This window comes from Mytilus californianus, unplaced genomic scaffold (assembly GCF_021869535.1).
Source record: "Mytilus californianus isolate M0D057914Y unplaced genomic scaffold, xbMytCali1.0.p SCAF_10, whole genome shotgun sequence".
Taxonomy (NCBI): domain Eukaryota; kingdom Metazoa; phylum Mollusca; class Bivalvia; order Mytilida; family Mytilidae; genus Mytilus; species Mytilus californianus.
Window position 1 is genome coordinate 5,916,062 of NW_026262582.1, and position 144,179 is coordinate 6,060,240.

Below are 144,179 nucleotides of genomic sequence, written 5' to 3' on the forward strand. Positions count from 1 at the left end.
TAAGGGTGTGTATGTATGTGTGTAATTATGTGTGTAAATATATGTATATAGATATATTTGATACTGATGAGGGTTGTATATGATGCTACTTCAGTTAAGTATTTTCGTTGAAAAAATGATGCATGTATGACAAGTTGTGTGATTGCTTATTTAGTTATCAAATATTACTGGTACTAGTATTCACTGTATTGGTACTGCATATATCATGTGTATCATAGCACAGAACGACCATGGCAAGGATTGAGTACTCAAAGTCAATTATTTCAGGCTACCTATTCATTTTTTATGATACTGTTTCAGACTATGACTAATATTATTGCTATTTAGCATAAGTAAATAAGTCTTTATTGTCATATAAGTATAGTACACTGAAAATCGACCATATATTTGTGACGAATACAACAGGCTTTTGTATGCTTGTATTTTGTTCTAATATATATATATAGTAGCAAAAGTCCATTACTAGTCTAGTAATGGACTTCTGATAGTAGTAATATTGTTCATCAATACTGGAAAGTAATTATGATTTGCGAAAAAGGCAGTTTCGTTATGTTGGAACAATCATAAAAGTGTTGTTTTTCTAAATTCTATATATTAACGTGGACATCGATTCGTAGAGAAACTCGGATTGAAAAAATTTCAATATTGTGTATCCAATTGAAACTTGAACGCGGACCTCAATGAGAACACCTGGATTGAAAGTTTTCAAACGTTTCGACCAATGAAATATATTTGATTATGTACCCACGCGGACTTCAAAGAGAGCACCTAGATGAAATATTTTATTTAAATCAAGTTGTTTAAAACAGCCAATCAATTTTTTTTCAGTTATTACAGCTAAAATATAGTTAATGAAATAAGATTACAGCAGCAATGCGGAAATGATTAATTTCTATTCTTGTTTTATAATGTTTATGCTAACTTTTGGTCTGTATAATCAGAGACATATATACACAGAGATTGTGTATATTTGTCTCTGGTATAATTGTATTAAATTCCACAAACTTGATTATTTAAAAGCCCCCATTGGGTGTAAGCAAGATATTGTATATTTAAATATACAATTTCTTGGTGTAAGCCAGGGCCGACCGTGCGAGGTCTTTATAGCCAGTCAAGGTCATTTAACCAAGCCATCATTATTGCAGACTGAAATTTATCATATATATTCACAGAATATGCCAAAAACTCTATTACGTGCAGGCAGCAATCACTTAACACATCGTAACCACGCTTCAATTTTTTTCGTTTGACATTTGCTTCTTTTCGACAACGAACGCACGTTTTGTACCAGTGACCAGTATTATAATTTTTCACAGTTTGAATAGTTCAATGAGCTGTTAATCTATAATTTACAATGTTTAGCAAGACTAAAATGTTTACCCAATGAATTCAACTAGTGACAACATTATCTATATCAATTTTATTATTTAAAACAAAATTGTTTTATATACAAACTAAAATTTACCGAAAATGTAAGATGCATCGATTTTTTCTATGTAAACAAAAAATAATTACTGTTCCTTAGACACATGTGTCTCTTTTTAAATAACGAGTACAAAAAAGGAAAACAGAAAAAGAGAAAAGGTAAATATACAGGAATACAGCAATTCGATGCATATAATAATGACAAATTTAAACAGAAATTTAAGTGATAATTTTTCATCACAAATTTGTTTAAATCTATTTATGTTCTATTGAATTGTTTTTAAAACATCTTTCACTTCTGGGCTCGCGCCTGTGAGTGCAATGAGGACCTTCTCATTCGCATTCTCTTTCCATTTAAAAAAAAAATCCCCAAGTATTTGTAAGAGACCAAACTTTACTTACACGTTAATTGTGAATATTTGTTGGAGGTATTTTCTAACTAAAATCGATAACGTTTGTAACGGATTAACGAAAGATAACGGGGATGCTGTTCTGCTTGAGTGATTTACCTTACAAAAAGGCGGTCACTTTAAAGATTAAAAGGATTTAACATCAATTTGATTTCGTTTAACGGGGGCGTGGCTAATTAGTTTGACACAGCTTAACCACATCTGAAACTAACTTGAATGACCGCAAGGGAATCTATTTGACTGGTATTAAAATAATTTGATATGGATTGAAATGCATTAAAAACAATTTTTAATTTTTGTCAATCGTTATCTAATGATAATCATACTTTTTTAAATGTCGTTAATAACTTTTTGGCCGTTCAAGCCAAATTCGGGTTACTAGTGAGGGTAACATGAACAGACAGACATACAGGGATTTGTTGCTTGAACACATTGTAGTCCCTTATTTTGACAATCACCCACTTGTGTCAAGACCTTTGTACATGGACGACAACGCCAGACCACACAGGGCAAGGATTGTAACCGAGTCCAAAGACCAAGAAGCCATTGGCACAATTTTTGTGGCCTCCCATGTCTCCAGACATGGACCCTATCGAACAATTCTGGGATGCCATGGGCAGAAATCTCAATCGCAGAGATCCACCACAGCAAAATCTTGGCAATTTAAGTGTGGTAATTGTTTATTAACGGAATAGATTTCCTCAACTAAAGTTTTGAAGGTTTGTACAGAGTATGAGACGCCGTTTTATGGAACTGTAACGGAAGAGAGGTGAACAAACATCATATTGAATCAAATATTGACATTAAATTTGCCGAAATATCAAAGGTTATTCGAAGAGAATTTTTGTAATTTGCACTATTTCTATAAACGAAAAATTTAAATGCATAGAACTTGCATAAGTGACCAAACTTAATTTTATGTTTTGGTTATGGTATGTGTTTGCAATATTGTTACATAAATGTTTTCTCTTTATCGAGGAATAACTGATTTTTTTTTTCAATAAAAAAAGTCGATGCAATAAAAATAGGTGGTGCTTAACTTTTGGCGGACTGTATATATTAACGTCGTGTTATATGTTTTTAATTCATATTCAGTTATATATAATCACACACTTACCTTGGTCTGTTTATTGACATGAGAAGAATGGTCAATAAGTAATCGGACAGAATGAATGTTACCATTCAATGCGGCTTCGTGTAGTGCGGTCGAACCATCCTTGATAAAATAAACCATAAAAACGGTATTATTTGAAGTAGTCGTGTTGAATAAATACAAAACAAGAAGTGTTGCCCACCCGCACTTTCATTTTCTATGTTCAGTTACCGTAAAAATTGGGAGTAAAAAAAAATTAGACATTGAAATGAGAAAGATTATATAATAGGGAACATATGTACTAAGTTTCAAGTTGATTAGACTTCAACTTCGTCAAAATTACATTGACTAAAAACTTTAACAAACATCTTAAACCTGAAATTCGCACTATCACTTTCTATATTTAGTGGACCGTAAAAGTGGGGTCAAAAATCTAATTTCAAATTGGCATTTATATTAGAAAGATTATATCATAGGTAACATGTGTATCAAGTTTCAAGTTGATTAGACTTCAACTTTATCATAAGCTTCCTAGACCAAAAAACTTTAATCAAGTTGAGTTATTCTAACAACGAAAATCAGCATGATTTTACAGGTGAATGTAAGTTACGGAGAAGGAAACCATTGTTAATATCTTATTAATGTTTAGAAAAAAATCCGTCGTCGGAAATAGACACGGTTACTTTTCCGGAAGAGGGAAGCGGAATATTTAAACAAAATTTTTCCATTTAAAAAGACATATGTGTGGGAGGGTCCATCGCACAAGGAATTACATTGGTGTGGCCTACGTGTTCGTTTTTTTTTAGTCGAAAATAAATCTGGAATCAGGCATATAACACTATTTGTAGAATTTTTAATTCTAGATTTCAGAAACATTTGATAAGTGTGTTATTTATTTCTCTATATGCAGTATCAGGCTATATCTTTGTAAGTGTGTGCACATTATATAAATGTAGCTGGCTATCAAGGCAAGTATTTATTGTTTAAGGAAAACGGATTTGTTTCTCCTCCACCATAAAGCAGGAATAAGAAAATATATATAACAAAGGTTTATACTATAGAAAGTAAAGATAGCATTGTAATTAAACATGTATAGATCTTAAATGTGCTTGTTCAAGATTGTTTGAATAAATTATCCCACTTAATTTTGGCATAAAAAATCTTTCAATTTTTTATGTGTTACTGTTCTCTGTTTTCTTATAGGATGTGACCAAACTATAATATGATATTAATTTGCCATCAATTGGATTGACAAGATGGTTTTATAAATTTGATCAATAGTTTAGCCTAAACTCATTTTTTTGTCATTTCAAACTAAATTTGAAATCTATAATTTCATTAAAGAAACTATTTGCATTATTGATTATAATTTAAATTTGAATTTATGGACATTAAAATTAAACAAAATGCATCTCTTTAATCGTGTGTCTTTCTATGTTGTGATGTTGCACTATTGTTTCAGATAAGGGTTAAGGTTTGGTACTCTTAAAACGTTTAAATCCACTGTAATTGTTTACACCTGTCCTACGTCAGGAATCTGATGTTCAGTACTTGTCGTTTGTTGATGTGGTTCATTAGTGTTTCTCGTTTCTCGTTTTTTTTATATAGATCAGACAGTTGGTTTTCCCGTTTGCATGGTTTTACACAAGTTTTTTTTTTTCTTTATAGCTTGCTGGTTTTTTTTTAGCCAAGGCTCCGTGTTAAGACCATACCTTGACCAATAATGGTTTACTTTTATAAATTGTGACTTGGATGGAGAGTTGTCTCATTGGCACTCATACCACATCTTCCGATATATATATAACTTTACGCTCATACTCATGGCTGTCATTATTATTAGAATATAATCAGTTAATTTTTGTAAAAACGTCAAAACATTCAAGATTTTGTATTATTTAAGCTGCACATCAATGAAGTTTACAATCAGTTTCATTATATATGAATGTATTTCATCCATCCACATGTATGTCATATGTGTAACGTCTTTTGTTAAATTATGGTTGATGTTTACAGTTACAAGCAAGAGGACCAACAAGCTGTTAGTTTTCATTACTAGTATTATCATATTTCAGATCAAATTAAAATATCCAAACTATGAGAAAGGGATCTTTATATTTACACTAAAGAGGGGAACACATCAACTATAAGAGGAAAACAACAAAACATCAGAAACACTGAAGTGAACAAAAACAAACGATATAGCAACACACACAGAAACGAACTATAAGATAACAACTGCCATTTTCCTGACTTTTAAGAAAAGAAAATGGTTGGTTGAACCTGGTTTTGTGGCTAGCCAAACCTCGCACTTTTATGGCAATGTTAAATTTAACACTAAAATGACACCATTCCATGACAAGAAATGAGGAATACATTATTCCTTCTTGTATATTACACTATGTTTTAGTAGGAATGTTTATCAACAATTAGACAGGTGACATTCTGTTTCTATGATATTATTAAAACTACAAATGTATTTCATTCAAAACTTGAATGCAATTGTTCTTTATTTTTAGCTCTGTACTTATACATCCCGTCATTGTGTTATTGTTCTATGGCAAATTTGTGTGTTTTGGTCTTTAATGTTTGCTTATATGCTTGGTCTATATGCCAATTTGCACTTCTTAGTTACATATTGTTTGTGTTTTTAGTTATTAAGATCATAACACAATGTTGACTACTGTATCCCTATTTTTTGACAGTTTTACCTATTATGTCTGTCTGTTTTGTTCATCCATCGTTGTTAATTCAATGGAATTTGATGCGACTGTCATACAAGTGAAATGTTTAGCTAGCTATAAAACCAGATTCAATCTACCATTGTCTAGATAAGAAAATGCCTGTACCAAGTCAGGAATCTGATAGTTGTTATCTATTCGTTTGGTGTGTTTGAGCTTTTGATTTGGCCATTTGATTAGGGACTTTTGAATTTTCCTTGGAGTTCAGTATTTTTTTGACTTTTCTTTTTATACCTATATATCAAAATGGTCCTCATTTCAGCATGGTATACAATTACAGATATAGCTATGCAAAAAACTTTCCAACTAAATATTATAACAGGGGTATAAAGCAGAGGGAAAGACTAACATTATCAATATACGGACAACTTGTGAAAATATGGAAGATTAGCATAAGCATTATGGATATTTGCAATTAATAATATCAAGGGGCCAAGTCAAAAACTATACAAGCCTTGGTTACTGGTCCCCTGTTTGTTAATCTTTTTCCCAATTAGGTCATGAAAATCAAGTCAAATCGTCTGACCTTGTATTCTTTTGAGTGATAAATTGACCAATTGGACAGTTTTTTAAACATTAAAATATGTATTTGCTCATGATAGTGTAACCATAGATGTATTATACATCCATGATGTAATTAAAGTACAGATCATATAGATATAGTTACTTCAAAATCAATGAGATATCTCTACGATGATCTAGAGGCATCATAAAATTATCACAATAAACTATGCAACATTTACTGAAAATTAGGCAACCTTTTATTTAGGATAAAATTACTGAATGTTTCTGAACCACAAAATCAACAATTTTCCTCTTAACTTAGTTGATTCATTAAATATGCCATCATTGATATATAGCACTAATCACTATCTTGATAGCAGCTATATAGGAACTGTGTAGGAGAACTACGCTAAGTGTGTTTCATCTTTTTTCCGATAGAATAGATACAAATAATTCCCTTTCGAACTTGAATTTTTTTACACGATTAACAAAGTTTACATTAGATTGTGATCATGCATTTTGACGTATAGCATTACTGAAGATACATCAATTTTAAAAATGCAAATAAGTGCAGTAAAGGCATAATTGGTCATTTCATATCAAATGTGATTTATAAAGACAACAGTGGTATACCGCTGTTCGAAAGTCAATAATCAATTGAGAGAAAACAAATCCGGGTTACAAACCTAAACTAAAATTTATCATTCACTTACCACATTCTGTAAATCGTTATCGATACGACCGGCGATAAGCAAACTTATGATGTTAATATGCCCTTTCGATGCAGCTTCATGTAGTGCAGTATTACCAAGCTGTATAAAGACACAAATAGCAATGTTAACATAAAATTTAATGATAAAGTACGCAACCAGCGTAGCATGTCCAACATAAAAATCAAATAACTATAATGATAAGTTAGTGCTTTTAATATATGACCTGTTATTTTATTGCGTTGGTATTTACATTGTGTCATAGATGCAATTTATTCGTTCAGTTTATGTGTTAATATGTCTTTTGATTAAATTAAACTATTTCAATTGATATTGTATAGTGTGTTTTTTTATGTTGTGATGTTACACTATTGTTTCAGATAAGATCGAAGGTTTGTACCTATTAAAACGTTTAAACCCACTGCATTTGTTTGCACCTGTCCTAAGTCAGGAATATGATGTTAAGTAGTTGTCGTTTGTTGATGTTGTTCATAAGTGTTTCTCTTTTTTATATAGATTATATCGTTGTTTGTCCCGTTTGAAGGGCTTCACACATGTCATTTTTGGGCACTTTTTAGCTTGCTGTTCGGTGTGAGCCAAGGCTCTGTGTTGAAGGCCGTACAAATTGTGAATTGGATAAAAGAGATCTCTCCGTGGCACTCAAATCACTTCTTCTAATACCTATTTTAGATTTTCAAATAACTATAATGATAAATAATTGCGTTAAGAGAAATAAAGACAACAGACAAAAACTAATAATATCAAAAACAATATGTAAATCATCAATAGAAAATAAAGATGGAAAAGTATCATCAGCACCAAATAAACAATAACAACGTATTACAATATATTGTTGTCCAGCAGTGAACTTATCATCCGTTGGAAAATGAGACCATACCACCTCCTCTGAACTTATAAATGGATAATTACAAATACAATTCGACTTGAAGGGCTACGTGTCATTTAAAAGACTTGAGGTTGAAAGATGTAGTCAGGTGAAATTAAAAAATCTGGAATTAAGAATTGATACAATAAATCAAAAGAGTGAAGTAACAATGTACGAAAACAATTTGAAAGCTGATGAAAATCCTATCCGAGACTTTCACTTTGTTACAGGCTCAATTCTGACTTATCGAATTAAACTTATCTTCGGGTTTGAGACACACATCGGCTACTGCATGAGGAACATGATATACTTACCTTTCCTCAGGTTTGTGTAATGGGATTTAGTTTGCTCAGTATTGATGTTTCAATGTGGTGTTTTGTGTTCTGTAAGGTATTTTTAGTCATGTTTCGTAAGTTGGTTTTTCAGTGTAAATTTGTTTGCACAAATCAATATATTGTCTAATAAGGATGTTCATTGAACTTGGTTTTTTTTTAGTATTTTGCTAGATATTCAGAATCCTACAGTTCTATCCATGAAGTGCAATTTAAAACCATTTCCAACTTACTCCTACTTCTCTTTTCATAATTTTATTAAATATTGTTTGAAAAGCCATATTTGAAAAATCCTATTTTTGTTTCATTTTTTATGAAAGAAAAAAGGTTGCCAATGTATAAAAAGTCTACAGAGAAATATGTCCTGCCATATTTTTCAATGGTTTATATCTCGAAAACAAACACGATTCCTTAACTTTTTTACGTTTGTTGAGTTTCCTTATCTATATTCTTTTAATTTATAACAGTCTTTAAAAAAAGATTGTTATTATAAAACAAATAAGCGAACATCTTAATTTTTTTTATAAAAAATCATAAACTATGGTATCATTGATATCTAAGACTAATCACTAACTTGCTAGTTCCTTTGAGTTCGTTCATTTTTTTGTAGTTTTATTTTTTGCTAGGAAACACGGTTTTCAAAAATACAGTTCAAATTTTTGCAGAGAAAGTTTTTAGGTCTATATTAGAACTGTGTAGTCAAACTACGTTAAGTATGTTTGATCTTCTTCTTTTCGTGACAATATTTACAATTTAAGGGGAAACCGCAATTGTTTATCTAATATCTAAATATTTTATTCATAAAAAAAAAAAAAAAAAAAAAATTCAGGCCACGCCAAATTAATACCTTGTTCGTCGGATTTCCCGCGTGCTGTGAAAAGTCGACGAATAAAGAACTTTTGTTAAACCCGGGTCTAGTACGAAACCGCGCGCGTCTGTTTCTAAATTTATATAACCAAAATGTTAATCAGTCGTGCGTTTTAAAGTAACGTCAAACATACACGGAAATTGACATCCAAAACGTTATAGATCTAACATTCACAGCATTTGTGTTTACTAATGTCAGTTACGATGGATAAATACAAAAGGATAAATTTCATTAACGTAAGACACAAGTGGAAAATGAGTAGTTACAGTGGTACGCAGGCTACTGCCTTACTATCAAACACAGCCGTTGAAAGTGATTTGGATAATTCGTTTACCGATATGTTTAAGGTTCATCATAAGAAAATGAAAATATGGCCGTGTTTACACCACAAAATATACTATGATTACAGACAAACTGATATATCTAGGAAAGTTTTAAGATATGGCAGGAACTTGATATAAATAAGTTATATGTAATCTACGTTTAAGAAAATTAAAAACTTACCTGTATTGTGATGTGCGTTTTTTTTTCCAATCTGCAGAAGATAGCAAAATAAAGAAACACACGAGTTTCATTTAATACGGTCAACTCAGTTACACAGTATAAATCATCTATTATTTGCAGATGTATATTGTCCATCTATTGTCAATTTAAATCAATACTATTCTCAACATATATTGTATGAGTGCTGATTCTCAAAAACATCTTTCCCAATTTAGTTTATTTTGCCACCTTCTGAATAAAAAAAAATTAATAGCAAAATTCATAAAAGTTTAAATTTTTCTGAAACATAAAAATGTATGTGAAGTTAGCAGCCTGTTCGTTATTCGATATTCGATATCCAACGGGCTGCTAGCAGTCGGTTTGATATTCCAAGTTAGTTAAAAATCATAAAAAAAAAGAAATACTTAACAATAATAGTATGATTTTCATAGTTGAGAGGACTAATAGATACGTAGGAAATCGTTTAATGACCCCTTCAAGCTGCTCGTTGTCTTCGAATATAAACCCTTTTGTAAGTTGCATATTTGTCTTTATGTACAATAGATTTGTATCAATAAAACGACTTCAAAGATGCAATTTTATATATGATATTTCTTCAAACAAAAAGAAAAAACAATAACTCTAGAAAAATTTAGAAATATAAATAGAATTAAAAACCAATTGTTCAGAGAACAATGGAAGGTCTTTCCACCAGTAAGGATCTATTTTGATATGAAATATTAAAATTTGGTTTTAAATGACAGTTCCAGAGTCAAATGACAGCTTATTGTACGCTGATTCCAAAAAAATATGGTTTCTATACAAAAAGATATAAATAAGGGAGATAATTTTTTACTTCCGGTTTGAAAAATGTCACTTCTGGTATTGTTTGATAGTTTAATTGACACTGGTTCCAAAAATATATGGTTCTATATACTTTTACATTAATTTAATACAAAAAATAGCTACTTCCGGTATACAAAAGATCACTTCCGGTTGGCTTTTTCAAGTTCAAATGTCTTGCAACCTAATGCAAACAGTCCCATGGCTTTATCATGAATACTTATGAGATAAAAGCAAAGGTCAAAATCTAGAACGTTAAATTTACCTATGACCTTGAGCTCAATTTCAAGGTCATAAACCAAGGACCTCAAATCAAAGACCCTAGGTCTTAATTATATATGATAAATGAGTTGTATCATCATACGTGTAATTTTAAATATGATAGGGGAGAAAACTCCGATTAAATGTCTCCGTACACTTTCAACTCAAATTTACCTGTTACGACATATCGCAACTAACAATTCTGAAAAATATTTTGTCGATATCTTATAAGATTTCCGAAAATTAGCGATAAGAAGCCAAAATCAAAATTTTGAGCCTGACCTTGACCTTTGACCTTGACCTCATTTTCATTTTTATGGACCAAGGACCTCAAATCAAAAGGCCCTAGGCCTCTATCACTTATGGTATTCCAGTTAAAAATACATTTCACTTATATTAAATACAAAAGGGGAAATAACTCTCATATGGAATCTCTATACGGCTTCGGTCAAAATAAAACAGAACATCATATGGATATAACGAGCAATTTGGAAAAATAAATTTGTCGGTTTCTTATACGGTTGCGAAGCCTTAGAAATAACAAGAAAAACAGTGATCGGGGAGATAACTCTTATATAGGAAAGTATTCGGTTAAACGGTGTCAGTTTCAAAAGCGTATAAACTGTTCGATATCATATTCCAAATATAAGCGACATCTTGCGAAACAAAAAAACAGCGAAGGAAGAAAAATAAGGCGGAAGAAAAAAAAAAAAATAATAATCAGAAGAAGAAAACCAAAAGGTCTTTCCGAGGAAAAGTGGAAAGACCTAAATATGTATGGAAAGCCCAAAAAAGAAATACGGATATCTACGGAGGGCTTAGATTGTCACTTTTCAGCTTAAAATCGTCAAAATTTCAGGACAAAGGGCACAGGTCAATGATGAGAGTCCCCTGATCTCTCAATTTATCTAATATTATGCAGACATATAGTTAATAGGTAGATACAAACGTGACTAAAAGGAATTTTGGTACAATTCCTGTCTTCTATATTTACGGAGGGTCCAAAGTGCTAGTTTGATATTCAAAATATATAGTGAAAACCTACCTGAGACCGCTTAAATGCGAGTGAGACCCCCCTCCCCCCCCCCCCCCCCCCCCCTGGTCTTTTAATGTCCATAAAGTTCTACTAAATCAAAGACTCTGTATACATGAAGGTTGTAACAGAAGCATTTTTCAGAATAATGTCATCTTTGATATCCTACGGAGGGCTAAGATTGTCACTTTTCAGCTAATAAATGTCAAAATTTCAGGCATAGCGCACAGGGCAATGGTGAGAGCCCGTTGATCTCTCTATCTATCTAATATTATGCAGACATTTATTTGATAGGTAGATACAAACGTGACTGACTTAAAGGAATTTGGGTAGACTTCCTGTCTTCCATATTTACGGAGGGCCCAAAGTGCCAGTTGGATATTCAAAATATATAGTGAAAACCTACCTGAGACCGCTTAAATGAGGGTGAGACCCCCCTGGTCTATTAATGTCTATAAAATTCTACTAAATCAAAGACTCTGTATACATGAAGGTTGTTTCAGAAGCATTTCCCAGAATAATGTCATCTTCGATATCTACGGAGGGCTAAGATTGTCACTTTTCAGCTAAAAATTGTGAAAATTTCAAAACAAAAGGGCACAGGGCAAAGGTGAGAGCCCCCTGATCTCTCAATTTATCTAATATTATGCAGACATATAGTTAATAGGTAGATACAAACGTGACTAAAAGGAATTTTGGTACAATTCCTGTCTTCTATATTTACGGAGGGTCCAAAGTGCTAGTTTGATATTCAAAATATATAGTGAAAACCTACCTGAGACCGCTTAAATGCGAGTGAGACCCCCCTCCCCCCTGGTCTTTTAATGTCCATAAAGTTCTACTAAATCAAAGACTCTGTATACATGAAGGTTGTAACTGAAGCATTTTGCAGAATAATGTCATCTTCGATATCCTACGGAGGGCTAAGATTGTCACTTTTCAGCTAATAAATGTCAAAATTTCAGGCATAGCGCACAGGGCAATGGTGAGAGCCCCTTGATCTCTCAATCTATCCAATATTATGCAAACATTTATTTGATAGGTAGATACAAACGTGACTGACTTTAAGGAATTTGGGTAGACTTCCTGTCTTCCATATTTACGGAGGGCCCAAAGTGCCAGTTGGATATTCAAAATATATAGTGAAAACCTACCTGAGACCGCTTAAATGAGGGTGAGACCCCCTGGTCTATTAATGTCTATAACATCCTACTAAAACAAAGACTCTGTATACATGAAGGTTGTTTCAGAAGCATTTTCCATAATAATGTCATCTTCGATATCTACGGAGGGCTTAGATTGTCACTTTTCAGCTAAAAATTGTAAACATTTCAAAACAAAAGGGCACAGGGCAAAGGTGAGAGCCCCCTGATCTCTCAAGCTATCTAATATTATGCAGACACTTAGATAATATGTAGACACAAATGTGACCCTCTGTAAACATAGAAGACAGGAAGTGTACCCAAATTCCTTTTAGTCACATTTGTGTCTACCTATTAACTAACTGGGTCAATATCCTTAATGTGCCTCAAAATGAGTCTCAAAAATTTTGTGTAAACAAATAATCTCTATGTAATGATATTTGACACGTTTCTATGATAAACCAGATTCTCGGGGATGATAATTTACGGAAAAAGTAATCTCACTTCGTACCCCGAAAATTTAACCACATATGTAAAAATGTCTCAGTTTCGAAACGAGCCATCATACACATGGTTAACATAAGTTAACGATATGGACTGAGCAATAGAAGAAAACGTTACCATTACCGCCTATGGAGAAACAATTGCGAAAATTGACCCAACTGTCTACTTTATATTAGGCAGATTGAGAGATCAGGGGGCTCTCACCTTTGCCCTGTGCCCTTTTGTTTTGAAATTTTGACAATTTTAAGCCGAAAAGTGACAATCTAAGCCCTCCGTAGATATCAAAGATGACATCATTCTGGGAAATCCTTTTGATACAATCGTTATATATATACATCGTCTATGAATTCGTCGAATTTTATGGACATTGAAAGAACAGGGGGACACTACGTCATTTAAGCCGTCTCGGGTAGGTTTTCGCTATATATTCTGAATATCCAACTGGCATTTTGGACCCTACGTAAACACAGAAGACAGGAAGTGTACCCAAATTTAGTCACGTTTGTGTCTACTTATTAACTAACTGTCTGCTTAATATTAGGCAGATTGAGAGATCAGAGGGCTCTTACCTTTGCCCTGTGCCCTTTTGTTTTGAAATTTTGACAATTTTAAGCCGAAAAGTGACAATCTAAGCCCTCCGTAGATATCAAAGATGACATCATTCTGGGAAATCCTTTTGATACAATTGTTATATATACATCGTCTATGAATTCGTCAAATTTTATGGACATTGAAAGAACAGGGGGTCACTACGTCATTTAAGCCGTCTCGGGCAGGTTTTCGCTATATAATTTGAATATCCAACTGGCATTTTGGGCCCTACGTAAACACAGAAGACAGGAAGTGTACCCAAATTTAGTCACGTTTGTGTCTACCTATTAACTAACTGTCTGCTTAATATTAGGCAGATTGAGAGATCTGGGGGCTCTCGCCTTTGCCCTGTGCTCTTTGTCCTGAAATGTTGACAATTTTAAGCCGAAAAGTGACAATCTAAGCCCTCCGTAGATATCGAAGATGACATTATTATGGGACATCCTTTTGATACAATCTTTATATATACATCGTCTATAAATTCCTCGAATTTTATGGACGTTAAAAGAACAGGGGGGTCTCACCATCATTTAAGCGGTCTCGGGTAGGTTTTCGCTATATGTTTCTTTTTTTGGGGGGCTTTCCATATAATTATATTTCTAATCATATTTCTAAATGGATTTAGAGTGATCGGTTTTTGTTTTTGTTGTAAGAAATATTAGATATAAAGTTACAGTTTTGATGTCGTTTTATTTATTAAAATCTATATTACATTAAGACGAATATGCAACTAACATTAGCAATGATAAGGGTTTATATTCGAGGACAACGAGAGTTTCAGACATCTTGAAGGGGTTATAAAACGATTTCCTACGTATCTTTTCACTCTATCAACTATGAAAATCATGCTTTTAATGTATTCAAATATCATATTTGTTTTATGATTTTCAACTAAATTTGAATATCGAACCGACTTCTAGCAGCCGGTTGGATATTGAATATCGAAAATCAAATAACGAACCGGCCGCTTACTTCACATCCATAACATTAAATGCATTTAAAATTTAATTATCTAGTTCCTGCCATTCCTTAAAACCTGTAGGTGCATAGGTTTGTGTGTACGCAGAGAAATCTTTATGGTGTGAAGACGGCCTTATTATTCAAAAGGTTATGACGAACCTTAAAGGGATCCGTACAAGACCACAATTCGGCACAAAGCACCAAAGCTTCCGAATTGGAAGATTTGAATTATAACCATTTAATATGCATGAAGAGAGAACTCCGAAGATGGTTGTACATGCACTAAACTGGAACCGCGATGTGACTATTATATTTTCTTGTTTGTCTTTTATAAAATAAGTTATTAAAGTTTTTTTTCCCTTGAAACTTTTATTTATATTTGCTAGTATCATTACAAAGTTATAAATCATGGAATTTGACAAGAAAATGTAATTTGTAATCATTGAATTTTAGAAACACATCATTCCAACTCAACTATTGACACAATTTTTTAAATCAAGAATTTGTATGATTGTCAATGAGGCAAACTTCCACCATGGCACCAGATCCAAATTTGTTGAAGTTTGTAACCAGTAAAGTTCACAGTACATGTTTGGCCTTCAACACATAGCAATATCATCATATACTTAAAGATCTGATCAGTTGCTATAAAACTTCTTCCCCCCTATGGTGATTGGAGAATATAATTCTGGTAACCATAGGTATTCCACCGACTGGAAGTAAAACCCTCGCTAGTGTGGGGCATTTGTATGGCTGTGCGGGATATTTAAGTGCACAGCATCTTTCAATACGAATATGGATGGACGTTAAATATGATGCTTGTTTTAGAAGAGTGTCACACTCTTTACGCATTATAAATCCTTGCTACAACTCTTTCAGTGGTTAGTAGATGGCATGTTGCAAGGCTGAATTTCTGTCCCTGTCCAATGTGCATTGTGCCCTCATTTTCCAGTTGTTGTCAAAATTTATCTGACCTTCGACCTGGACCGCCTCTGTTGCAGGACCTACTCATTCATTGTCATTGTGTTTATTGCTAAATTTTTCAATAGCCTGTAGTTCAGTAGTCATTGCTAGTTGTTTGTTCATGTCTATTAAATTTGTTCTTTGCAAAATTTTACGGACGCTATCACGAGTTGGTTGACCGTTATGGAATATCCGTTATACACATGATATCGGATATGGTCATATAAACCTAGAAAGATGTTGACTCTCATTTATGACTGATACTCAAATAACAGCTGAAACACAATGAATTTTACAATATGCCAGTGTTACAGTGCCTATAAACGGACCTGGATGAAGCATTTGCCGCTGCCTTAACCACCGCTCTACAGATTCATGACAGAACCGTTCATCCAACTCTGGCTCAACCAGCAACACACAAGTTAAAATTGGACCCACCTACTATAGCTGAAGGATGAGATCTAGATCAATGGTCAGTATTCACCACACAGTGGAAAATGTATAACACAGGAATGGCGATCAGGGACAATGTCTTGCCTACTGCCCTTTTCTACTGCTGTGACACTAATCGTCGTACAGACATTATACGTGACCTTCAATGTGAAGTCGCCAGCATGATAGAGACAGATCTTTTAAATGCTATAAAAAGGCTGGCCGTCAAAGAAGAAAGCACACTGGCCAGACCCATTAAATTGAACAGAATGACTACAATATCCTTCCCTTTTCATGAATGTGACCTACCGAATTAGACTATTTGCCGGATTTGTAATAACATGAGCAACACAACGGGTGCCACATGTGGAGCAGGATCTGCTTACCCTTCCGGAGCACCTGTGATCACCCCCAGTTTTTTGTGCTGTTCGTGTAGCTCAGTCTTTAGTTTTCAATGTTGTTTCTTGTGTACTATTATTTGTCTGTCTTTTTCATTTTTAGCCATGGAGTTGTCAGTTTATTTTCTATTTATGAGATTGACTGTTCCTCTGGTATCTTTCGTTCCTCTTTTTTCAATCAACTGGGTCAAATATCAGGACTTTTTTGTCCAGTCTCAGAGGCCAAGCATCACTCTGCCAGTATAAAATAAAGCCACTTGCAAAGAAATAGGTTGCAACCATAGAGCAGGGTAAAGTCACAGGGAGTGCAGTAGGAGATTCAGCTAGTGCCATGAGTGCTACATGTAATAATCAGAAGCTGATCGCAAGGCCACGTCTCTATACTGTGAGGCTTGGATAATCACAGGTGCTAAATGCACAGTCAAAGGTCATTACACCAAATCATGCAGCAAGTGCACAACCTTTGGAGTATAGGGCCACCGTACTGCATCTTCTAGAAACTGTGCTCAAGGTAAGGGCCACAGGAACCCGTTCAATCAAGGGAGATCAACCAAAGATACAGACCAGGAACAAGTTGGTTATATTTATGAGCAGCTGTGCACCACATCTGAACAGACATACCACGCATCACGTCTTGAACATCACATATTTGATGGACATTGGGTGGCTCGACCTTCAAAACCCCAATCAATGCTCCTGGTGAACATGACACCTCTATCCGAGGACCATGCATCGTTGGCGCATCCAATTCAAGACACCTCTAAGCTTAAGACAATCATTATGTCCATGGTGGCCGATACAGGATGCCAAAGTTCAATCATACCTTTACAATCTGCCAACACCTTTGAATAACAAAAAAAGGATCTTCTTTCAGTCAAGCCTGTAATGCGTGGACCTATAAAGGAAGACCTTTGTGTCATTGGAGCAGTCGCAGTAAGCATTACAACAAAAGACGGTACAAGCAATGCCATGTCAACACGTTTATTGTGTTATGTCTCTGATACCATGGAAAGAGCTTTCATTTGCACAGAAGCACTCATATCTTTGGGGATTATTCACACTAACTTTCCTAATGTGTCAACTGTTACATCTCCAAACATTGCTGCATCTATGGAAAACTCTGAAGAAGTAACCTGCTCTTGTCCTAGACGTCGACCTTCACTACCACCTGTTCCCAAAACTTTACCTTCATGTTAGAAGGCCTCAGAGGAACACGTGTAGTCACTAAAAGAGTAGCTTCTTGATTACTATGGTGCTACAACATTAAATGTCTGTGAACATCAACCTGTACCGCTTATGAATTGCGAGCCTCTCCAACACTATATTGATCATAATGCCACACCAGTAGCCGTCCACAAACCAGCACTTTTTCTATTAATTGGCAGTATAAAGTTTATGCTGATCTGGAAAGGGACGTTCGCATTGGTGTACTAGATCGAATAAGTTTAAACACACCTACAACTTGGTGCTCAAGGATGGTTGTAACCAGCAAGGCTGATAGCACTCCATGGCAGACAGTAGACCTACAACATGTACAACCACAAAATCGACACTCTGTTCGATAAACACATCATGTCCCAAGTCCCTTTTATCTGGCTGACCGCGTCCCTAAAGGCATGGAAAAACAGTGACAGACGCTTGGAATGGGTACCACTCAGTGCCTAATCGTTAAAAAGATCGCAATTTCACGACATTCATCACACCATGGGGGCGCTACAGGTACAAGGTTGCTCAACAGAGATTCATGGCCAGCGGTGACGCTTACAATCAACAATTTGTCGTTTTAATATCAAATTTCAACGACAAGATTAAATGCGATGATGACACATGTATGTGGGCGAACACAATTGAAGCAGCATTTTTTCAAGCATATGAATGGCTCGACCTGTATGCTCGTAGCGGTATTACATTAAATCAAAAAAAGTTCCTATTTGCTCAAGACACTGTCAATTTTGCAGGACCTACAATCACCCAAACAAACATACGACCAAGTACCAAGTCTTAGATGCAATGAGCAACTTCCCAACACTAACTGACATTACTGGTGCAAGAGCTTGGTTTGGGCTTATACACCAAGGATCATATGCATTTGCCATGGCAAGACAAATGAAACCATTTTGTGCTCCATTGAAACCACCAACAACATTCTGCTGGACAAATACATTAGATGAAGTATTTCACAAATAAGAAGAGATCATTATTCAGGAGATGAAGGAAGATGTTCGTCTTTTTTACCCTGCTCGTATGACGTGCCTAGCTACCTACTGGTCTGTTGACTGAATCGGGTTCTTCCGGATGCAGAAGTACTGTCAGTACTTAGGTAAAACCCCGACCTGCAGTTATGATGGTTGCAAATTATGTCTGGTTGTCAGCAGATTCACACATCCAACAGAAAGCAGGTATGTTCCTATTGAAGGTGAGGCATTGGCTATTGTGTATGCACTTCACCAAACACGCTACTATGTTATTGGTTGCAAAGACCTTCGTGTTGCATCTGACCAAAAAGCACTACTCCAGATTATGAAAGATCGATTTAATTACAGACATCGACAACAGATGACTACTCAACCTCAAAGAGAAAACTTTAGGGTACAGGTTCAAAATTCTCCATGTACCAGGCAAAAGGAACCTTGGACCAGATGCAGTATCAAGGTATCCTGTTTGACCACCAGATCGTCTGATATTACCTAGTGAAGCACCTGAATTTGATTCCCTCGTTAACATGACTGCTCATTATCATGATACACTCACCAGTCTATGTCTACATACAGAGGAAACTGATACAGCTAATGACACCTCCAAAGTTGTTGCTGTCACTTGTGCCTTGAATGCTGTTATCACAGTTGTTCCTTGGAGCATGGTCCATGAGGCCGCTGCATCAGACCCTTTGTTTGTAAATCTCATCCAGGCAGCTGGAGACAGGGTTCCCAGAAGACTACAAGGAGCTACCAACAGACTTGCGTCTTTACCATCGCTTTGCATCCAGTTTATGCATCATGAATGGTGTAGTTCTTATGGGCCAACGAATTGTTATACCACAAGCTCTTCGCAAACCAGTACTCAATGCTCTACACGCAGTCCACCAATGAGTCAGCACTATGCGTGCAAGGGCCATGGACTTTGTGTATTGGCCTGAGATCACAGTAGATATTGCCAGGGTGAGAGACCAATGTGTCCACTGCCATCAGATGGCCAAGTCAAACCCTATGCAGTCAACATCTGACATAACAATTCCAGATTATCCATTCCAGATGATTTGCAGTGACTACTTCGCATATAACAGTAATGACTATGTAGTTATTGTTGACAGGTATACAAACAGGCCAATGGTACACAAGTCTGAATCAGGTGCAGAGGGACTTGTCAAGAGACTTCTGGAGACGTTCGTGACATTTGGCATCCCAGAAGAGTTGATGTCCGAAGGAGGTCCTCAGTTCACATCAGGGAAGACGCAAGATTTTTTAAGCCCCGGGGGAGGGGGGGGGGGGGGGGGGTATGGGAGGGATCGTCATAGACTGTCATCAGTTGTACACCCATACACTTACTGCAGGGCTGAGATGGCGGTTAAACAGTGAAACGCATGCCGGTGGACAACATAACTGCTATTGGATCGATGGATGTTGATAAATTCCAGACAACTGTACTGATGTACAAAAATTCTATTTACAAGAGACAAAAGCATCACCAGCATTGATTCTTTTTGGACGACCCATTTGTGATGCCATTGCCATATTGATGGGTAGATATTCTCCTCACGAAACATGGACTGAGTTAATGTCTCATCAGGAGATGGCACTTGCCAAACGTCATTCGAGGGAACATTAACGGTGGAATGAACACACTCATCACCTGCCGACATTACAGGTTGGAGATCATGTGTACATACAAAACTTGGTAGGCAACCATCCCAGGAGATGGGAATAAACATGAACAGTTGTTGAAGTACGCCAGTATGTTATACGTGTAGATGGCACAGGTCGAGTTACTATCCTCAACCGCCAGCACCTTCGAAAGTTCCCTCCTTTACAAACCAACCAAAACAAGGTACTTTGATGGAACCTACTACAGTTCAACATCAGAAAGTAATCTTGAAATCTCCAACTACATCCAAGACGACACAGCCACAAGTGCTCAAGATTCCCTTGTCTTTATCACCAACAAGAATCTTAAGTCAACCAGCTGTATTGAATGAGACACCATCTACAATCCCCACTCAAAAACCGGCAACTCAGACAGTTCAACAGCCTCCACAAGTAGATTTGGACTAGTCATACCTCCACACCCCTGAACCAGATTTACCTGTTATGACTAAGATACCACGTGCTCTTTCTCGTCTTCAGCCACAAAATAAAGCTGGGAAAAAGGAACTATTGCCACCACGAAGACCGAGCCTTCGCAACACAACAGAACATTACATTGATGAATCAGGAACTGATTAATGAATTATATAAAGACATTAATAAGTGAATTTAGAGAATTTTTGTTTAAAATTGTGAAAGGACATCATGCGTTTAATTACGTTCGCGTCTAGAAGACTTAACAGAACATTCCTGAAAATTTATTTTCCTATAGACTTGACTCTATTTGTTTAAGTTTTGTTCGTATCCTAAAAAAACTTGTCCCCGGGGGAGGAGATAACTAATCATTTACTAATTTACTGTATATATATATAAATTTCAGGTATCAGTCATCCTTATAATTAAAGATATAAACCTAGGAAGATGTTGACTCTCATTTACCTATGTCGTAACTACCATCCCGTTCCCTTTTCACGAATGTGACTTACCGAATTAGATCTAGACTATTTTCAGGCTTTGTATTAACATGAGCAACACGACATGTGCCACATGTGGAGCAGGATCGGCTTACCCTCCCGGAGCACATGAAATCACACCCAGTTTTTGGTTGAGTTCGTGTTGCTGTTGTCCCCCTATATGTGACATTTTTACCTATTGTGTCTGTTTGTTTTGTTCACGCATCGTTGTCAATATAATGGAATGTGATGCGACTGTCATACAAGTGAGAGATTTAGCGCTTTAAAACCAGGTTCAATCTACCATTTTCTACATAAGAAAATGCCTGTACCAAGGCAGGAATGTGACAGTCGTCGTCATTTTGTTTGGTGTGTTTTATCTTTTGATTAGGAACTTTCCGTTTTGAATTTTCCTCGGAGTTCAGTAATTTTGTGATTTTACTTTTTACCAGTCTGGCAGGATTTAATTTAAGAAAAAAACATACCAAGGCTTATGAACAATTTCCTCAACTTAAAAATGAATAAATTTACTGAAAAGTAAATATTACAAGATCTTTTTTTATTAAACACATGCATTCAAACAATTTTCAACAAATTTATCCTATGTAATAAGTGACTTTTTGTCCAGTGACTTTTTATATTGTGACCTTTTGTTCTTTTGTCCTTTGAATTTTGTCCAGTTAATTTCTGTCCGTTTACCTAAATTAAACATTGTTACATGTGTTCAAATATTGATATTCTTTTGTATGCAGACCGAAGACTTTTATGTAATATTTAAGATCAATGTTTCGTGGTCGTATCTCTGTCAACGATGGTTTATGTCTACATGCTTTACTAGGCCATACGTTACTATTTTTTTTAGGAATATGTTAAGTGTGTACGTTTATAAACGAAATTTGGATATTTATATTTATATGAAAACTGAAGGATCTGAAATTTATATGACGTAAGTGAACAAAAATACTGAGTACGGCGCGGTTGGTATTATATTAAGTCAGCCTAAACCTATCCAAATTATTTTTCATAGCCTCCATAGACAATTTAAACCAAAATTACGCTTCTCAGATAATACAAAAAGCAGCGCTTTTGCTGAGGACTAGAGTTTAAAAATGCGTTTGCTAAAAATCGTAGCAAAACGTATATTCCAGAACATATAATCTAAAACTAATATACTGTAAGATAGTAGTCTCGGGTATAATGTACACACATAGGATATAAGTTGCTATAGTACGTAAACAAATTAATTGGGCTAATTTGATCTATGCCATTGACAATAATATTCCACATCTTTTCATTCATTATAAATTGTAAATCTTGAATATTTTGTTATCAATCTATGAAGCGTTATCGAAAGTAGATCAACCTAGATACCGATTGTTCTCTGTGTGTCTATATAACAACTGAACCGCGGAAGCAGAGACATTTAGAGCTAACCACGCTCAGTTGCAATTTCACGTGCTATTTCACTAGGTTCACATTATCAAACACTATAACTAACAATTGCGATGCCGTATTTCTTAATCTGTTCTAGATCAATCGAATTGAAATATAAATCTGTGATTAGACTTTACTTCTGTGCATAATTTCAAAAAACTAAAGCAAGTAATGGATTGAACCTAATTAAGATAATATTTGTGCTGGAGGTTTTCTTTTTCAATATACTTTACATATTTAAAGTGTGACTATCTTTAGTTCCATATCTTTCTATCTGTATCAACCAGTGATCGACATGTATGTGCATTTTTATGAAATGATAGAAATATTTATATATTTCAAAATGTCCATAATTTGACACAACGAGTACATACTTACGTTTTTCATACTTTACTTACCATTGGAAAATATCTAAATGGAGTTTTATGTCATCTAATGTGTACTTAGAATCATAAGTATCATTCATTTCACCAGAATAAGTTATTCATAAATAAGTGGCTGTAAAATTGCCTACACGTATGCATTTAGAATGTCTCTGGTATCACTGTCGGACAAACAAAATGTACACATGATATATAATGATGTACAACACCCGGAGTTCCGAATTACAGGCTGTGTAACTGATCTACACACAGTGATGCATGAACCTCATTATGTAATTCTGAAATAAGTGTGGTACAGCCCAACAGGAAATCGCCCGATTACCTGGTAATGTCACCTCACAATACCTCTGACAATATTTTTTAGCAATGCTGATGATCAAATTAAAGAAAGACCGAATTAAATAAATATATTACTTATATCGTTATGAACAAAATACGATTTTGAAAACTCTTTTTACACGGAACACCGCTTGTTTGACTATGAAATATGAGAAAGTCAATCAAAGTAATCTAAACTATAATTTTCTACTTTGATTTTATTTGTTACATAAACTTATTTAAAAAAAAAAAGCTTAAGAACGACTCACTTGCTAATTAAAAAAATTGTGTGAAAAAACCGTATGACGTTAATTATAAACCGATATGTACAAACTATGTCTGGATCTATGAGGCTGTGTATTTGTTTGTCATTATCTTGTCGGGTAAAACAACCGTACAATTAATAAGAGACTTTTACACTTAATTACTACTATATTTTCTTTGCTTGTTTGGGTTCTTTGTGGTTTATAGTTAACGCGTGGTTTTACTAACCAGAATGCCGGCAAGATGGCTACATGTAGAGATTTGATATTCTCATTTTAAAACCGATGGTGATATCCTATGTAGAAATGAGAAACTTTAATATTTTTTGCATTTTTGCTTTTTATACATAATAAACACAATACAATGTTTTCATTTTTTGTGGGGTTTCCCTTTATTTCCTTTTCGAACGTTAGCGATAATACAGGATTGTCAAAGTTTACATTAGATTGTGATAATGCATTCTGGCGTCAGCTTAACTGAGAATTCATTTATTTTCACAGTGCAATTAGATTTGAATTGGTCAAGCCATATAAAACATTGACATAGATCGATAAAATCAATGTGATTTATTACCAACTTACCGCATTCTGAAAATTAATATCAATATCACCGTCGATTAGCCTCTTTATGATTTCGGTGTGCCCTTTCAATGCAGCCTCGTGAAGTGCAGTATTACTATCCCACTATACAAATAAAACAAAACATGGCAATGTAAGCGTAACTTTTACTGATAAAATTCACTGCTGATATAATTAACCAACGTAGTGTCGCATTCAGCGGAGTACGTCTACCCGGCAGCCGATATAAGAATCAAATAACTGTATTGGAAAATAGTTGCTTACATATTTTCACTAGCTAGTCATAATAAGGGGACATTTGTTTTAAAGGTCTTCAAATATGTACATTGATTAGGAAAAATTACGGCATTAAGAAAAAAAAAACTGAGTAGATGAAACCAACAACAGAAAATAAGCAAGGGAACTATAATCACCAGTATATACCAAAAAAGACAGAATTAATAATAACATGTCACAGTACCCAAATTGCACCGGGTAACCAAATTACACCTACAGGTATACAACAAAAATAGCTGTAGAAATTTTACAAGCTTTCAATGAGACTAACCAATTTGTAATTTTATAAATTGACTTTATTATCAAATTCAAACATAGATACAGTCAAGATGTTTAAATAAACACAGAACGTTGACAATATATCTTTACAGATGGACCGTTCACTGAAAACCTTAAATCTACGAAAACGTTCACATAAAGTCATCTTTTAGAAATGGGCAAACAACTATTGTTACAAAAATCCATTTCCGAACAAATGAACGCTAATGTAAAATTGCTCTAAATATTTGCAGAAATAGAAAAAAACATATGTGTTCGATTTTCGAGGATGTGATTTTAGAATTGGTTGCAATTTGGGTACTCCTCATATCAGAATCATGGAATCGCTTGGGGGTCTGTTCCATTTCATTTTTTATGATTCAATACGGTTTCAAAACTATATGTGTGTAACTATAATGTAAATACAGTAAGGATACCTTCACAAAATAAACACAGAATTGAAACTTTTTTTTTGGATAATTAAACTGTCACAATAGGTGCAATTTAGGTACCCTCACATTACATGGAAATGGCAAAAACAATATGAATATCAAATTCAAAATACGGTGACAATTTTGTTGGGAATTTAATAGTTGCAATTTATCTAGACAAGTTAGTAATTACTAATACATGTTGCCAGTAGGACATGGATACATAATTTTAAAAATTTCAAACAAAAACAAAAGTCTTACTCCAAAAGGTAATCCATATCAAAAGTTGCTTGTAAAAAGTTTTTTTTTCATATAATGTTTTCAATTGTACATTTTTATGATCTATATTCTTAAAATGAGCCAATGAAGCCTGTTTTACTTTTGTATATTTCATTCAAAAGGTTTGAAATAATTAACAAAATATAAATACAAAAGTTTGATGTTTATCATGTTTTACTTTTCTTATAACTCACCTCGTTCTGATAGTTTATATTTGCCCCTCCTTTTAGGCACCTTTCTAATTTCTCAATGTCATTTTTCGAAGCAGCATTTAGTAGGTCCTGTATCACAGAATAAACATAATTCATTTATGTTGTATTGAGGGTAAGGATCACATAAAGGCGTAATATAATGTTTGCGTTTAACTTTGTATTTAATTTAAATAACAAACATGTGCAATATAATTATCATGGGGTGATGCTTGCGTGTGCTAACATATAATCTGTTGACATGGGGTTTTGAAAATGAAAGGTATTACTCGTCCTCAACCAATAGTTAACGTCAAACCATTTTGATTCATTACTACTTTAGCCATGTGCTGTTTTGTTTTTTCATTTTATTCTTTTTCTCAATTTTTTAGACACTCCACAGTAAAAATGCTCAGAATAGGTACACAAAGAATTTCAAATCTAGTGTCTTCACTCAAAAATTATATCTAACTGAAATATGGTTTAAACGGTTGTCGGGAAATAGTATCTGTGATATACCTCTACCCGACAAACACTCAACGATGAATCCATGTCTAAAACATTGTAAAACATAGCTTGCATGCAATTAAACATCATCACATATACTTTGGCCTCAATGTTATAGCCTCGTTTATATATATAAATGTAACATGACGCTTTGAGTACACACCCGTGGTAAAATATGAATATATATTGCCTGGGCCGTTCCGATCGTACTCCCACGTCATATGCCTTTTAATGAATGAGGTACCCGACGTCATAAAACAATGACGTGAGAATATAAGTATTTTACGGGAAAATACACATTGTGAAACCGAAAATCATCACAAGAAGAAACGTAAACAAACGATGCTAAAATGTGGTATAAGCCATTTTTTTTATATACATATAAGACATATACGTAAATAATCATTTACATTCATCCGAAACTATATATCTAAATACGTTATTGTAAATAGTTTAAGCCTGTCACTAATTCAGTTTGCTCCGTTCTTTTATGCCAATCTAATAGTGCGTTATTTTATGGGAACGGCAAATACTTGCCTCCACCTAGAGCGCTTCGATCCAAAAGAATTGCCGTATTTGTCCTATTAGAATCGAAATAATTTTTGGAGGCTTGAATATATCGTGATATTACCACGGGTTGGCTCTTTATGCCAAATATTTTACCCTGAGCGATAAATATATATATATAACCAGTCTAAAAGGGTACAACATCACCAAAAAACGACAATAAATGAACAAATGTAACTATAAATATTTTGGATAACGGATATCCTTCATCAGTATGAGCACGATGTAAAATGAATCAGATCAATATATTCTGATTATTAAACTATAGCAATCTTGATGCTGTACAATACAAAAAGTGAAACAGGTTCACCCGAACATCAAATGTAGAGACGCTAGTAAAATTTCAAAATTTCCAAAAAAAACGACTCAAAGACATGCCTAAAATAAAAATAGTAATTAGAGATATGAACTGGCACAACTCTAAAATTCCAAAAAAACGTCAGTCAAGATGTTACAACAACTGCGTTTAAATACATTCCCAATAAACAGCACTGATATAAGCTGGAAAAATATGTCAAACAGAGTCTGTGTATTTATCATCCCAAATAAATAGCAGTTTACTAATGATAGGAAAAAAATAATAGTAAATTATGACTAAGGTTAAATAATTTGACGTGGATGCGTAGTTGTACATCCCTACCAAATGAAAAGAAGCCTGGTATTTCAACTAGTAAAATTAAAAAAATCCAAAAAAATCCTTAAAACTGTATAAGTCAAGTAAGGATGCCGGAGTAACTGGAAATAAGTGTATCAGGAAAATGATTGATGGTAAGAAAAATGAGTGACTCATTCTATATTTTTTCATTTATGCCCTCTGGGGAAACTGTCCTTAGCTTTCTTATCCAAAACCCTTCCCCATCAAGTCTTTTGGCCCTTGACCAACCCTCGTTGTGGTCTATGACTGTGATTGTAAGGTTTTTGAGACGAGCTTGGTCGTGCCCAGGTGATCTCAAATGACGACTTACGGGGAGGTCGGGCTTGCAGATGTAGTCACTTCGATGACCATTCATGCGTTTGTTGAATGGCTGTTCTGTCTCGCCAACATACTGCATGCCACTTCGACACTGAAGAAGGTATACAACATTCTGTGTTTTGCAAGTTACATTACAAAATATAGTGTACACAGACGCAGTGGATTGGCAAGTAAGTGTTTAAGTATTCAGTATTTGTTGGCAAGTCAGATATCGTCTGTTACCACACGACTTGCACCATCCTGCAGTTGAACAGTTTTTATTAGAGGAGACGTCAGCTCTCACAAATAAGTCTTTCAGACTTGCTGGTCTCCGAAAAGCTAAGACAGGAGGATTGGGAAAGATGTTTGACAATTTTGGGTGCTTGGCAATAATTTGCATTTTCTAAATATGCAAGGCGATTAGGTGTCACAATATCTCAGTAGCATGAGTTCGAATCCCGGCGAGGGAAGAACAAAAAATTTGCGAAAGCAAATTTACAGATCTAACATTGTTAGGCTAATGTTAAGACGAAGTATATATACAGAATATACACAGCCTTGTATCACCATTACTGCTGGTGATCCGATGGATAAATATGTTGTAGAGTTGTCACTGGTTCAGACGTACTTATAAATATAATTATTTCTGTGACTGTATCTTGCATTAATTTGTAGGATCCGTTACAATAGATTTCTCAGCTGATTAGTAACAATTCCATCTTCATGCCTTACATATCATGTACTGTATTACGACGCTAGATTAAAACTGACGAGGAAAGGTAACACCCGGCCACCGAAAGCTTTATTATTTGTGAAGCCTAGGTGGTCGAATGATCTAGCGTGTCGGATAAATTGCAAGGCGATTTGGTGTCACGATATCTCTGTAGCATGAATTCGAATCCTGGCGAGGGAAGAACAAAAAAATTTGCGAAAGCAAATTTACAGATCTAACATTGTTGGGCTGATGTTTAGACGAAATATATATATATATATATATATATATATATCAAGTCTTAATTGAAAACAACGTTCAAACCTATGATTGCGTTGGATAAAAACCGCAATGTTTATACGTGTGCATGCAAAACAAATTTCTTGGTAGAGGGTCTAAATACAGCACAAACAACATTTTCCAAAAGACCAAATGAGTGAAAAAGTATATTTTAACAAAACGCATTTGACTAGCAGGTCGAACAACTGATGTTCTTAAAACCTGCTGACTGCCATTGGCGATTGCCAAATAAACGGATCACAAGATGTAACAAAATAGATTTTATTATTAAATTATTACCAAACAGAAAACAATAAAATTGCGGAAAAGATGGTATACCGCAAACATGAGGTGCAAAAATTTGTACACCATATCCGGATTTCGACAATTAATGTCTCTTCAGTGATGTTAGCTATATATATATATATATATATGAATCGAAACGGTATTTGGAAGGCCATATAATTTACCTCAATTTAGGATAGACTCGTGAATTTTGAAAGAGTCAAAATATGATGAACGGATCATATAAACCCGAAGGCAAATGTAATACAAGCCCAAACGAAAACATATAAACAAGTCTAAATTGAAAACAACGTTCAAACCTATGATTGCGTTGGATAAAAACCGCAATGTTTATACGTGTGCATGCAAAACAAATTTCTTGGTAGAGGGGTCTAAATACATATATATATATATACAAGTCTTAATTGAAAACAACGTTCAAACCTATGATTGCGTTGGATAAAAACCGCAATTTAAATACGTGTGCATGCAAAACAAATTTCTTGGTAGAGGGGTCTAAATACAGCACAAACAACATTTTCCAAAAGACCAAATGAGTGAAAAAGTATATTTTAACAAAACGCATTTGACTAGCAGGTCGAACAACTGATGTTCTTAAACCCTGCTGACTGCCGTTGGCGATTGCCAAATAAACGGATCACAAGATGTAACAAAACAGATCTTATTATCAAATTATTACCAAACAGAAAACAATAAACTTGCGGAAAAGATGGTATACCGCAAACATGAGGTGCAAAAATTTGTACACCATATCCGTATCTCGACAATTAATGTCTCTTCAGTGATGTTAGGAATCGAAACGGTATTTGGAAGGCCATATATATATATATATATATATATATATATATATATTTATAAAATGCAAATTATTGCCAAGCACCGAAAATTGTATATATATATATATAGAAGTCTATAAAAAGGACCGACCAGCAAATTTATTATGTACCGGATCGTCTAGAATAGACGATACTGTGCAGATAAGGAAAAAATTATATAAGTCTAGAGATTTGCACAACGATACTAATATAAGGTGGTATTATACGAAGATGTTGTTAATAAATCGTGTTGACAAATATTTCGGCTTAACAAATAGCATTCATTATGTGTCAATAATTTTAACTATACTGATTATATGTATAAAGATAGGTCAGTAATACAGGTAAGTTTTGGTCTATTGATTTAATCCAAAATCCTGAACATCATAAACTCAATACTCAAATATACGTGACTGTGTATATTTACATCCCAAAGTGAGTGAAAAAAAAAACTTAGTACTTTTTATTGATGCCGTTTGGATTATGTACATTTAGTTCCTTTATCCAACAGCTTTCCCGAACCTGTCGCTGGGCATCACTCCAGTGAATGTTCTCTTCAATCACTAGGATCTTCATGCGGTTAAAGTTTGTGACCAGACTGTCTGAAATACTGAGAAACTGGGAGAAGTGGCTTCTTAGAGATATCACTCCTATGGCCATTGAGCCGTTTGTGGAAAGGCTGCTTTGACTCAATAACATATTGGAGGCCACAAACCGAACATTCTAGAATGTAAATAACAATCATACTTTTGCAGTTAACATTGCAAAATATCCAATAGTTATTTTCGGTTGCCTTACTGTGAAAAATTGATGAGTGATGCATCTGTAGGCAGCATTTGCAGCGTTTTTCATCACACGAACGACATTCTCCAGAAGTACTTCTATTATCAGACACTTCAGCCCGCACCAGCAGGTTCCGCAGACTATTGGGTTGCCTAAAAGCTATCATGGGAGGCTCGGGAAAAATCTTGGATAGTTTGGAATTCTTTTCAAATGTTTTCCAATGTTCACGAATGACACCGAAGCTGTTTTTGAGAGATGGGTGGTAAGTAAGAACACATGGAGTCCTTTTATTTTTCTTTTTATATTTGTATTCTAACAGTTTACTCCTTGGAATAGTTTCCGCTTTTTAAAAACCTTTTTGGATAGTTCTGTGTTTGTAGCCCCTTTTCTTCAAGCGGGTTTCGCGTTGATGTAGTTGTTTTTTAGTTGTTTATGTGTTGGAACATATTCGCTTGATTCTGAGTGCCTGACTGTACGGGATGCTCTAAGTACAATGAGCAGGATGGCAACTTTTAGGGGACATATATTGGTGAGTGTCAGTAGGCTTAGAATATAGATCAGTGGATATGATGCCATCTGTGAGCGAGCTGGAGGTATCGAGGAAGGTGATTTTGGATTTAGATTTCTCATGAGTAAATTTGATACTTGGATGTATGTTGTTGGCATGAGTGATTAATGTATCTAAATCCTCGTCACTTTTATTCCATTTCATATCCACATCATCTATAAATCTAAACCAGGAAAGCGGTTTTTCGACAGAAGATTCAAGGAGTTGTTTTTCTAATTTGCCCATAAATATGTTGGCATATGATGGAGCCATTATGGTGCCCATAGCAGTTCCATTAACTTGCATATAATGATCTCCATCAAAAGTGAAGTTGTTGTTTGTTAGTACCAGCGTGAGCATTTTGACCAGGCATTCAGTAGGTGGATATTTCACTGGTCGGGAATTCCAAATTTCTTTACATGCATCAATGCCATCTGCATGTGGAATATTCGTGTAGAGGGAGGTGACGTCCATAGAGACAAGTGTCGTGTCGGAAGGGAGTGGATTTAAGGCCTGCAATTTTCTAAGATAATCGGTAGTATCTTTGATGTGAGATGGTAAGTCTTCAACATGTTGACGAAGATGGAAGTCAACGAATTCCGATATTTTTTTCTTTCTGTCGGATGACCGTTCGCTGAAACTATAGGTCTTCCTGGGTTATTGGCCTTATGAATTTTAGGTAAAAGATAAAATCTGCCCGGTTTTGGATTTTCTGGTTTCAAAACCATCGTTGAGCATTTCTACCAAACTATCAGTTATTTCTCTGCTAAAAGATGTTGTAGGATCAGAGTCTAGTTTTTGGTAGAACCTTGCATCGCCAAGTTGTCGTTCAGCCTCTTGAATATAGGCAGATTTATCCATGACAACCACTGCACTGCCTTTGTCTGCAGGTTAAATGACAATATTGTCGTTAGATCGTAAGTTTTTCAGTGCAGTTCGTTCTTCATTGGTAAGATTGTCAAAAGGTTTATTGTTATTTCTAGTACATGTATTTCTAATAATGTCCGACTTAAAATTGTCAATAAATGATTCCAAGGTGGCATTTTTGCTCAGTTTAGGGATCCAAGTACTCTTTTTTATAAATTTGTAGTTGTTCTCGTCTTCTGAAATTTCTGAGTTGCTATCCGAGCTTCTGTTGTTATTCTCCTTCGACGCGAAATATTCCTTAATGCGTAGACTTCTCGTAAAATCGTCAAGGTCTTCCGACAATTTAGTTTCATTGACAGGGGCAGGTAGAGGACAGAAATTTAACCCTCTCGAGAGAAGAGATGTTTCAGCTTCCGATAACTGGTGTTTGGAAAAATTGACCACAATGTTGGAGGGCGAATATAAAAAGAAAAATAAAAGGACTCAATGTGTTTTTACTTACCACCCATCTCTCAAAAACAGCTTCGGTGTCATTCGTGAGCATTGGAAAACAGTTGAAAAGAATTCCAAACTATCCAAGATTTTTCCCGAGCCTCCCATGATAGCTTTTGTCTGCGGAACCTGCTGGTGCGGGCTGAAGTGTCTGATAATAGAAGTACTTCTGGAGAATGTCGTTCGTGTGATGAAAAACGCTGCAAATGCTGCCTACAGATGCATTACTCATCAATTTTTCACAGTAAGGCAACCGAAAATAACTATAGGATATTTTGCAATGTTAACTGCAAAAGTATAATTGTTATTTACATTCTAGAATGTTCGGTTTGTGGCCTCCAATATGTTATTGAGTCAAAGCAGCCTTTCCACAAACGGCTCAATGGCCATAGAAGTGATATCTCTAAGAAGCAACTTCTCCCAGTTTCTCAGTATTTCAAACAGTCTGGTCACAAACTGGATGACTTTAACCGCATGAAGATCCTAGTGATTGAACAGAACATTCACTGGAGTGATGCCCAGCGACAGGTTCGGGAAAGCTTTTGAATAAAGGAACTAAATGTACATCATCCAAACGGCATCAATAAAAAATACTAAGTTTTATTTTTCACTCATTTTGGGATGTAAATATACACAGTCACGTATATTTGAGTATTGAGTTTATGATGTTCAGGATTTTGGATTAAATCAATAGACCAAAACTTACCTGTATCACTGAGCTATTTTTTTTACATATAATCAGTATTGTTAAAATTATTGACACATGGTGAAGGCTATTTGTTAAGCCGAAATATTTGTCAACACGATTTAATAACAATATCTTCGTATAATACCACCTTATATTAGTATCGTTGTGCAAATCTCTAGACTTATATATATATATTTATATATATATATAGATTGCCTAACAATGTAATTTTAACACACTAATTAGTATGTAAATATAAGAATGTTTAAACTATTTACAAAATGATGAAAATAAACGCAATATTTCGTTAGACTAACTAGCTTTATCAAGCGTGCATCTATCCAGGTGAAATCGGATGTAGATGATAAGAAACTTTTGCAGCTCAATGTATATGTTGCACTTGAATTTAGCTGCCTTGAAAATAATACATAATTTGGATGAATTTCAAGATTTTTACAAAATTGGTAGTGAAGTAAGCAACGTCCATTGGCCAATATTACAGGATAAAAAGGATGATGCTGTGTACTAAATTATTCTTTATCTTTCCGGTATCTTTTTCGTTAAGACCATCAGGTTCTAAAGTGTGGAGTTGGTGGATCCAAAAAATTTCTCTTCTCCTTCTCGCCGTGGTGTCCCACTCGGTGTTGACTTCTATGATTTGGAAAGTAACATTATCAAAAAAATGTTTCGTTGAACGAAGATGTCTTGTTAGAGGACAGTTTTTGTTGGTTTTGTACCAGAGGACAGATTTTGTTGGTTTTGTACCATGAACGATGGTTATTGAGCCGAATATTAAATTTGTCCATGGTTTCTCCCATATACTGAATGCCACAAGTGTCACATGTTAATATATAAATTGAGTTCTCCGTTTTACAGTTGGAATTTGAGTAGATGGTATAATTTTGTTTAGTAACGGAGCTGATGAAAGAACTGCTTGTATTGGCAGCTTTACAACACAAGCAGTTCCTTCGACCACATTGTTTGTAGCAACCGGGAGATGGAGTAGGCTGCTTAGCTAATACAGATGTCACTAATTTGTCACGGATATTTTTAGGTCTGGCCATGACTGGTGGTGAGGAAAATACTTTTTTAAGATTTGAATCATTTTCTATAATTTTCCAATGCTTCTGAACAATGGAAGACACATTTTTAAAATCAGGATGGTAAGTGAGTACAAGGGGTGTTCTGTTAGCTGCTTTATTCTTATCTTTGTACTCTAGGAGTTCTTGGCGACTAGTTTTGTTTGCTCTTTCGAAAGCGCTATCAATGATGTTGTTATTGTATCCTCGAACAACTAGATGTTTACGTAGTTGTCCAAGTCTAGTATTTTGCGTATTTTCAGTAGAGCATATTCTCTTGATTTGCAATGCTTGGCTGAATGGGATGCCACGGGAGCAGTGTTTAGGATGGCAAATTTTAGGAGAAAGGAATTGATGTTTGTCCGTTTGTTTGGTATGAAGGTCCGTTATAATGGTTCCGTTCTTGATGTAACTCGTAGTGTCGAGGAAGTTTATTTTCTCAATAGATGATTCATATGTAAATTTTATTGAATGGTGGAAAGAGTTAGAGTGTCCTAGAAATTCATTAAGATGTTCTTGTGAATCTGTCCATTTGAAATCAAGATCGTCAATGAATCGGAACCATGATAAGGGCTGGTATGGAGCACTAGCCAAGAGGCGTTTTTCAAGTTGGCCCATAAATATGTTGGCATATGACGGGGCCATTTTTGTGCCCATACTAGTTATCATTTTTACTCTTAGGTGGTTTCCATGAACTTTTTTTCTTAAATTTTGGGATGGGCGTGATTTCTTCATAGGTGTCAGTATCTGAATCTGTTAATCCAGCTTCTTCAAGGTTTTTCTTGCCCCTATTGTAGAAAAAATCTTTCAAGCGTAAACGTCTAGCGAATTAGTCTAAGTCCTCGTCTAGCTGAAAGTTATTTACATTTGATGGGATAGGACGTATATACAAACAAGTCTAAATTGAAAACAACGTTCAAACCTATGATTGCGTTGGATAAAAACCGCAATTGTTATACGTGTGCATGCAAAACAAATTTCTTGATGACGGCATAATAACAAACGATAAATCGTACGGGGCGATGGATCATATAATTATTATACAGTTCACTACAAAATATAATATATAACCAGTCTAAAAGGTTACACAATCACCAAAAAATAACAATGAAATGAACAAATGTTAAATATTTCGGATAACAGATATCCTTCATCAGTATAATCACGATGTAAAATGAATCATTACAATCTATTCTGATTTTAAAACTATAACAACCTTGAAATCTATACGATTAAACAGTTTTACCCGATCATCATAGAAACGCTAGTACAATTCAAAAATTACCAAACACGACGCAAAGACTGCAAAGATATGCCTGAAATAAAATAGTAATTTGCAATATGAACTGGCACAGCTCTAAAGTTCACAAGGTGACGACAATTAAGATGTTACAACAACTGCGTGGAAATACACTCCCAATAAACAGCACTGACCAATGTAATTATATATATATAAGCTAGTATAATATTTCAAATTTGACAACGGTAGAGTAATTTAAACAGAGGCTGCGTATTTAAACATCCCAAATAAAAAGCAGTTTGATAATGATTAAAAAAATTATAATCAATATTGACTTAGTTTAATTTTGTGAACGTGACTGCGTACTTGTACATCCCTGCCAAATGAATAGAACCCTGTAATTTATACTAGTATAATTAAAAACAACTCCGTCAGGAAGCTGGAGTTACTGGAAATAGGTGATGACAGAATGATGAATTTTGTATTCTTGCATTTCATATTTGTTTATATGCTTTTTCTGTATGCCTTTTTGTGTTTCATAGTTACATATGACGTGGCTCCGTACTTATACATCCCGTCATTGTGTTATTGTTCTATAATGATTTCTGTATTCTTGTCCTTCGTTTTTGCTAATGTGCTTTGTCTGTGTGCATTTTCGTGTTTCTTTCTTGTATGTGACGTGACTCTGTACTTTTACTTCCCGTCATTTTGTTTTTGTGTCATGGAAAATGATTTTTATTATAAATTATCTGTTTATAGTGATTAATATAATAACACAACGTTGACTGCTGTATCCCTATTTCTGACATTTTTTACCTATTGTGTCTGTTTGTTTTGTTAACACATCGTTGTTAATATAATGAAATTGTATACGACAGTCATACAATTGAGAGGTTTAGATAGCTATAAAATTAAGTTTAATCCAACATTTTCTACATAAGAAAATGTCTGTACCAAGTCAGGAATATGACAGTTGTTGGTAATTCGTTTGCTATTTTCGAGCTTTTAATTTTGCCATTTGATAAGGGATTTTCCGTATTGAATTTTCCGCGGAATTCATTATTTTTGTGATTTTACATTTTATATACATGAATGTAATGGTATGAATCCATAGTTGCAATGTTTTTACACCAGTTGTCATGCGCTATAATAGGTTCGCGTTTTTAACGTATAAAATGTATGCTACAATCCCGTACCCAATACTTGCTTGGTTCTTTCTATTCAGAAAAATTTCTATAATTCTAAGGAAAATTTGAAAACTATGATAATTCACTTTGCCATTATGTGATTGTTTATGTTAATTTCATTTTCAAATTGAGAATGTTGTAGGCATGAAACCCTTTTTTTTTTTTGGTTTAGGTGACGAGATTCTTTTTTTTAAGCCTTTAAGTGGATGAGAGGTACACTTGATTTTTTCCTTCTTTTTCAGGTTCCCCAAAATATAAATTCAAGATCCAACATTCATAAAACACACTCACCCTCCTCAATTTTCAGTACTTTAATTCGTTACAAGTATTATTAATTTTTATTATTATTATTATTATTATTATTATTATTGTTCTCATTATTATTAATATTATTATTATTTAATTATTATTATTATTATTATTATTATTTTTATTATTATTATTATTATTATTATTTTTATTATTATTATTATTATTATAATAATTATTATTATTATTGCACAGAATTGCTCAAATATACAAATAACATGTCAATGCACAAACCTCATTTGATGTATTATAAATAAGTTGAATACTCCCCTTTCCATTCCCAAAATTTAACAGGGCCCTTCCCCCCCCCCCCTTTACACTTCAATTACTAATAACAAGTCTCCAATAAAAAAAGCAAATAATTTACCCAGGCAGCCCCAGTTATCACTTGTAATTGTAGTAGATATATGTCAGCTCAAACTAATAGAGATTTTGCTATTGCTCGTGTATCATGTGTATGTTTCCGTTAATAAATATGTTGCACCTCTCGATTTATAATTTTAACTGTTCCTATACATATGTTTGTCTTTGTCAAAAATATTTTCGATGATTTTATTACAATTTTAAGACTGTGTCTTGCATCGTGGATCATTGTACTCATATGCTAAAAATGTCATGCAGACGGAAACAACATTCAATTCTGCATTGTATATCGGCAAGTAAATTTTTTTTTGTTAATAGAAAGCATATTGTATAGGACAGATATGCTGCCTTGCAATCGACCAACAGCACACTATAAAGATTGTATAACAAGTCAGTGTGTCATATGGCAAGGCGTAACATATCTGTGGCTGAACGTTGGCAAGCAATAGACATGTCAAATACCGGTAAGAGCACTAGGTTAATGTTAATTACACTGTCATTGTCAGAATTTTACAACGTCATGTTGACACGGGAACAGTAAATGATAGACCAAGTTTCGGAAGATCCCGTTTAACAACCCGTTGTAATGACATTATGACAGACTGCTTATACTTCGTGTTACAAAACCATTTATTCCTAACCCGCAGCTTAGACACTACTAGCCATCAGGTGGTCATGTTAGTATTCAAACATTGGACCGTCGACTTCATAAAGACAACATAAGAGCACGTCGTGTGGTCAAGAGACTTGCCCTTACAGCCAGGCACTGTATAATAAAGTTAAATGAGCTAATGACCATCGACGCTTGAACATAAGAAGCTGACAACGAATTCATTGGTCAAACGAGAGCCGGTTTCTGTTATGATCAGTAGACAGCAGTTTGGCGGGAAAATAAAGCTGCCTATGACCAAAACAATACTTGCCCAACGACTGTCTCCCGTGCTGGTGATGTTACAGTACGGAGTTGTTTATCATACCGTTATAAGCTTGGTATGCATATTCTGCAGGGTAACATCAATGGACAGACATACAGGGATTTGGTGCTTAGACACTCATTTTGACAATCCCCATCTTGCGTCAAGACCCTTTTACATGGACTACAACGCTAGACCACACATGGCACGGATTTTAACCGAGTACAAAGACCAAGAAGTCCTTGACACTATCTTTTGGCCTTCCATGTCTCCAGACATGAACCTTATCAGAAATGTTTGGCAAGACATTGGCATAAATCTCAATTGCAGAGAACCACCACTGCAAAATCTTGTCGATTTTACAGCCCGGAAAAAGAACGATTAAGGAATAAGCTTAGCAAAAGACCTATTTGCTTGTCAATTCAAAAGTCGTAACACTGTTTACACTGTTCGTGGCTTTGCAAAACACCTACCAACTGAGGTTGCCGCAAAGTATAAATGTAATTTACCAGTTATACAATACGATACTACTATTCTATAACGACTGTTGAATTTAATTACGTGCAGTTAACAGCTTTGATCATGAGCAAATGTATTGTTTTGACCTATTCTTGTTGTCATCATTACCATAAATATAAGAATAAAAGATGTAGTATGTATTAGTTTTTAACACTCTAGTACATACTGATGTGTTTTACCTTGCTAAGCTGTATTCTTTCGTACGTGTTCATTGTAGTTGTTCTGTTAATAAAGTTGATATCGTTGGTTATTAAAATTTTTCTTTCCTCCATTTCAACCATATACTAAGTAATATAAAGAAATAAATTAAATGCAGTACTGTTATGCATCAACGAGACTTGGTTTCAATTATGAAATAAGGATTTGAATCTTTATAAACTACTATGTACAATATGAAATAAAACCGATACTAATTTATAAATATCAATTACTGATGAGTACGCAACTCTGACTAGAAATGATGAAAATGGAACATTCATCCATATGTAATCATTTATTTATGAATACAATCTTCGGATTAAGCATCTATGATATACGTTTTTGCGTCTAACTAGACTTGATTTTTAGTTTTCTTTGTTGTGCCTTGTGTACTAATATTTGTCTGTTTGTATTTTTCTTTTTAAGCCATGGTTTTTTCAGTTTATATTCGATCTATGTGTTTGACTGTCCATCTGGTATTTTTCATCCCTCTCTTATATAAAGGATACAAACCATATATATACAGTATTATTACATATGTTGCAATGAATTACATTGATTTCCCAGCGAAATAAAAACCGATGATTTCACATTTGAAATAAACGTGGTTATTTTACTCCTCTGACGTCTTACAACAATAAGCGTTGCCAAGACATTGTAAAAAGCGTCGAATTGAAACAAATTGTGAATGCCTAGAAACAGATATAGTTCCTTACATGTTCTACATTATTTTCATACAAAAAGCCATTTGCCATTGAAATAAAAAAAAAAAATTTCAAAGGATTCAAATATCGACAAATATTCAACTCGTGCACCAACAAGTCTGATAATTAACCCATGCGCTACGCGCGTTTGTTAAATAAAGTATTGTTCGGTCACTTTTTAAAAATTTATCTCTGTTCGATTCCTTCGATTAGTTATTCTATAAAATATATATATGTATATAATGTGTTGACAGAATGAACAATATGTCATGTTTGCTTAATCTCTTTATAACAGATGAATATTTTAAACTGTGACAGTATATAGTTATCAAAGGTACAGGGCTAATGATATGATACGCCAAACGTACGTCTCGTCTACATAAGAATCATTAGTGACGCTCAGGTCAAAATAGCTAGAAAGCCAAAAAAGTATAAAGTTGAAGAGCAATTAGGACACAAAATTCCAAAAAGTTGTGCCAAATATGGCAAAGGTAATATATGCTGGAGTAATAGAATTCTTAAGTATTTCTAATAATTCATATTTTTGCAAACGGTTAACTTATAAAAATGACCATATAATTGATGTTGATGTCAACATAGAAGTGCTGACTCCTGGTTGGTGATACTCTCGGGGACGAAACGTCCACCATCAGTGTCATCGACATAGTGGTGTAAATAGTTATCAAAGGTTCCAGGCTTATAATTTGATACGCCTGATCCTTTCCTTTCTAAATAACTTGTTACTAATAAGGTCAACGTAGGATGCCATTTTTGAGAAAACAGATCACACTTAAGACAAAAAGAATAAATCCTTTAGTTATAATATACAATGTTATATATTAAAATCATGTGATGTTTGCAAATTGATGAGAATTATTAGCAGAAAAGGGCTTTTCTACTTGATACTTTTAAACTTAATAATGTTAGTATAAAACCCAAAACACCCATAAACAACACGAACAAGTCAACGTTATACCAAAGACTTTAAGTACACACTTTTACAATATCGGTTTACCAGACATTTAATTCAATGTAAGTTATCGATGTTCGTTTCATGACGTAGCAAGTATACTTACATATATAATAAGAAAACTATAAGACAATTTTCCATACGTTTTTGCCATACGGCCTTCTTCATTGGAAAAATGACAACATTGAAACAACAATAACATTACTTGGATCACATTACACTTACTACTATGACGTTCATTTGCCGCTTTTTTTCTCTTTTGGGATATGATTTTTTAGAACTACCATTGGTACACAGTATTGAGTCCATCAGTTTCTATTAACATTTTTCAATTTTCTGATACCCGGTTGCTTACGAAAAAGGGTAAAAATATAGATTCCACAACTGCAGCAAGTGTGTATACGATATTTGTCCACTGGAGACAGTTAAATTTTAATATTTAAAGCGCGAGGAATGCCGAGCTCTTTAAAAAATTAAAACTAAACTGTTGAGAGTGGAGAAATATCGTAATAAATGAGTTACAGTGGTGAAATCTGTTTCTCTAATGATTTATCCTTTGTTTTCAGAGATTTGAAAAAAAAGTTGTGTCATCATCAGGCTAGATTGCATTTTATCAAGACGTCACAATAGGAAAATTCAGAAGAAAACAAAAAAATTAAACGTCACAATTAAATTTTGACCAATCATTTGCCGAAAACAGATTTTTCATTAGTGAGGAGAACTATGTTTCTCACACCGATGAAAAAATGTGAAAATACCGCAAAAATAAGGGAACATTAATGTCTATGAATTTGACAGGTGTAGGTATTAACTCCTACATTTCATTGCTGTAAAAAAAATCTAGATCATAAACATATATCTTGTGTATTTCAAAGCACCATTTTTTTTATTTGGGATAGTATAATTTGGTAGCTTGAGGTTACATGGTTACTTAATCTTGTGCACTGGTTAACCAATAGGTAAACATTTGATTGATAAACTTCCAGTGATGATAGTTTTCGTATGTGCAATGAAATATTTTGTTAATTTTTTTCTATAGAGTTGGACAGGATAAATCTTCACTCATGCCCAGTTTTTCTTAATTTTAAACAACGTTACATTCTGCACAGTTTTTTGAAAAGTGCAAATTCAAAACACACTAATAGAGGAAAATCAATGGTGGTATTACACCTAATATTGAAAGCTGCACACGAACCTTTGACCTCGTGAGTACTCTGATGTTTTTAAAATTTCTTGCTATTTAAGTGAAATAATGCAATAAATGAAATGTTCCGAGTGGATTGAGTCTCAAAAAACGCATTTAATGAAATTGTTTCCTTACAATAGAACTCTTCGACGAACATTTTCGGATAGAGCAATCCATATTCAGTGTTTTGGTGAGCTTTTACTTCTTATAAAACCTCCTTGCAGACAGTAACCTTGTATATGGCTAGTTCATTCAGCTTGAATATTTCAATTACTCATTCATTAGCAAATTATATCATAAATTCATAAATGAGTGAAAATTACTCCAAGTTGTTTTGTTTATTGGCCTGAATAGTATAATTTTGAAGAATTGAGAATTAGAAATGGACCAAAATAGACCAGGATAAAACTTTACTCATACCACTTATATCTTTATTTGAAACAAAGATAACTTCTGCCTATTTTCTGTAAAGGTGCAAATTTAACAAAGACTAATAGGGGAAAATCAATGGTGGTATTTTACCTTGAATGTTCTACTAATGTTTGAAACGTTCAATACCATTCGTCCCTACAGTGTATCGCCTGTTTGTTCTACATATATAATTGTTTGTTTTTGGCATTTTGTACAGTTAGTTGCATATACTACGAGGAGTGTCAAACTCAGCTGTTTTTCTCCCTAACCCAATTGCAATCCCTTGTACTTGGATTTTGAGAATATCATCTTATAAATTACATTTTAATGTAAATCACAGTATTTGTTTTTGAGGAAAATTCAAAAAAGGAAAGTCATCTAATCCAATGGCAATTTACTAAGCGCAATCACATCAAAGGAATGGATAACAACTGTAATATTCCATACTTTTCACAGGCATTTTCTTATGTAGAAAATGGTGGCTTAAACCTGGTTGTATAGCTAGCGAAACCTCTCACTTATATGACAGTCTCGTCAAATACAATAAACTCAAAATTTTCGTTCAAAGTTTAAATAACATCAAAGTGTAGGAAAATACGTTATTAGCAAGAAAACATATCACAAATGATAAAACAATCTTAGATTTCCTTGCCATATGACACAAATACATTATAATTCATTTATTTTAACATTTTCAGTCAAAGATAGGTTTGTAATTGTTGAAAAACAAATCGTGACATCTAGTTACAAAACAAATTTTAAATGACGTTTAAAGGTATTTAATTTTAACATTATATAAACAGGTTTACTACCTGTTTAAACGATCCAGCAATTTAAAATAATGACAGACTATTAAACAAATGATAACGGATTTCATTAGAATATGTTACCTAATACATTTCTGAAAAGGTAAATTGCGGCGAACGTATGACAAGTTTGGATTCAAGGAAGAAGAAAGCCTCCATTAATAAATGCGAAATTAGGATAACATATATGGCATGAAAAAACGAAACACAGAGTTACATTTCTTTTTTATTGAAGCACATCTTATCGAAACGACGCTACCTTTTATCAAAGTACACCTACTTTTAACAATGCTAAGTTTGTATAACAAAAAAGCTACGGTAAGATACTCTGATTATCTCGGTTGTCAACACATTCAAAGGCATATATTAAATTCGCCTTTTTGTATGAGATTTCAGACAAACTCTTCACTTGAAAAAACATTTTGTTTTAATGGTGCAAGAACTAAATTTGCTGAATATAGATACTTGATATTATTAAAGAATAGATGCAGATGATCATTTCTTTCTGGCAACTTTATTTAAATATGTATCTACACATAACACATACGATGCCACTCCTTTGTAATAAAATCTATGTTTAACAAATGTTTAATGCGATAATGTAATGGTTTTTTCAATTGAGCATTACATGCAACACAGATAACTAAATAATATTGGAAAGGACAACAAAGCACATAAACCATCAATCCAAGAAAAATTTGAAAAGTAGAAAAAAAACACAACGACAAAAAAAAATAATAAAACACATGGTCGAAAGATACAACATATGATTTTTACACTACACAAATAACAAAACATCGATAATTTAATATATTCAATAGCTGACTCTGTATGCCAGTTGTCCAATTGGCGATCTGGATTGGACGTTTAAAATAATTAAAGCTTAATATTCTAGATAAAAATAAGTATAAGTCCTTTAACCAAAAACAAATTAAGACATATATTCTATTCTTTCTTGATTACAATATTAACAAATGTTGAATATTTGATGGAAACAAAATTGGCAGATATTCTACCGCGTTGACATTTCACTGCTTATGTACTTTAGATCACTTGCAAGGTTTGTTTATGTGTTACATATATGTTTTTCGTTCATTTTATGTACATAAATTAGGCCGTTAGTTTTCTCGTTTTAATTGTTTTACATTTTCATTTCGGGGCCTTTTATAGCTGACTATGCGGTATGGGCTTTGCTCATTGTCGAAGGCCGTACGGCGACCTATAGTTGTTAATATCTGTGTCATTTGGTCTCTTGTGGAGAGTTCTCTCATTGGAAATCAATCCACATCTTCTTTTTTATAACTAATAAGATCCCGCTCTTCTTTGGGTTGACATATTGTTCAAATGGTCATATATTGCAGGCAAATGTTCAACCTCTTGAAAATCTAAAATGTGTCCCCGACATGGATCTATTCAAGAAGGTGGGCATTTTTTTGTTCATGACTAAACAAGTACATACATTGCATAAAAACCCTGTTTAAAACTGTAGAAGGAGTTTTGTATGCAAAATTTATACCCTCTAACCAACTCGCCTGAATATCAATCGGACCGTATACAAGCTCTTTCATCATGGTATACACATTATATATAACTAGTTTTCAATTGTGTGCAACTATCGAAAAATGTTGTCTTCAAGTTAACATATGAGCTGCGTCTGATAGAAATTGACCTTATGCAAGTGTACGTGAATATGTACATGTAACAGACGCTGATTGATTTTGGAACATTTATATACGAAATACAATGAAATATAAGATGAAGCGTGATTTGTTTTGTAGCAGTCGATTAACAATTTAACTTGCAAACAGTCCCAGACTTTCTATTCAATTGTTTTAAAACCGAAATAGGTTAACATTTATATTGATGTTGATTTGCATACGGTCGATTTCTATCCCATGCAGCTCATATATTGAAATTGATTTGGAAAACGCACAAATAAAAATTAAAAAAAAAACGTATATAGTTTTAAATACCTGTCTACGAGAAAACCATGCAATATGCCAAATATCGTACGGAAGCTAGTTTCGAAATATAATGTTATGTGACATGTATCTGGAAAGGTAACATGTAGGGACTCTGTGTATACCATCAAAAGTGAAAATATTTGATTCTATTTTTAGAAATAATAAATTCTATTTTGAGAACACATTCAAGCATTCGCACACGCATTTTCTAATGAAAAAATGGCCATCTTTGTAATAATTTTGTTTGCCATTTTTTTGCAAATGTAGTAATTTTCTTTGCTAGAATGCAAGTTTAACATGATTTCACCTGTAAAAAATGTTTTTTACCGATAAATGTTTTAAATTGGCATCATGCCAACTTTTGAAAAAGGATTGGTACACAGAGATTAATGTTGCTTACTGTTTTTAAAAGTTTCTCATTTGTAAAACAACACCTAAATTTTGTTTCTGTTGTGCTTTTTATGTTTCATAAGGTTGATATCTACAGTGTCTGTAAGCTTTTGCTTTCCAAATAAGCGTTCGTATTTTTAAGCATTTCAAAAATATATCTGATTTACTATGCGACTATAAGATTTACATAAAAAAGAGCAAATATGGTCAGTTTTGGTTGATGCTGACAAATAATTTTGTTATACGAGTCAGTCTGAGGTATGAAAACTACTGATATTTGTTTACGACTCAATATTTTCAATAAAAAGGGGACATGCTGGCACTATAAATTGATGCGAACCAACTTTTTTAGTCATTGTTTTCCAATAATACTGTCATATATATTATACAATCCATCCTGATATAAAAATATAACTGATTTACTATGCGGCTATAAAGATTTACATAATAAAGATCAAATATGGTCATTTTTGGTTGATGCGTTCAAATAATTTTGTTAAACAAGTCAGTCTGATTTATCAAAACTACTCTAATTAGTTTACAATTCAATATTTTGAATAAAAAGAGGACACGCTGGCACTCTCATTTGATCCGAGCAAAATTTTGTAGTCATTGTGGTTCAATATTGCTATCATGTGTATTATACAATCCGTCCTTACATAAAAATATAACTGATTTACTATGCGACTTAAATTTACATGAAATAGAGCAAATAAGGTCAGTTTTGGTTGATGCGGACAAATAATTTTGATAGACAAGTCAGTCTGAGGTATGTAAATTACTGATAATTGTTTACGATTCAATATTTTGAATAAAAACAGGACATACAGGCACTATAAATTGATGCGAACAAAATATTTTAGTCGTTGTTTTCTAATATTACTGTCATTTGTTTTATACAATCCATCCTGACATAAAAATATTACTGATTTACTATGCGACTATAAGATTTACATAAAAAAAGAGCAAATATGGTCAGTTTTGGTTGATGCTGACAAGTAATTTTGTTATACGAGTCAGTCTGAGGTATGAAAACTACTGATATTTGTTTACGATTCAATATTTTCAATAAAAAGGTAAATTGATGCGAACCAACACTTTTGGTCATTGTTTTCCAATATTTCTGTCATTTATATTATACAATCCATTCTGATATAAAAATATAACTGATTTACTATGCGGCTATAAAGATTTACATAATAAAGTGCAAATATGGTCAGTTTTGGTTGATGCGGTCAAATAATTTCGTTATACAAGTCAGTCTGATATATCAAAACTACTGTAATTAGTTTACGATTCAATATTTTGAATAGAAAAAGGACACGCTGGCACTCTCATTTGATGCGAACAAAGTTTTGTAGTCATTGTTTTCCAATATTGCTGTCATTCGTATTATACAGTCCCTCCTGACCTAAAAATTTAACGGAATGACTGCTACTATATAGATTTACTTAATGAAGTGCAAATATGGTCAGTTTTAGTTAATGAGCTCAAATAATTTGGTTATACGAGTCATCCTGAGTCAGACAGTCTGAGATGTGAAAACTGCTGGATTTTGGTGATGATATAAATTTTTGAATACATTTGTAAAAGAAGGACATGCTTGAACTCTTTATTTGTGCAGAAAAAGAAATTTACTATGATTAATTTTCAATTAATTAAAGAGGTGTAATAACATTATTAATAAAACTGTAATCGTCAATATGTCAATCGAAAATTGAACAGTTGGTCAAATAAGTTTGTTATACAAGTCAGTCTGAGATATCAAAACTACTGTAATTAGTTTACAATTCAATATTTTGAATAAAAAGAGGACAAGCTGGCACTCTCATTTGATGCGAGAAAAATTTTGTAGTCATTGTGGTTCAATATTGCTATCATTTGTATTATACAATCCGTCCTTACTTAAAAATATAACTGATTTACTATGCGACTTAAATTTACATGAAATAGAGCAAATAAGGTCAGTTTTGGTTGATGCTGACAAATAATTTTGATAGACAAGTCAGTCTGAGGTATGTAAATTACTGATAATTGTTTACGATTCAATATTTTGAATAAAAACAGGACATACTGGCACTATAAATTGATGCGAACAAAATATTTTAGTCATTGTTTTCTAATATTACTGTCATTTGTTTTATACAATCCATCCTGACATAAAAATATTACTGGTTTACTATGCGACTATAAGATTTACATAAAAAAGAGCAAATATGGTCAGTTTTGGTTGATGCTGACAAGTAATTTTGTTATACGAGTCATTCTGAGGTATGAAAACTACTGATATTTGTTTACGATTCAATATTTTCAATAGAAAGGGGACATGCTGGCACTATAAATTGAAGCGAACCAACTTTTTTAGTCATTGTTTTCCAATATTACTGTCATTTATATTATACAATCCATCCTGAAATAAAAATATAACTGATTTACTATGCGGCTATAAAGATTTACATGATAAAGATCAAATATGGTCAGTTTTGGTTGATGCGGTCAAATAATTTTGTTATACAAGTCAGTCTGATATATCAAATCTACTGTAATTAGTTTACGATTCAATATTTTGAATAAAATGAGGACATGCTGGCACTTTCATTTGATGCGAACAAAGTTTTGTAGTCATTGTGGTCCAATATTGCTATCATTTGTTTTATACAGTCCCTTCTGACCTAAAAATATAAAAGATTTACTATACAGCTATATAGATTTGCATGATGTAGTGCAAATATTTGTCAGTTTTTGTTGATGCGGATGAATAATTTTGATATACGAGTCAGTCTGAGGTATGAAAATTACTGATATTTGTTTACGATTCAATATTTTGATTAAAAAGAGGACACGCTGGCACTATAAATTGATGCGAACAAAATTTTGTAGTCATTGTTTTCCAATATTGCTGTCATTCGTATTATACAGTCCCTCCTGACCTACAAATTTAACGGAATGACTGCTACTATATAGATTTACTTGATGAAGTGCAAATATGGCCAGTTTTGGTTAATGAGGTCAAATAATTTGGTTGTACGAGTCATCCTGAGTCAGACAGTCTGTGATGTGAAAACCGCTGGATTTTGGTGATGATATAAATTTTTGAATACATTTGTAAAAGAAGGACATGCTTGAACTGTTTATTTGTGAAGAAAAAGAAATTTACTATGATTAATTTTCAATTCATTAAAGAGGTGTAATAACATTATTAATTAACTGTAATCGTCAATATGTCAATCGAAAATTGAACAGTTGGTCAAATAATTTTGTTATACAAGTCAGTCTGAGATATCAAAACTACTGTAATTAGTTTACAATTCAATATTTTGAATAAAAAGAGGACACGCTGGCATTCTCATTTGATGCAAGAACAATTTTGTAGTCATTGTGGTTCAATATTGCTATCATTTGTATTATACAATCCGTCCTTACATAAAAATATAACTGATTTACTATGCGACTATAAAATTTACATAAAATAGAGCAAATAAGGTCAGTTTTGGTTGATGCTGACAAATAATTTTGATAGACAAGTCAGTCTGAGGTATGTAAATTACTGATAATTGTTTACGATTCAATATTTTGAATAAAAACAAGACATGCTGGCACTATAAATTGATGCGAAGAAAATATTTTAGTCGTTGTTTTCTAATATTACTTGCGTTTTGTTTTATACAATCCATCCTGACATAAAAATATTACTGGTTTACTATGCGACTATAAGATTTACATAAAAAAGAGCAAATATGGTCAGTTTTGGTTGATGCTGACAAATAATTTTGTTATACGAGTCAGTCTGAGGTATGAAAACTACTGATATTTGTTTACGATTCAATATTTTCAATAAAAAGGGGACATGCTGGCACTATAAATTGATGCGAACCAACTTTTTTAGTCATTGTTTTCCAATACTACTGTCATATATATTATACAATCCATCCTGATATAAAAATATAACTGATTTACTATGCGGCTATAAAGATTTACATAATAAAGATCAAATATGGTCAGTTTTGGTTGATGCGGTCAAATAATTTTGTTATACAAGTCAGTCTGATATATCAAAACTATTCTAATTATTTTACAATTCAATATTTTGAATAAAAAGAGGACACGCTGGCACTCTCATTTGATCCGAGCAAAATTTTGTAGTCATTGTGGTTCAATATTGCTATCATTTGTATTATACAATCCGTCCTTACATAAAAATATAACTGATTTACTATGCGACTATAAAATGTACATGAAATAGAGCAAATAAGGTCAGTTTTGGTTGATGCGGACAAATAATTTTGATAGACAAGTCAGTCTGAGGTATGTAAATTACTGATAATTGTTTACGATTCAATATTTTGAATAAAATGAGGACATGCTGGCACTTTCATTTGATGCGAACAAAGTTTTGTAGTCATTGTGGTCCAATATTGCTATCATTTGTTTTATACAGTCCCTTCTGACCTAAAAATATAAAAGATTTACTATACAGCTATATAGATTTGCATGATGTAGTGCAAATATTTGTCAGTTTTTGTTGATGCGGATGAATAATTTTGATATACGAGTCAGTCTGAGGTATGAAAATTACTGATATTTGTTTACGATTCAATATTTTGATTAAAAAGAGGACACGCTGGCACTATAAATTGATGCGAACAAAATTTTGTAGTCATTGTTTTCCAATATTGCTGTCATTCGTATTATACAGTCCCTCCTGACCTACAAATTTAACGGAATGACTGTGCTACTATATAGATTTACTTGATGAAGTGCAAATATGGCCAGTTTTGGTTAATGAGGTCAAATAATTTGGTTGTACGAGTCATCCTGAGTCAGACAGTCTGTGATGTGAAAACCGCTGGATTTTGGTGATGATATAAATTTTTGAATACATTTGTAAAAGAAGGACATGCTTGAACTGTTTATTTGTGAAGAAAAAGAAATTTACTATGATTAATTTTCAATTCATTAAAGAGGTGTAATAACATTATTAATTAACTGTAATCGTCAATATGTCAATCGAAAATTGAACAGTTGGTCAAATAATTTTGTTATACAAGTCAGTCTGAGATATCAAAACTACTGTAATTAGTTTACAATTCAATATTTTGAATAAAAAGAGGACACGCTGGCATTCTCATTTGATGCAAGAACAATTTTGTAGTCATTGTGGTTCAATATTGCTATCATTTGTATTATACAATCCGTCCTTACATAAAAATATAACTGATTTACTATGCGACTATAAAATTTACATAAAATAGAGCAAATAAGGTCAGTTTTGGTTGATGCTGACAAATAATTTTGATAGACAAGTCAGTCTGAGGTATGTAAATTACTGATAATTGTTTACGATTCAATATTTTGAATAAAAACAAGACATGCTGGCACTATAAATTGATGCGAAGAAAATATTTTAGTCGTTGTTTTCTAATATTACTGTCATTTGTTTTATACAATCCATCCTGACATAAAAATATTACTGGTTTACTATGCGACTATAAGATTTACATAAAAAAGAGCAAATATGGTCAGTTTTGGTTGATGCTGACAAATAATTTTGTTATACGAGTCAGTCTGAGGTATGAAAACTACTGATATTTGTTTACGATTCAATATTTTCAATAAAAAGGGGACATGCTGGCACTATAAATTGATGCGAACCAACTTTTTTAGTCATTGTTTTCCAATACTACTGTCATATATATTATACAATCCATCCTGATATAAAAATATAACTGATTTACTATGCGGCTATAAAGATTTACATAATAAAGATCAAATATGGTCAGTTTTGGTTGATGCGGTCAAATAATTTTGTTATACAAGTCAGTCTGATATATCAAAACTATTCTAATTATTTTACAATTCAATATTTTGAATAAAAAGAGGACACGCTGGCACTCTCATTTGATCCGAGCAAAATTTTGTAGTCATTGTGGTTCAATATTGCTATCATTTGTATTATACAATCCGTCCTTACATAAAAATATAACTGATTTACTATGCGACTATAAAATGTACATGAAATAGAGCAAATAAGGTCAGTTTTGGTTGATGCGGACAAATAATTTTGATAGACAAGTCAGTCTGAGGTATGTAAATTACTGATAATTGTTTACGATTCAATATTTTGAAAAAAAAACAGAACATGCTGGCACTATAAATTGATGCGAACAAAATATTTTAGTCATTGTTTTCTAATATTCTGTCATTTGTTTTATACAATCCATCCTGACATAAAAATATTACTGGTTTACTATGCGACTATAAGATTTACATAAAAAAGAGCAAATATGGTCAGTTTTGGTTGATGCGGACAAATAATTTTGTTATACGAGTCAGTCTGAGGTATGAAAACTACTGATATTTGTTTACGATTCAATATTTTCAATAAAAAGGGGACATGCTGGCACTATAAATTGATGCGAACCAACTTTTTTAGTCATTGTTTTCCAATACTACTGTCATATATATTATACAATCCATCCTGATATAAAAATATAACTGATTTACTATGCGGCTATAAAGATTTACATAATAAAGATCAAATATGGTCAGTTTTGGTTGATGCGGTCAAATAATTTTGTTATACAAGTCAGTCTGATATATCAAAACTATTCTAATTATTTTACTATTCAATATTTTGAATAAAAAGAGGACACGCTGGCACTCTCATTTGATCCGAGCAAAATTTTGTAGTCATTGTGGTTCAATATTGCTATCATTTGTATTATACAATCCGTCCTTACATAAAAATATAACTGATTTACTATGCGACTATAAAATGTACATGAAATAGAGCAAATAAGGTCAGTTTTGGTTGATGCGGACAAATAATTTTGATAGACAAGTCAGTCTGAGGTATGTAAATTACTGATAATTGTTTACGATTCAATATTTTGAAAAAAAAAACAGAACATGCTGGCACTATAAATTGATGCGAACAAAATATTTTAGTCATTGTTTTCTAATATTCTGTCATTTGTTTTATACAATCCATCCTGACATAACAATATTACTGATTTACTATGCGACTATAAGATTTACATAAAAAAGAGCAAATATGGTCAGTTTTGGTTGATGCTGACAAGAAATTTTGTTATACGAGTCAGTCTGAGGTATGAAAACTACTGATATTTGTTTACGATTCAATATTTTCAATAAAAAGGGGACATGCTGGCACTTTCATTTGATGCGAACAAAGTTTTGTAGTCAGTGTGGTCTAATATTGCTATCAATTGTTTTATACAGTCCCTTCTGACTCAAAAATATAGCAGATTTACTATACAGCTATATAGATTTGCATGTTGTAGTGCAAATATTTGTCAGTTTTTGTTGATGCAGATAAATAATTTTGATATACGAGTCAGTCTGAGGTATGAAAATTACTGATATTTGTTTACGATTCAATATTTTGATTAAAAAGAGGACACGCTGGCACTATAAATTGATGCGAACAAAATTTTGTAGTCATTGTTTTTCAATATTGCTTTCATTCGTATTATACAGTCCCTCCTGACCTAAACATTTAACGGAATGACTGTGCTACTATATAGATTTACTTGATGAAGCGCAAAGATGGTCAGTTTTGGCTAATGAGCTCAAATAATTTGGTTATACGAGTCATCCTGAGTCAGACAGTCTGAGATGTGAAAACTGCTGGATTTTGGTGATGATATAAATTTTTGAATACATTTGTAAAAGAAGGACATGCTTGAACTGTTTATTTGTGCAGAAAAAGAAATTTACTATGTTTAATTTTCAATTAATTAAAGAGGTGTAATAACAATATTAATTAACTGTAATCGTCAATATGTCAATCGAAAATGAACAGTTGGTCATTTAATTTTGATGTACTTTATCATTTGATATTCAAGGTCAGTGTATCCAGGATACGATGATAATTTGCGTTAACGCACGTTTAATACAAACAGTAAACGTGCGTTTACGTTTGACGAAATTAGAAGACGCGCCTTTTTTCAAGTTAACGCGGAAGTAAACGCGGAAGGAAACACCCGTTTACTCTTTACAAAATAAGAAGACGCGCTGATTTTGCGTTAGCGCGGAGGTAAACGCGAAAGTAAACGCCCGTTTACTTTTTATGTCTACTGAAATTTCGGAGTTAACGCACAGTTAGCGCGGCGTTTACTTGAAGTGCACGCGAGTAAACGCCGCGTTAACTTTTTCTGCCCGTCTACATGTAATGCTTGGTCTGCACCCAACTGTAGCATAAAATCTACAAATACATGTACAATGTACGTAACATAAAATAAGATGGTGTGGTTTGATTGCAAATGAGACAACAATCCACATGATCCACAAAAAGTTAAATGAAGTTGATATACAAGTACTTGTTAGTAATTTAAGACAACTGTACAGCCTTCAACAATAAGAAAAACCCAAACTGCAATAAAAGACCCCGACATAATAAATATGAATTAATTCAATTGAGAAAACTAAGTCTTATTTTTGATACATATGTATATATAATATTTCCAAAAATGCCATATACCCGAAAAGATTTTCGTCGAGTCTTACTAATACTGACACCACATTCAACATTGACAACAATAAGTTCAAATTGACATCAGTCAAACAGTGAAAATTGAGTGACTGTGTCGATATCGGGCCCATTGGAATTTTTGCAGTAAAGTTGGTTGTAATTTAATGACATTTTGCACTGATATTTATCCATAAATGAAAGTCATTAATCATATGCAATGTATAGATGAATCTATATATGTACCCTGATTTACATTTGGTCCATTTATTTATGAATTCTTTAATGCATTTCAACCATTTGTTAATTGTTATCAATATTTCTGTATGACTTAACGAAATGACAGAATAATAATTGTGATAACATTTTTATCCTCTTTGTTATATGGTTTTTACTTCTTGTAGGAATGCAGAACCATTCCTTATCTTGCATATCATCAAAGGTTAGTTCAGTCTGAACTCAGTAAGATTTGATCAAGACCAACCAATGGAAGAAGATCCTGGTGATGTCAGACATATATCGGAACCACTTAATCAGCTTTTCCATGTGCCGAATAGTGTTGACCAATTTATGTCTTGGTAATCAGCATTACAATAACAAGGAAAATGAGTTTTAATATATCGAAAAAAAAATGGGCATCACAATGTGTTACATTCGAGAGAGAACATCAAGTCTTGTACCAGATACAGCACCTTCAACTGTTTTTGGCTTTTTACACTGAAGGCTGGGATGTGAAAACTTGAAAATCATCTTAACAATTTTCTACTAAAGTTAGGGACAATGATGCGATGAAAGTATTTAGACAGGAAGAATGGTTCCCACATATATATCACAGATAAGAAGTCATATTCACAGTCTATTCAGCTTACCATCACTATGAAATAAACCAAAAAATCATGAAATGGTCAATATTGCTTTAGTTTAAACATATGAATTTGTTTATTGCTTTGGCAACTAAAGAGAATTGACTGATAATCTACAAAAATGTATGTAATAAAATTGAGAATGGAAATGGGGAATGTGTCAAAGAGACAACAACCCGACCATAGAACAGACAACAGCAGAAGGTCAAAACAGGTAACCATTGATGTATACATACCCAGGATATTATTATTCACCATATTCTTTGATAGATGTAAAGAATCACTTGATAATGTATAGTTTTTTTATATGGCCATTTACGGGACGTATTATGGTACACCTATGTCCGTCTGTCTGTCATTTCTTCTGTCTGTCCATCATCAACATGCCAGACAATAACTCAAACATGTCAAAAGTGCTTTAACCAATTTGCATTAAACTTGGTGAATTGTTGATATCAATTGAAATAAGTTTTATTTATGCTCTGTCTATATAAAAATCCCTCCACAGCCCACAAACTAAAGCATACAAGTAGTAAATAAATCTATATGCTCTTTAGTGTTTTTTTTCTAAATGTCTGATATGACATTGAAGAGATATGGTATTTTATTCGTGTACTCATGGCACAGCTTTTTATTTCTAAGCTGACATAGTAAGGACTAAAATATCCTCAGCAATGCTTAAAATTTAAATTTATAATTATCTGACGATAGAAATACATAAATTATCTAATCACAAAGGAATATTCTGTTCCACTAAATCTCTTTTTTGCGAGTATTCTTTTAATATGAATACTGTGACTGGAATCATGTGAATGGATTAATATCGCAAAACATAAGAAATTACATTCTGATATGTGACACATATATCTGCATGAAGCTTTTCCTGAATTCACGATAATTAATCTTTTTTGTTCAGTGAGGCATCAAAAGTAGCAATGATAAATACAGGTAAAACATGTCTGAATTTACAGTATTAGAATCAATTTTCAAAATTATCAAGAGAATCTTTTTACATGTTGTATATCCAAAATAAATAGTGCAGATATCAGACAGCAAAAAAGTGTTTTTAAACAGTTAAGATTTTATTTATGCTCTGTTTATATAAAAATCCCTCAACAGCCCACAAACTAAAGCATACAAGTAGTAAATAAATCTATTTGCTTCTTCATTGTTCAGTTGATTAAAAAAAATATTACAATCATGCCGCATGCTAAAATGATATTCAGACCGAACCAACCAACCTAAATTATCTTTAATCACCAAACTTTATTTTCTAACCACTACACAAACATATCATTCTTTGTGCAGGTCTCTTTTTAATTTTTTTTTTTGTAGACCAAATGTCTGGTAGAATTGATTTGTCGCAAAAAAGTTTTATTCAAATTTATCTAAAGATCATATGGCAATGCCACCAAAACACAATGATTTTTTTAAAATTTCCATAGCAACCAAGATGTTTTGAAAGATCTTCAAAAAGATTATTTGATTTTATGAAGTCTCTCATATAAAAACCAAATTTAAATGTCAATTGAGAATTAGTCACTTTTTGCATTATTGAATTTATTTATTTATTTTAAAATAGTTGCTTCATTGTCTCAATTTATCAGTTTAAAAAAAAGTAGGTACATCTGATTGCAAATATTTTCGATAATATTCAAATGCAAAGCAAAACTCTGATTACATTTTAATCAACTTTCATGTTTCTGTTTTATAATTTAACATTATTTGATTTCATAGAAAAAGGCTTTGTTAACAACAAACTAAAATGGGATGTTTAGACCCCTCCTCCAATCATCTTAAAGCACCGAGCTTCATTTTCTAAATAAAGGCAACAATAGTATACCTCTGTTCGAAATTCATCAATCGATTGAGAAAAAAACAAATCCGGGGTTACAAACTAAAACCGAGAGAAACACATCAAATATAAGAGGAGAACTACGACACCACAGAAATACAACAATAAAATGTAACACACACAGAAACGAACTATAACATAACAATGGCCATTTTCTTGACTTGGTACAGGACATTCTAAGAAAAAAATAGTGGGTTAAACCTGGTTTTGCGGCTAGCCGAACCTCCCGCTTTTATGGCAATGTTAAATATGTAGGACTCGGAGGTGCGCAAGGGCCGCTGAAGTGCAATCGTCACGCTGAAGTGCGATGGTCACGCTGAAGTGCGATGGTCTACGCCGAATTGCGATTGTCCGTACGCTTATGTGCGATGGTCTATATGACGCATGATTGTAAGTTTAAAATCTACAGACATGCAATCACGAGCAGTATTTTTTTTAATATTAAGTATACAAATCTACATTCATTATTCATGGTCTATGGCTGTTCTTAATCACAGTTGCATACTAAATGAGAGATCGTACTCTTTGATTCAGAATCTTTTGTAAATTTCGAAAACAAAAATCGCTGCAAAAGATTAACTTACCAATCCGCCAATCCTTCCCGTTTCTCGTAGTTTTAAAAGTTTATAAGCCCCTTATCAACTTAAAAACCTGGAAAACTGCTTTTAACATACAAATTGATATCTACATCTACATGAAAAGTAATGGAAATGTAGTAAGTGTAGACCGTCGCACTTCAGCGTTACCATCATCGCACTTCAGCGTAGCTATCAACAAGCTATTTAACACTGCATATCATTTCTTTGTGGTCTATTTTTAAATAATTCTTATATAGACCAAATAATAATGTCTAGTAGAATTGATTTGTTGCAAAAATGTGTCATGGGTTTTTTTTTTACCTTAATCTCAATTTTTTTTTGCCAACGGAAAACACACAGATATTTGTAAAGACTTATTTGACTCTCTTATGATCTGAGTAATAACTCACTTTCAGTGTTCATTTTGAATATATTATAATTAGTAAGACTTAAATAAATTTTCAGAGTTATCTGCTCTTGGTTAATTTCAATTTTTTTATGGCAGATATGGCTATGAAGAGGTCCTTGTATTATATTTTACATATGATGGCACTGCTGTTGATAATATCTTTATTGTTACATTAAATATTGTTTCAACATATGCCTATTTTGTGTATTTTCTATTGGTTTTCATCTGAAAATCGATAAATTTAAGGCATTTTTGAGAAAATAGGAAATTTGGAAAATTGCCAAATTTTCAGAGTTTTCTGCACTTGGTTAACTTCAATTTTTTATGGCAGATATGGCAATGAAGCGTTCCTTGTATTATAACTTACATATGATGCCACTGTTGATAATATCTTTATTGTTACATTAAATATTGTTTCAACATGTGCTTGTTTTGTGTATTTTCTATTGGTTATCATCTGAAAATCGAAAAATTTAAGGTGGCGCCCCCTTCAGCCAAGATATATAAATCAGACCAAAAGTTTATATTTATTTACAATATATATGGTAAGGTTAACCTACAAACAAGATTTCATAAAGATTGGCAAATGTTGCTTCCGGACTTTTTTTCACATAGACAGGCTCTTTAAAAATAACAATAGTGGGCAGGTGGCTTGTTTCTATTATTCATGTCGCTTTTCTCTTGAATTCCCTCCAATCATTTTTTAAAGGGTCAATTTGTGTTTCAGCAATCCGCTTGGCCCTGTCAATGCCTGCCAAAGGAAGGAACTATTATGAAATGTATAAAATAAATCCTCTTGAAATAAATGTCACGAAACAATCTTTCCACAAGGATTATTCTTAAGGAAATTGTCTATAAAAATGTTTCTGTTATAAGAACTATACTTTGACATCAGTATACTACTATTCAGTTTAAAAATAAACTCAAGATTAAATTCATACACAGGTAATTTAAATCACTATTCTGTTTTGATGCGATACCCACACTCAAAGTCTTATTTGTCATCCTCAAAGTCAATATTGGTCCGTTTGCAATTTCTTAATTACATTATTTACTCTTTTACTTTTACGCGTAAAATACTTCAAGATTGATGTAATTTGAAAACATAGAGAAAAAAAAAAATGAATATTACTTTCTATGTTCAAATGTGTAGTTTACGCAATACTATCCTGGTTTTCAAGTTTCTTTATCTTTCTAAAATAGGATTGATTACTAAAAAGTAATTGACTGATTATAATTGAACGCAATTTTCAACACTATTCTAGTATATCGTGGCTGTCAATTCTAATTAGTGAAGTAAGCCAGTATGCCCAAGGGAAATAACCAACCTTCCTTTAAAAAAAATACTCACAATCTTAATCAACTAAGACTCATTTGTTTTAACAGTATAAGATACATGTTTATCTACATGGTTATACAATGATACGTAACATAAATTATACGAGCGAGTATTGTGGTAACTACATAAAAAATTATTTAAAAAAATGAAAGTTAATTATTTAAAAGGAAAACTAACCTCAGCTAGACCTTATCATACATTCCACCATTTTTATTGATCGAAACAAAATTGTCTAGTTCAATTCCTACGCTATAAAAGAAGTTCGTTATTATACCTGCGTATACCTGTTTATTGACACTATATAATTTAAATGTTAAAATGTTATAAATACCTTTGGTTTATAGTGTTGCATGGTATATGCCATTATCGATTGCCACTTACTTTACTTGAGAGGATCAATTTATCGTTTTCGCTGGTAAATTATATTTATAGACAAATATAAAGATTGTTTGTGGTGACATGCATTATCATTTGGTGCAAATATAATGTTGATAAAGTCATTCAGAATGCTGAAGTTGTTGTAAACTTCAAGGCATACATTTTATGTTTTTTATTAAGTATGAACATAGTTGATATTCGTGTTCAACATTTTAAAAACATTTACTCCTAACAACAACAATAAAAGCCCTATTTCTCGTATCAAACATACGCTTATTGAGTTCACCAGGGAATTTGTTTTTGTTCCAGCTGATAAGAATGCTGATATTATTATTATTGTTTGACGTAAATTTTAAATTGATGTTCTGCAAAACATGCAAAAGGAAATCACCAATTCATCAACATTCAAACTGACTCTAATTTCTGAAAATAACATTTAAAATAAACGAAAACTTGTACACGCAGAACTAAATACAATGACAGTATCAACTATGTACTGGGTTTCGAAGCTGCACAACACACGAGTTATTTCGTCTTCAATCCATTGTTCCACTATAGACACAGACAAAGCTCATTAGCAAAAATACCTGCTGAAATATTACTGACATGAAATTTGATACTTGATAGACCTGGGAAGTCCTATTTACATGATTTTGGTTTACAAAATATGGTGTCTTAATATTACTTTAAGGGGCACTAACTGTGAATTTCATGTTCACCGATTTGAATAAAATTGATTGATAACATACTTAAACCGATATCGGTATTACAATGAGTCTAAAATAAACAGCTAACAAAGCATGTACTCGATAATATATATCAGAACTTTTCATAATAATGTAGTAACAAAAGCTCTACTTAAAAGCCTTACAGACAGGACATTCTTAATTATTGATACCAAGTGTCATACAAACAATCCAAAACAATCAGCCAACACATAGGAAGATAAGGTATAATTATCAATGTGACAACTAGCTACCAAGTCAGTGATTTCTACTCAAACGGGCCATGTTTTGGACTAGGCATGTTATAATAATCCTTGCAAATAGCTAACTATCATCAAGTTCAGTACTAATATTTTTGTAATTTCCACTCGAATTTCTAGAATTCTGACTCTTGAAACTTCTTTTGTGTGATAGATTATAAATGTTAGAAACTACAGCTGCATCTTGTTTCCAATATTTATAACCTTTTATCACACAAAAGAAGTTTCAACAAGAGTCAGAATTCTAGACAGTTTAGTGATCATGAGTTTTTTTGAGTTAAAATGAATACATTACTTGCACTCTTCTTATAATCTCAACTGTCTTATTGTCTTATTTCATCAAAACTAAAATCTATTTTCTTTTTAATTTATTTATCAAAAAAAATCTTTTTGTTTTTCTGTTGACCTATCGTAGAAAACTTTCATGTCATTTTGTCTCTTGTGGCAGATCGACACATGTAGAATGTACCTTTAAAATGTAACAAAGTAGTAAATGAAGTACAAATGTACTAGACATAAATGCACTAGTATTCCAAAAATTGTGACATAAAAACTTACATCTTGTCAACCTACATATATGGACATAAAATGTACTTTTATCAAATTATATACTTGTGATATATGATGATTCTTGTGCAGACGAAACGCACTGCTAGTGTACTACACTTTGGTTTTGCATATATGAGACAAGTATGATGAGTTATAACTATTCACTACATCTTTTTAGTTGGCGTCTTTGTAAGATTAACATGTATATGCGTTTGCATTTTTTATTCAGTTGTTATATTTGTCTGTGAAGAAAGTTTACTCACTTTTAACTTCTGGATTTGTGACGCAGCGGAGTGGGCAATGATAGAAATTCAAATTACTTACATACATCATGGCATTAAAATAGTCCATTGAAAATCTACAATCATGTTCTTTTCTGTTAAATGTATCGTTAATATAAAAGCTGGTGCCATCATGCATTAAACCAAGGTCAAAGATCATCACTATAAAAAAATCCTTAATTCATCTTGGGAAAAAGACCACATTTTTTTTTCTTCAAAATCAATAATTAATTAAATAATGCATACAAGTAGTATCATTAATAAATGCTTAAGTTCCGATTTAGATATGTACATGACTTCCATTTCATCATTTGAGTTGTCTTGATGGTATTTTCTGTGGTTGGTTTGCACAGGCTGATCAGTGTATTGCAAAAGCAATGCGTGTTCATATCAGTCATTGTGATTACGCTGACCTTACATATAAATTTTGTAATGATTTTACTGGAGTCTGCAGTTTTTTTTAAGTTTTAACGTAACTCATTAGTGCAGCATATATATACTAGTTGGGTTTTTTTTATTATGAATTTCTTTTCATTTGCACATGAACATAAAAATAAGTTATACACACTTTTATGCACAATAGTTATATACAATAAACAGAAGATATATAACATATTTGATAGACACAGATGTTATAGTTTGGTACATTGCAGAATATAATTGCAAGAGACAGGCTGTTTGGATATAAAATATATACAATATATGTGGTGTCTATTGATTTTTTTTTTTTGTATTTATAACAGTAAAGGAGTCCAGGGGTTCCAGCAGCTCTCTGCCCTACTGAGTATCTTATTTTTATAAAATATATTTTTTTCTATTAATAATTTTTCTTTTAATTAATTTTTTAGTGCTATAATTATGGTTTGTTCCATAGATAATTTGCTTCTATAAATGTAGAATTTTGTTAACAGAAGTATTAAGTTTCTTATGTAATATTTATCTTTTTTTGTTAGAATTCCAAATAAAACCAAATCAATATTTAAAGTTAGTTCTATTTCTGTCTTTTCAAATATCCAGGAGTTAAGGTCTTTCCATAATTATGATATATATGGACAAGCCCAGAATATATGTTCTATTGTTTCAACCCCTCCGCACCCAAAACTACACGTATTTGTATCTTTAATTTTTATTCTAAAGGGAATTTTATTCGTACCTAAAATTCGATGTATTATTCTGTATTGAAACCACTGCAATTTTGAATTCTTTGTAATACAAAAGGGCAATACATGGATATTATTCAAATTGAAGTTTATATTGAGAATTAATGACCAAAAAGTCCTAAAATTTTTGCCAAATACATTTAAATGTCCCTCTCTGTTAAGCAATAAAATAATTTAAATTTTGAAACGACTGTGAAAATACATTAGAGTAGAGGAATAACAAAAATCAGTCCCTCTGTCTGATGGACATTGTATTATGTATCTATTTCTGAAATTCTTTTCGTGTCTTATTTGCTTTCGTGTTTTTTGTTTGTTTTTTGTTTTCAATTCGGTATTGTCGTTCATGTAAATTTAATCCAGGTATCACCGTAAGCATTGTTTGTTGAAATATTATGTTTACTTTTCTGTTCCTTTGTTAATTGGATCTAGAGAATAATGTATCTGATATAAACAGCTCAAACTTAAATAAGCACTAATTAAACATATTATCATATCTAGTAATAATTTGTTTGCTTTAATTGTTGATACATATCCGATGTATCTCTAATTTCAGATTTTTATCTTGAAGATATAACGACTAACACATCCCACTTACACGAAGACACAACAAAGACAGGTGCTAAACTAGAGTATGTTACTTCAATGAGTCAAGATGTTTACGCCATGGTGTCAAGATAAATCATCGTCGGTAAGCGAAGAAAATCTAAGACATGAACCAAATGAAACGCTAACGTCCGATACAACACAAGGAGGGTCACAATTGGAAAATGTAATAAGGCTGTCTGAACATCAATTTAAACCTCTGCCAGTTGACGTTGGTAGTATAGAGGAGAATATGATCAAAACTTTATCAGATGATGCGTCTGACAGGACAACAAAAACACAATACAACGATGACAATGATGAGACAGGCATACAAGACAAACTTCAGAAAAGCAGTTAGGTTCATTGATTACGGACAGGAAAAATTCAGATGGATCTCGAAATAGGAACTAACTAGTCCAACAAGGTTTTTTATCTGGAAATGAAAATACTGATTCGTCGAATGACAGATGACAGAGACCGTGGTGAAGCTTTTCTTGTTAATGGAAAACCAATTGATGACTCAAATGGTTTTCGTGCGAAGTCGGGTTTCTCTAGTGAGATGCATATAGAAACTGTTACTAAACCAGGGGTTATCAGAAAGCTGAAAAAGTCAAATTGTCAGTTACAAAAGAAAATGTTTTCTATTCAACTTATCAGACATTTTTAACATACAGAGCTATTTACATGATTGTATTGGATGGAAGTAGGAGACTCGATGATCCCTGTCCATATGAACAGTATCTCCCAGCAAGGGGTATTTATATAGATGCACATTTGTTTCCTCAATTACCAAATTGAATCTAATGCAATAATTGTTAAGTTAATTTACATACAAAATTCTAAAATAGTATTCCAAAGATTTTCAAACAAAGAATTGTAATTTTAAAACTTTTAAACATTTTCAAACTTTAATCCATCATTGCAAGATTTGGAAATCAAGTAGTTTATTTTTTAAACTGTAGAATCCATAGAGAATGTACATATTTATTTTCTTATATAATTTCCCATCAATGTGTAATTCGTACAGATTATCTGCTATTCTGGATCAACACAATTATAACATGCTGCAAGGGAAGTAATCAGGAATTTCCAAAAATTATGATTGTTTTAACGCACAAAGATCAGTTAAAAGCTGTAAGTATGTTGTAGTGCATCAAATAGTTTCCGTCAATTGAAATGAATGACGGTTTTGACTCTGATTTAGATTGTTGTTACGTAAAGAAATAAATAGTGTCTATTAAGAAGGAGAATATGTATTTTTTTTAATGCATTCGTTTTTTAATTGTTAATGTCTTCACTTTAAACAAATATTCAACAAACATTAAGCAAAATTTAATCTAAGCTTATATTCTTATATTAATAATGTATTGTTCCGTCTCTGACGTGAAGTGTACAAAAAATGTCTCAGTTCATATTTGGTTAACAAGTGCATACATAATATTGTGCACAACTACACATGATGAACAGCAGTATATAAAGCAAGGAAATGACAAAAATGGGTCTTCATTTCTTTTTACAAATAAAATGATAACACGTTTGTTTAATCTGAATTTCTGATTTCCTCCACAAAATATTATTTTTGTATATTTCATGACTATGTAATGTGGTGTACGCAATATCTTCACAAAAACGTAATCAACATTACCAAGCGTAAATTATAAAACGCCACATTATACTTCATAAATATAAGGCACGCTTCACTGAGTCGGTCACAAGCATATTTAGTTAAAAATAATAACAGATAAACAGTCTCGTTTATAATGTATCGTATGTTATATATTATTATTGTTTTGGTGTTATTGCTATTTGATTTCTGTACATTTAGTAGGGTTGGGCATCTGCAAGTAGATTATCGTTTCCGAAGTACTGTTTACATAGTTTTTATGTTGAAAAATAACATTTAGTATTTAACACTGGGTATCTATTCTGTATCTTCATTTTTTGTTTTTATAAAATTATATCATTATTACCATTTATAAATGCTCCTTTTAAAGCAATGGTGTAATTGCAATTATACAATTTTATATATGCGTAAAATGTACATCTGATCATTAACAATTTCATGAACAGGAATTTGTTGTCAGATATAAATATAGGCGTAAAGATATTCTATTGATTTTTAGCACGATGTTGAAGAACGACGACATGACATATTTGTAGAAATCATCAAGATGTTTCAGCAAACGTCGTTAAGGCAACATTTGGTGATTGAGGATAAAATATTTGTCAACGCTAAAGACAAAAAAGACACAGAAATTGGGAAAATTAAGGAAGTTATCATACGCGAATCAGAAAGGCAACCAACATGGGGTGAACTTCTTCCAAAATGCTTTATCCCTTTAGAGTTAGAATTTGCATCGCTAAGTAGACGCAACATTCCTTTGATTACCTTAGAGCATCTAAAGAAAATAAAAACGCATTACAGCCTATCAGATCGTTGTCAGAAGATGAATTGAAGGTGTTTCTGAAATTTCAACATTCAATTGGCAAGTTACTGTACTTTGATGAACTTAAATTGGACGACCATATCATTCTGTCTCCCACTCTCCTTATCGATGCATTTAAATCAATTGTTACAGACAAGTGCTTTTGTAAAGGAGACAGAAAAGAAAAGAAATATGGGATGCAATGGGGAAAAAAAGGGGTGGTATTAAAACACGCAATACAAGAAGTTTGGAAGAGAAAGAAATATGTAAAATTTTACAAAGACAAAGATTACTTATTAGATGTCATGAGCCATCTGGATATATTGGTAGAAACAAAGAGATACAATTCTAACCGAATGCGTATACCTGCTGACTTCTACTATGTTGCAAGTATGGTACGAGCTAACGATGATTCTGGATACCTTCATGCAGCTGGCATTACACAACGACATATTGCCATAGCCTTTCAATCGTCATCATTGATGATACCTCCGGCATTATCCTTCAGATTTATAAGTTACTGCTTATCTGTCTGGGCTGTGAAGACATATGGCGAAGCCAACACGGACATGCTGTTCCACAGGTCAGGAGTGTTCACTATTGATCCTTCCTTTTATATGTACATTCTTTGCGAAGATAAAATGATAACTGTCCGTCTTGTTGATGCCAGAACACACGCACTCATAATGAGGGATCTTGCTTCCAGCATCAATGAATGCCTAACATCTGCCTTGGAGAAAATAAGTCAGCTGTATATCAGAACAAGTAGCGAGCAGAGTCACACTAATGATGCATCCTTTGTGACCAGTGTGTGTTGTAACTCAACAGATAAGCCATGCATCTTACCATTCGAAAGTCTTGCTCATCTAGACAAAATCTGGAAATGTCCCACACAGGCATTGAACACAACATACACATGATCAAATCATGGATACCAGGAAAGGTAAGAATCACCTCAAAATAACATTTGAACCCGAAAACAAAAATAAATCTGATTATTGATTTTTTAAATTAATACCTAAGACAAAGTAATGTGAAACAAAATAATGATGGTAAACAATAACTAGGCAAGTCCTAAGAGAATGCAAAGATAATAGGATAAATCGTAACAATTAGCCAACATAAAATGTTGATAACATTCTCAAAGATTCAAACAGTTATGTATATATTCCTTCAGTTCTGCATATATTCCTTCAGTTATGTATATATGCCTTCAGTTGTGTGTGTTATTTTAATCCTTTATATGTATCTTTCTGTGATATACAAATAATAAATTTAAGATTTTTTTATTCCAGTATGCGATGCAAAAATACTTATGTTTTTTGTTTGTTTTTCATTTCAATCAGGAGGAAGACAGATGTGAACCAGGGTGTCCAGGTATTTTATTCTAATTTGACAATATACTGTTATGTTCTTTTTATTTTTCAAATAATTTTCCGGTCGTGGTTTGAGATTTGTAATGTTCTAAATCAGTTGTTTTCTAAATGTTAGTTAATTGAATATTATTTACAGCGCCAATTCATTATTTCTTTTTTCAAAAATATGAAGTTATGTATACAAATTCAATTAATAAGAAAAATCGGTGTGCACTTTAATTTTGAATAAACAAAAACGTTAAATGAATTAAGCAACCCCCTTATTTTGAGGTAACACAATAACAACTATGTGTTAGAAATTATGTTCCCGTTTCCATTGTAGTTGGACGATGGACTTTGGAATTCTGTAATATTCCCCAGTTCTACAACGCATGCTTTTCTTAGAATTCTTAGAAGGTACTAAACCTTATACGAAATATCGCTTTTTTTCAGACAAACTAGTCGCTTGATGTGACGTTATATGAACTTGTTGTTCAACTTATTTCAAATCTTCATTGCTTATATCATTATATTCTAATAATTGTTTGTAAATATTTATTTTTCCATCTGCTGATTGCTTTTCTCTAAAATAAAATTGATATTTATTACCAAAAAGACCAATATTTCACAGAGAAGGAACAATCGGGTTATATCCAGACATAGTAAAAATCAATTGACATTACTATCGTTTTTGAGATTCTCGTGCAGAATACAGAGGCTTGTAGTAGTATATCAATGTTAATTATTTAATTTCAAAGTAATTGTCATACCACCTACCGATTTAAACCACCGAGATAGTGATTTGTTCCTTGGCTACATAGTATGTAATATTAATGAATGAAACTGTTAACTAGGACGTCATCTTCTTGGATGAACGAACATTTGCTTTTCAATATATATTTAGTGTGAACAGTTTTTTTTTTTTTCACGATAGATTATCTGTCTCAGGTTGCAAGTGAGCACTATGTAAGAATAGACTTTTTCAGTGCTCAGTATACATGGTATACCGATAAATAAATAAAATTGAAGAGAAGTTAAACCTAAGTTACCTTTTATTTGACATGGGTTGGGTCAGTGTTCACCATGTCGAGCATAGAGAGATATTTAAATGTAACACAGTGATATTCGAATTCTGTCTCGAGCTTTTGTCAATCGTCTCTTTGCCATTAAATTCACATGTTCTATTTGTGTTTGATGTTTACTCAAGTGGCATTTAACTTTTTTCTTGGACTGTTATTCAAAGAACAGGTTTACAGTTATTTGAAGTCACATTACTACATCTACACTATTTCGTAGTGTCAGGGCGGCAATAGATGCTTGCATATTGTGCATTTAATGTCTTATGTTTGATATGTACAAAATGATGTAATTTGATAATTTGATAATTTAAATGCGAAGCAAATATCATTTTGTTGTCCGTAACAACAAACTTTAGGAATCTTCGTCCAGTTACAGGAAATATTACATATAATTAATATTGCACATGAAACGAGTAACAATTAATTGATACGGCATTTTAAGAATCTAAGTCACATATTAACTTTATAAATTTGGGATACCATGGTTTTGTTAATTGACCAGTTTACCGCGGAAAAATAGATTTTGAACGAACTATTCAGAGTTATAGTTTTTTTTTATTTTTTATCTGGTAGTATATTTTTTACTTTGAAAAATGAGTATCAAGATAAAATATTATAACACACACACACACCGCCCTTCCCCCTTTTGTAGTACGTGGTGTATCCCTTAAAGAAATTGTGGACGTGTGATAAAATGAATGGTATAGATAAATGCTAAAATTACAATCTGTGAGCACAAAATCGTTTGTCCATGTAACACGAAAAACGGACATGCAACAATCGTTTTCTGATATTTCAGTCTAATAAATAGAGGAAATGACTGTTTCTGCAATTACACGCGATACATGTCAAATGAATGAAACGTTTTAGTAAACTGTTTGCCTTCAAATCAAGGAAAATCATGACCTTACACGGGTATTTTTTGCTTGCTTTGAATGACTTTTTATTGAGACTTGGTATCGTCTTGGTTGATTTTTTAAAAATGAAGACCTTCGGTTCTGAAAGAATATAACTCCAATTAGGTATATTATTACGTGGAGTATAAATTATAAACATCATGATGTCTTTTACGAAGGAAGATCACTGTCACTATGGGTCTTATTATTTTAAGGCTTTACTGTATCCTAGTAAGCAGACATGTATGAAGCACATCTAGTTCATGAATGTCTCTTACTTCTCCAAACGTTATATATCGCTTCAATTTGTATCTTGCATAAATCAACCTTGAACTTTTTGTCTATTTTATTTTTATGTTTGCATTTAATACATACAATCTCTCAATAACAGTAACAAATGAAGAGTTTTTGAAAGAGTTACCATCAGACCTACATCTACGTCGGTTGTCATAAATGTACAGCAGTAATGAAGTCAGAGAACTGGCAATACATTTAGGATTGTCAGCTACAGACAATAAATACAGGGGAACTAAAAATATGGAACTTCAAAGTTATTCGACAATGCAGGGATAGCCATGCGGTAACATTTAAACTAATACAAAATGCAATAGTATCTGCTGGAAAAGGAAACATCCATAAACTTTCCAAGGTAAATATTTTTCATGAAATATAAACAGAAACTTATTCTTTCAATTCAGTTACATCTGTAGTTTCTATGTCGATTGTGTTAAAAATGCAGCAAAAAAAACACGTAATAAAACTTTACACTATCATCAGGTCACACATTAAACATAACTACTATCGTCTCATATTTTATCAAAGGTTGACACATGGACGTTCAAACACAATAATGAATACACAAATCTTAATGTCGGTGGAATAACACCCATTCAGATCATTTTGATATTAAATGATGGTAATACACAAACAAGTTCAATATATTTAAAACAAATAATTGTTGTTTGTAAATGCAAAATAACACCGCTGTCATATCCGCTCTTCATCTCAAATAACAAACACGGTTATCAACACGGATTTATACCGACAACGAAATCACATCTCACTGCAAGTTCAGAACATTGATTTAAGCAGGCACAATCTATATAACGACGATCAGGTGACTTCTAGACATTCATGTGTATGTCAGACTTATAAATGATAAAATAAAAACATAATAAAAAGAAGTAGACTGTTCAACAATGACATTGTATAATACTGTCGATCGTAGTCTACCAATGTTTAAAACTATTATATAGATTGAGAAGAGATAAATCAAGGTAACATGCAACAACGCAAACAGCAGAACAATTAAAGATCAAGATTTGCATGATATGTTGACGTTGCAGTTGTACCATACGTTATGATTGCATTTGTATCTAGAATTGTATTATTTGACAGTTATTGTATCAAATTAAAATGCAACTGTTTTTTTTTTCTTATAAATTCGTTGCATTTATGAAAACTGTTAATTTGTTTATGCATCAAACATAGTGTCTTTTGTTTTAAATACTTTTATTTTCATCTTTTACAGCTTGTGATTTTATTGATTTTGGTAAGTTCTTTGTATCAAAATATCTGGTCCAGAGTTTTTTTTTATTAATCATCATGATTTTGGTTGACTACAAATATTGTGTACTTGAGATATTCCCGTCAAGATCTTCTTGATTGTAACATCATCGAATGTGACCTATTATCGGTTTGCTTCTTTCAAAAGATAACACGACAGATGCCAGAAGTGGAACAGTCCTATTTATAGGAAACAATATAAGCCTTAGTTCACACTTAATGTGTGACGTTGTGTGTGTCCTTTATCCTCTATTTGCAATGGCGTGTTTTGTGGACTGTTGATAGTCTTATACTTTCTTCTTGTATATCCCAACTCTGAGAATGCAATCATCTTAGCCGTCCCTTCGTTCGTTTATTAGTTTGCCGACAAATATGTCCGTCGCATAATTTTCCAGTTCTACATATGTGGATTGCATCTTGAAATTAAAGACTTGATAACGTGTAACAGCTTTTATTGTCTGTCACAATGTTTTCTGCATCTTTTACTTGTTTAATTATGATATGCGTACCACGACGAGTTTAACATGCTGTTAAATGTAATTGTTTCCGTCTTAATTTGATTTCATTGTTTAGTGCCCATAGATATCTTTTCCTTATTTTCAGTTTGAAAATACTATGTAACGCACCTTGCCTTAAGATACAAACAAAATTGTTAAAGATTTCAAGCATACGTATATATCAGTTCATAATATCAAATTTTATCCATTTCCTTTAATTGGTTGTGTTGAGATAAACATATTCCAATGTGTACCATGATGTGCATAACATTTATAAAATTAAAAATTTCTTTAATTTGAATATATATCATGAATATACCATTGAAATATGTGTCACAAATAGAAATAGGAATATACCAAAAGGACATTCAAGACTCACTGTTCAAAGAGACACCGACAAAGCCATGGTAGGAAAACAAAAAAAGAAAAAGAAAAGTTTGTCAAATGTCCATTTCCGATAAAATTATATGCTTGGATATATATAGATGTGTCAGATGTGCATAAATGATTAAAATATTTCCAGTGTGCATACATTTATAATAATTATTGATTTTCAAAAGTTTTTATGCTATTATAAATCTGTGTTCATCTTATTTTATATCTTGTTAAACATATTAACCGTACCAAAAATCTTCAATGATACTGAAAATCTTAAATTTTGACTACAGCAATAGTTGTTTATCCTTGTACATTACAGACACGGAGCCTGAGAAGTGGGATGTAGTACCTACAGAGGAACACATTGACAGATTGGTTCCATTGGTTGGAAACAAATCTCTCCCATTCCTGATCGAACTTGACATGGATTTTTATACCTGGGAGCGGATAAGCCACAAGCAATATGAACGGGATTTGGTTAGACTGAACAAAGATATTTTAGAAGAATGGAAAAACCAGTTTTGTCGGATGCACAGTCTGAAACCAACCTTGAGGAAAATTGCTCAGTCATTTAATAACATAGGCAAAAATGTTAATATTGTAGAAAACGCGTTACTAGATTTGTTTTGACTGTTTTGATTCCGCCACCATTGCATCTCTATGTTTTTTTCTCTCACGAGGGTGAATATTGAATCATTTGAAATTTGACTGATCGTAATTACAACTTTTCATTTGAAGAAACAAATAACAACATGCTATGTACATAGTTTGTAATTGACTTATATACAAAAATCTTTAAATGATGAATATAGCTTATGTATACAGAATCATGCTGTTTGTATTGTAGAATTACAGTCGCTTACAATACGTTACTGTTACCAGTATAACTTGTTGAGTTCTCTTTCTTACATTTTCTTTTTACATTCGTAGCAGACATCACTTCCCGAAAATATACCTAATTAATGTTATTGCAGTTTTGTATTTCAATAAGACGAGATCACAATAATCTAATCAATATCAATACATTCCTGTATTTGCCTATATTTCAAGACCTGAAGCATGTACATTGGTAAGATATGCCTCGCTCTGTGGGCGATAATGTTTGAAAGTAACCTTTCACATTCAAGTTAATAGGCTTTCAAATATTCTGCTGTGGGCGTTCCTGATGAAGATATATCCAGAAAAGCGTGTCGGACGCATGCCATTATTAACGTGTTGTTTACATTTGTTTAATCTAATTGTTTCAATGCTTTTTGTCAATGTCGATTATTCTGTACTGACACGTCCTTCTGGCAATCTTTAGACATTCAAAACGATGTAATGCAGAGACAAAGCCCGTGTTTTAAAAAGATTAATTTAGTTGTTTAATGATTGATGTGTGCACCTTTTTTTAATAAATGTAAATATTTTTTTTTTAATAAAATTATATATCTTTCTGAATTTAGTTAATAGTATGGTAAAAAATAAGCTTTCGGTAACAGTTTTGTTTTAAATTCAATTTACATGGGTTTCTATCAAGTTCAATGAAATATCAAAATACTTAAATTTAACACCAAAAAGATCCTAAGAAAAAAGTTCAGCACTTATTTGACTTACTTTGAAACTAATCAAACATGGAAATGCATCTATTTTTATAGTTATTCCAAATAAAAAAAAGGATAAGTCAACTTTAGCCAAATGGCTCGTTGATCAATTGATTATCTACATTTTTTTTTGTTGGTTATTGTTATAATAATTAATCATTAAAAATAATAGTTAACATGATTGAGATAAGAATGATGTGTGAATAACAGACGTTATACTTCTGTTGTAAAATTTATTCGGAATCAAAATAATTAAGATTTCCATATCGGCCTATTCATTAACTTTTTGAAAAAAAGGGATTGTGTTTATCCCGAGTTGTTCTTTTATTTTCAATAAGCAAGTTCTTTCTATTATCACTTACTTAAAGATCGGTTTATTCTTTTGTTTATAATTATTCTAACAAAAATAAACTAATTTAATAAACAATATTGCCTTCTAGCCAATGCCGTTTTTTCGAGATATATAGGTTTGATTTTGACCTGCTTCAGGCAACACCAAAACTTTTTATATTTCCATTTATCACCAAAATTAGTAGCATACTTTAAAATTCAGATACAATTTTAACTAGTATTCTATTAAATGTTCTTGATTCTATAAGGATTGTATGAAGTTTCCTAATTGAAGGTAGATTGAAAAAAAAACATTTTCGTGTAATCATACAATGATCAGACTTAATGCTATATCGTCATGTAATCAATTTGTGATACATGTATATGTGTTACAGAATATGTCAAGTGCTTCCTTACAAATAATCTGTGTGTTTCGTTAAAACTGCTTTCAAATTGACGGAACTGATTTTATGACATCATAGGTTTTGTTTTCCTCAAAATTCGAATGAACATCATAAGCAACTTAGAGAAAACAACAAGTTATAGTGGGTCCTTAATGCCAGGTATTGAATTTGTTATCTGTAGATAGTTTTTTTTATCAATACCTGTATTCTTAATGAAATTTTTAAAAACACCAATATGTATATGTTTACTATGTCAATGTATTTGTAGATTAATACCATAATCGTTGTTTTAATGTTTCATTGTTCAGTCAGTCATTGTGTTTTCTTTTACTTTACAAGCTGTGCTTTGTTACAACTATTTTGTTTCAGTCCTTTGAGCAGTATTATAAAATGCTAGGAAAACCAACCAAAATTGTATGTACTATATGGTTTTATTAACACCCATTGTGTCATTACTGTAGGCAAACACGAGCTGTTGTTATTAGCACGCTATACTTATAAATTGGTGCATCTTTAACAGTTAATAATGAGTTTCGTAAACATTCAATACTTGAATAATTAAAAACCACATCACACAAATATGAACTATGTTATATAATTGGCTGTCGTTTAAGATGTTTCGTTTTCCTTTAGATTAAACATAACACTAATAAGGGAAAAATTCTATGTACAATTTCAAATAAATATCATTGAGGAGGTACCAAAAACTTTGATTCACATAGATTTATCTCGTTTAATTTCAATGAAATTTAAAATAAATTTTTACTTTGAATTTTTCAAAAAAATATAAACATTGCAAGAAATTTTAACAACACAAGACATTGGAATACATTCATTTGATATATAGCAGTCACAAATACCTATTTCGATCATTAAGACGCTTGATTTTTCTTAACTAATAGTATGTGATTACAACTATCAGCTAATTTTTAAAGAGTTAACTCTCGTAGGTGTTCTCTAGATCTTTAATGGGTGGAATAACATTCATATTAACAAACATAACACATTCATTTGATCACACTATTGCAAAATGAAATGAGAAACAATTAAATCCTGCAATCGGCATACTTGTGTTTAAAACAGGTAAACCAATTTTTTTTGTTTTTTTTATTAAGTTTAGACTTTCTTGTTATCCCACTTATATTCACTCTTGAGGGAACGGCAGTGCTAATAACATCTTGTACGTAACCGTTCATTCTTGGGTCCTTTACGCTGTCTGCGTTTTAGCAATTTCGATTTTTTTCAAATCAGAGACGTCGATTCAAATTAAAAAAAAACAACAAAATAAACGTTATATTGAGAGGGTTAATTTGCAGGATAATAACACTAGATATACATTGTCTGATACGATGTGTTCACGTGTGTTTCGCTTTGCGTCTGTTCCTTAAGCTTGTACAAATACTTTATATTTTCCGACAATGTAACTTTATTGTATACGTTTACTTTTACTTATCAAATATTATATTTTTCAATGAATCATAAACATTGTAGTTCAGACAAGACAAGAACATTAAAGCTACTGTCAATAACAATTATATATAATGCTTGTTGTTTATCTGTTCGCATATTATTAATCAGTCTGTATTGTTATGCTTGATACCTAATAATAAAATAAAATTAACTTTCAACAGACTTCACTTCTTGAAAGCCTCTTCAATCTTCATACTTTGAATTGTCCGGGTGTAGCTTTTGTTTTTTCATCCTTTCCTATTCAATGGATATGATTAGTTTTCTCTTAATGCGTTCTATCGCCGTTTAAATAACATTACTTGTAATTCAGCCTAATTTATATCTCCCGCTGGTCCACTTCCGGTAACTAGGCCTATTTCATATATTTTCTAAAGTATCTTGATAATTCAACTCTATCCCATCGAACTTTGAGATAAAGGATACAAAAAGTAAAATCACAAAAATACTGAACTCCGGGGAAAATTCAAAAAGGAAAGTCCCTAATCAAATGGCAAAATCAAAAGCTCAAACACATCAAATGAATGGATAACAAATGTCATATTCCTGACTTGGTACAGGCATTTTCTTATGTAGAAAATGGTGGATTGAACCTGGTTTTATAGCAAGCAGATCGAGGTAAGTCTGCTTCACAACTTGCCTTACATCTAAAATTTATGAACAAGGGTCGGATGAAAGCAAAACTTACGACAAAGGAGATAGTTTCAGCTTCCCAAATGTGAGATTTCCTTTTATATGTAGGAACATTCTAGTAGCGCCTGCATACGCAGTATATATCTTCCAGTTGATATGACATTCCAGGGCTTGTATTTCTCATCTTGTTTTCCTTAATATGCTCACAAGAAAGCTATTAAACCAAGAGTTCCAATGTGGTAGAGTTGAAATTATCCCTTCGTAAATTTTACGGACGCCAGCACGAGTTGGTTTGCCGTAATGGAATGTCTGTTACAAGATGACAACGGTTAAAATCCATTCGTTGGAACCACAATTGCGTCCCCCTTTTTCCTGGAATTTGACCCACCGAATTAGACTTATCACCGGGTATGTACTAACATGACCAAAACGACACAGCAGGATGTGGAGCAGGATCTGCTTACCCTTCAGAAGCACCTGAAATAACCCCAAGTTATGGTGGGGTTCTTGTTGCTCATCAGTCTTTGATTTTCTATGATGTGTTTTGTTAACTGTTGTTTGTCTTTTTGACTATTTCTTTTTTAGCCATGGTGTTGTCAGTTTATTTACGACTTGCGAGTCTGAATGTCCCGTTGGCATCTTTCGCCTCTCTTTTAGGTAAAAAAACAAGCACTCTCGACTAGTTATTCGATTAGGAAACTGAATACTCATTTGTTTTGTTTTTAAACATAATAAACCAAATCAATGTTTTTGAATCTTAATATATCACGAAACTCGGGAAAGACAAACGGAAACTTGAACCTGACAACACACGTTACATTTTTGGGGCATGTCCGTCGATACCGTCGATCAATTTACGATTTTGAGAAAAACCAACAAAAAGGAAAGTTCAATTGTGTAGACATGTATCCTTAAATATTTACACAAACGACTTTCGCAAGGATATTTTTTGTTACTCAGTTCGGCCTGGGACAAGGCGAAATCTAGTTCTATCTACCTCCAACTAAACGCTAACGTTGATAAAACAAAGTCACTTCAAATTCTATAAACATACAAAGCGACAACATGTTGAAATGGTTGAAATGAATACAAGTTTGGTTAGTACCAATTTTGATCTTAAGCGGTCATTTTGATCTGAAAAGCTCATAAAGGACTGAACAATAGATCAACTTATCAATAATTAATTAGACTTATCACCGGGTTTGTACTAACATGACCAAAACGACACAGCAGGATGTGGAGCAGGATCTGCTTACCCTTCCGAAGCACCTGAAATAACCCCAAGTTATGGTGGGGTTCCTGTTGCTCATCAGTCTTTGATTTTCTATGATGTGTTTTGTTAACTGTTGTTTGTCTTTTTGACTATTTCTTTTTTAGCCATGGTGTTGTCAGTTTATTTACGACTTGCGAGTTTGAATGTCCCGTTGGCATCTTTCGCCTCTCTTTTAGGTAAAGAAACAAGCACTCTCAACTAGTTATTCGATTAGGAAACTGAATACTCATTTGTTTTGTGTTTAAACATAATAAACCAAATCAATGTTTTTGAATCTTAATATATCACGAAACTCGGGAAAGACAAACGGAAACTTGAACCTGACAACACACGTTACATTTTTGGGGCATGTCCGTCGATACCGTCGATCAATTTACGATTTTGAGAAAAAAACAACAAAAAGGAAAGTTTAATTGTGTAGACATGTATCCTTAAATATTTACACAAACGACTTTCGCAAGGATATTTTTTGTTACTCAGTTCGGCCTGGGACAAGGCGAAATCTAGTCCTATCTACCTCCAACTAAACGCTAACGTTGATAAAACAAAGTCACTTCAAATTCTATAAACATACAAAGCGACAACATGTTGAAATGGTTGAAATGAATACAAGTTTGGTTAGTACCAATTTTGATCTTAAGCGGTCATTTTGATCTGAAAAGCTCATAAAGGACTGAACAATAGATCAACTTATCAATAATTATAAAGTCTTATTTAAGATTTCAGTCAATTTTCCGATTTGTTGACGAATTTAGTATTGTTGACGAAATTTGCTTTTTCAGATCTATTCATTATTCATGTTATTTGTTCAGACTGTTCAGTTGTTAATATTGTTGTTATAAAATATCAAAACCATACTGATTTTTATGAAACAGTACTATATTTATCGCGGTAGATCAGAATGACTACTGATAAAAAGATTAGACACGACTTAATAATGTATTATTCATACTTTCAGGTGATGTTAAAATGAAAATGGCCGTTGTAGAATAAAATTCATTCACAAACTGTTCTTTCTTGTGTGTTTCTTTTCCTTAGGTGTCGGAATTGTAGAATTGCTTTGGTATCCTCTTCCAATACTTAATTACACATTATTGCATATATAGTATCACAAATATCGTTCTGATCACACACACAAAAAACAGAACGTTAAGAAAATAGTATGTAACATTAAGTTTATATTTAGTGAAATTTACTTTATTAAACACAAAGAAGGAACAACGTTATAATCTGGTATTTTATATATTCTTTTTAGATTCTGGGATGTAATCACTTTTAACAAACAACACAGAACATGGGTGTCAATTCATAATAAGACGAACAAGGCAATTACCCTCATAGAGCTCCGACTTTGATAACTGGCTTCCACTTACCATTAAAATCGCTTCCCACTCCATGCTATGTCTTAAGCACGACACATACATATTCATAACCTACAGTGTGATAGTTTGAATTGGCTGCTAGTCTCCTGTAATGCTCTTGATGCCAGTCGCAAAAGCAGTATATTTGTTCTGGAATCATGTACACATATGACTTGCTGACATTATTAAAGACCAGGTCACAATGTGTAACAGTAACTGCTAAATATTATTGGCTTTCATTTACCATCGAAACCACCTCCTTCTCGATACTGTTTCATGAGCTCGACACATACGTAGTCATAACATACAGTGTGAGAGTTTGATTTGACTGCCAATCTCCTGTTATTCTCTTGATGTAAGTCGCCAACGAAGTTTGTATGTTCTGGAATCATGTACAGAGATGACTTGCTGACATTATTAAAGGCCAGGTCACACTGTGTAACAATGGTGACTTTATCAATGTCGACACACAATGCGGTGATGCATTGTCCAGAATTCCAAAATAATTATTGTGGTCGAGGTCTATTGCAACACAAAGTGTAACAGTCCTCAATAAGAAATGTCACCCTACTTTGAGACATTATTCGGATTCATGGCCAACTGGTCGTTGTATTTGTTGGAACATTGGGCGTGTTTTTTTTTTTTTTTTTGAGAAGCAACACATACAAATTTAAAAGTCTTCGCATAGACGCGATCGGGGATTAAACCTATTTCCTCCCGTTTCTATAATGTAAACACACATAAACAGTCTTCACCTAGTAAAAATTATAAAATGTTGCCACTGCTTAATGAAAGTAAAACGTCGGAATGCAATCAATAAAAAGTATTAATTAACAATTTACCCTTAAATGTAATGGGATTTGAGACACGTCTGAATCATAAAAAGAAATATTTAATTTGCTTTTGCTGCATACGATGTGTTTTCCTTGATAAGAATTATAGAGAACCAACTATATATAAACATGTTTAGGCGTTAGATTTCTGCATTTGAATTGTTTCATATTTTTCATGTTGGGTCCTTTTATAGCCGACCATACGGTTTGGGGTTTTTCATTTTTGAAGGCCGTATGGTTTCCTATAATTGCTTACATCAACTTCATTTGAACTTTAGTGGATATTTTTCTCAATGGCAATCATACCACATCTTTCTTATTTGTAAAATATAAGAACCGGATTACTTGAAAAAAACAGTAACATTTTTTTTTCTGTAAGCATAAACATAGTGTTTAAGTAAAATGACTAAAAATAATTTTTAATTTTGTAATGCTTATATCAAGATGTTGAATTTCACCTGTACTGAAATTTACTAAAGAATTTAAGGTTAGAGAGCGCCTTAGATTCGGCTGGTTCATAAATAAAGGCAACAGTAGTATACCGCTGTTCGAAAGTCATAAATCGATTGAGAGAAAACAAATCCGGGTTACAAACTAAAACCGCATAAATATTCTTATGAAAAAAGAAAGGTAACAAAAATACCGAATTCCAAGGAAAATTCAAAACGTTTAGTCCCTTCTCAAATGCCAAAATCAAATGTTCAAACTCATCAAACAAATTGATTACAACTGTAATATTCCTGACTTGGTACAGGCATTTCCGTATGCAGTAAATGGTGGATTAAACCTGGTTTTATAGAAACGTAAATAAACACAGTTTTATATCAATATTCTTGTAATGGTTAGAAAATACACCAAATAACACCATTACAAACTAAATCCCAATTTCATATTGTATTTTTAGAAATTGACCTGTGACCTCACTTTTTGTGACGTTGATAAAATCGTGTGACGCACAGTTCATTATTCTATTGTGCTGTATTTGTGTTCTGTCGTAAATTATTTTAGGTGTTCGTTGTTATTCTGTGGTTTACATGTTGAAATGGACTATTATATTATTTATTTATGTATTTCTCTGTTCTGAATATTCTTGCATTTATTTGTACTGCATTCATGGTATTTCTGTCACGTACTGTTGTCATTTTAGCGGTATTTTTAACATTGCCATATAAGCGGGAGGTTTGGATAGCCATAACACCAGGTTCAACCAACCATTTGTTCTTAAAATGTCCTGTACCATGTCAGGAATATGGCAGTTGTTATCACATAGTCCATTTCTATGTATGTTGGCGTTTGTTTTTGTAGCAGTTCAGTGTTTCTGTTGTTCCGTTTTGTTTCCTCTTCAAGTTGATGTGTTTCTCTCAGGTTTGGTTTGTGACCCGGATTTGTTTCAGTTAAATCGATTTATGACTATTGAACAGCGGTATACTACTATTGCCTTTATTTGACAAAATAAACAAATGTTTCACCTGCATGATTCATACATATTTTCAAAACATATAATATACGCATGGTTGCTACGAACGTATGTTTCATGCATGGTTTTAAAACATGCGTTTTACAATTCATACATTTTTCTTGCGTAAAACACAAGAAAAACGCATGTTTGAAACATACGTTTTACATGCGGGGTAAGAAATATGCATGTTCCACGTACGAAAAATATATGTTAAACATTCGTGGCACTTTTTCCTGTGTATATATTGCAACGCTGGTCTCATACTGAGGCAATATCCATGGTAATCTGTAAAACGAATTTTACATAGAAATAACCAAAGATGGCGCAAGAGAAAGTCTAAAGGCGTAGCACTCTTACCTGTGTACCACAAGAGATTGGTAATAGGGGACATACGTAAAATCTCGATACAATCATTGTTAGTCCTATATATACTGTTAGCTATGATTAATTTTTCTACTTTGACTGAATTAATGTTAAGGCATTTTCATTTTTGTCCTGTCTGGAGGGCCAAAAATAAAACTTCCGTAAACTTTAGCAGACTTTTGATATGTTGTTTATTTACATGATATCAAGTCTCTATGATATTGCCTGCACCCAAGGAATCATACATAAATTCCTACACAATCTGTTAACACTCTGTATATAATATATACTATATATATGATTCAATTATCAATTTCGATTAAAATTACCTTACAATATTTTACTAGTTACTGGCTACCTCGAAATACATTTATGCTCAATAATTCTTCTCTAACAACTCTACTATTGTGAATAACATGCCCTTGTTCTTTATTCTTGTGTCTCAGATGGTACTATTTAAGAAAGTTGTTTAATTCAGCAGCCATTTCATGGTCAATTTTAAGAAGTCGATATTTTATGGATAATGCTTAAAACAATCGACCTCATAAATATATTACTACAGGAAGCAGTACAACAGAAGAGGGATATACAGAAATTTCATCATAATCTGTTTTATATTTTTCGTCTTTTATGTTTGACATGGTTGATTCTTATATATAAAAATAAGGAGAGTAGGTTTAACTACCAAAAAGACAACTATTTACCAGATACCAACTGACGTGGATTTCAGCAACATACAGTAATCGTAAGGCCCTCAACAATGTGCAAAATCCATACCATATAGTAGGCTATGATATGACTCTACAATAAGAAGACGTGGTATGATTGCCAATGAGACAACTCTTTACCAAATGACCTAGAAGTTAACAACTATAGGTCGCCGTACGAATTTCAATACCGAGCAAACACCATACCGCATAGTAAGCTATAATAGGCCCTGGAAATGACAAATGTAAAACAATTCAAACGAAACAAAACTAGAGGCCTAAAACAATCAACGAACATTCATAGAAATATGGCAGACAGCAACCACAAAAAAATTAATTACAGGCTCTTGACATATGGCAGTCCGGAATATACAAAATATGACAGTGTAACATGTTTGTAAGTGCTTAATCCTCACTCTTTCCTGAAAAGGGCTTGACCTACAGATTGAAATGAAACACAAAATAAAAACAAGAACACCATCAAATAAATGTCATTTAGTAGACTGATCTTTACTGACTTTTACTATAATGTGTAACAGTAGAGTAACAACTATGTTATTTAAGCGGCGCAATACCTGTAATCACTCAATAAACTTTATTGCGAAACTAACAGAAATATTGTCAAGGAAAAATTCTACAGTTTTAGTCATCTAATCACAGTTCCAGTAAATTTATCTGGTATATGCACTTGCTAAAATTTAGAAGGCCTTGTGTGAATTGCAGGAAATAGATTATTTTTAAACAATCTGATTTTTCGAAAATTTATAAAATCAAATGAGTACGCTTCCGTTAAATAATATTTTGTGGATGTGTAGTGTAGATATCTGAAAATCCATAACGGTTAATCCAATTGAAATGACAATCAAAAGCACATTATTCTTATTAAACATCCAACTAACAAAGAGATTTGTACTAATCGAAAATGATTAGTTTCATTATAAATATATGATTTATTTTAAAGTTTAAAAGTATATGATAATTATAAATACGAACAGAACATTATTTGCGAGTACATGATGTTTGTTAATAATCATAGATGTCGACGTATGATTCAGTTTTTATTTACTTCTTAATTATTGTAGAAATGTAAAATGCCAACATTCACAATATTCAAACACGAATTCGAATAAAAATCAAGTTATGTTCTATCAGTTTTCTCTGTTTTTGTAATGATCTGACATCATTTTGTACAATCGAATGTCGGTGTAGGTCGCTATTTTAATCCTTTTTGTTTTTCTCGGTCCTAAACGATACTGTTAGAACATTGTCACATGGATCACATGTTGAAGGAGCATTCGTTTACGTATACGAAATAAAATGGATTTCAACACTACCAAAATAGGGAGGTAGAAAATTGATAATTCTGCTTTTGTTCATTGTTAATATTGTCGTTTTCAAGTAATTGGGGATAAACACGGAAACGATCGATCGTATTTTCTTTACTATGAAACTTTTTGCGTATTTTCGTAGCTTTTAATTTGCTATCTCTTGACCATTGATGCGATTCATAAAAGTGTTCAAACATTTTGAAATCATTGCATTTAGCACTTGCATACAATATTTCAGCTGGTAAATCTTTCAAGAAATGCGACAACATAAGACATGAATCCATATCACTTCGTTCAAGAGCCCATCTTAAAACGTTGTACACTTCGTTCCTGAACCATTTCGGGTATACCTTGTGCTTAAATATCATACCCTTTTCTTTCTGTGGTGCATGTTTCATAATATCTTTCATAAGTGTGTATCTTGGTGGGTAATGTATTATAGCTAGGTATAGTATACTGTCAACGCGTTTTCCCGTGCCTAGCCATGTTTCGTAATGCATTGTAGTTTTAGGTTGCAAGACAAATTTGTTTACAAAACTGTCTGTTGCCATTGCTTCACTTCCTACAACATCTTTCAGTGAACCTTTTTCTATTTCTACTAGGTATCGATCAATCAGAACATGGTAATATCGTGGAGAAAAGACAAATCGTTTATTCTTTGTTTGATTGACAGTAGTAAATCTAAGTAAAAGAGAAAAATCGAGATTCTCTAAAAGATAGTGTATTTGGTTTTCACCAACAGTGTGTATCATAACCCCGAGGATAGCGTCCGATATAAAATACACTCTTCCATTGTCTTCTGATATGAGAATGTTATCTAATTCTCGTATTTTATCCTCTAGTTTTCCTAAGAGATAATGGTAGGTATACTTTATATAACATATCGTTGCTACGTCCTGCAAAAAGTTTTATACTTATCAGTGTGCCTATCTTTTGAGTCAATTTGCACAAACTGATAAGGTGAGAATAAGATAAAGGCGAGCAAAAAGAATGTGAACTTATCATGTGTATAAATATAGTGGAATTCCGGCTGTAGAATTTCCAATGGATTCCTAATAAACTCGGTTCCTTGATTGAAGTATTCTTTGTTGTTTATGTATTCAGCGCAACATAATGGAAATGCAAATGGCGTAGGAATACTTAGGATTTCACGAATATGTTTAGTTGCAGCAACTGTAGGTGGAACCGATATATACATAGGTGTATTATCTTTTTCATTTGACAGTGCATGGGAAATATATCCTTTAAGTATCATTGCCCTGTCTTCTTCGTCTTCCATGGATATGTTCACTAGAAATTTATCCATATGTGTAGTGATTTATCTTTTTATCTGTCGTAAGATACTGTCTCGTATTGTGATTACCAAGTACACAGAACAGCTATCATCATTTATACAGGTATGTATATCAGAGAACAAAATTTCCCATTCTTTAAGTTTTTTGTAATCAACGTTAACTTTTCCAAAAATATCGTCGAACAATATTATCACGTCCTCTTTGGGATTAACAACCATCTCCCAATGACGTGGGAATCTTAATATGACCGGTTTTTTCGGCTTGTTAAATTGGTCTCTCACTTGGAATATCGCAGTAACAGTTCTGTTCCAAAAACGTTTTTCCGCATCCATGTCCTGACGATAACACTACCTTCCGATGATATTCAATTTTTCGTATAGCTTCAAACCATCCACTTGTTTGAACAAATGTGTTCTTGCTTTCGTATTGCATCAAATTAGCTATGGAAGTTTCTTATCAGAAAACAAATATATAAAATATATTATAAATGTCAGCCGAGAATTCATATTGAAATAATTTAATTTTGGAGGTAACACGTCTTCTGATTGGCTAAAAGTATTTTGTCTATCAGCTCATAGACATAATTTTGTCATGTGACCGTTACGTCATCAACGTTTTTTCATGATTTACTCCTTCAAATGGAATTTAGAATTAAATCATAAGAAATGACTGTAATATTTTTTCTGTCTATTCGATTATCCTCAAAATCATGGTGCATACTTTTTAATAACGCGATATGCGGGTTATTCAGTGTGCACCACATTTTTTTGGTTATTTCTTCAAAAACAGAAAAAATATAACAGTCATAACTTAAAAGTTATTTTCTACAATTGCAATAAACCAAAAATGTATGCACGGAAAAGGATCAAGTTGGAACTAAAATGGCCCTAAACTCTAACTTATTACAACGTGGGCTCTTTAAAGTAATCAAATGCTGTAAACAAATGCATGGCAAAACAATTTTGCAAAAATATATGTACACTGGAAGTATATTTTGTGATAATATAAATACTCACAAATGGCCCTTGTGCTGCTATAATCCTAAATTTAAGCGTATGTTCCTATGGTTAAAGGTATACATGATCTTTAAACTAGTCTTGGGTTGGCCTAACATTGTTAAATTGTCCTGATGACGTCTCGGAAAAGTATTACTAAGACGACTTAAACTGATCAATGAGGGACTTTTATTTTATTTCATTTGCGGGAAATTAAGATGGGAAAATAAATCAACCGTTCATCTCTCCTTCTTTTCGGAAACTATGCCATGTATTGCAGTCTCATCAATGGGAATTCATGCTTGTGTGTTATTTCATTTAAATGCTATCGCAAAACGATAAGTTTAATATGTTTTAACCACATTCATTACTCGAGCTCTAAACAATCATTAATATGCATGATATGAGACTATGGAGAACTAAAGTCCCGTTGAAATACAAATTAGAAAACTATACCAATAACAATAACGGTACCAATTTTATTGGAACAGATGCGCGTTTCGACAATTAAATATCTCGTCTCTTTAGTGATGCTCAAGGCAGAATATTTGAAAATCCAAAACTTGTTTTCAAAGATTGAAGAGCTGATAAATCAAGGCAAAGAAGTGTAGCGAAAGCCGGGCAAAGGAATCGGAGCTTTGTATGAGGGGGGACATTCCTTAATTTAAAATAATTTCCAAAATTTTGTAAAGGCAAATTTCTAATACACAATATCCGTATTTTAATGCAAGTACCGACGTACTGGATACTTGGCTGGTGGTTTTTGGGGACTAAATAAAAAAGGACAAAACGTATAGCCAAAGACGGGCAAGGTCTCATAACTTTGCAATTGGGCGATATAATCCTTTATTAAAAATAATTTCCAAATTTTGTAATAGCGGAGTTGATTCACTAACTCATAATTTTGGCCCTAAAAATCTTAATTTTTTTAACTGTGATGATGTTGTGAAAATTATGCGAAAACATATGTTAAAATGTCTGATTGTTTCAGTTATTAAATATTTTTCACCAATTACGGTATTAGTGATGTATTTGTGATGTATTTGTGACGTCATGATGGTAGGTGACTTTGTGAAAGTCTGGTTTTTGGCATAATTTGGTTTAATTTTTGTCAGTTTTCTGAAAACAAATTACAGTGGCGCCACCACTCGCCCACAAATATGTTTGCCGAAATATTTTAAATGTGCCGTATTCTTTACTTTTGTACCAAAATTTTAATGAGCTAGGGGAGGCGTCACATATAAAATTATGAAATATGGTCGAAAAAAATAATGAATTTCTTGACAAACGAACTAAGATAAAATCTATACCTTTTTTATATTGATAACATATGAAGCAGATATACATTTTATGCTTTTCATACTTTCAAAAATTATACATTTAGCAATTTATACACAGTGAATTTACTCGAACAAATGTATTTTAAAAAGTTTACCTTTTTAGGGCCGTTTATTTTGAGTTACTGGCTCTACTCACATAATATCCGTATGTTCGTGCCTGTACCGAAGTACTAGCTACTGGGCTAGTGAATCCCTCGGGGACTAACAGACCACCAGCAGAGGTATTGACCCAATGGTATTAATAACATTAACGCTAACAATTGTACCACACCAGATGCGCATTTCGACAATTAATTATATAATGTCTCTATAATGATGATGATTGTGTATAAGTTTCATAACATTTGTTCAGGCAAACTAAAGTTAGAGAACTGAAACGAAAATTTCAGCAAGTTTTCCATTTCTGAAGGGGCATAACTCGAGAACAGTAAAAGTGACGCCACCCAAGTTCAAACTTGATCTGAACTTTTTTGAGATAAGCATTGTGTATATGTTTCATAACATTTGGTTGATGCAAACGGAATGGAAACTTAATTTAGGACGAACGTACGTACGGACGAACGTACGTACAGACGAATATATCGACGGTAAAAGGTAACCATTAATGCTCCCTCCACCGCAGCGGATACATGAAAAGTAAAGGCGCTTTGCATAAGGGAAATGTATACCTTAATTTAAAATAATTGCTCCAATATGAAACCTATCAAGTTATGTCTACAATGTACATATTTACCAAAAAAAATTTCTATCAACTGACTCTCTGTTTGAGAAATGCCTGAAATATAAAGTGAGTAATTTATTCGCAGATAAATCATCTATTTATTGTGTGTCATTGGCGACTTAACTCAAGTTTCCAGTTAAAATGTTTCTTGTTCTTTTTTTGAAAAAAAAGGAAAAATACATCTGAACTCTAAATAGATTAATACAATTGTTAAAAATAATGTGTTATTGACTAAATTGCGAAAAAGTCAAAGATGATAGACAATCCATTTCCAAAAGAAAACAAAAGTCGAACATGCATATGCTTTCATATTAAGCAGGGTACGTACTTTTAGTATTTCTTTGGAAACTACGAGCATTTTTATTACTGTTTTTTTTTTCAGTAATCTGTTGTATCAGGATACGAAAACAAATTTCAACATGTTAAATAAATCAACTTGTTTGGATAGTACTTTAGTATAACTTCATACTGATATGAGTTCCTCCTATTGGTGTTCTTCCACTGCTGCTAATGCTAACTGCAAAAGTGTACAATGAAAAAAGAAGTGTTAAAAGAAATCACCATTTTTGATAGAATTATGAACGTTAATCTGACATGCTCATACTGAATAAATGTTTGTTACTTCCATTTAAGAGAGATTTAGCAAATGTTTGAAGAACATTTTTTGAACATGAACTACTGAAGTATACTAGTCGTTGAAATAAAATCTTGATTAGCAAACTGTAGAAATATGTTTTCATTTTTATGGTTAAGAAATATTTCAAGCATTTCTAACTAATGAGTTAAAGTTAATCTAAAGAAATTTAGAAAATCTTTCATTATGTTAACTTGAAAAACAACAGTGCTGATATATCATCTTTAATACACTGTTTTGTATAGTTTCTACATATGCCAATGACTTCATTGACCTACTCACTAGACGTTCTTTTATTTGAAGCACAAACACCATATAAATCTTCGGCACCCAATTGTGACAAAGAGTCATTGTCTGTCGTAAAAGGTGACATTGCATCATTAATATCTCCATCGTGTAATGGAAAATTAGACCTTGTAGCGGAATTATCTATACAGAAATATTATATTTCATTGATAAATAAATAAATTTCTACGTTTCACAGCTTCAGAATATAAAGAATTCAGGGTAATTTTATTGTTCATTCACAAACATGAAAAAAGACGGGAAAATAAAAACGTAGTTGTATCAATTAAAATGTTTACATAATGAAAAAAGACGGGAAAATAAAAACGTAAATGTATCAATTAAAATTTTATTTTTACCCATACTTTATCCATACCGTTTGTACCACTAGGCAATTATCGTCAAGATATAACTGTCTTAAAATCTATTTGTACATTCGAAACATACAAATAAAAGCGGTCATACACTGTTATGTTTCATGTAGCAAGAGTTTGTTATAAAGTATCGTTCAATACGTTTAACAGGTACTTGCGAATAAGGGCACATTCTATGTACTTCCGGAAGAAAAAAAAACATTACGTATAGCTTATTTGATAGGTAAACCTTTTCCCTGAAACAGGCTACCTACGGATCGTCCTGAGAGTTGTTGCAATCGTTATAACGTAGAGAACACTGAACACTCCCTATACGTATCGTAGGATCCAACTTCTGCGGATATGAATGTGTATTAATACATCACACAATATAAAAAGAACCCCCTTTAAGGAACAAAACCTCTTACGTATTGTTTTTGAAAATGTTCAAAATATGCAAGTGTCCGACGGCTGTCTTAATCTAAAACAAATGTAAACGGTAAATACCTTCTTTAATTGCCTCCTATTGTCTTCTGTTGGATCGCTTAGTTTTTATAGAGACGGGTTTAGCTCCATATGAAAGAGTTGAATCTGATCTTTTAAGATTGGATAGCAGTGGCATTGGTGCTCTTTTGGTCTTTGATGAAGGCACTTTGACGTTCGGTGAGGCCTCTGCAATGTATACCAATTACTGTAAAACAAAATTAAACGTATATTCCATTATACACCAATGATACATTAAAGAGAAGTGTATTCTTTATAACCAGCATATACGTTTCTTATTTGATACGATGTGCAGGGATATTTTCGCATCATAATATTTCACAAACACAAGTTTAGACAAGTCAAACATATATGTTGGCAGTTTCGGAGGTCTTGAATTAACTAGATATTTTTGAAGATTCGCGTTGCTCAATCTTTGTTCTTTTTTCTCTGTTCTTTATATAAGTTTTTGTTTGTAACTTTTCGCCATGGGGTTATCTGTCGTTATAATATTTGATTGTCGTTTTTGATGTTACTACTTTGTATATAAGTCCTGACGTGGATATGCATACAGTTCCAACACAGAAAAAGAACTCCTCCTCGACAAGAACCAGATACAATGATTAACAACAGTTGTTTACTTATAATCATGTTTAAATAAAAGCATTTGAATGATAATTCCTAAACGTTTGGTTTATAACAAAGAGGCGAAAGTTACCCAATGGACAATCAAATCTCATAATTCGAAGAAACTAACGATATGTTGGCTTGTTTGTCAGGTTTTTGCAAATACAAGAAGCTTACGATATCGAGTCTGACTCTATACAAAGTGACCTTTAAAATGATGACTACAATTATCAACCAGATTCCGGGTAAATTTTGTCCATCATGGCATACATCAAACGACGATACAGGTTTGGTGCTTTTACAAACAATATAGAAATATTTTCAAAGGAACGATTCGTTAACATTCAAATCTTCAAACAGTCAAGAAATGTAACTGTAAACAGATTAATTGATTTAACATAGTTATGTGTCTTCGTTTGCTAGTGGAATATGATCTTTATTTTTTTTTATAGAAATCATGTCAATGAAAAAATCTAGATTTTATAGTAAATACCATATTTACCTTTACCAACATTTTCTGGGTTTGATGAGTTGTTAATCTTCCGGAAAACAACTGAAAAGTTCCCGTATTCTTCATTTGGGTTATCTTCATGGGGTTCGTATTTGTCAACTGGAAGGTATTGAATACTCTTTAAAAGTATATATTTGTTTCTGATCAGCTGTTTAAAATATTCACATTTACATTCTTAATAACTATTCACAATCAGATTATACACTTTATGATGATTTTGAGAAAGTTAACAAAAGTACCGACTACAACTTTCACAGAAATATAGTATACACTAAAAGGCCAGCATATGCCCGTCCACAGGGATGACATGTGTTACCCCCTTTTTATGTACATTTATGGTACTGATTTTAGAGTGATCGACTCATACTGCAGAAACATTAAAACAAACCAAACAACTGTAAATAAATCAAAGGGGCAACTCTAGTTCGCATGTTGGGAGGGAACATACGGCCGTAAATCATAAGTACGGCAACACGTTATACTGCATCAATACACCACAAAGCGACAAACCTTAGAGCCAATATCATTGTTCGCTGATATCATGACAATGTATTTACAAATACATTCCAAAACATATTTAACTTCAAAGTATAACTAAACAAGTAAATTTTTTATGCATTTTGGCTTTTGTTTTAAGAAACGTATCCCCATGGAAACCATATGAAATCGATAGTCCTTACTTAGTACAGGCATTGTTTACTGAAAGTGTTGGGTAAAACTAGGCTTTAATGTTTTGGAAATCTACCACTTGTATACAAGTTATTTTCGTTTCTTTTGCATATGTTTTTTTTTAATGTTCCCATTCTTGGTTGTGCTTAATACACCCTGCACTAAGTTTAAAATATGATAAAACTTAGTCATTAAGGTATCTATTAGTGTTTGTTTGTGGCATATACAGTCTAGAACTAATGCGTAAAAAAGGTTGAATTGGAATGGAAAATCGTTTATGAAACGGGAAAATTTCAAAATACTTATGACGGTTTTTAAATTCAGTAGCTAATTTTAATTAGTTTAAGTTGGAAACAGCTATCTATTGGTTCTTATAAAACTAGATACCTTCATATCTTGACCTTGATTTTGTTCTTCCAGGAGTTTTAAATGGAGGTTCAGGTGCTCTTCTGGTCTTGGTGGAATGTGCTTTTCTGTCAGTGGTTATCGCTGAAATATTTGTTCAGAAAAAAAAAAACAAATAAAAACAATGTTCTGATAGAAGTATTTCTATTACATTTAAAATATCAGAATGATCATAAATAGTATAGTTTCAATGAACATTGATCTTTTTGTAGATTTCCGAATTAACCCCAAGATGACGTGAACTTTAAACATTACTTTGAGCGCAATTTTAGAAATCAGTATGTTTCCCTGCGAAAATTATTCACTATCTGGACAAAACCTATTGGCCAGTGATCACTCAAATGCATCAATTCAATTAATTAGCCTTGTAGTAATTAATTATCTATACACATTTATAAAAGGATATAAAATTCTAAAGGATGCATTATCAAAACGTCCAATGTAACATTTTGTCGTTGTAATAATCTTTACTTTCATGTACGTCTTATTAGACTGCATTTATAGCACATACTATTTCTGTTTAACACAGTCTTCAGTAGAATAAAAGTAAGCTAGCATTATATATAATGCCATTTCACTAAAAAAATCATAGTGTGGTGATTATGTTAAACGCATCTATCCCATCGACCGAACTCGAAATAAAGGATACAACAGATACACTTAAGTATGCCTCATATCTTGACTCACATCTAGAAATTGACAATGAGGGTCATTTGAAAACAAAAACAAATTATTTAAGCTTCCAAATTGTGAACTTTTTATTTCTATTTAGCAACATTCCAGCTGCGCATGCCAGTGTTATATATTTCTCAAAGTTGATACAATATTGCATTTCCTTTAGTTGATTTACTTGATAGAGAATTAATGCTTATAAGGAAGCTATTGAACAAAGAGTTCCAAATAGTAAAGTTGAAATCATCCCTTCGAAAATTTTACGGACTCCATCATGATTTGGTTGACCGTTATGGATTATCTGTTTCACAGATGACACTGGATATGTTTCAATTAACGTACCATTACAGCAATCAATCTTTTTTTCATCGAATGTGACCTATCGAATTAAACTTATTACCGAGATTGTACGAACTTGAGCAACACAATGGTTGCCACATATAATGCATGATCTGCTTACCCTTTTAGATCACCTGCGATCACCCATAGTTTTTATTTTGAACAGGGGTTCGTCTTGGTCTTTGCTCTTCCTTAAGTTTTTATTGTTGTTCTTTGTGCTTTCACTAATTGTCGCATTATCAATCCGGTACTCTTTTCATCGAATGTGACCAACTGAGTTGGACTTTGTACTTACATGAGTAACACGACGGGTGCCAAATGTGGAGCAGAATCTGCTTACTCTTCCTGAGCACCTGAAATCGACCCCCGTTTTTTGTTGGAGTTATCTTGCTCAGTCTTTAGTATTTTTACGGTGTGTCTTTTCGTCGTTTTCCTTTTTTGTTTTTTTTTCCTTATGAGTTGAACCTTCCCTTCGGTATCTTTCGCCTTTCTCTTAGATTCATTTGTAAGCTTTTTTTCTTGCATTAACTGAATATAGTTTTTGCCACACCCTAGTAATGGCTATCAGAACAGCAGATGAATGATTTTCGGAATGACAGGTAGGTACTTATATTTACATTTTTAAATGTGTACAGTACTTCTTTCATATCTTAAAAAATAGATTTTTGTTTCAAGTATTGATAGTGCAAAGGACAAACATATTTACATGTATATAGACTTATGTATTAACAACAAAAAAACATATTATTCATTTTAACAATTCACTCGTTTTTAACCCAAAAAATGTTTTCTGTACAGTAATGAAAGAAGACCCAATAAACTAAACTGGTATTTTTTTATGAGGAAAAGGCAAATGGAAACAAGAGTTCTTGTTGTGGTTTCCAAATGCAGTCAAATGTTGTTTTTAAAGAATATCAAATTTTCAACTAAGGTTAAATTGGAGCCTTGGTGTTCGAGCGGTCTAAGTCTTTCATTTGCTGTATCACTAACCTGAGGTTGTGAGTTCGAACCTGGTACGTGGCAGATGCTTTCGACTTCATTCTTAATTGACTAGGATTAACAGTTATCCTGCCTAATATTTTTTTTTAAACTTAGTCTACTTGAGTTAATAGGGATCATAATAGCAGACGGATTCTTGTCAAATTACTCAAATATGCAGCAAGTGAAATAACAGATTCAAATCTATAATGTCTGTTGGAATGAGATTTTCTTAAATATTCTAATCTGTTTTTTTTTTTTTTTATTAGGTTCAAACGTCAAAGGTGAAATTTGTTAAGGAATGGTATAAAATTTATGCAAGTGTGTTTAAAAATAGGAGACAAAAAATATTAGCTGAAATTATGCGAACAAGCATTTAAAATGCAATTATAAATTGATGTCTTAAATTCCAAGTATTGCCCATAAAAGTGTTTCTGCATACGTCCAATGTTGTCCTTGTAAAGTATAACAACGTGCAAAATGGCATTAATTAATTTTGCCTTTTTTTAAAACCTTCTTCAAGATGTTATTTAGATTTTCACACTTGAACAATCTTTGAGACACAATTCTAAATCGGCTTTAAAACGCAATAGTCTTAATTGACTTCACATGCCTGGAAAATGTGTTCCAATTTTTGATTGCATAAGCACAAAATGATAAGCAATCTATTTGTTAGGTTTTTTAAACAACACAGTTGAAATGGCAGGATTTGTGTTGTATCTATGATTGTATCTATGGTGTTCATTGACTTAACACAAATTGTCTTTGAGATTTTCTGGACACTGTAGACTGTGTGCACATGTACAAATAGCAATTGTTTATCTCTTTAATCAATTTTGTCAGGAAACCGAGGCTTGATAGCTATGGTTTGCACACTCTTGTTCGTGGACGCAATTTGTTAATAAATATAACAGTTTTGTTTTTTGAAATTTCTGTAACTAACCGGCATACTAAGGGGAGCAGGAAATATCAATATAACATTGAACAAGAGCCGTTGTTAGTCCTTTTTTTTGGGGGGGAGTGGGGGTTCAGTTGACAAAAAATGTACGGTATTAAATATAACTCTTGAATTGCCTTTTATAATGATGGAGTTAAATCTGCTCTCCCTCAGAAAAATGTTGGTCTATTTCTAGGCCTTAATGTATAAGCTTAGGGGTGCAACTTTATTCTATGATTGTGAACTCATTTTCTTACTTCTTTAGTTTTTGTTTCGGCCCAAAGATAATACATTCTGTTATGACTAAACACAATGATAGCTTATGTCCAACAATCAGTCTCTACAAGACTCCTATTTATTTCCTAGCTTTGGAAATATACAAATGGCATTTTCATGAGAAAGCAATTATGGAACTGTCATCAGCCTTTAACAAGTGTTTAAAGTCAAATTGGATACTAAAGGACATATCGTGCACACAGTAAAAAAATTACAACGGTCCTAGAAAACTTCTTTGGGGGACTCCACGTACGATATTAAGGAGTTCAGATTCGGTCCAATTAACATTCAAAAACTGTTTCCTTCCTGACAGATATGACTCGAACCATATTATATCTATAACCATATAAATCTTTATTTTCTACAGAATATATTCTAGTCGACAATGTCAAATTTTTTTTGCAGGTCTAACATTACCATTCCTGTAAATAACATGTTTGCGATTTTATGTGATTACACCGTTGGATAATACAAGTAACAATAGAGTACGAACTCCTAAAACCAGACTGGTCGGGAAAACAGATTATTTTTAGCCAAGTGTGTCCATTTGTTTATAGATACCCTTTTTACGAATCTTGGGTAAACTGCAGAGGGTAATAACTGGTCTAGAGTCTCCTATTTCCTTTCTACTATTCTTTTTGAACCAATGTTTCACCTTTCTAGCTTTAATTCATTTAGCACTATTCCAGTTGTAATGGATAGGACTTACTAAATACGTTAATGGTTCAGCCAGAGTTTGTCGTCATCAACAGATAGTTTTACACATAAAAGATGCGGTTTGAAAAACGGTTTCAGAAATAAAATCGCCAAACTGTGACGAAATTTTGACTGTTATCTTACAAAGCATTGTCTTCATAACAGTACGGTCTAGTATAAAAGATTACAAAATGATTAAAAATGAAAGATGACAAGAGCAATTGAATGGCAAATAGGCAAAAGCTATGCTAATTTTCTATAAAACGCTTATCCTGTCTCGGAGTTTAGGCGGTTTCTACTGTACATGTTTTGTATCTCAAAAATGGGCCTACAAATTTCAAAATCGGTTAATTATTATTTCTTCTTACCTAGCAATAATATGTAATGTAAAAGTATATTGGAAATCTACAGAAATAGAGAGATTTGATAGTTTTATGGTATTGAAAGATATTGAATGGTCAATTATAGTATATAAAATTATATACCTACAAAAAGTTATTTTCTTTCAGAACGATAGGTCATTCTTTTGAAGAACCAACCCGGACAATACCAAGTTTCAATGAAATTTGCTTCAAGGCATATTATAAAAAACCTGTATAAGGTCATTATTTTACTGGTTAAAATGCAAACTTTAATTTACTTGAACATTAAATTCGTTTGATAGCTATTGTGTGTTGTTGTAAATTTAGGGTTTACTTTTTAATTTTCAATATTTCGTAGGTTTAAGGTAGAAACAATCCTTTTATTCCGTTTATTAGACTAAAATACCAAAAATTGTTGTTGACGCACATTTTAAATTTCGAAACAAATAATGTTTTGTTAATTTATCGATACAATATAGCCACATCATATGAGATGAATTTAATAATGCAAACCTTTTCATTCCACTTTAAATCAAGCCAGATTTAACAAATTATGTGTAGGATTTTGGAAATCTTATTTATTCACATTGTATTGGAAATCATATTTTGTCCTATGGATATTCGTTTTTTGTGTTACATGTACATTTATTACGATTTCGTGCTCTCTCCATGCCAGTTTTTTTTTTTTTTTTTTTACATCTTTATATACCTTTTACTCTATCTAAGGATCAAATGATCCAATATTCTTATTTTCTATAGAATAATAGCCAAGTACTTTAAAATGGGGAGGGGATATAATATGTGTCCCTAATTCTGAATTTCATATTAAATAGTTGTATTGCCAGACAAAAAAGAGAAAACAATATCTCTGAATTGTTCGTTTACAAAATTGTTGAAACGAAATCTGCTTTTCCGCGATAAGAATATCAGGAAAATGAAAAAAAAACCAAAAGCATCCCCCTTTTATAAATAAAGTTTATACAATACATTACTTACAAAGTGACTTTTGTTTTTCATCACCGTAACAATTCATTTGTGTCTTGCTTCATGTAGTTACATGTACAGTAATATGTCTATTCAAACTGGACAATGACTTTTAACGTTTATATATCTAGTTTAATCAGAGTTTTATTATACACTATATAGGTGAAATAGGATGTAAGTAATGCAAATCTTGGCAGAAAATACTATTAATTGACGGTATATGAAAAAAGTAAAATCACAAAAATACTGAACTCCGAGGAAAATTCAATCGGAAAGTCCCTAATCACATGGCAAAATCAAATGACAAAACACATCAAACGAATGGACAACAACTGTCATATTCCTGACTTGGTACAGGCATTTTCAAATGTAGAAAATGGTGGATTGAACCTGGTTTTATAGCGCTAAACCTCTCACTTGTACGACAGTCTTATCAAATTCCGTTATAGTTACAACGATGCGTGAACAAAACAGACATTATAAATAAAATAGTCAAAATATGGGTACAGCAGTCATCACTGTGTTACAATATCAAAACAAACAATTATTTACAAAAAAAGCACAAAAGCATCTATCAAATTAAAAACCACATTCATTGCTTCGCGTGTCTGACGTCAGAAAATGTAAACGTCACATAAGAAAAAAGTTTGTCATTCAATTATTATTCAAAACAATTTTATAATTTCACATGGGGAATGTTGGTATACAGGGTTAAAAAATCAAAAGTTATGTTAGAATTAATTTCAGAAATAGACCGAGATTTAAAATTGTCCAGAAGTTCTTTAGAATTTTAAAGAATCCATATATGGTAAATACCACTACGCGAGTAAAATAAATTTGTCGTTTGTCGTTCAAAGTATTTTCAAATTTATAATAGAACAATAACATAATGACATATAATAGAACAATAACATAATGACGGGATAAGACAGATAATGCATATTTTAAGGTTTTTCATGTCGTATAACACATTTCATTTGACCAATCCTGACACCTTTCGATGTGTTATACTTCAAGAAAAACCTTAAAGTATGCATTATCTATATCGTAACTCACCAACATGAAAGCTATTTATTTGTTTGTATCCCTTGTTTTTGACGGAATCATTGACAACATGGATAGTCCTCAGGAGGAATATGTTTGTTCTAAACTACAAAGTACATTTAAAAAGAGGCAGATTTGTCATTACTGTTTTTTGTTTCATACGAAAAGTTTCATTATGTAACTGGGGGTATTCTCTCTCATATATATCGATCATTTGAATTTTGGCTTTGTTTTCTTATTTGTGTTTTTATTTTTTATTTTTATTTTTCTGAGGGTATATCGTGTAAACATTAATATTATGAAGAGTAAATAACGGAAGAAACTTATTCGTCCACTGTCAAAAGTCAAAAGTAAAAAGAGAGTACATTATGTCTAATCCCAAAAACCTGTTGAGCAAGGACATAAACGAAGTTCAAGGAATTTTGTCTTTATGCTTGTCTGTTTGTACCGATAAATTTGGTTCATTTTTAGTGTTACCAGCTTTTCAAAATTATATCAAGGTTTAGAACTTCAAATATTTTGGCATTGGGTATCCTTAAAGAACCATACACTGTCAACATCCGCAGTAAAAATAGCCGAAACAGAACTCACCTGCTCTGAAATAACTGTTTGACCTGTGTATCTTGTTGTCAACAAATTGAAAAGTAGCAGGATCTTTTCCATTGGAGTAGTCTTCAGGAGGAAGGATTCTGTTCATTACTAAGTCTTTCATATTTCAAAAAAGAACATCAATTTCAATAATCAATTTGTCACGAAGATAGAGGTAATAACCTTCAAATAATGAAGGAGGTGTATATGTTTATTATACAACTATGTTGATATCATTTAAAGCAAGTAATAGAAAGGGCGTGTTTAACTACCGTGTATGGTCAAGAGTCAGTATACAACAAATCTAAAGAACATATTAAGGTTGAATATGATTAGAGTTTAATAAAGCTTTAAGTAACTATAAAAGTGTATTATTGAAAACATTTTATAGAATGTGTCTAGAACTCGTGTTTACGTTGCTTACGCGATAGAGTATACAAAACAAAATGAAACCACTTGAATTTGAATGCCTTTTTTGTTTTAAATGATGAAAGTTGCAATCATTGAATGTTGTGGACCTCATTTGTGGAACCCCTTTATCCTCCAATGCACTCGTTTATGGGGCAATACGTTGCATTTAATAAACAAGGTGCAAAGATATAGCTGGTTTCATTCTTTTAAGATATTTTAACTGTCCTGGTATATTAAACTATGTTTAAGACTTTCAAACACTTTTGTTTTAATTAAAGAAATGAGAGATGTCATACTCTTTAGACACATTTATCAAAGTTTGTATTTCAAAAATAGTTTCAGGCATTAACTAATTGCTTTTAAAAATATGTTTAATTGAAATAATAAGCTCCTTTCAACTATCCTTTGTTGGGTAATTTTAAAACAAATCGGCGAGGACGTGGTTATAGCTCTTCTGTGCGATAAAATTGGTATTTCAAATATTGAGATGCACATCAAGGCTTTTCAAATACTTCTTTAAAACAATATTTTAGAATTCATTTGATGAAGTTTTATAGTCATTGAAAAAGATGAGGATCTGAGGTAAAACGTTGAAAATATAATGGCTAATCTAATATTTAACTTTGACAGAATTGTTGTAAAAATTATTTTGATAATGGCAAACATATTTCGACAGGTTTTTGTTTTTGTTTATCTGAAGTGAACGTAAATATGCATGTTGCCTAAGACAAGGGACTGTCACTCAATTAATCAGATCTAGACAATCACTGACTATTTGAGGCTTATCCATTACAAACTCTTAAAATCTCCACGATCCGTTCGATCTATTACGAAGAAACCAATGTCAAAATAAAACCAAATGAGGGAATCGCATAAATTAATACAGAAGGGATACCTGGTGCGCCGAATGGGTTATTCTTGCCTGCCATGCACGCTTCACCCGCCATACGAATCCGAACGCAGTCCACTATTTTGATAATATCATCTTCGGTGTATTTGGCTTTAGGTTCAATGTGGTACTTCACTAGTAAAATTTTTCATGACTTTAAACAAGGAATTTGCATCTAGATAAAAAAAAAAGCTCTATTTAAAGAGACAATTTAGTCAAGCTTACAATTGAACATGGGGAATAGTAGTGTAAAGCGTAGTAACAAAATAAAGTTTTTTACACAATTGTAAATATTCTGAATGGAAGATTGTAAAGTAGATCTTTAGAACTTTAAAAAACCAATTGTTAAATATACCTCATCACAATATTTCGGAAAACAATAGCATACTAAAGATAAATTCATCATAGCTATGAGGATTTAAATTTTGTACGCCAGACGCACGTTTCATCTACAAAAGACTAATTATTGAAGCTGGAACCAAAAAGTAAAAGAGGACATATAAATGACGAGTTTGATGAGCATTGATGACCCTATAATGTGAAAGGTTTTGCCAAATACATAACAAATGTTTTATAAACAGTTAATTTTGACCATATCAATGACCTCCATCAGCAGTGGCATCGATCCAGTGGTTGTAAATAAGCTCATTATAGATACCAGGAGTAAAATTTTGTAAGCCGGACGTGCGTGTCGTCTACAAACGACTCAGCAGTGAAGCTCGAATCGAAAAGGTTAAAAAGGGAAAATAAATTACGAGGTTGCAGAGCATTGAAGACCCAATATTTAAAAAGCTTTTAAAAATACAGCTAAGGTAATCTATTCCTGGGGTAGAAAATCATTAGTATTTCAAACAATTCGAAGTTTTCTAAACAGGAACAACAGTTGTATAATTATGACAACATCAATGATAAATTATGTCATCAAAGAGGAAACCTCCACCAGCAGTACCATCAACCGAATGTACGTAAAAACATTAAGCAAATGTTTAAACAAATAAATTGACGGCCGGCTATAAAGTGTTAAGTACACAGTGTGAACCTTATGTAGATATTACTAGGGGTGTATAACTACCTTGGTAACCCACGAGAGTCTCGCACGGTCAGTTTTTTAAAATACTTAGTATTAAGACTTATGATTTTTATATTCCTTTTTTGTTATTACAACAAGAGAAATTGGGGGATAAGTGATTCTCTAAAAAAAAACTCCTCTTTCAAGAATGATGTAAGTATATATGTTGGATTCCGCTTAGAATCTAACAAAAGACAAAATTGGATCCTAGCCAATGAAATACCCCATGTGTCTAAATGGCATGAGTGTAAAATGATTAACAATTGTAAGAATGAATTGACTGATTAACAGAATATCATATATTCTATTTAAACATTATCTGAGAAATTGAAATTAGTGCCAGTGCCTTTAAGAATATGCATCAATTTATTAAAACTAATGTAAAAGTGCGACTGAGACATGCTGGCTTCTTTGAAAATTGGAAAATGCAATAAAATATTTCTAATTATATACCTAAGAGTCAAAGTTGTATCATCAAATTTCAGGGAAAATCCTACAAATATTACAAATTACTAAGTCATTGTAATGGAATGAATATTTAGATAGAAGGTCGCCAAATGATCAAATGATAATTTTTACCAGCTCTCTAACACAGCGTATAAACTAATCAATTGCTTAAAATTTAGCATATTATAGCCAACATCCATAAAAGAGTAATGATTGTTTGTATAAAAGGCATTCATTATTACCTTTAAATGACATTGTGTACAAAATCAAAAATGCAAAAAATGTTATGCCAAATTATAAGCCATTGTGGTGAAACTAAGAATTCAATTAATAGGTCAACACCTACTCTTCATGATGTCTCTAATAATTACCTTCTGTCATTTTTCAAAAGCCGTTGGGTATTCATCACATTCGTCGGAAGCTTTCTTCACTTTCCCTTTTAAACCGTTATTCCTGAACAACTTAATTTTGGAAACAATTGTTACAAACCCCCGTTTAAACCAATACAAACTTAAAGCTATGATCTCGGATATTGCAAGTCACAACCTTACAGGCCGGTTCGCTTTTGAAAAGATGAAAAGGAGTAAAGATCCATTCTAAAACTTCCCTATGTCAACAAAGGTCTCAATGCCATCATTTGGGCAGTATCCTTCATCATAATACAGTTCACTTGAAAATACATTCCTTCTTTAAAAATCAGTCTGTACTTATAATCAAACCTATTGCAACTAAAATTTTCAATTACAAACACTTGTTTGCAGATCTCAATATTGACGATTTCAAGTCTAAACCTCCTGATTGCACTCGTGTTAGCTCCCTTTTTATAATCCGACTGGCCATGTTTTTACTGACAACCTGGCCATAATTGATAACACTTATCTGCGAAATGTTTTATCCAAAGGCCCGAAATATCGTGAGCCTATGTCCATCAATTGTAAACAAAACTTAAAACTCCTGATGGATTCAGTTGAGTATTATGTCAAGCAATGGGATAATTGCAAAAAAAGAAGACTTAGATACTGTGCCCGAACATGTTAAGATTGTGAGAAATAGAAATTAAAAAAACTGAATGGGTCTATAACAACACTTGCTACATCTATAGATATATTATTAATAGTATTCTCTCATAGAAAAGTACATAAAAATCATATATTCACTTAAACGGCATAACTAAATTTTCATATATTACAAGATGTGACCTACCGTTCAACCGGAAGTAGCAAAAAAAAATCTCTCTTATTTTAGGCAAACGTATATAGATCACACATATTTCTGGAAACAGTGTGAATAAAGCTATGATTTATCGACAATATAAACTTCTAGTAAATCAAATATTTAGAAATTTTATGATGGAATGACCTACAATTGTTCTCTGAACAATTGGTTTTAAATTCTATTTTTGATGTTCTGTTTAAGTTTGTATTTGAAAAAACAACAACCTATGATGAATTGTTTGAAATCATTTGTGTTATTGTCTTTTTATTTCAGATTTATTGAGATAGACGCTGATCGATCTTATTGTGTGTTTATGATTTTTGTTGATAATAAAATTAAAGATGTTGCTGCCTTTATGTGATTCAGCATTTGTTTGCTGATTATTAGTTGTCTATGTTTAAATGAAAAAAGAGATGCGCTTTACTTTAATACAAGAGCAATCCAACGACATAACATATTTTAAAGAGCGGAACAGTTTCATTTTCTCAATACAGTAGAAGACAGATGAACAATGCATGCTCTTTATCTGCTCTTAATATCTAATTTACAACATCATTAATATCTTGTTTCTGTTCCAGTTGTTACACTAAACGAGATTGCAATATTGGCGGCATCTGTTTAGATTTATACTACAATTACAAACACAAATTGCGGTTAAAACATACATTCAGGGTGAAGACCTAATATGATGCGGATATCCTTGACATGAGACAATTAGAAATAATCAATAGATTTTACATGTTTCACCCTAATTATCTCTAGTTTTTATTTACGTTATAGTTAAATCTACAGCAACAAAGTTATGAAAATATCTTGAATGATTTATACAATATATAACAGAGAATAGAAACGGGGAATGTGCCAAAGAGACAACAACCCGACCATAGATGAGAAAACACTGCAAGGCCTCCAATGGGTCTTCAACGCATCGAGAAAGTCCCGAACCCGGCGGGCTCCCGCGAAATAGACACCACACTGAAATCTAAAAAAAAAACGCACAAGACTAAGAAAGGCTTTATGTTTCTGACTTGTTTATACAAGTTTAGTTAAACACACGATTACAATACTAAATCAACCCGGATCTAAAGGAAGGTAAATGTTGAAGTTTTTAAATTAACTATCAAGATTCGATCACCCGTTCGGAAATATTTGTGTCTGAAATGGTCCGAGGCTTGTTCCTGTGGTCGTAGTGGTTACCTTTCCTTTTTTATATCCGGAATGTATGCGCGTCGAATGATAAACATTACAGGTGTTATAACTAAATCGGGACCTACTCAGCACAGAGCACCTGCTTTTTCCCTCAGATTTTTATGAGGTTTTTGTTGGTAGACCCATTGTCTCCTTTGTAAATTTGTGTGGCCTGTTGCTTTTCCTAATCATATTTTTATGTTGATTTGCTGACCTTATGAGTTTGAGTTGGATTTTTTTATAAACAAAACAGTACTTTTGGTGAAAAAAACCCAATTTGTTTATGTATTTAAAACAGTGTGTTTAACTTTAATAAAAAAAAAATACCAATATATAATTCGCTCACTGTATATGTACTAGTACTTTTTCTAATTTCGAGAGGCATGTTCTTTCATTTCCATTTTATCTGCATAGTCATATAATAAATATGATTGTCTTTTTCTGATCAATATAGAATAATAGATTCAACTGGAAAAAAATAGCTCTGAACTATGTTGGCAACATTGTCATTTATCATCGAATTCCGTTGACTAAAATTTGTCTGTTTTTTTTTTTTGTTTTTTTTTTTATTTAAGAATTATGAAGCATAAGATTGTTAATAGGAGTAACACCAAAATTTGTCCATGCTGTTGTCTTTTGAAATGCAGTTTTATGTCAAATTGGTTTGAAGAGCTATTTGTACAGACTAATATATAACAGTTGTTAATTATAATAAGTGGCCTTGAAATTTTATAAACTCATTTAGAACATGCAAATAAAAGTTAAACTACAAAACACAAACAAGAAAGTTACATGCGGCAAATTTTTTATGACTTATTTCATGTTTTTGTATTGTCTTATTTTATGTCAACATAAAAATCGTTTAGAATATTCAGCATTTAAAATAAGACCCGACTTATTTACCCTAATTAACAGTCATTATCAATATCACCCATCCATTCTTTAAAATCCGCAAATATTGGTGATAACAACCACTACAAGTTTAGATATAATCAAATGGATATATTTTTTTCTGCAGTAAAAATTCTGCTTTAACATCCAAAGATAACCTATGTCCCCCCTTTTTATGTTATATCTAAAACTTCTTAGTTTATTCTGATTATTTTTTTAATTTGTGTCTTAACAGTCTTAACACAGTCAAACTTTGTTCTTCCTACATTTTCAGATCAATGCTTGGTGAAGTTGTTTTTGAAAGGATATATGTTTCTATGTCTTGTTTAATTCTAGACCAACTTTTGAAAATTCTTATCATGAAATGTTAGAAAATCCTATCCAACACTTTATATTACCCGGAACCACTTATGACGTATTTTCTTGGAATTTTAATAGTTAAGTTCAGAAATTAATGCCGCCATGTATCATTGCGATTGTTTGACTTCTGGCAAAAATTGCAATTGCAAAAATTTGATGAAAAGAAAATCACTGCTGAAATTATAAATGCGAGTATTCATAATTGTGAACCTGATACTGCCACAATTATTGTCTTTAATTAAAACATCGCAATAATATCTAAATTAAACCAAACTGGACTTTTTCAATCATGCAAATAAGGTTTACCTTAAACACTTGTATAAAGAATGTTAACACAATATGTCCTGATAAACAGCCTATTTGTCATCGCTTTCAAAGATCATTAAGGAAGTTTCAAGTAGAAAACTTTGACACTTAAATAACACAGGAAGTCATTGTTAGTTCTACTCATTGTGGAAACCACATAAGGAAGCATGTTAAGATTTCATTTTGTGTGTTTATAGCAGAAATCAAATGACTCGACATTTCCAATGAATACAACTCGTTAATTCGTGTTTTATAGTACTTAGAAAACTGTCAATTTCTACGACAAAATAACTATACCTTTTGTTTGTTCTGGTTTTTTTTACTTTGTTATTGACGTTAGAAGACAACATTTGACATCTATGATTATTTCCATAGAAAAAAAGAGACACACTCATGTCTAATTTTTAAATAGAAGGTTTACAAACAACGCACTGATCGACTTCTGTCTGCGTAGCTATTTACTGTAAAAACTGTAATAATAACTGACACGTACTATTTTTTAACAGAAAATTTTACAAAAATGTGCAAAATGTGTAAAAAGGAAAGTGGAATATCATGAATATTGTATGTTGATTGAGGAATTATGTGTTTCTTGTCAAAAACTGTTCCCCCTACCTAACCGCGGGAATGTATGACAAGGGACAATGCCCACACTACATTAGTCAGTGAACATATGATATTTGAATTTGTCCTATTTAAGCATGTTAAGTTTTGGATTTTTACCTCGAGCTTTACTGAATATGCATGAAATGTCGAATTGCGCATCTGGTGCAGTAAGATTGATACTGTTAATGTTATTTTAAAAATTGTCAATCTAACTCATGTATCTTATTTAAATAATCTCGGTTTTTACAAATATACAAAACTTATCTTGAAACTGTTCCAAAAGAAAGGATAATATATATAGAAGTCCTTTGTAGCCAATATATCTAAATAATTTATGATTTTGTAATTTGCCCATATTATATAATTAGATGAGAACAGTTTGAAGATAATAAAAATGTAAGATGGAACCAGGCAAAACCGTAATTCAAAAAAACATTTAAAGGCCAAAAGAAGAAATGAAACAAATAAATAAATGTCAACTTAACCACTGAAAATTGAGGATCTAGTATCACACAACACATAAACAATACAATATATATGTCTGACCTAAGCCAGCCAATTCTTTAAAAATTAAGTCATAAAATAATTAGGAGGATATGCCAAGTCCTCAAGATATTTAACAGTAAATATTATTAGGAATTGGGCATGTTCCCGGGGGACAAAACCTATGATGACACTACCTGTTTACGTGTTGTTACAAATAGTTACAAGCTATTTACACAAGTATTTACGATTGTTTGCCAAAAGGTATATTAATCCTGCAAATCTCAAAGTGATGGTTGCGGTAAACCATGTGATATTGTAGAGTAAATATGCAAAGATGTTACTTCTATGACTTCTTAATAACAATTGAAAATGTAGTGTTCGATTTTGCAGCTTTTAAACCTTTCCCATAAATCAAACGCAATACGAAAGAATACGTAAAGCATACGTATCTATTCGTAACATACTCGTATCAACACGTAAAGAACTCGTAATTTCAACTAAAGTGCACGTAAAAACTCGACAAAATCTGTGACACCACCCGAATGAAATCACAATCAACACGTTAGCACTCTTAATAATCCGTTAACAAATCCGTAAACAAATCGTAAAAAAAATATTACGTCTCATTACGGATTTTGTTGCGCAGTTTACAAATAGTTTCGTGTTGTTGCGGGCGGTTTACCACACTTACGGATTGTAACGAGTTACGGACAAATCAATCCGTTGACAATCGTAAGAAGTTTTTTGTCATATAAAAACATTTGGCTCTCCTTTATCTGATCCGTAAGAGTGTCTTCGAGTTGTTGTATGTTGTAACGATTTATTTACGGATACCAGCAAGTTATTTACGGATGCTTGTGATTGACTACGAGTAAGGACTCGTTAGAAAAAATCCGTGAATGTTAAAGGGGCATTAACAAAATTTTCGCATTACCCTTAATGAATCATGATTTTACGAAATGACAAGAAAATAAAATACACCACTCCTTCAAGGATATTCACGTGCTCAAAAAACCGCATTCCAAATATAAATGCAACCGCCGTCAATCGAAATTCCCCTTCTTAATGTAGCACTTTTTACAATTGTATCAAAGGTGGCAATACCGCTGCAACTAGATTATTAAACAAAATGCACGTAGATATCCACAAATATTCCCGTGCAATGCCATGCAGAAAATGCACTTACCTGCTCTAGATTATCTTCTAATAATAGTGTGAGGTTAACAGTGAACGGGAGAGCTTTTTGCGCTTTCCTTTTCCTGTGACATTACATGAAAAAATCAAAGCCTCATTTATCTGGTTACTTGAACAACGCCAAAGTGTGGTATACAATATGTAGGACAAACAGGACAGGAATTTTTTAGACGAACACAGGAACATCAATACCGCTTCCGAAAACCTAAGAAATAGTATAATTTACCCACATTTAGGTAAACACAATCACAATATTAAATTTATAAGATTCCAACCACTCGAAACGATCCAGAAACAACAAGGGCAATCGCATAAACAATTTGAAGATTCCCGTAAAATTATCGAACTGTCTTGGATTAAACGACTGCAGACAGCGTATCCCCTGGGTCTAAATGACAATATAATGGGACAAGGGAACATATCTAAAACTCCTTTAAATTGATATCATGAATATTGTTGATAAAAGACAACGTAATAATAGGTCTTATGGCAAACGTATCAATCGAAATCAACGAATTAAACATCGTATAAACTATACCCTTGATGATCTCCTATCTATTTTTAAAAACTATGGTAGGCATCAATTATTATGTAAACTGGGTCAAATACCAATTAGTAAATAAAATGATATTTTCAAGAAGTGTGACACAATCTCGTTCTTCACTTTATGAATATTCGCGTATAATGTCAGCTTTTTGCCACCATAGGCTGTTCCCGTGTATCGATAAACCTGAAGATCATAAACGGGATTTTCAGAAAATTAAATATATCAACAGAGGTATTGATTTCATCAACTTTTTTGAGTATATTTGAATACCCTACCATTCAAAATTTTATACCCCACTATTTTGATAATACAGAACCACCTACTATTTCGTATATTTTTTCGTATACATACAAAAATAAACCAGCAGAACTTAATTTTTAATTATACGTCAGTAACATCAGACGTCAGTGGAGAAAATAATACTCCTCTAACTTGAGACTGTGAATCGTCGAATTTTTTATATGATCCCTATGGCCATGCTATTACGAGGGACCTCAATATCGTTCAAGACCGAGAAGTTAAAAACTTTTTGAAAAAAGGACTAATTTATCGTCCTCCATCTAAAATAGATTGGAAACAGTGTCGTCAGGTCACAAAAGACGCGTTATCGTTGTATTGTAAACATTGGTGTAAACGGGAAAAATCTGATAAAAAAATCTCTTGATTCTTATTCAAATAAATGTATGATGTTGTGGATATTCGAATATCACATCTTGAAAATAATTTAGAAATAAATAAAAGAGTACATAATACGCCTATTTTTAGAATAAGAAACAAACTTCAAGTACTCGCAAAGCGGTCTATGTTTGTACCGGCCGACAAAGCAGCCAGCAATGTGGTGGTGGTATGCCGTAAATACTACACGGACGTTCTTAAGAATGAAATTTTAAATTCTTCTACATTCAAATTCGTGCTCTCCACAGAGAGCCATATCATATATATATATGCATGATAATAAACTATCATAGCATAACTACATCAGAGCTTAAGGCCTCTTCTGAACATTTGAAGGTCCCTACCATGTACTGGTTACCTAAACTACACAAAAAAACAGTAAAATATCGTTTCATATCGGCCTCTAGTACTAGTAAGTGTTTTACAACTTATCTTCCAGCGCTTTTTAATAGTTCCTTTACTACTATCAAAGAACTTATCATTAATTTTTGAAAGAAAACATATGAAAATAGTGGAATTAACTGTTTTTGAAGTATAAACAATTCTTTGGATGTTTTAGATAAATTACGTGCCTTTAATGGTCCTTTTGATTCTGTTGACAGTGTTAAGTTTTCAACTCTTTACACTACACTTCCACACAAACTTATCAAACAAAAGTTTTCTTTTTAATTAAATGGAAAATCTGAATGCAAATACATTTGCTGCAACTCTTTTATATTCTTCTTCTCTTATGAAAAAGGTAAATATGCTAGATATACTTACTGGAGGTGTTATGAGATGATTGAAGCTGTTTTTTCTTTTTTCAATTTTCTCCTTGATAATATTTATGTACGTTTCGGCAATAAGGTTTATCGACAGGTTGTAGGTATTTCCTATGGGCACCAATTGCGCCCCTTTAATAGCAGACTTGTTCTTGTACTGTTTTGAATCAAAGTTTATGACCAAACTCAGTAAAGACCCGTCTAAATTGCATTTAATTGATAAATTCAATAACACTTATCGTTATCTTGATGATATTTTTTTCGTTAAATAATCAAGAATTTTCAAAATATACTGCCGAAATTTACCAAAAGGAACATACTTTAAATAAATCAAATACAAACGGTAATAACTGTCCTTTCCTAAATTTAGATATTTCAGTTTTACACGGGAAACTCTACACTATAATTTACGACAAAAGGGACGATTTTTCGTTCCCTATTGTTTATTTTCCTTTTTTGGACGGTGATGTCCCTTTGGCACCATCTTACGGTGTTTTTATATCACAACTCGTTCGCTATGCCCGTATCTGTTGTGACGTTGTGGATTTAAATGAACGTAATCTATGTATTACTTAATTATTAAGTCAGGGATTTCGTTACCACAAATTAACTTAAAACCTTTACTAAATTCTTCCATAGATATAAATATTTGGTTTGGAAGTTTGGTTGTAAATGTAGAAAACTTATTTTTAACGGGATAGCACATCCTATTTTTTACGGAGATGTTGTATACCGAGCCCGGACATTTAGATACGATTCGGGTAAACTTATCGATACTTTAAATAAACTTATTCTAAAAGGTTACCAATTCAACACTATAGCAAGATCTTTGAATATTGTTTTTATTAGTATTAATATTGATTTTGTTATCAGTAAATTAAAATCAAACTAAATATTATTTTTATATACATATGCACATTCATGGCTCTACAATCTGTCGATACCTGTATCTCGGCATTGCACGAGGTCATGTTTTTCTCTGACTGTAAATGACGTCTTTACACTAAATCCATTGGATGTTGGATGTGTACTGATTGATATTTTAGTCTTAGATGCATGATCTTTTTTTATAAGTTGCTATTGGCTTTGAAATAGCTGTCAGTAACTGCGAGTACTCTGAGATCGTTTTGTTGTAGGGATGTATAAGTACCCGTCCACGTCCACTCTGTGTTTTTGTTAGAGGTATTTCTGCTTTTTGTCGATCTGGTGAGTTAAGCCCTTTTCAACTGATGTTTATTGTTTGTTCTTATGTTGTACTGTTACACCACTGTCCCAGGTTAGGGGGAGGGTCGGCGCACATTCAAACTAGTTTAACCCCGCCACATTCTGCATGTGCCTGTCTTCAGTCGGGAGCCTGTAATTCAGTGGTTGTCGTTTGTTGCTGTATATCAAATTTGTTTTTGTTCATTATTGTGTACATAAATCAGTCCGTTAGTTTTCTCGTTTGAATTGTTTCACATTTGTCATTTCGGGGCCTTTTATGGCTGACCATGCGGTATGGGTTTTACTCATTGTTGAAGGCCGTACGGTGGCTTATAGTTGTTAATTTCTGTGTCATTTGGTCTTTTGTGGAGAGTTGTCTCATTGGTAATCATACCACGTCTTCTTATTTTTATTTTAACCTCAAGTTAAACGACTTCCATCTCATCAATTCGAAGTTTAAACGGCGTTGTACATTTATTTATTTTTATCTACATTAGAACCCCTTACTTATGTTTGATGACCTCTGTCACGTCACGACGGATCATAAACAGTTAAACTGCAAATAGTCGGCTGTTTGCTTGTACCTAGTCAGGAATATTTTTTTTCACTTGTTCTGTTGATTGATAGCGTTTGATTTTGTCAGTAGTTTTTATGGACTTCCCGTTTTTGAATTTGTCTGAGAGCACGGTATTAGTGTTATTCTTTTTAACCACCTTTCAACCTTGACTAAGCTAGTATATCAAATGTCTCATATTCAGCTGCAACTATGTCAACTTAGGAGCTACATTTTTGGATATTTAAATGTATCAACCTTAGTTACTAAGAGAACAATTCTTAAATATTTGAAAAATCGTTCTAGTCTATATAGAACTATACGGCTAAAAACAAAGTCCTAATTGTCAATCGGACAAGGATCAACATTTTGACAAACACGAATCAAAAATATTTGTAATACAAATAATATAAAATACATGCCGAACATGTGTACGCTTTGATGATAAGTTTTCACAAAAGATTTAGTAATAAATCTGGATTGTTTCCCTTAGGGCATATAAAAAACATTAAGTATTGATAACACAAGTGCTACCGCTTGAAGTTTGTTACCACTTAGGTTTTGTAACATGCTCGGGGGGGGGGGCACTATCTATATACAAGGTGATAGGACGTGCCATGGAATAGGTCACCTTTTCAAGCTTGAATATATGTGAATAGGTCGGGAAAACTATCAGAAATATATGATAAGGTCAATAAAGTTCCCATAACTTTTTCTTCTGTCATCTTTCTTGGTGTTCCTGGCTGTGTTTTTATCAATTCTCTCTTTTGGCATTTGGTATTCCACTTTTATATTACACACCACATGAAACCCAAGCAATATTGGAAAAGGTAACATTTTTACCTACGCAATATATGAAAAGGTATACATTTTTAAAATTTATAAATTATTCGAAAGGGGTGGGGTAACAGAACCCCAGCGGCACCCCCTATCAATTAAGTATTGAAGCCCCCCCCCCCCCCCCCTAACTTTTTATGTGTCTTAGTGTTAAAGAGAGGCGAAAGATACCAAAAGGACATTCAAACTCATAAGTCAAAAATAAACTGATACCGCCATGGCTAAAAAAGACCAATAGACAAACAACAGTATTTAGGAAACGCCGACGCTCGTGTGAATTTGGTCAATGCTGTATGATGAGCTGTACATGTGTTACTCATATATTAGTTGAATGAATTATGTTTGTGGTTAATGCGGTCAGGTATCAAAAATACGAAATTATTTTAGATGATAGTTGAAAATAATTCTATTGATTTTTATAAATAACATAATATTTTTGTGTGTATGCATCTGGAAGAAAACTAAATGAAATGTACTTCTGTTAGGTGAATTACTGTTTACATGCATGTTTGTAATACTTTTTTTTATCTTTTATTTATATTATTTGTTTAAACAAGATATTTGACCATTTCATAAACTTCCTTCATTAACATGATTTAGCTTTAGGGCCGTAGGAGCTGGGAATCAAGGAGGGCAAATAACCAATCCCTCCAAAGACTCATTTTTTTCAATTTAAAATGAAAGAGGACACTTAATTACTTCTAGACTTTAAGACTATAGAAGGTTCTTTAAATAAATTTTTTCCCCTGTTACTTTAAAAGGTCCCTTGCTTTTTTGTTATATATACTAGTAGACTACAAATCAAGCAATACTTTCTAAACATTTTACCAGGGTGTAATAAGATTGATCGTATTAAAAATTCATGTTTTGCATTTTTTAACTTGCATAAAATTTCACTTGAAGATAATCATGAAAGCCTTCTATTCACATAATCATTATTATGTTATTCAACTCTAATAAGTATATGGGAAATAATATGCAGGATAAGAAGTGTTGATATCTTTCATAACCTCTCAGATATCAACCCTTTCATAACATGACTTTCGAAGATTGCTAAAAAATGTTAACTAACATGCAGACGCATGGTCTTTAATTATAATGGTAAGTAAATGGTAAGTCTTTTTCTAGGGAAATAGTAACTAACTAGAACACTAACACTAGTGCATAGCAATACTCCGTGGTATTTGAAAAGATCCTAATCGTATAATTTCCCATTATATCTTGCTCTGTTTTACATTAATTGCCATTGAATCACGCATTTAAAGTATACATTTTTCAGCCATTTGCATTTAAGTTATCATACACATGTGTAATCTTAACCTTCCAGCTTTCCCAATTTAAGTACAGTAAATGTATAAGGGACAACATCAGAAGATCGATCTAGGATAAACTAAAAATCTTGATTCACATAGTTAAGTGGTGGAGGTCAAACTGGTTGCAAATTTTGTCATCTTATATTGATTTTTGGGTTAGATAAATACATATGAAAGTTCAATCCTAGATGTGTTTGGATCTTTAATGAAAATAAAAGGCAGTAAATCGTACAGGATAGTCATTTGGGTAGGACTCATCAACGATACTAGGTTTATACGTGGGTATGATAGATGAGAGTTTCGTCTACATAAGACCTATCAGTGGTACTCTGTTCAAAACAGTTTAAAGGCCAACTCAAACATGTAGAGCATTAAAATAAGAAAACTTCAAAAAGTGAAATGTATTATGGTTTCTATGTCATTCGAATCATTATTAAATGGCAATTATGTTGAATCTCAGTGAAACATTTATATGAAATAATTTTGTTTTCCTACATTGAACTTTTGGTGTGGTTCCTTGATAAATTCATATAAAAATGGAGAATATTAACAGCAACATTTAGGTCCACACCTAAAATCCACCAATGATTTCATTTTAGAATTACAACTATATCCCATTAAAAAATACGCCTTCATTATACCGTGACATTTCTTAATTCCCCCCTGAACATCTACCATATATTAATGCAAAGTAATGTTAATGTTTTATACTTTTAATCAACATAAGTATGCTTCAATTATCCTATTTAATTATTATTGAAGGGTTTTCTCTGGTCCAGGATCTGCTTACCATTCCGCAACACCTAAGATCAGCCCTAGTGTTGTTTTTATTTGGTTTTTTTTTTTTAATATATGTGATGTTCATACCAGTAAAAAGTCACGTCAATCCATGGTCATGAAAAAGTTGTTTCAGTTTCAAAATGTCACATTCAGTTAAATTTAGAGGTTAGCAAACTGGTTCATGAATTCGGTAAAGTATAAATGTCAAACAATAGTCAACTACTGTTGATTCATTTTTATTCGTTGGATACCAATTTTCGTGGATTTCGTGGGTACAGGGAAACCGCGAATTCAAATGTTCCACGAATTACAAATTTGCTGTATAATTATATGCAGATTTTTGAAAAACCACGAAATCAAATATCCACGGAAATGCAAGTTTTCCTCAATCCACGAAAATTGGTACTCACGAAAATAAAATATTCCACAGTACCAATTCGCTATTCCTTGATATACCGTATTTACATACTTTATAGGAGGAATACGACGGGTGTCACATGTTGAACAAGATCTGCTTACCCTTCCGAAGCACCTGAGATCAACCCCGTTTTGGTGGGGTTCGTCTTGCTCAGTCCTTTGTTTTTTTATGTTGTATTTTGTGTACTGTTGTTTGTCTTTTGGTCGTTTTATTTTTTTTTTTTTTTGCCATGGATTTGTCAGTCGTTTTCGAGTTTCCATATCCTTTCGGTATCTTTCACCTCTTTTGTATCTCTGTCAAGAAGGTAGAACAAAAGTACGAGACTCCAAGACAAATTAAAAAAGGGGAAGTTCATAAAAACTGACAAAATCAAACGATATAAGAGAACAATAAAATCGTGAAAGCCATATCCAACTTTATGCCGATCGGTGACAATTAATCTGCTTGTCCATATAACAAATATTTCGACATTCGACATGCACGACGGGTAGGATAGATAAGTACGATTCACGATCGACTCTTCCTACGACCACAGCATTAACATTAGATAAATGTGGGTATGAATTAAAATGTGAAAGGACTTGATGCAACAGTAAATACGATATACATCACGTGGTAAGAACTACACAAAACCTTTATGACATTAATAATTTTTTGTTCTACAGAGTACATATTTTTGTCTTGAAAATGAGAGAGAGAACTGGTACAAGTTAATGAGGAAATGCTTATAATCAAATGAATAATTTGATAAACGAATTATGCCACAATGTGTAAAAGTGATACATCATGCGTATATTTTGAAAAATATTCATGAAAATCAAGAAGAAAACAAAAAGTTTTTGAGGCATCGTTGTGCAAAAAAAAGTATAACAAAAATTGTTAACTCCAAGGTAAATTCTAAAAGGTTCTTTAAAACTGAGAAAAGCAAACGATAGACTTTATCAACAAACTTAACGAACGGAAACCACTGACATGTTTCTGACTTGGTACATGCATTTTCCCCAAAAAAGTGTTAGGCTTGAACTGGTTCTATAGCTAGCTAAACCCCCCACTTTAATGACAGTTATTTACACGTTGTATTGACAAAATTGGGCGAGGAGTTCAAATAGACTCACTTAGTTAATGCGACAATAATTGGGTTTGTAAACATACATCACAAACATTCATTACGATTTTCAAATATCATCATATTTACGAATTATCCTATATCGTGATAAGGTGATTGGTTGATTATGTCAATAGAATGATGGGTTTTACATTTCTCTTTTTTACATTACCTTACTATTATCCAATATCACCTGGTTTTGTCCAATTATAATCTCTGTACTTAAATATAATTTTATCAACATATTTCCAATTGATGCTTACAGTTGAATGAATTTTTCTCAATTCAGTATTTGATACAGAGTAATTAAGGTTTCATAGCAAGGCAGTTTATGATGTGAAACAGTGAGTTTCCTTTATGTCGCGGATTTTGATTATGAAACAGCAGATGGGAATGATATTAACATTTTCATTTTTTACCGCTGCTATATTACTACAAGGTGAGTATCATAGCTTTTCGAATTTAATTTTGTTAAAGAAAAAAAGTGGGTTTTTTAAGCAATTTAATTCTTTAATTCAATATTGTTTGTGTATCTCACATTAGTAAAAGTAAACGATTTATTTCATGAGTAGAAGGCTAAGTAGCAACGCTAGTGAAAAAGTATTGTTCCACATCTTAATACTTCAGCAAAATTAATACATTTGAACTCCATTGTGAATACATATTTATAAAGTGTTTTGCTTTCTCTCACGCCCTGTGTCAATACTGCTGCTGGTAAACTCCTAGTACCCCGATGGTATTATCAGCTAAGTAGTCAGTAATTCACGTACTGACATTATTTACAACATACTTTTCTTAAATTTTCCTTTGACACAAATGTGTTATGTTTGTTTATTTTTTTAGTTTATTTTTTTTTTTTTTTTGCCATTGTATTTTTTGTTTCCATTTAACTTTCAATTTCCTTCTTGGGTTCTTCTTTTCCTTTTTTTTTATATAAATTTCTAAATTATTACGAAACATAGGTTCTATGGCTTCTAATTGTTTTCAGCTAGAGGGGATACAAAAAAAAGTTAATAATCATTTTGACGTTACCGTTTGATCACCACAGAGGAGGAATACAATTGACATTATTTGCACATTTACAAACAAAGTAAAACATATTCTCTGTACCTGTCAATTGTATAAGAGTTATCGGGTTGGAAAGTTTAACGGTGTTATTTTTATACTACATGTATTAAATAACAAACATAGACATTTTTTAAACTAATAGAATGTACAATACTGATATCAAAATTGAATTATATATTAAATGGATGGATGCCATAAAATGAATTAAAGTCATCATTGTTTTTTCCTTTGATAAAATTAAAAGTGGCCTGGTCATTTTTTTTTTCAGAATGTGTGTTTGTTTTCAGGTTTTTTTTTTAATCTTTTTTGTTTGTTATTGTTATATCATCCTAGCTTTGTAGTAAACATTCATCAAATATAACTTATAACACATGGCAATATTGTTAAAAATAATTGACACTGAAGAAGGCTATTTGTTAAGCCGAAATATTTGTCAACACGATTTATTAACAACATCTTCGTATAATACCATCTTATATTAGTATCGTTGGGCAAATCTCTAGACATATATATATATATATATATATATATATATATATTGGGCATTGTTCCGTTCATAAATAAAGGCGAAAGTAATTTACTGAAGTATGAGTCTCGTAAATAAACAGGTTTTCTAGTTTGAATTGTTTTCCATTTATGTATTCCGGGGCCTTTAATAGCTTACTATACGGCATACGTTATAAGTATGATTTATTTGTGTCTGATCCATTTTGCAAATAAAATGTGTTAAATCTAATAATTATTTCTGTATCAACAGTTTGATTAAGTGTTTCAGATTGTTTTAATTACTCCTAGAATTGTTGATATGATTAAATTTAGTATTGCATTCTTTGTAATTGTGTTATCTGTTACCAGAATGATATAGTTTTCGGTACTGAAAACGTTTTCTATATACATATTGTTGCTAAAACAAATTAAAATAAAAATTTTAGGATTGACTGCCAAAGCAAGTGTCATTCTGCATCATGTTGATATTACAATCCTAAACAAAAATTACCGTATTATGTTGTTTTCAGCTTTAGATAGATATAAGATAGGTTTTTTTAACCTACATACTACTTCTTCACCAGTTGATAGTTCTCAGAAAGATCTATCAATATCTTTAGACAACAACCAGACTTTGCTTTTATTCCAAAATAGTACGTGCTTCGTGGAAAAGCAGCAACTGAACTCACCATTTTTGGTGGTGTTCATGTTACTCTGTATTTTTCATGTAGTGCTATTAAAACTAACGTTTGTCGTTCAGCGATTTTCTTGTTTGCAATGATTTTGTTGGTCTCTATTCGATTTACGAGTATTGAATTTCTTTTTAAACACAGCTTGAAGTCGCACGATCTCATTAACTTGAAGCAAGCCAGTGTCTACTTAAACACGAGCGGAGGAATATATTTGATATTCTGTGTTGATCTGTTCAAACTTTTCTCGTCTCATATCTTCACAGACACTTGTCTATTGGTGATAATTCAATGCTGAATAGACAAGTAACATTAACCATAATTTTTTTTGGTAAAAGTAGGAAATCTTATCAAGCTTCCTAATTTTCTTGTAACAAATTTACATATTGCAATGTTATCATCTTACAGTTCGTATCTTAATTTTGATTTGAACATTCTAGCAATTCGCAATTATAATAATAATTAAAAATAGATTTCATAATTAGGTAAAATATTAGTAGTGTAAAGAAAGAAATCACTGTGTAGGTGTCACCTCGACAATTCAACCAATCAACATCAAGAACAGTTTTGTAAACGTAGGCAGCCTCTGACAAACCGTAGCACTTTTGATATCTTAGTGTTATCAACCGGTTGTTTCTGTCTTGGCCCTGTTATAGATTCCAGGTTAGCTGTTTTGGCTCCGAGAGTCGAAAATGGGGGTATTTAGAGCACCTGCAAAAATTTTATAAGAATGCTCATTCTGACCAATATGATATTAATTGCAGTTTCAAATGATGAAATAAAATCCCTCGACCTATAAACGATAAATTCATTTTACTTTTGACATATAAGTATTGAAACCTCAAGACATAAAGCGCAATTTTATCATGCATTTTTTGGAAAAAAAGTAAGTATTGCATTTTTCTGTAAATATTGCTTTTGATTTCGAATTGTTGTAATCTGTTCTATAAGGTTCATATGATGTTTTGAAGAACAAAACATCACATAAGAACCAGTAAAAGGGCATTTACTTTAATTCTTGCAAAATTTAGGAATGTTTATTCTCGACCTTGATTTAACAAAAAAAGCACCGTAAAAATGATTGACGGCCGAGCAAAACAAAAAGTACAGATGCTCAGCTTTCGAATGATATATAATATGTTAGTTGCATTAAAGTCGTAAACCATGGCTTTTTTAGAAAGGTCATTCGCCTAGTATGTTGTATCGCTTGGTTACAGTTTCGTGGTGCATGTCATTTAATTAACAATGAATGTCAATTACAATTCGGGCTTTCAGAATGTAAAGAGCTTCATATAATTTCAATGTTTGTACTCAAAATCTTTTGGTTGAGTTTTCATTGTTTAGGAGCTTGTTAGTCAATCACAAATATTTTGAAAAATATTAGCCAAAATACATTTTTTTTTAAATAAATTATTTTAACTTTAGCTGATAACCCAATCAATAAAGTCATATTTAAATGGACGTTTATGCACAAAGAACATTGATGACTGTGTAATGAATTTTCATATATTGGAAATCATGAAAGATATCAAAGGGATATTCAAACTCATAAGTCTTTGACATAAGTCTTGTTCGACATAAGACAAATCCATGTAATGATATAACGACCCTATGAAGTTATAGATCCATAAAACGAACTAACAATTTTGTTTATTACGCAATAGTATTGGCATTAGACTCTATGTAATATTTATACGCTATATTTAAAACAAATAAACTCGCTGACATGAAAAATCCAAAGATTTCATTTTAATTTTAATGCACGTAAGCCCAAAAAAATTCTATTTAATCTACAATCAATGTCTTTTCAAAGCATCTATATTATATCTACAATTTTTTTAATGCCATTTGTTAAAGTTAAATAAAGGCTCAAGCTAACAACCAGGATATAAAATTCCAATGCACCAGGTCTTTGGCGACATGCCAGCTTGACAGGAAATATATATAGAATAACTTAATTCGAAAATGTTCATGTTGACCTTATACAAATAAATTATTGGTAAAAGTCCTTAAATCATTAGTTTGTAAAGAAAATGTTTACAATATGTTTCGGATACATTAACTCGAAAATAATCGTCTTTAAATTGTAAAAGTAGATTATTGGTAAAAGTTATTTAAAAAAATATTACTTGTAACGGACAGGTTTACGTTTACCGCTGCCAGCTATTCATAATCAACATAAATGATATTGAACTTTACTCGCGTCAATATACACAACTGTACCTTTGATTCGATTACAAATTATCAGATCAATATAGTTTAGAAAATAATTTTGTCTGCAGATATTCCATGTCGTAGTTTTATGTAGGTTGCAATTTAACATTAATGTTTTACAAATGTCTTTTTACAGGTTTGCATTGTTTTCCCATTTTTTACTAAAAAATTTTTTGTCGTTTATCAACAATATGACGCTATATATAATTCATGTTGCTGCATTTTGAAGTTATCTTTATATATTTCTCTCTTAAATGGCTTCTATATATGTTCAACGATATATTGGTTTAAACTAAACTACAGTTGCATTTAATGTCAAATATCTTCATGTATTTTTTTGTTCCTTTCGTCTTGTTGGCTTTAAAGACGTTCGAAAAACAAAAACAAAAACACAAAATATTTCAAACGTTAACCAAAAAAAAACTACGTTTCAAAAGGATTTCACTAACACAGTTTTTATAGCGTTTTATCAAGTTCACGTTCTTAACCACAAAAAAAACAATGTTTCAAAAGGATTTCACTAACACAGTTTTTATAGCGTTTTATCAAGTTCACGTTCTTAACCACGTGCTCAATTACCCTTATTGTGCAAAGGTCATTTCTATATCTTCATTAATTTAAGATAAAATATTTCGATGTCATGTGCTTATGCATGTTATGTCAATGCGGACAAATGTATGTAAATGCTAAAGGTAGCCACTACATAGTCTGCATTTACATTTTGAGATACCTGGGTAAAACTATTTGCCGTATAAAGGAATGAAATACCCGTGACATCAAACATTATCAAATGTTACATCTTGCAGTTGAGGGTTGTCTCATTTGCAATCACAAACATCTTCTTATCTTATACATGTTATATATAGATACAATATAACAGATAATTTTGGTACGCAATCAGTGCCTAAGTCATATTTTGTCCGATTATGTTCTAGTAATATTATTTCAATGAAACCATTGCGGACTTGGAAAAGGACCTATTGTTTCCTTGGCACATTTTTTGTTTTGTTTTTTTTTTTCTTTTTAATAACTTTCGTGTTTCATTCAAACCAATAAATGCAATTATCTTCTCTCACAAATAAAATTCCATACCTTCATAATGATATTGCCACTTTGTGAATTTATGGTACCCCAAATCGTACTAACTATTTTGTTTATTACACAATTCCGTTTGTAACAGGATCTTTACTATGATTTGATATTCATACGCTATTTGTAAACCAAGTAATGCGCTGATATAAAAACCTTAAGCTTTAAGTTTTAATGTTTGTTTTAATTAATATCATGCCCTTGAGCCAAACAAACAATATAGTTGAGCTATTTTGAATGTCTTTTCATGGCATATGTATTTTATATTAACAATATGTTTACATATAATTTGTTTAAGTTATATAAAGGCGTACCCTAAGCACCCGGATATGAAATTCCAATGCAACATGTCTGTGACGACATGGCAGCTGGACAGAATATATATGTAGGACTCGGAGGTGCGATGGGGACGCTGAAGTGCGATGGTCACGCTGAACTGCGATGGTCTACGCCGAAGTGCGATGGTCCGCCACGGTTCGCTGATGTGCGATGGTCTATTTGACGCTTAACGGCTAGTTTAAAATATAAAGATGTGCAGTTATTATGAAAAGTACATGTAGATTTCTTCAATAGTTAGTAAATGAATTTACATTCATTTTTGTATATGTCTGTCCTTAATTACAGTTGCATACTAAATGAGAGATCGTCCTCATTGATTTTCTACATGTGGACATAATTCTGCATTAACATTTTATCTTTACTTTGTTTTTCTCATGAGTTCCTTGTTTACCGTAATACGGAGAGTCTGCGGACCAGTATGTATTTACAGAATGTCACGCTCCTTTGTACGTAAAGAGGAACCTTTTGAAGATTTCGGGAAAAAACATCGCTACAGCAGGTTAACTTTCCCCTATCCACCAATCCTCCCCTCGTAGTATTCAAAGTTTATAAGCCCCTTATCAACTTACAAACATTGAAAACTGCTCTTAACATACACATTGACTTCTACATCGACATGAAAAGAATTGAAAATGTAGTTTGTGTAGACCATCGCACTTCAGCGTTATCACCATCGCACTTCGGCGTAGCTATAAACAAGATAGCCACAATGCCACCATCGCACTTCAGCGTGATCAAAAACTTACTTCAGCGTCATACCATCGCACCTCAGCGTGACCATCGCTGTTCGGAGTACCATCACGGTTCAGAGTCCTACATATATATATTCTGGAAAAAATTATTCCAAAATGTTCATTTTGACCTTAAAAAAACAAGACAATTGATAAACGTTATTGAATCATTATTTTGTAAAGGACAGGTTTACCACTCACAGCCATAAATGACAAAGAAATTGAACTAAATGAATTTGAATTGTGCTTCGATTCGATTACAGCATTAAAAGTTCGATATGGTTCAAAATATTTTTTATTTTTGCAGGTTTTCCAGGTTGCATTCTTTTTTTTATTTTCTCTCTCTACTTATCTCTGTTACGTTTTTGTCCTATATCAAACATTTAACGCTTTATATAAATTTTATTGCTGCATTTTGATAGTTTCTTTTTATAATTTTACGTTGTTCAAATGGAAAAGGATTGTCTAGAATTTTTCCATCCATAAATTCAAATTAGAATAAAAAGCGATGAAGAAGAATACAGAAAACCAACGACAAAACATTTCTCTAGAGGTCTGCAAAATATGTCCAGCGATAGACAGCTTTAAAAAAAACAACTGTGAAGGTATCATAAGCTCAGTAGTCAGTACTTTGGTGCTGTAAGATTTATAACAAAACCTTTCTAAATTTTCGTTTAGAAATTTAGAAACTATGCATATACTAAGGTTTCAACTCCCTCAGGCAAAGTTCACCTTAGATGGCCTTGGCTATTTTGTTTAGGTCCTTTTTGATCATATTGCTCTTCAACTGTTTCGGTTTTTATACATCCTTGGCTTTCAAAATTTTTGCCTTTGAGCGTTCTTGATGAAGATAAATCCAGAAAAGCACTTCGGAAGCAGGAAATTTATAACGTGTTGTTTTTATGTTTTGCCTGTAATGTCAAATATCTGTCTGTGTTTTTTATTGTCCTTTACGTCTTGTTAGCTTTAAAAATTAACAAAAATAAAAACAATATTGCAACTGCTAGAGAGAAAAGATAATACATATTGGGGGATTCGATTAACACAATTTTGATAGCATTTTATCAGGTTGACCTCTTTTCATTTCAAAGTACTTGTGTCAAAACGCACAAACTCATTTTCATTTTTACTATGTATTTTGCCTAAACAAATTGTAAAACATGATTTTCAATCTAAATTTATGTTTGTTTTAATAATATTTTTCAATCAGTGACGTCTCATTTGCTTTATCATTTATTTAGAGTGTAGCTATTTTCGGTAGTACCTTATCTTAAAAAAATGAATTAAAATAGAGATAGTGAAATAGAAAAAAACGTCATTACTATAAAAAAAAAAAAAAAGGAGAGTATGCAAATTTTTTGTACGAACTTAACCATACACGAGAGATATCATGATATATATATATATAATTGAAAATTTAAGAAACGATGAACATATATTTGTGTATACAATAAATGTAATAGTGGCTGACTTTACTATAAAAGCAACTGAAGATAAATCGTTTCCACAAAGACATCGGTTTGTCAACAAATGAGCTTTAAATTTTACAGTATGTTTATATTCAAGTATCTGTCATGGTGAAAATAGATTATTGAATCTTTTCCAAGTTCGGATTCAAACATTAGATATGAATGCCATTTTTTAGTTATAATTTTGCACTTTCACGCACTAAAATCACTTAAAATACTTAAATTAACAAAAACACATGCACTATAATAAAGAAGTAGATGATATTTATTTTACAAATTTCTATAAACTTGCACTTTTCCAATAGTTGATAATCATTTTCGATGATCAGAAGTTGCAAATAAACTCAACATAGATACCAGGATTGAAAAAAGTCATTCATAGAAATGATATATACGAAACTGGAAATTAAACAAATAACAAGTACAATTTACAAAAATCTGAAATTTGGTTTCTGAAAAAATCTTTTGTTTTGAAACATTTATTAGGTTGTTTATAACTGATTGTATAAAAAAGAGGAGATATACTAGCCAAGAGAAGCTATTGAATAAACCCCATTCGATTGTTTTCATATTATGTTGATTTCGTGGGTAATAAATAAATAGAATGATACGGTATAGATTTTATAAATGAGCAGTTTGGCTTGTTATATGACGGTGACGTTATAATATAAAATTTATGTGTTTTTATTTTGGGCAATTTAAAAAAAAACATAAAGTGTTGGGGGAAATTCAAATGAGAAGCAGCATTACCTCCAAAGTCTTGTTGCTCAGTATTTAGTTTTCCACGTTGTCTTGTGTGTAGTAGTGTTTGTATTTTATCTGTCATGTTTTGCAATGGCGTTATCAGTTTGTTTTCGACTTATGAGTCCGAATGTCCCTTTGGTATCTTTCTCCCTGTCTTATGATTTATTACAATCCAAAAATTAGTATGATACTTCTTGTGTTGAAACATCTGTGTGAGTTTGACTGCATGGTGCTTATACTTCTAAATTTGTAAGGATATTTTGTAAACCAAGAGTTGCAAGTTGTGAAATAGAAATCATCCATTCTAAGATTTCATTGGACGCCATTACCAGCTTGTTGACCGTAGTTTATTATCTGTTTCACAGATGATGACAGATATGTATCAATTGTCATTACCTCAATCAGTCCTCGAATGTGATTTACTAAATTAAACTTATCATCGGGTTTGTACTCACATGAACAACACGAATTATGCCACATGTGACGCAGTATCTGTTAACTCTTCCGGAGTACCTGAGAGTCCCCGTTTTTTTATTTTTGTCTTTTTGGGCGTTTCTTGTTTTTAGCTTATAACCTGTTCATATTTGTATGGTAACATATTCATATTTTAGATGAATCAAAATTGTCTGTTTAAGTTTAAAATGAAATATGCTTGAAGGAAAAAATAATTTCAGAAATGCAAAAAATTAATGCATTCTTTTGAACAAAATGTGCTTTCGGTTACATTTTGCAATAATAAACATTTTGATTCATCCATGACTGATCATTACTAGGGCCAGAGTTTTTCATTTGTTTATTCACAGAAGTTGTCATCTAATATAATGGGCATAGGTGGTCCATAAAAAAAAACAAATTGCATTTAATGAGTAAAATTTTGTTTTTATAAAAAGTTTCAATCATTGTTCTAGCTAGTTTTACAATGCAGCATGTGTCTGTTCTAACACGGAAACATTGTCAGTGTTTGTCTTCGGTTATCACTTTATATATGTTGTTAGTTGAATAAAGTTTATCTTTCATGAAATTTGAGTGTTGATAGCAGATAATTTTATATTCTTTGTTAAATTTATATATCAACATGATAATGAATACTGTAATTTTTGTTGTTAATTTTTAACATCTCGATACAGATTCCACGTTTTTTGCTTGACAAATGACGAAATCGACGAAACGTAACATCTGTCGAATGTAATCTCCGTTGACGCTTTGGCGAAGAGTGCTTTCTTTCAAGTCCGCATATCTATCACATGTGGCATGCCAAGTTAACATTTTAGATAAATATTACGGATAGTGAAAATAAACTCCAAACTGTGAACAATAAGATACTTTGTAATTCATACGGCATACATAGACACCATGTGACAATTTTAATTCTTCAATTTTGGTATGTTTAATGCCATTTTGCACAGTGATTAAAAAAGAGAAGTATTTCAAAATTATTGTTTTTATTAAAATGAAATTACGACTTGTTCGTTATATTCATTAACAAAACCATGAACAAAATTTTTTGGCAGTTAAAAACAATAATAAAGAAATAGAAACCAAACAAAAAAACAAATTCTCCTTGTCGCCGAGGGGCTGGGGGGTTCAACCTATCAATTTGGGTACAGACATCCGGCAGGAGTTTGAAAAACACACCCCATTTATATGTTCATTTATGTTTAAGTCCCGACCCATTTATTGATTTCATACGAATATCACAACCCATTTCTCTATATTTCCCAGCTATCATGACGTCTTATTCCAATGAGATATTAACCATATGGTAGTCTCTTTTACAATTTTGTGTGATTATACTACAACCGACCAACAAAAATGGCAGCTTACAATGAATAAAATATCTATGCAATATGTTTATATTTTTGATTTATTTTCGTTTTCTTTTATTATGGTTTTGTGCTCAATCTGTAGTTACCTGTTTTTAATATTTTATTTTGTTTGTCTTAAGGTTACCCTTTTTTTGGTCATGGTGTTGTTTGTTTTTATTAGACTTTTGATTTTTATCTTCCGTTATCTGACTGTCATAAATATACATAAAGTATTTGCCACTGGACGTTCAGCCAAAACAATCAATCAATCATATCTCCTCTCCTCCAATATAACAGTACTATAATGACATTAAACATAATAAGATAATTGATAAAAGATTCGTTTATTCCTTTAAGCAAATATATTCACGTCCCCTATTATTTCAAATATCATAAAAAAAGAGAAAAAGATAGAAAAAAAAATATTAAATATCAAAGGAACACATCGTGTTTCTGCATGGGTTGTTTGTCTCATGATGATAATGATAGTTGATGACTGATTGCCAGGGCGGCAAATTAGATGCAAACCTAAGACTAGAACATGTTGATACATAATGAATATTAACCCTGCTTTGTACCGGACCGACTTGCTAAGCCGGATTTTCAAAGTGCTAATTCTCAAGGTAAAAGTTTGCAGGAAGACATGTCACCCTCCTCATACACCTTAATATGACTATGAGCCGAGTGGTGAATAAAGTTATATAATAATGCAGACATGGCTGAATTTTTCTTTAATTTCAACTCACAAGGAACATGCATGTTTATGTGAATTAATGAAGTGTTATCCTGTACAACACAAAAAAAGAAATGATTTCAAAGGTTTCAGCGTTGTTTTATTTTAGAAAATCAGATAACGAAGTCCAAGGAAATACAAATGACGTTTAATTTTGATTATCTATTTTTATCTTAACTGTAATGATCATTACAGTCACATAACGGTAGAATATTACATGGTGAAATTTATAATTTGGATACTATATACTATAAGGATGCTCCATGGTCTTACTTTAATCTATATTTTATCATGTCCAACTCGGACCTTGGGCGCTTTACCGGAGACAGGGGAGAAGCAGTTTTCGGTGTTAAAAAAATCAAACATATATTGGTGATATGAATTATTGGAAAGTTGTTTGCTTCCTAAAGGTACTTGTAATAGGCCCCCTATCCCCAAGTTCAATGGGGTATAAGACTTTTTTTGAAAAATCACTGACTGTTTGAAATTCTGAGTAACAGGTGCTTGTTTTTGTATATCGTTTCAGCTGAGAAATATGAGACTTTTTAATCACTGACATAAAACACTTACTTAAGTAACTTTTCATTATAAATATGTGTATCCTCGTCAGGTTCACTAAATGAAAGAAAATAAATAAAACTACGCAAATATATAAATACAGTATGGTTCAAGCTATCTGGGGCCGAATTAACCCATTAAGATTTACCTTTGTAAGCAGTAAGGTAAAGGACGCAAGAAAATGTGCTAATACTTGAACTTCGACAAACGAGGAAATTAGTTAAGACTTGCTTTGGAAATCACTTACGGCCTGTACATTAATGCTATAGTAACCTTTAATATTTATAAAAAGCTGGTTCGACAGAATTCGTTGTAAGAATCCGCACAATAATGAGTCCGTCTTTATAATAAAAACTGCTCGGAAAGCGATAACATAAAACAACAAAAACCTGCCAAAATGTGCAATTTCTTTCCGTTATCAAATGACCATTGTATGTATCCGTCCAATCCTTCACCTTGTCTGTCTAACCTCTTTCCAATTTAGGTTTCAACTCAAATAAAAGGATTAAATTCAACGACAGTTTTTTTTTTTCATTTTCAACACCGCTTGAAAATTAACGACAAGTTGATCAACACACTGATCATATGAACAACAGACCCCAGAGGTATGACAGAACAATAAAGAAAATCAGATATAATAGATGGTTTCAACAACAACTATTAAATGACAGACTCTTGACTGGTTCAGCATATGGAAAAGAGTCGGAGTTGATAGAGATTTTCTCAACATGAGGCATAACTGACATTTTAGCAGTTTTTTGCTTATATATATGAAATTAAACATCTAAAGCAAATATGTCAGACAAGATGCATATACTTACAGATAATTGTCATAGATTTATAAAACAGCATATTTTCAATAAGCAAAAATGGTTGCTTCATCGTACTATGCCCTTCTCTTCTACTTTTGGAATTGCAGTAGATTGTGGTTCTGATATTACTGACTGCAATCTGTTCTCAATAGTTCCATAGGATAGCAACCAACATCATGATATAAAAACGGCAAACTGAAAACTGAACACGAAGTGATCTCGAGCATTTTTTGTTCGGCATAATGTACAATGTTGTTTCCTATATCCCTAGTTTTTTGTGTCGAGGTCTTTTAATCCAATCTTATTGTTTTTATTTCTATTGTTGTTAAGATTTTTCTTGTGCTTTTTCTCCACATCTTTTTGTCGTTCTGATAATGGCGATGAAAAGTATTGGATTGAGGGCTAATCAATCCAGTTTTCTAAATCTCACAACATTTAGATGATCCTGTGTCATAAGCTAAATACACCTCCTTCTAATGATAAGAAAACAATAAGTGGTAAATAAAAAGAGGATATAAACCTCAAGTAGTAAAAGGAAAATAACCAATGTATTGTTCTTTTACATCGTTCATCTTGACAATAGCTATGGCGTCTTCAACGTTTATATGTTTCAATCATTTAACGAATTAGGTGTTGAAAAAAGATCTTCTGATTTTCCTACACTCGACGAGATTTATAAATATAAACATTGGTACCGTAAATTTTTTTACTGCCACTGGGTCGATACCTCTGCAAGTGAACTATTAATTCCCAAGGGTATCACTAAACAAGTAGCCAGCACTTCGGTACTGGCATGAAAATACGGATATTTTGTTCAAAAGTTCGGAAATTATTTTTAAATATTTTACCCTCGGGCATCACTAAAGAAATAATCTACATCTTTGAATTTGAAGTTTTTGCAGATCAAAGATGATATAAGTTGGTCCAGGACATACAATATCTAGTAAACATGATGTTTATTTTATTATATGATATAGTATCAAAGAAATGCAAATATTTATTTTACTTTAACTTTTCAGGTATTTTTGCAACTGGATTATCTGATGTGTGGGCTTTAATTCACGAAAATTCAGAATGTCATTTAGTGGATGGGATGGAATTTAAAACTATATCCGATACTAAAGATGTGACATACTGTGCCAGTATGTGCACTACAAATGATAAATGTAAGGTTTTCGAATATGATTCGACGAATGCAAAATGCAGACTATTCCTTATGACTGTTCCACATCAGCCACAGTCACAGGCATGTACGTCTGGGAATAAAGTGTACTCTTACAGGAGATGGAAAGGTGTAGTATGTTTTACAAACGTGGCAAGCACACAAACGAACACTTTTGGGGAATCATCCCGCCATACACGAAAGTAAAAAAAACCAATCGTTTTCATGAAAGTATACATATGAAGTTCTTTTTTAAAGTTCATAATCTATAATCCAAGTGACGCAAGTCTGTTGTACACACTTATAAACCCAACATCTTTGATGAGGTTTTCTTACGTTGTCACTTAAACCATTACGCTATTTTTCATTACCCTGATATTTGAGGGAATTTATTAATCAATAGATTTACATAAATAAACGCTTTTAAAATTGAAAAACACGGATATCCAAATAAAAAAACACGTGAAAAGCTTTCCATGAAAAGAACATCAATCTAAAATAAATTTTTCCCGAGGGAGTTGTAAAAATATTGTAATCTGAATTTCTGAATTTATCAATGGAGAGTTCAAAAACAATGGTATTTCAAAAATTATGTCATTTTCGAAGCACTGACTACTTAGCTAATGATACCTTTGTTACAAACTTGGTATTTCGTCATACATCAAGTGTCAAATGACGAATTTTTCGCAAATATGTTAGTCCAGATTAATTCCCCTGTATATATTCCAGACAATAGTTCGCATGACTGTTTTGGCTTAACTAAATTATCTTTTTTCGATTGAAGTTTATTCAATATTTTAACATATGGCATTTTTTTTATCTGAATAAAAAGCTTTGATCAAGCATCTTTTTAGCATTATTATTCATATCGCTAAAATGATAATAATAAACATTATTATTATTATTATTATTATTATTATTATTATTATTATTATTACTATTTAGTAGTAGTAGTAGTAGTAGTACAATTTATTTTTCAGAGGATTGTTCAGGACCAGGATATCTTTATGAAGAAGTAACCGGTCTATGCATATCCTTTACCCTTAACCAGAATATATCTTACAAATGGGATGAAGCAAAGGAATTCTGTGAAGCAAAAAATGAATCCTTTCTTAGTGTTGATTCTATTTCGAAATTAAATATTATAAAAAATATAATCAAGAGTAGGCCAGGTAAGTTAATATCATTTATTGTTAAACAGAAAAAGGCCATCATACATAAAAATCGTTAGTGATGCATGAATCTACTAGGAACTTATAATGTTAATCATATACCTTAGGAACAAAGTCATAATTACATTAGTCATGACAAACCTAGAGAACATAGTTCTAATAAAAGTAGTAAAATCTATATTTAAAAGTCAATTTACTAGAAATACAAAATGGTTAACCAATTACTGTCCATCAGTTCTTCCAAACACCGGGTGTTAGGATTTCTCTTCTATTTTTAATTTCCTACGAATGCCATTTCTTTGAAAACCAGTTTTAGTCCTTATTAATGTTAAGAAATCTGATCTGCAAACATTGAGATTGGCAATCCCAGTTCTTTCTTTGTGATTTATTGACATCACTTTCTTTTTCACAACTTTTGTCTCTGCAGATGTCGCAGGATTGTGCGAGTTGTCAATTGAATATTTTTGTTAAATCTTATTATTGTTTTTCTCAGTTTTTAAAGTCGTACGGCAACCTGTGATTGTACACATATTTTTGTCAAAATCTTTCTTTAACAATTATGCAGTTCTCTTTTTTTATATATATATTTACACAATAAAATGATTTACCTTTTCTTGTATATCTTACTATTTTAAAAGATAGGAAACAGAAGTACCTTAGTTTCGAAATATTTTTTAATGAACGGAGAATTTGACAGAGGTTTGTTATAAATCATATAAATTCCGAATCCTAGGGCCTGTATGCATACACCATCTTAACTTTAGTGTTTCTAAAATATAGATTGCACTACGAATTATGTAAGAAATGTAGAATTCGTAAGTCGTATGCATAAAATTACTTCACTAAGGAATACTTAAGGTAGCACAATACAAAGATTTTATACCTCCAACTCCCTAGTTTTAAAATGCTGTAACTTTCTTTATAATGCTTGAAAATTTATAAAAGTGGTATTTATGGATAGCTAACAGATTACTCTTTCAAATTAATGCAATGTTAGTATTATACAACAATTATGTAATTAATTATAATTTCAACTGTGTCTAAAAAAAATTACAAGAAATTTCCACTTTCAATTGAAATTAGCTTCTTCATGGATACCCCGAGAGGGTTGGTTTTATAATATGTTGTTCCTAGAGCCATTATCTACAAAAGGGTGTCTCAGATTTTGGATAGAATGTTTAGATCAAATTTTACACCTAATCAAATAATCTCTACTTTTATGTGGTAAGGATGTTTACACTAATTACAGATTTATGAGAGAATGGAATACGATAGCGATAATTTGAGACACCCTTTTGTAGCTCCTGCTGTGTTGATTAAGATAACGTTAAAATTTCTTGTGTAGTTATAGAGATGTCAGAGCTAAATTCATTCACGTGAACTGACCAAGATTCTGCCATTAATTGCATAATAATTGATTACATAATGATTGCATAACAAAAATATTGCATTCATTTAAAAGATTAATCTTTTATCTATCTATATATACCTCTTTTATTAATTTGTATGCAGGCATAAGAAAGTAACATCATTTTAAAGGTTGGAGATTGGAAGTAAAAAAATCTTTGTATTGTGCTACCTGAAATCGGAACCTTTCTCCAATTACCATATGATATATGTTAGCTTTTCGCAGGTACTCATCCGTGCAAAAATTTGTTTTAATTATTGACATTGATTGAAAAATACATACTTTGAATAAGAACTTGGGTTAAATTAATGTTGGTGTGCAAAATAATTTAAACAAAATTACGTAATCAACTAAAATGTCAAAACAAATGCCGAATTGGTACATAATAAAAAACGTTATGTTGATGGACAAGCATTGGAAAACAAAAGCATGTTAAATGCAAAACTCCCCCTACTGTTACTACAGGATAGATGAAAGAGGCTTGGAAAGTAATATATTGGTTTATTAATGCTTGCTTTAGGTCCAGTGTCGAATATTTCATGCATGTGCAGGACGAGAACAATTTAACAATAAATTCAATAATTGGATCCTGTAAAGGGAGCTGTCCGGGATGGAGTTGAGGGAAATTTGGACTGCCACAGGAAAACGAAGGTATATTGGATAGGGACAGAATCTTTACATCGGCATCGGGTTTAACGTCCATATTTCGACCAGACATGGCTGTGTATTTATACATCCCGCATAGCCAAACATCCACCGCACTTTGGCATGGGTTTCACTGCTGGCTGGTAGAAGGTCAAATTGACCGTTTTCTATTCGCCAGTCACTCTTGGGGATGGATGAAACTAATACATATATAACAACATAATGAGTAATGAGGAGAGATTCTTAAATGATCCAAAATAAGTGGGACAACTTATGCATGGAATGAGAAATGTAAAAATTAAAAACTGTAACATAACAACCGATATTTTCTAGTGATACAACAATGGGTGTTGTCAAGACATTTTGGATGACGTTGCATCAAAACGAAAGGGGAATGCGTAGGAAAAGATATAGTTCCTTGCGTTTTATTTTTTTATTTTCATAAATAAAGCCAATTGGGAATGTTATAAAAAAAAATAACTAATCGAAAAATGAAAACATCGAAATATTTTCAACTCGTGACCAAACAAAACTGATAATTACTATGCGCATTCGTGAATAATTGTGTTGTGCAGTCATTCGTTGAATAATTTCTATATTGGAGTTCTTTGATTAATCATTCTATAAATCTCTTCTATATACATAAAGTAATTATAAATATTGCAGATCTTGATTTAATCACTTATCATCTCGGTGGGAGGAAAACAGGTGGGGTTTTCAAATGGGTTAATGGAGAAGATATGCAGACCTCCACGTACTACTGGAACGAAGACCCAGCACTTAAACCAACCCTTGAATGCGTAGTGATAAACAGATGGTATTACAATTTCAAATATCAAGTACAAGACTGCGATACTTTTACTACACAGGCTTTTTTTTGTGAAAAAGATATATAATAATTCGCTGTTTAAGAATCTGATAAAGTATTGGTAATTTCATCGTTCGTACAACAAAATGAAGCTAGTGTAACGTTAAAGTATGAAATATTACTGTTTGGAACGTTGTCAGTAAATCACAACATTCAAAATTCGCCTTCAAAATAGTAGACAGAAAAGATTGATTTTGAAAGTGAGATTTATGCACTGTCGCTCTGGTATGTCTGTATAATATCTATACTATGTAACATTATGCATGTTTATATATGTGTAGCTACTTTTGTTATCGTTTAATGTATTCTTCCGATCATTGTAATAGGATTTAGGATACGGATGTTGAGATTTTCTATGATAAAACATTCAGACATGACTATAAATTCAAATACCTTGAAAAAAAAACCTTCTAAAAGATCATAGAAATTTGTTAATGTAATCAACTAGAACTAATATGATTATAAAATTATGGCTCGTATGAAGATATGGAAAATATAAAAATGAGAAGATCTGGTATAATTGGCAATGAGACACCTATTCAGCAGGTTAAAATGAAGGGGTAGTAGGCAATTATAGGTCACCGTACGGCGTATATTCGACTATAAAAAAACCCGACCTGAAACATGTGAAACAATTAAAACGAGAAAACTAACGGGATATTGTATAACAAAACAGTTTGCGAAAAACAAATATGACACACATGAAACAACGACAAACAACTGTACTACAGACACATAAAGTATCTGGCGGGGTTTAACATGGGTGTGAGCGATCAACCCTCGACAGCACAACATAAGAAAGAATTGAAAAAAACAGTTGCATTTGTCGTAACTTAAAACATCGGTAAGAGTAACAAATACCACTTACATAAAAACAATAGTCGCAAAGCACAAAATACTTGCAGTTACAGAAACCTAGTTCAAAGCCATTTACAGCTAAAAAATAAATCTTTTTCTCTAGGACTTAAGTATCAATTTAGTGTAAAGACGTCATAAACAGTCTAAGAAACGCAATGCCAATATATAAGTAAACAGTATCAACACGATATAGGATCATGAGTTCGCAGACTGGGGCATATCGAAAACGTTGTGGAATAACAACATACTGAGAAGGGGTCAAAGGGGAACATCACCGTTCAAAAATTTAAAATCGTAAACAAAAATCGTCTTTTTTGTCATATATTTTGGTAAAGAGTTTCCCATGTGAAACAGAAAAATCCAAGTCTAGAAAAGGACAATTAATGCTGTTTGTATTAGATTTATCTTGTAAATCACAGCAGTTAAATTAGAAAACTCTTGATTATTTAAAGCAAAAATATCATCAAGGTAAAAGCAAGTGGTACTTATTCTTTTAAGATGCCAGGCTTATAATTTGGTACGCAAGACGTGTATTTGGTAAACATCAAGCTTAACAGTGGCGCTAAATTCAAAACAGTTTGGAGGTTAGATCGTGTAACTCATTGCAAGTATAACTAAGGTGATAAGTCGTATTCGGTTATCGCAAAATTGGGGAAATGAGTACATGACTGTTGCTACATATGCTTGGTCCTTTGTGACACAGATAATCCATAATTATCACCAAATTTTGATGGCGTCCGTAAATATTTAGCAGAGAATACTTCAACTTTGCCTTTTGGCAGAGACATCTACTCCAAATTGCCCAAAAAAAACGTGGATACGGACCTTTGACAAGTAAATAAATTGGGTTGAGATATTTGATTTGAGATATCAACCCTCTATAATTTAATCTGATATAAAATTCTGACGTCTTATCCTGAAATATCGACTTTTCAACTTGGGGGTAGTCTTCCTACAAGATCATGAATAAAAAGACTTTCCTTGACGTCGTGAAATGCTTTAAGTAAATCAGTTCAAAATGTGTATACAGAAAGAAATGTTGTAGTTGTTATGATGATGCCATTAAACCACTTCAACTCAGTAAAAGGGATTTTTATGAGATTTTGTATTGTATCATTGTTTTTGCTAATATGTATGTTTACAAAGTCATTTTGGTTAATTTTCTTTAGTTATGTGCCATTTTCTGCGAAATCAATTAAAAATGTCGCTAACAATATTATAAAAGTACAAAAAAATAAATACTTAGCCAACGATCTTTCATCTTTTCTTGATTTACATTACGAGTTTAATCAGAGATAACAGAAAAAAAATCGAACATTCACCAAACGGCGTTGTCTGACACAAAATTCAAAGATTATATAATTTTCAAACCATATTATAAAAAGTGACATTATTTGACATTGTTTATTTAATTTCAACAAAAAGCTCATCCAAGACACTGAAAAACTCAACAAAGACACAAAAAAATCATCAAAGATACCAGTCTTAAGAAATGTACGCTAGACGTCAGTTTCATACACAAGACTCATCAGTGATTTTAAAAGGCAAATGAAAATACGAAGTTAAAGAGCATTGTCAACACAGGAATGCATGTGTGGTAGAATATGACAAAACTCGTGAAATAAAGTAAAATTATTCACACAAGATAACATCTTACAAGGAAACACAATTTTATTACTAAAATACTCTTTTCCTTATTCTGAAATCCTATAGTTGATCGAAAGATATCAAGCATAAAAACCGATATAGGTAGTCCTCTTTAAAATATTCATTAGAAGTTGTATTGTTGACTATAGCTTATGATTGCATCCCTAGTTTGACATAACATGTGTAATGTTAATGCATTATACTTTTAATCAACATAAATATGCTTTTTAGCGTTGTTTTTTGTGTTGTTTTTTCTTTTTTTGTGTTGTTTTTTTTTGTGTTGTTTTTTTTTTTTTTTTGGATGTGATGTTCATACCGGTAACAGTGTATCCCTCGTCAAGAAGTTGCTTTAATATCTAAATGTCACATCTGGTTGAATTCAAGGGTTAACCAATTTACAAGACCAATGGTTCATGAATTCGTTGAAGTTTAAGGGTAAGATAATAGTCAAATGTAAAATAACAAAAATACCGAGCTCCAAGGAAAATTTAAAACGGAAAGTCATTTATCAAATGCCAAAACCAAAAGCTAAAACACATTAAACGAATGGAAAACAACTGTCATATTCCTGACTTGGTACAGGCATTTCCTTATGTAGAAAATGGTGGATTACACCTGGTTTCATAGCTAGCTAAACCTCTCACTTGTATGACGGTTGCATATAATTCCATCATATTGACAACAATTACCATTCTGCTATTGCTTGCTATGGGGAAAGACCTGCCGACCCTTCCGGAGCACCTCATATCAGACCCGGTTTTAGTGCGATTCGTGTTGCTCCGTCTTTGGTTTTCTGTTTTGTTTTGTGTATTGTTGTTTTTTTTTTTGGTCGTTTTTTGTTTGTGCGTTTTTTTTTTTTCAATGGAATTTTGTTTTCGAGTTTCGAGGTTTGTTTGTGGTGGTTTATGAACTAAGTGTCTTTTTGTTGTCTTTCATCTTTTGTCATATCAATTTTAGTTTCTGTCATGTCCCATTGGTATCTTTCGCTTCTTCCTTACCTCTTCCGAATATTTAGTTTATCGTCCTTCCTTCACTGCCTCACATTCCGTCGATTGTTAACGTTTGATTTTGTCAGTTCTTAAGGGACTTCCCCTTCTTTGAATTTACTTTGGAATCGATACTTTTGTTATACTCTTTTAATATAGTAAGTGCAGAAACATTTATCGAGAACATTTTGTTGAGCATACTATGTACATTCTAACTGTTCATAATTCTCTCACAGAATTAAATTTTCGGAAACAAATCTCAAAGAATAGTATTGAAAATAAAAGTGCACTGATTTTTTTTCCACGGCTAATACCCTTTTTATACTGTTTACAGATTAATTAAATGTAAAAAGTCCATTTCATACAGATTTAAACAAGGAAGTTTATTCAGGTCGTTTGAAGGTCAAATGTAAATTATGTTGATTATCAACTAGGTTCCATAATATTTGTTACGTTAACCATCCTTAAGTTAACATGATTTTTTACTTCTGACTGGGTTATTGGTTTGTAAATATTGATCTATTGTACATAGAATTGTGTGAGATTTCTAAACATTATTTAGAACTGAATTCGTTGATTTATTTTTTATATACAGCTGTTCAATTATTTTTCCTTGAATTTAAGAACCCACTCAGACCTGTAGTCTAATCTACTAAACATTGGCATACAATAGCTTATTTTTAGTAACAGCTTACGTACATGTACTAAACAAACAACATTAAAGTTGTATTAAGAGTTTCTTGAAATTATAATGTTAGGGAAATTATTAAACCAATGCATGTAAATATCCTTAAGTAAGTCCTCTTTGCAGGATTTTTTTGTATTTTGTATTAATTACGAATAATAAAATATAATCGACAACAGAAAATTAATTCAGTACTGTAGATTCATAATTATTCGTTGGATACCAATTTTCGTGGATTTCGTCGGAACATGTGAACCACGAATTTAAATGCTCAACGAATTGCTTATGTTTTATAGGGTTGCATGCAGACTTTGGAAAAACCACGAAATAAAATATCCACGAAAATGCATGTTTGTCTCAATCCACGAAAATTGGTACCCACGAAGATAAATGAATCCACAGTATAAACTTTGCCTAGTAATTAAGTTTCGTGTTTTATTGCCGAAGGTAAACGAATGGAACTTAATAAACAAGCAATTTGGAATCATAGAGCACGTGTAAAATAAGTGAGATGATAGACATGTACTAGATCGATGTTTATTTGTGTTGTTGTTGATATTTGCATATATTTTTTCTATTTGTTAATTAAACTTTGTCATAAGACCTGTTAAATGATTTGTTGTTTTTGCAAAGAACTAAAGTGGAATAACATAATCACTTGCATACATTGGCTTGTATCTAGTAAAAGCTAGCGTACATATTCTTTACGAATTCCCGTTTCATCCAAAATCTTTTGGGTAATGAGTTGCAAAATTTAGTTTCTAGATAAGGTACTATGTCAATACCCTTGGGAGGTATCGAACCAGTGGTATTGATACCTTTCCCGGTTCCAACTGTATCGCAAATTTTGACAACTTATGCCTCTTCTGTGAAGTCGATGCTCGATGTCACAATATTTTAATCAAAACAACTGAAGCTAACTAACTAACTGGGTGTTGTTTAACGACCTTGACTGGCTGGTAATTCCTCGCACTGTCGAAAAACAAAAGCGAACGATGAACAAGTGATAAATACAAAAGGTCCAGACTTTAACCCAAACATTGGAATCTAAGAAAGAAACATTTTTAATTTAAAATGATTGCCAAAATTTTATGAAATTTAATTCATTATTATAATAGTATTTTTAAGCCAGTGACAGGGTACTTGCTACTAGGATGCTATAACCCTCTGAGGCTTAACAACTCACCAAAAACGGAACTAACCTAACTGGTATTAAATGTGCCAATTTTACAGCACCAGAAGATCACTTCGTGAAAGTGAACTAATGTTCTTTCAGTTATGCTCGAAGCCAATTTTTTTTCTAAAGTCAAAATCATTATACAAACGTGGAAGAGCTGACAAAATTTTAAGGGATCAAAACTTGTACAAATAATTAGAGCTATTGACTAATGTGCATTCCTTAATTCTAAACGATTGGCAAAATTTAATCATTTGTTTAATCACTGCATCCTATAAACGTTTATATTTAACAATTTTCAATTAATTTTTTCTCTTATTGTTATAGTTCCTTGTTTACGCTTTAGTCAAGCAGAATTTGATCTTTAAGTTGGGTTTAACTGTTCCGAAGTGAAGATGTTTAAACGTTAGAAAGATGTTCGGTAGAACAGAGTACCGATCCAAGCATAAATCATAACAAGGGGATTGAAAATTATTTCATCTAAAAATGGATTTGAGGTCATCTTTGTTCGTTACTGACTGAAGGGATATTTTAGCGCGATGTTTTATTGTTGCTTTTATTTTTTTTTTTGAAACCAGGAGTGATATCATGTGCTTCTGACCGGTGAGCAGATCCTGCTCTAAATGTTCTCCCATCTTTTTTTTTTTTGTTTTATTGATTTGTTTGGTTTTCTGTCTGGTTAATGTATACAAACCACATATTTCCCACAATTCATCGATAAATGCATTTTTGTATTGACATGAATTATCATTTTGATAATTTTCTACCCAAGGATTAAAAGATTACCTCAGCTGTATTTCACAAAACCTTTCATGTTTGGGTCCTTTCAATTTCGGGCACTCAGTGCTCTTCAATGACTTCGTACTTTATTTGGCCATTTTTATTTTTTTTATTCGAGCGTAACTGAAGAACGTACAAAATATTTTGCCTGGTATCTATGATGAGTTTATTGACACTATTTCCTGGGATCTGCATAGACTAAAACTTATTACAGAACTACCAAAATGAAAGGTGAAAGATACAAAAGGGACATTTAAACACGTTACAATGCATTTGTAGAAATACAAACTGAAAATGCCATGGCAAAAAACTCAATATAAAAACTATCGAAAGACAAACATCAATTATTAATTGGAATGAGTGTCATAATATCATCCACGACTCACTTCGTGCTTACTGTTTGAAATGGATAAAACGGGAAAAAGCTGACAAAAAATCTTTGGACTCTTTTTTAATTCAGTAATGAAGATAGTTGATATACGTATACAACATTTTAAAGAACATTTTACTCTTAACAACAACCATAAAAATCCTATCTCTCGTATCAAACATAAACTAAAAGAACTAGCCAAGGAATTTGTTTTTGTCCCGGCTGATAAAGCTGCTAATAATATCATTAAAGTTTGACGTAAATTTTACATTGAGGTTCTGCAAAAGGAAATCACGAATTCACCAACATTCCAACTGACTTCATTTTCAGAAAACGATATCTGTTACAAACATAAACTATTAGCTACTTCTTTACAAGCAGAACCAAATACAATGAAAGTCCCAACTACGTACTGGCTTCCGAAGCTACACAAATCACCTTACAAATATAGATTTATTTCGTCTTCAAGTCATTGTTCCACTACTAAATTGTCTATTCTACTTACTAGTACACTTGGTACAATCAAAAACCTGATAATAAATTGTTCAAGTAAGGCCTTTGAAAATAGTGGAATTAACTACTTTTGGAGTGTCAAAAACTCGTTGGAAGTACTTGATAAATTGCATGCATATATTGGTGATTTTGAATCTGTTCAAAGTTTTGATTTTTCTACCCTATATACCACTTTGCCTCATATTCTTATTAAGAAAAAATTTACACACCTAATTAAATGGGCATTTAAAAAGTCGGAATGCGAATACAAATATTCAAACTCTTTTAGGTCATTTTTTAGTAGCAACAAACAAAAGAGCTATGTCAATTGGACATGCTTTGATACTATATATGCCCTTGAATTTTTACTTGATAACATTTTTGTTCGCCCTGGAGATTCCGTATATCGTCAAGTTATCGGAATTTCAATGGGGACTAACTGTGCACCACTTATTGCGAACCTCTTTTTGTATTGTTATGAGTTACAATTTATGACTAAAATCAGCAAAGACCCATCGAAACAACATCTGATACAAAAATTTAACAATGCTTTTAGATATTTGGATGATATATTGGCTCTCAATAATGACCACTTCAGTATGTATACTAAAGACATTTATCCTGTTGAACTTACTTTAAATAAAGCTAATACTAACAGTGACCACTGTCCTTTCCTCGATCTTGATATCTATATCATAAACGGGAAGCTTAATACAAAAATTATGATAAAAGAGATGATTTTTCATTTCCTATCGTTAATTATCCATTTTTAGATGGTGACGTTCCCTTGTCACCATCTTATGGTGTTTATATATCTCAACTTGTACGACTCGCTCGTGTATGTAACAACGTATTAGATTTTAGCGAGAGAAATTTATATATTACTGAAAAATTATTACACCAGGGTTTTTGATATCATAAACTAGTCAAAACATTTACTAAATTTTATCATCGGTATAAGGACATCATTCGTAAATATAACTCAACATGCAGACATCTTATACGTTCGGGTATTTCACATCCAATCTTTTATGGTAATATTCTTTACAAAGCACAAAAATGTCAGTATTCACCTCAAAAGCTAACAAAACCTTCAAACAGACTTATAAAGAAGGGATATAGTTACGATACTGTTGTCAGGTCATTAAAGATTGCATATTTTGGCTTTAATATTGATTCACTTATAGGGTCTTTGCATCGGAATTAAACATATTTATTCTAAAACCAGTTGTTGGCATGACACGGGTTATGTTCTTCTCATATATTTATGACGGTATAATACTATTCATATGATGAAGACATAATCTTTCAATCAGTTTAATTGAGGTCTGGAGCTGGCATGTCAGTAACTGCTAGTAGTTTCTGTATTATTGTCATTTTGTTTATTTTCTTTTGTTTCCTATTCTGACATCGGACTCGGACTTTTCTTAAACTGAGTTTTACTGTGCGTACTGTTGTACATTTGTTTTTTCTACATTGGCTAGAGGTATAGGAGGAGTGTTGATATCTCAAAAAAAACCGCCGTATTTTTGCGCCTGTCCCAAGTCAGGAGCCTTTGGCCTTTGTTAGTCTTGTATCATTTTTAATTTTAGTTTCTTGTGTATAATTTGGAGTTTAGTATGACGTCCAATATCACTGAAGTAGTAAACATATTTGTTTGGGAGCCAGCTGAAGGACGCCTCCGGGTGCGGGAGTTTCTCGCTGCATTGCAGACCCATTGGTGGTCTTCGGCTGTGGTCTGCTCTATGGTCGGGTTGTTGTCTCTTTGACACATTCCCCATTTCCATTCTCAATTTCATCAGTATACAAAACACAGCAAAGGAAGGATTAAAGCAGTCCCGTCACTTTTCGAAAAAGGAAATACTTTCATATGCGACTCGGTATTCATTGCACATGCATACATTTTGTGATTCTTTATACGTTGTTCAATGTCAGAATTCACTTTCACAATCATCTTAATGCCCTTTGTATTCTTTAAATGATACAATTTGACAAATCATGCCACGTAAATTGTGCATTCTTGGACAAAAATATATCCTTTTTTTATTACCTGATCCTGAAATTTTAATTATAATCTTTCTATTAATGTAAATGAACGTCCATACCTTTGTTTGTTTTAGAAACTATGTAAAGAAAACAATAAAACCAACAGAATCGTGAAAGCCATATCGATCTTAATGCCTATCTGTGACAAGCTTCTCGTATATCCAATAAATAGTTTGACAGGCAAGACAGATAGATGATAACGATTAAACAGCATCTGTTTCTATGAACACTTCATTTACATAAGATAAAGGTGGATATCAATTAAAATGAGAAAGGCCTTTGTGCCAAAGTAATAGTGATACATCACACGATAACAAACTAAACAAAACCTTAATGACATTTAAATATATTGTTGTATAGAGTACATATTTGTTTCTTTTTGTTTTTTTGTTTTTGTTTTTTGTTTTTTTTTTTTTTTTTGCTACACAATGTATAAAAGTGATACATCATACGTATATTTTGAATAATCTTCATAAAAATCAGGAAGAAAGAATAAAGTTGTAGTTTCAACATTTTCAATGAAAAGTGTAACAAAAATACTTAACTCGAAGGTCAATTCAAAATAGGAAAAACCATAAAAAACTGACAAAATCAAGTATTTGACATTATCAACCAACGCAACGACTGGAAAAGAAATGTCGTTTAATATAACCTGATGTTCTCCAATAATTATCCACGTACTAAAATATAATGTTGACAACATATCTCCATTTGATGCTTACAATTAATTGAATGTTTATCAATTTAGTATTTCAATTTGATACATCGTAATTGAAGAATCATAGCAAGTCATTTGATGATGTTAAACAGTAGTTTCCCTTTTTATTTTGTCGGAAATTTTGGTTATTAAAAAGCAGTTGGAAATGGTATTAAAAATTGACACTTTTTACCGCTGCTATATAACTACAAGGTGAGTATCATAGCTTTTTTAATCTAATTTCGTTAAAAAGAGGGTTTTTTCCCAATGTATTCCTTACTTTATATGTTTGTGCATTTAACATTAACAAAATAAATCGATTTTTGACATGAGTAGACGTATCAGTAGAAACCCTAGTGAAAAAGGGTAAAATGATATGATAATAATAATAATAATTAATTTTTATCATTATTATTATTCAGCTTAATACATCGGCAATGGTGTTTACATATTTATAAAGTGTTTTGTTTTCTACAACACCACTGTGTAAATACTGCTGCTGATGAGCTCCTAGTCCCCAATAGTATTATCAGATAAGTGAATTGTTTCGAAGTACTAAGGATATTCTAACCCAGGAATAGCTTACATTTGTACCTAAGCTTTTTTTAGCAAAACCTTTTGGAATTTCGGGTCCTCATCGCTCTTCAACTTCGTACTTAATTTCGGTTTTTTAACTTTTTTTCATTCGAGTGTCACTAATGAGTCTTTTGTAGATGAAACGCGCGTCTGTCGTACAAAATTTTAATCCTGATATATATGATGAATTTATTTGTAGCCAGTGTTTCGGTACTGACATTATTTATGACATACATACCCTTCTTAAATGTTCCGTTGACACTCTTGAGACAAATGCGTATTTTTTGTTTTGTTACTGTTGCTTGTCTTACCGTTTGTTTTTATTTTCGGCCATGGTATTTTCTGTTTTTTATTTGAATTCATGTTTTTGATTTCCCTATATGGCTCTTATATCTCGTTTTTTTAATATATATTTTTTAAATGAGTAAGAAACATAGGTTCTTACTCCCTTGGCCAAAGTTGACCCGAGATAGACGTATATATTTATTTTTTGCTATATTTGTGAATTTAGCAACTCCTGT

At 32.3% G+C, this 144,179-nt stretch overlaps 1 protein-coding gene and 1 long non-coding RNA gene across 2 annotated transcripts; both read right to left on the bottom strand.

The window, feature by feature from the left end:
• Positions 1 to 2,962: 2,962 nt before the first annotated feature.
• LOC127717512 (uncharacterized) lies at positions 2,963 to 59,260 on the bottom strand. Its single transcript, XR_007989210.1, has 6 exons — positions 59,206 to 59,260; positions 39,044 to 39,148; positions 25,745 to 25,831; positions 24,310 to 24,411; positions 6,884 to 6,982; positions 2,963 to 3,051 (listed from the first exon to the last, which is right to left on the bottom strand). It is a non-coding gene; the product is annotated as an uncharacterized LOC127717512 (long non-coding RNA).
• A 29,790-nt stretch (positions 59,261 to 89,050) lies between these two features.
• LOC127718652 (uncharacterized) lies at positions 89,051 to 98,173 on the bottom strand. Its single transcript, XM_052224705.1, has 5 exons — positions 98,102 to 98,173; positions 97,523 to 97,616; positions 91,205 to 91,306; positions 90,140 to 90,247; positions 89,051 to 89,199 (listed from the first exon to the last, which is right to left on the bottom strand). The coding sequence occupies exons 1-5, from the start codon at positions 98,171 to 98,173 to the stop codon at positions 89,051 to 89,053; spliced, it is 525 nt and encodes a 174-aa protein (XP_052080665.1).
• Positions 98,174 to 144,179: the final 46,006 nt, after the last annotated feature.

What these genes read in the sequence shown, in the direction of transcription:
- LOC127718652 (XM_052224705.1), bottom strand. Translation starts at nt 98,173, where the DNA reads ATGGAAAAGATCCTGCTACTTTTCAATTTGTTGACAACAAGATACACA. An exon ending in AAACAGTTATTTCAGAGCAG is followed by an intron (nt 97,617 to 98,101) that starts GTGAGTTCTGTT and finishes TGTACTTTGTAG; the next exon opens with TTTAGAACAAACATATTCCT. An exon ending in AATAAATAGCTTTCATGTTG is followed by an intron (nt 91,307 to 97,522) that starts GTGAGTTACGAT and finishes CAAATATTTCAG; the next exon opens with CGATAACCACTGACAGAAAA.